This window comes from Clavelina lepadiformis, chromosome 4 (genome assembly GCF_947623445.1).
Source record: "Clavelina lepadiformis chromosome 4, kaClaLepa1.1, whole genome shotgun sequence".
In the NCBI taxonomy this organism is placed as follows: Eukaryota; Metazoa; Chordata; class Ascidiacea; order Aplousobranchia; family Clavelinidae; genus Clavelina; species Clavelina lepadiformis.
Window position 1 is genome coordinate 766,232 of NC_135243.1, and position 143,814 is coordinate 910,045.

The 143,814-nt window shown below is 37.6% G+C and overlaps 12 protein-coding genes and 1 long non-coding RNA gene across 20 annotated transcripts in view; 1 reads left to right on the top strand and 12 right to left on the bottom strand.

Annotated features, from left to right (window-relative positions):
• Nucleotides 1–720: 720 nt before the first annotated feature.
• Nucleotides 721–5,920, bottom strand: LOC143451729 (uncharacterized). The gene is made up of 11 exons (XM_076952450.1): nt 5,745–5,920; nt 5,504–5,629; nt 5,178–5,348; nt 4,845–4,975; nt 4,192–4,432; nt 3,715–3,798; nt 3,195–3,248; nt 2,039–3,021; nt 1,627–1,957; nt 1,444–1,531; nt 721–1,360 (listed from the first exon to the last, which is right to left on the bottom strand). Exons 1-11 carry the CDS (start codon nt 5,887–5,889, stop codon nt 1,156–1,158), a joined length of 2,559 nt encoding a protein of 852 aa, XP_076808565.1. The 5' UTR covers nt 5,890–5,920; the 3' UTR covers nt 721–1,155.
• Nucleotides 5,921–21,080: 15,160 nt separating this feature from the next.
• LOC143452325 (5-oxoprolinase-like) lies at nt 21,081–25,410 on the bottom strand. Of its 2 annotated transcripts, XM_076953247.1 has the most exons (5): nt 25,202–25,410; nt 24,857–24,972; nt 22,402–22,596; nt 21,978–22,084; nt 21,081–21,912 (listed from the first exon to the last, which is right to left on the bottom strand). In XM_076953247.1, the coding sequence occupies exons 4-5, from the start codon at nt 22,068–22,070 to the stop codon at nt 21,532–21,534; spliced, it is 474 nt and encodes a 157-aa protein (XP_076809362.1). In that variant the 5' UTR covers nt 22,071–22,084; nt 22,402–22,596; nt 24,857–24,972; nt 25,202–25,410; the 3' UTR covers nt 21,081–21,531. The 2 variants fall into 2 exon arrangements, with proteins under 2 accessions (XP_076809362.1, XP_076809363.1); XM_076953248.1 differs by lacking the exons at nt 22,402–22,596; nt 24,857–24,972; nt 25,202–25,410 and having other exon boundaries at nt 21,978–22,344.
• Nucleotides 25,411–28,682: 3,272 nt separating this feature from the next.
• LOC143452327 (5-oxoprolinase-like) lies at nt 28,683–31,804 on the bottom strand. Of its 2 annotated transcripts, none has more exons than XM_076953249.1 (6): nt 30,948–31,804; nt 30,663–30,754; nt 30,169–30,353; nt 29,275–29,511; nt 28,855–29,139; nt 28,683–28,716 (listed from the first exon to the last, which is right to left on the bottom strand). In XM_076953249.1, exons 3-4 carry the CDS (start codon nt 30,244–30,246, stop codon nt 29,392–29,394), a joined length of 198 nt encoding a protein of 65 aa, XP_076809364.1. In that variant the 5' UTR covers nt 30,247–30,353; nt 30,663–30,754; nt 30,948–31,804; the 3' UTR covers nt 28,683–28,716; nt 28,855–29,139; nt 29,275–29,391. Both variants share the same exon structure in this region, with proteins under 2 accessions (XP_076809364.1, XP_076809365.1).
• Nucleotides 31,805–36,234: 4,430 nt separating this feature from the next.
• On the bottom strand, nt 36,235–58,425 carry LOC143452596 (uncharacterized). Of its 4 annotated transcripts, XM_076953630.1 has the most exons (17): nt 58,072–58,425; nt 52,891–53,070; nt 52,400–52,545; nt 52,140–52,265; nt 51,824–51,970; nt 51,629–51,718; nt 50,788–50,910; nt 50,392–50,457; nt 49,849–49,959; nt 48,190–49,184; nt 47,786–48,116; nt 46,341–46,421; nt 38,508–38,588; nt 37,598–37,857; nt 36,779–36,970; nt 36,615–36,696; nt 36,235–36,526 (listed from the first exon to the last, which is right to left on the bottom strand). In XM_076953630.1, exons 3-16 carry the CDS (start codon nt 52,542–52,544, stop codon nt 36,625–36,627), a joined length of 2,820 nt encoding a protein of 939 aa, XP_076809745.1. In that variant the 5' UTR covers nt 52,545; nt 52,891–53,070; nt 58,072–58,425; the 3' UTR covers nt 36,235–36,526; nt 36,615–36,624. The 4 variants fall into 4 exon arrangements, with proteins under 4 accessions (XP_076809745.1, XP_076809746.1, XP_076809744.1 ...); XM_076953631.1 differs by lacking the exons at nt 52,891–53,070; nt 58,072–58,425 and having other exon boundaries at nt 51,824–51,964; nt 52,400–52,581; XM_076953629.1 differs by lacking the exons at nt 52,891–53,070; nt 58,072–58,425 and having other exon boundaries at nt 52,400–52,581.
• LOC143452597 (uncharacterized) lies at nt 38,130–40,788 on the top strand. The gene is made up of 3 exons (XR_013115066.1): nt 38,130–38,367; nt 38,478–38,624; nt 40,654–40,788. It is a non-coding gene; the product is annotated as an uncharacterized LOC143452597 (long non-coding RNA).
• Nucleotides 58,426–59,334: 909 nt separating the features above from the next.
• Nucleotides 59,335–63,134, bottom strand: LOC143452328 (5-oxoprolinase-like). 2 transcript variants are annotated; one of them, XM_076953252.1, is made up of 4 exons: nt 61,971–63,134; nt 61,399–61,594; nt 60,628–60,710; nt 59,335–60,562 (listed from the first exon to the last, which is right to left on the bottom strand). In XM_076953252.1, exons 1-4 carry the CDS (start codon nt 62,013–62,015, stop codon nt 60,266–60,268), a joined length of 621 nt encoding a protein of 206 aa, XP_076809367.1. In that variant the 5' UTR covers nt 62,016–63,134; the 3' UTR covers nt 59,335–60,265. The 2 variants fall into 2 exon arrangements, with proteins under 2 accessions (XP_076809367.1, XP_076809366.1); XM_076953251.1 differs by having other exon boundaries at nt 60,628–60,737.
• Nucleotides 63,135–63,178: 44 nt separating this feature from the next.
• Nucleotides 63,179–66,325, bottom strand: LOC143451731 (5-oxoprolinase-like). The gene is made up of 6 exons (XM_076952452.1): nt 66,000–66,325; nt 65,580–65,678; nt 64,851–64,955; nt 63,574–63,733; nt 63,349–63,436; nt 63,179–63,197 (listed from the first exon to the last, which is right to left on the bottom strand). The coding sequence occupies exons 4-6, from the start codon at nt 63,728–63,730 to the stop codon at nt 63,179–63,181; spliced, it is 264 nt and encodes an 87-aa protein (XP_076808567.1). The 5' UTR covers nt 63,731–63,733; nt 64,851–64,955; nt 65,580–65,678; nt 66,000–66,325.
• A 13,912-nt stretch (nt 66,326–80,237) lies between these two features.
• Nucleotides 80,238–84,775, bottom strand: LOC143451732 (corticotropin-releasing factor receptor 2-like). Its single transcript, XM_076952454.1, has 12 exons — nt 84,652–84,775; nt 83,896–83,951; nt 83,697–83,794; nt 83,428–83,562; nt 83,151–83,230; nt 82,771–82,892; nt 82,188–82,308; nt 81,561–81,979; nt 81,345–81,361; nt 81,144–81,277; nt 80,604–80,825; nt 80,238–80,369 (listed from the first exon to the last, which is right to left on the bottom strand). Exons 1-12 carry the CDS (start codon nt 84,697–84,699, stop codon nt 80,238–80,240), a joined length of 1,584 nt encoding a protein of 527 aa, XP_076808569.1. The 5' UTR covers nt 84,700–84,775.
• A 5,912-nt stretch (nt 84,776–90,687) lies between these two features.
• LOC143451735 (uncharacterized) lies at nt 90,688–102,432 on the bottom strand. Its single transcript, XM_076952457.1, has 14 exons — nt 102,375–102,432; nt 102,095–102,205; nt 101,288–101,418; nt 100,700–100,940; nt 100,220–100,303; nt 99,701–99,754; nt 98,544–99,526; nt 98,132–98,462; nt 97,958–98,036; nt 97,729–97,874; nt 92,529–92,609; nt 91,623–91,885; nt 90,824–90,997; nt 90,688–90,741 (listed from the first exon to the last, which is right to left on the bottom strand). The coding sequence occupies exons 1-14, from the start codon at nt 102,430–102,432 to the stop codon at nt 90,688–90,690; spliced, it is 2,790 nt and encodes a 929-aa protein (XP_076808572.1).
• A 366-nt stretch (nt 102,433–102,798) lies between these two features.
• On the bottom strand, nt 102,799–103,769 carry LOC143453241 (uncharacterized). Its single transcript, XM_076954462.1, has 4 exons — nt 103,594–103,769; nt 103,318–103,461; nt 103,121–103,210; nt 102,799–102,950 (listed from the first exon to the last, which is right to left on the bottom strand). The coding sequence occupies exons 1-4, from the start codon at nt 103,736–103,738 to the stop codon at nt 102,817–102,819; spliced, it is 513 nt and encodes a 170-aa protein (XP_076810577.1). The 5' UTR covers nt 103,739–103,769; the 3' UTR covers nt 102,799–102,816.
• Nucleotides 103,770–117,180: 13,411 nt separating this feature from the next.
• Nucleotides 117,181–123,304, bottom strand: LOC143452343 (uncharacterized). Its single transcript, XM_076953279.1, has 4 exons — nt 123,090–123,304; nt 120,315–122,918; nt 119,891–120,000; nt 117,181–119,825 (listed from the first exon to the last, which is right to left on the bottom strand). The coding sequence occupies exons 3-4, from the start codon at nt 119,981–119,983 to the stop codon at nt 119,481–119,483; spliced, it is 438 nt and encodes a 145-aa protein (XP_076809394.1). The 5' UTR covers nt 119,984–120,000; nt 120,315–122,918; nt 123,090–123,304; the 3' UTR covers nt 117,181–119,480.
• Nucleotides 123,305–124,450: 1,146 nt separating this feature from the next.
• Nucleotides 124,451–143,814, bottom strand: part of LOC143452345 (5-oxoprolinase-like) — a 117,713-nt gene continuing 98,349 nt past the window's right edge. Inside the window, exons 7-9 of one of the 2 annotated variants that reach the window (XM_076953286.1) lie at nt 127,832–130,146; nt 127,622–127,737; nt 124,451–125,621 (exon numbers count right to left, since the gene is read on the bottom strand). The gene's annotated coding sequence lies outside the window, so the exon portion shown is untranslated. Of the gene's footprint in view, nt 125,622–127,621; nt 130,147–143,814 lie in introns of both variants that reach the window. The other variant, XM_076953285.1, reaches the window with a different exon arrangement.
• Nucleotides 133,992–135,813, bottom strand: LOC143452350 (uncharacterized). Its single transcript, XM_076953297.1, has 3 exons — nt 135,399–135,813; nt 134,891–135,028; nt 133,992–134,225 (listed from the first exon to the last, which is right to left on the bottom strand). The coding sequence occupies exons 1-3, from the start codon at nt 135,579–135,581 to the stop codon at nt 134,211–134,213; spliced, it is 336 nt and encodes a 111-aa protein (XP_076809412.1). The 5' UTR covers nt 135,582–135,813; the 3' UTR covers nt 133,992–134,210.

The following is a 143,814-nucleotide window of genomic DNA, read 5'->3' on the forward strand; positions in this document are numbered from 1 at the left end:
AAAGTATATTTGCCGGTAGCCTATACATAGGCTAACCACACAAACTACTCAGAAATCTATTCATATTTCGTTTTACATCCTACCGGATTCTTCACTATGTTTCTCATACACTGAAACATGCCCTAATCTTCGGCAACTTTTCTTGGAATATTACTAAGTTTTAGTCAGACATAAAACGTAAGTTTTTTACACATATGCTTATTACCGGTACCTTACCACAAGTTTCGGCTTTAGCATTATCCTTGTCCTGTGGTGATGACGGGATTATTCAGACGCCATGTAACCTCCATTAACCCATTAACAGTGATAGTGCCCATCTTAACTTCGCAACGTTTACTTTTAGAGTATAACTAAAATTTTAAACAGTTGTGCAAGTGGCAGTTACAGTTAACTTCATCAATTGCAAGTCTGGATCAGTTTGATACAAAATGACAACAATGAATCGATCACGTGACTTTGTTGTTATTTTGATTATTTTCATCGTAACCATTAGAGACGATGTTTCCATCAAACCTTTGGATGTTTTAATAAATCTTTTGCTATGTGCTCTGTAATACTTTGGGATTGATTTGCAATGAAAATTAAATTATTAAAATGAGCCCTTATTTTGTATTTGGTACCAATTGAAATAAAAAAATTTTCTTTGCCATTATATTATTGTGATCTACGTTTTAGCCTTGGAGGCCACATTCGACTGTTTTATTTGTGGTAAATATCATCGTAATTGTTTATGTCTTTGCGACCACTTACCTGAGTAGAATTTTTGGTCACTTATATTTAAGGCATAAAATAAAATGAAAAAGATGTGATTAAATGGATACGTTATTGTAGTATTATTGTGGAATTAGAAGATACGGGGTTGTCAATAAAATGAACATGATATTGACAAAGCTTGTCAAGTTGGGGAAAGTGCAATAATATCATGACCCTTGCGACGGAATACTTCATCACCGATAGATACGAAACTCATCCAAATTTGTCAGAAAAACACAACCTATAGCTTTTTAACGATGAACATAAACGTAACTCAAAATAAATAAAACTTGCAATCGTACCTTACAAATTCTTCTGCAAAGTCCTATACAATTTGGTAATGCTCTAGATAACTTAGCAAGTTTCTGGTACCGTTGGGTGTTGGTACTTTTGAAAACTGTATCAAATTACTTTACAAAAGCATTTGCAAAATACTGTAACAAGAACAAAATGGTACAAACCGGATGATGAGGATGCCTTCATATATTCCTGCTGTTCTGTAGACCTATGTGAAAGTAAGGCTGATGACTGATGTTCTGGAGATGATATCTTCTCCTCTGCTGGCTTTTGTGTTAGTGAAATCTGCTCCTCTACCTGATCATCTTGTCTGAATAAGTCATAATTGCTTTTGTCTCTTTCATGTCTAATATGAGCTCATTTATGGAACAGCAAAAGCTTTTTAAACTTCACCTGTTTAAGCAGCAAAAACAACGAGATAACAAGAGTGAGCGTTCTCGCTGATCGTGCCCAGTTGCGGCAATATTGCTCATGCTGGAATCTGAAGAAAAGTTGATATTTTACAATTTTCATGTTTGAATAAGCTTAATAGTAAATCATAACTTAAAATGCACATTACTACTATCCTGATAATACCTTTCATCATATCTATGAGCAGACCGCAAACAAATCTCCTAATAACAGACCACTTCTCCTCGAAAAATAGCTCGTTTGAAACAAGGTGTTTAAACTTATCCATGGGCAGCTCATTAACGATGAACTTTGCGGTGAAAAACTCCTGATACAGTTGGTGGGCGAAGTAATACTTCACGTGGCCATCAAACACGCGGCTGACTGCCGCAAAATGGGCGTAAATGCCGACGACGATATCTTGTATCTCGTCTGGTTCAAGACCAACTGCTCTGAGGTCGTCACGTGTGATGACAACTGTAGACCTCATAGTGGCTTTGAAGGCCACTTCACTGAGCTGCAACACAATACAAGTAATAATATGGTCTCGTACATTACCACTATTTTAGGCAAAGAGAAACATGTTCAGTTCTCTCACCTGCTTTACTAATAAATTGATGTCTTGGTGTTTTGCATTGTCACTGCATCTGAGGTTCTCCAAAACTGTGGCAAAAACCCGTGTTGTGGTGCTGATTTTTCCAATTTGTGTTGTAGGAGCCAAACCTGCTGCTATAACTAACTGAAGCAACAGCGGGTTGAAACAAAGTGCAAAAACAATTTTAGCATTTCGGGAAAGATCATTCCAAAGCTTGTCGGCAGAAGCACCAGCATAAAAATAAAACAGTTTCTTCATACCTTCTAGGGGCAGATCACCAAGTAAGATTGTAGAGTCTGGACGTAGTGGAGCAGGAAGCTTGATGACACTGTGGGGTCTGGAGGTAAAGACGAGCTTAATGTCTGGAAGGAATTGTTTATTGCATAAGTTGGCAATGAGGTCTGGTACACTTTGGGGAGTATCATAGTCCACTTTGGGTACTTTGTCTTTAAATGACCACTCCGCCTGATCCAGACCATCAAAGAGTAGAAGACAACTTTTCTGATTTTTTTTGATCCACTCCCATGCATCCTCTCGAGTGCTGTCGTCTAAATCCGGATAAATGTTATCCATAATTAGCTTCCGGAAACTGACCTCTTTGCCAACTGGCATCTCCATAAATTTGTAATAAAGACATTTGTATTTTTCTGTTTTGGCTAATCTTTTGGACAAAGTCGTCTTTCCGGATCCGGGGTAACCTATGAATGCTGTAAAGCGATTGTTGGACTTCAGCAATTCTTCAAATTCAATGTCCTCATCCCGCTTAAGTGTATCAGGTTCACCAGTTGAAGCGGCAAAAGTTTCATGTTCTGGAACTGCCTGTCCGCAGAAATAAGATACTTTAGTGTACTTTGGATGGACAACTGGAATATCTTCTACTGAGACGTCGATTCCAGCTTGGAGACGGATGTCATCTTCACGGCGTTTATTTTGCTCTTGCAAAACCTTTCCAATGGCTTCCTCTCGCTTTCCGAGTTTTCGATGGTCTGATAAGAATACAGACCTTTAAAGCATGAATATTTAAAAAGGAAACTGCATAAGGTTATATATATATTTATAAATCGTGACAGTTGCAAAACGCACTTGTAGTTTCCTCAGCAACTACGGCATATAAAACATACATTAATGGTCCATTAAATACATCATTGTGTATACTAACCTGCTTTATTTGTATCCAAACATTTCGTGAGTTGCTGTTGTTCATTGGGATGATCTATGGAACAGTTAAAAAATAGTTATGTATCGTTGAAAGGAAAACTGTTCTTAGGAGATATTTTGGTTTTGGTTCCAAACCCAAATAAATACAAGCCATAACAGTGCCAAAATGCAAAAGCCTTGACTAAAAGTTTAAATCGATCCATATATAATCGGTGTTATGCACAGCTGCACTCTGTTATAAAACGATAGTATGATAATAATAACAGCAGTTTGCTTTTAACAAAAATTTGGTTTAGCAAATAAAAGTTGTGATGAAAAATCGAACACGCTATAATTACAAAATGTGTCAGCAGTTTTGTAAAATTTCCAATTAATATTTCTGGAGGTAGCAGCAGATAAAAGCATAAAAACTAACAGTAAGTAAAATAAAAAGAACTAATAACTAATAACAACAACTTCAGTTATTTTTTTAATGATAAAATGTTGTGATAACTACTTTTTCAACTTATGAGTTAAATTACCTATTTCTTGGATAAGCTTTTCAAAGTTATTCTCAAATGATTCTTTGCTAAAATCGTAGTAGAGTTTTCCCGACACCAAAAGAGCTTTTGATAAAGATTGTAAAAATATAAATGTTAATTTGTGGTGAAAGTTGGTGATAAAAATTAATTCAGTAAAGAATATCCAAAGGTAAAAATAGAAAAAAAACATAAACTTACATAAATGATTAGTTAAAGCAAGAGCAGAATATAAGAACTCTTAAAGTTAACATTGATTTATCGCCACAAACTTTCGTTTACTTGAGTTTGCGTCTTCTGGTGTAACAATTATGATTAATAATGAAAATAACAATACTAAATATAATGTTGCCATTCAAACCTTAAGCAACATCCCATTTTGTGACGTAGAAATCAATTTAAAAAAATCAACGAGTCATAGGCATAAAAATGCGTTGAAAACAACCAAGCACAAATGAAAAGTATAATAAAAATGCATACCTGTCCAGCCATCCATTTTATAATTGTCTTGGGTGATAATGGGTATTATACGTTTTCTCTTGTCAGCGGCAAGTTTGACTTCCCTTTTGCAGTTTTCACTGAGTTTATAATTTTCGGACAGAAACATGAGGACCAAGTAAGCGTTGTCAACGGCTTCATACATTCTGTCATAAATGTCTCCTCTGATCTCGTCTTTATCAATCCACACTTTGTAACCAGCGGCAGAGAGTTCATCGGATATCTGCAAAAGTGCGAGAAAATTAAACTAGACTGTTAAGTTATGTTTGTGAGTAGCTAATTTGCAACTCTTCTACTTTCGTAATCTTTCTAAAACCAACAAGCGGTTTCGGTTATTAGTAATTTGCAAAATAAATCTAAGACGAAAACAGAACAGCGCATTTTATAAATTCCACATCATCTAAATGATGTTTTTGCTGATATTTACGATATGTGTATGAAATAAAAGTTTCTTTCTGACCATAGCACAAATTTTTAAATTAAGATACAGCGAAAGTGAAGAACGAAACTATGTATTTACCAAAAGACAAAGTTTGAATTTGGAGTTTTAAACATTTTTTGATTATTAATTCTATTAACATTTCGTGTACTTCGTTAAAACATGTATACTGAGAATATAAAATCTATTTACAAACCTTATGAGCGAGATCCTTTGAATCATTCCAGTTATAACTGATCATTATATGCTGGTTGGCTTGGTTGTCATCCTGGTGTTGACTGGTCCCAGGTCCACAAGGTGAATTTGTTGCTTGTGGATTATTAGGTTCTGAAATAAGATGTAATATTTAAGCAAAGATGCATGGGTCTTGTACCGCTGTTGGAGAAAAGAAACGCGAAGCACTTAAACAAGTAGCGACACATGTAAAATAATTCAGGAAGTGATAAGATGAAAGAAAAAAAATGTGAAACGATAATGAAAGACAATAAGCATTTTACAAGAAAACGTTGTACGGTCTTATAATGCTTACCTAAAGAGTTTATTTGTTTCTCTTTAACTTGTGTCGAATTTACATTTTTTAAATCACTGACATCCTTTTGCTTATATTCTCTGTTGTCTTGGTATTGTCTTTGATCGTGATGTTGGTATTGTCTTTCATCGTGGTGGTAAATTTTAGGAGCATAATTAATCATGACTGGCCCTGATTTGCGGTAAAAGATAAGATTTTCATCTATAAAAAGGCATCACAATAATATGGAAACATAGTTTGATAAATGCAACTAATAGGCTTTATCCTAAGTATTTAAAAACAATTGTGTGCTTACGTATTCAGGGACACAGTTTCATAAAACTTACCAACTCTGCTTTCAGCCACTTTGCTTGTAAGCTCAATCAACCCTGGATCAATTCTACTTAAAACATTCTGAGAAGCTTCAGCATTTTCCATTGCTTGCAAGACTTGATTTTCTGCATCTGCAGGCCCTGGATTTAAAGCAAAGGAAAAACAAAACTTTTATACCAAGTAATATATTAACAGGTTTTTATGTAATTACAGCCAAGTACGAAGACTTAATCATTTCAATCTCAGATTACTCACCATGAGGCATCCCCGCTAGCATTGAAACAGCACGTGATGTTCCAGGTTGTTCATCACTTTCACCTGATGAGCTCTCTTCATTGTTACCAGGTTGTACAAGTTGAGGTTTATCTTCGGTCAATCTTTGCTCTTCTGACTTCGACATACTTCAACGTTGCAGTAATTATCTTAGCTTAGGTTTTATACCTGGTCAAAATTGTTGATGACGTGAACTTGAAATTTAAACTTTGTTAATATAACGATTAGTTCTTTAGTCTATAACTCTATATAGTTTTATTTTAGCATTTTATTTTAGTTTTTTTTGCATTTTATATTTCAGTATTTTATTTTTAGTATTTTTAGTATTTTATTAGTTTATATATATATATGATGATTATATGTGCTGCTGCTGCCAGCACGAGCACGTCTGTGCGTTGCCGACGAATTTGAGTTCCTGAGCAGGCTTGTTTATGCCGAAGTTGCTGAGTAGCCTTGTTTCTTCCGGAATTGCGGAGAAATCTTGTAACCTTCGAGGTTCCCAGAGCAGTGTCAATGCCACCAAAGTATAACTCCGAAGTAACCTCATTGCCGCTTAAGAAAAGTTCCAATCTCGTTTTGGTTAAAGTTCCGGACTATCCTCCCAAGTTAAGTTCCAGTCTCGCTTCTTCCTAAGATCTTGAGCAGCCTCCTTGGCACCTGAGTTGATTTTCAGGGCAGTCGTGTTTCTGCCGAAGTCCTTGAGCAACCTCGTCACCACCAAAGTCCTCGAAGCAGAATCGTTCACGCCGAATTTCCCAGACCAGCGTCGTTGCCGTCGGGTTAAGTTTCGAAGCAGTCTTTTTTCCGTCCGAGTTGCCGGAGAAGCCTCGTTGTTGACGGAGTTCCCGAAACAGTCTCGCTGACACCAGTGTTAAATTCTAGAGCAGTTTCTTTGCCGATGGAGTCACTGAAGCTGTTTTGTGGCTGCCGGAGTTCTTGGAGCAGCCTAGTTAACGTCTGTGTTAAATTCCGGAGAAATATCACTTCCACCAAAGTTCCCGGAGTAGACTTCCATCCGCCAGAGTTGAGTTGAGTTGAGAGTTCAATTCTAGAGCACTCTCGTTTCCGACGACTTTCCAGAGCTGTCTTTTTTTTGCCGAAACTCCTAGAACAGTGTTGGCAGCAACTCCTAGCCGGTGTTGGCAGAACAGACTCTTTGCCACCGGAGTTATGAAAGCTATGAGACTGGATATTTTGCGACACGGTTTCGTGGTAACTAGTTAGACACGACCGTATTGGTGATTTGAGAAAATCAACTAAAAGCGGCATTTTTGCACTGAAAATGGGAAAGTGTCCTGGGTGAGAAAAGCCATGAGCGCCGAGCTTGTTTGCTTACGTTGATATATGGCGGGTTATCTCCTGGATACTTTATTGCGTCCTGGCACCGTATTACGCTGAGCAAACAACGCTTGCCGATAACTCGGCATTATAACTTACACTTTTCATTGCTTTTATGTTCAGTAAAAATAAGATATAAATTTTATTTTACTAGTTAATACCACATCATATTTAGCAATCAATGCATTTAAACTTTCATTTACTTTAAGTGAATTGAAAGTCATCCCTGCATTTCAATCACCGCTAGATGGGGAGATGGAGAAATGACTCAAACTTTTGAATTTGTCAGCCAAGCGCGTCGAAGTAGCAACATAGCCTGGTGTCCGTAGAAACCGTGAGTTTTGTGACTAATCTTTTATCGTGCGTTTGTTGCTGTTCCTGGATGCCATCGGTCATGATTTGAGATAAAAAGTCGAAGGCAAAGACAAGAGTATCAATGAACTTCGATTCAACACGCATCCTAAGCTACCAACAGCGTTGAGCTTTCCCACAAGCTGCAATTAGATTAAGTCCAACCTGTCCAATTGCACCATCAAAAGGCGCGGGATTTAGTTTAGATGCCAAAAGCGCTCTGCGATAGTTGTTATCTCTAGAAAATATAGGTTGAAGAAAAGAAATGGTTGAATCTTATTGTTGCTGGTGTTTTCGCAGAAGTTTGACACGATCAATCAATCATATGCCTGTTAAAACGAATACTGGGTACTTTGCTACATCGTATGGTTTGTACGCATGGTAGACGGTTTTTTGCATCTTTACAGGTTTTGTTTGCTGTGTCACGTTCCAGAGCTTTGCACTGTGCGCTGTATCCAAGAGTTCACCTTCACACGCCGCCGTGTATTTCAATTTGATCGCATAATCGCCACAAGCAGGTCTCCCGTTACACTGATGATCCTGCCAACGATGCAAGTAGTATTGTCGATGTATTGTATGTATGTATTGCAACGATGTATTGTCATCATGCCGAGCTTTTGCCAACCATGCAAGCTCTTATTTTCTACCCACAATGTAATACCGCAGTCAAGCTGCTACACGACCAAGGACTGCATCACACGGCATCTGAATCGATTATTTTTAGTTCATAGATTTATGGCGATTGTGTTAACTCGAAAGTTTACTAGATCAATGGATCGATGCCGAAAGCATCCCGACTGGAAACACAGGACAGAGACGGCAATAGTCTGGCCGGAGTCACTGACACACTCGCAACTGCGTTCGCTGCCAGAGCTCCCAACTCATGACGTCGCTGAGTGCTTTGACAAGTTATTGCGTCTAATTACACAGAGCTTCGAGGAGCGCACAGACAACACAGACATGTTAACATCAGATTTATCGCTCGTCGACTTTAAACCTTCCCAGCTTATGCGGTGATATTTGTGCGTCATTGGTGAGAAAACCTCACGGCTACAGCTGAGGGAAAGGTTAAAGCTCGATTTATTGAAAAGTTGACGTCGCACTTTTCAACTCGTCCATTAGGAACCTTCGCGAACACGATGGCAGGCCGATGTCATTTTGATTGGTTGATTGATTGGTCGATGATATTTTGGCGATCGTTTCAACATTTCACGAAGCGTATGCTCGAACATATCACATTGACAATGAACCACGCGCGACATCGCCAGCGCATTCAGAAGGTAATTTCGTCACCAGCCACACTGATTTCACTGATTCTATATTCACAGTAATTCGTGTTATGGAGACCACGCAGCAAAGTGTCGTAATAGCTCCAACAATTACCAAGTTAAATAAATAATTACAGAGGGCGAAGTAATCAAAATTAGTCGGAAAATGAATGACTCGCACAATCGAGGCCGAGACCGAGGAAACGATAACTCGCAGCCGACATCAGTGTAACAGAAGACCGGGGAAGAGTAGCCGCTCAACCCGAGCATCAGGCGACGAGAATTAATTTTACTATCACGCCAGCTTCGGTGCAAACGCGCGCAAATGTGAGAGAACGTGCAAACACGGGTCCACTTTGTGGAAGCAGGGAAACTAGCAGGGTTGTTATCGAAAGCATCACGTGACATCCACAAACCGACTCGTGATAACTCTCTGTTGACTTTTTACCATGCCACGTCATCATATTCGCTCTGTGATTGACAGCGGTGGTGCTGTTAGCATAGTTAAGGTAGACCATACAACGCCGAAGCGCAAACCGTCAGCTCTCAAGTTGCCACAAACGAGACAGAAATTTCTACTTTTTCTTAAACAGTATTTAGATGTCCATCTTGGCTTCCCAATTTAATTCTGTTGCAGTGGATGGTCAGACGACTATTTTAGGCATATGATGTCCTGACTAATTTTCAATTAGTCCTTTAACCAACACAGCGAAACCTGTGCTATTGGGTCCAACACACGGCAATTTACGCGAAGGGGACGCAAGTCCCAATTTCACACATTTCTTGGTTGGAACTGAACCGCCCGGATAAACATCAAAGATGTTAACTGAGTTTCCGGCATTGACAACTTGTCTGCAGAAGATTCCCGATGACGTAATACCCTGCACAGTGCATCGCATTATGTATTCAGGCGAGCTGTTTACGTGTAACCTAAAGCTAGTCAATATCACCAGAAATACGAAAATTAATCGACCAAGAAGTAAAAAACTGCTGGACGATGACATCACTTGATATGATATCATACGTGATACGATATGACATATATGATACGATATGACATATATGATAGGATATGACATGTATGATACGATATGACATATATGATACGATATGACATATATGATATGATATGACATGTATGATACGATATGACATGTATGATACGATATGACATATATGATAGGATATGACATGTATGATACGATATGACATATATGATAGGATATGACATGTATGATACGATATGACATATATGATACGATATGACATATATGATATGATATGACATGTATGATACGATATGACATGTATGATACGATATGACATATATGATACGATATGACATATATGATACGATATGACATGTATGGTACGATATGACATATATGATACGATATGACATGTTAAATACGATAGGACATGTATGATATGATATGACATGTATGATACGATATGACATGTATGATACGATATGACATATATGATACGATATGACATGTATGGTACGATATGACATATATGATACGATATGACATGTTAAATACGATAGGACATGTATGATATGATATGACATGAATGATACGATATGACATATATGATACGATATGACATATATGGTACGATATGACATATATGATACGATATGACATGTTAAATACGATAGGACATGTATGATATGATATGACATGTATGATACGATATGACATATATGATACGATATGACATATATGATATGATATGACATGTATGATACGATATGACATGTATGATACGATATGACATATATGATACGATATGACATGTATGATATGATATGACATGTATGATACGATATGACATATATGATATGATATGACATGTATGATACGATATGACATGTATGATACGATATGACATATATGATATGATATGACATGTATGATACGATATGACATATATGATATGATATGACATGTATGATACGATATGACATGTATGATACGATATGACATATATGATATGATATGACATGTATGATACGATATGACATGTATGATACGATATGACATATATGATATGATATGACATGTATGATACGATGCGACATATATCATACGATATGACATATATGATACGATATGACATGTTAAATACGATAGGACATGTATGATATGATATGACATATATGATACGATATGACATGAATGATACGATATGACATGTATGATACAATATGATATCGTTAATGAAAAACAGAACTTATTGTTTTTGCAATGATATTTGTTCTTTAAACAAATGTATTCTCAAGCTTAATTTATAATTGCCAGTCTATACATGCGCATATAATTCGAATGGCAAGAAATTGTTTTCCACTCTTGATATAACAAGATCTTATTACAATGTGATAGCATAGAACCTAGAGGCAGAATCAAAACCGCCTTTTCTATACAAACGGCAAATCATCTACACTTGTGCAAATATTTGCTTTGGCTCGGAAAATAATCCACGAACGTTTAATTTGCTGATTAGTAAATTGCTTGAAATATTCGAGTCATTTTGAACGTTTGAATGTGCTAAACGACAACGGTTTATCACTAAAATGAACGAATGCTGACAGATGTACGCAAAGTCAAAATTAATCTTCCTTGGATATTTGATAAATGGTGTCGGTGTCAAAGCATCAGATCTATAACATGGATTTAAAACGTCACTTTGACGCTTTTACGTTTTAGCGCAAAAATAGAATGGACAAGGCACGCGCTGAAGGCTTTTGAGGTCGGTATTTCACTCGATGTTTTAAATTTATCTTGTTACGTGACACAGGGACATTGCCAAACAGACGGTACTTTGCTCACTATGGTGAATTACAAATAATAATCACCGTCCAACAGTAAAGTTATTGGGTCTACAAAGCTTTTTATTACATTTTAATGAAACATCTCTATACTGCCTATAGGAGCCCGATCTGTGGTATTCATGGTGTTCGGTACATTCATGGACAGCTTGACCTAGGCGCCCTACGTCATGTCATGGCGACAACCTCCATTGCGATAATGGAGGCTCGTTTTTTCCGATTTAATAATTGTGCTAATGTCGGACGCTTGCTTTGTTTACGTTCGACGGCGGGCACCAACTTAACGGCGCGATACTCGAGTTTCTAAACTGAAAAAAGCGTCAGTGAACTCGTCAGTGAAGTAACGAATAGTATCGGTCGTCAGTTGACAAAATTTCTCGGCGTATTTTTCGACGGGATGTAACAATCTTGCCCACGGTGGCACTGACAGCGTCACTCGGTAAACCCGCTTACGGTACGTGATGAACGACGCTATTTTTCACGCTGCAAGTGACGCAACATGCGCGATATTCCCTTCGATAGAATATAAAGTGATATATGTGTTCACGCTCGCTTGCATTGACGTGACCCTTATGTACATTTCGTGACCCTTACAGCAGCAAAAAGACAATTGAACAAACACTTCATTGCGTCTTCGTACACGAAGGCATAAATATCTCTGATAACTCTCAGACCGAGCGCAATTTATGATTCAAAATCGTCGACAAACACATGTTTCACGAAATGTACTTACTGACACGAGGATACTTTGACGTCGGCAAACTATACCCTCACGCTACTAGTGCAAAAGTTTAAACAGCCTAAAGAGTGCACTGGACTGTTCCAACAGACTCCAAACACTGGAAGTTCGATCCTGTCTAAAAACAAACATCTCAACATCGATAACCATCGATAACCAAGAAATTAAAACAATGTTATATGGTAGGTTGACAGTTACAGCGCCAGAAACGACGCAATGCACCACTCGCTTGGTGGCGATCGCGCAACATGCGTCCTAACGCCTAAAGCCGCACTGGTAAACAACATAACCAAGAAATAAAAACGGTGTTAACAACCACCACCCCGGAGTGAATCCAGTGAATCCCGAGAGACCTGGCTCGTTGCCCAAGAGATCAACGACATTAACAACTCTACTACATTCGCACACACACACGCGAGAGACGAGAATTGAGCGATGATGCGGTCTACAACAACGGACACGACCTCAGGAGACTTTCAACTCCTGAAGCTGCGGGAATTGTGCCACGGAGTCGATCGTTGCCTCTGACAACCAATCAGCAGCTCGCCCCTCCGCCGTGGCGAACCAATATTCGCGGCAAGAAGATGCAGCAGAGGGCTGGTGACGCAAACAACGACAACCAGCCACAAACGCCGTACAAGGTGGTCATAGAAGAGAGATAGAAGAAGAAAGATTTTCATAAGAAGCATAGAAGAGAGATTTTCCAAAAGCGCGAGTTGGTGATGACTGATGACGCAGTGACGGTATCGAACTCGGGTATTTCCCAAATAGAAAGCCCGACAACGTTTATTGTTGTTTTCTTAATAACCGGTTTGGAACAATGGCATCTTGTACTTTGGTTGTGTGTGAACGTAAAACAGGAATTTCCTAATAATCTCGATACTTCCTTTTATATTCATATTAGTAGCTTATAGGTCAATTAATCCGTCAATTCATTACTGTACTGAGTAGTGTGGTATCAAGCTGTAACTGATGTTACGCCCTGAATAAAAATCTCTCAGCGTCGTTACTGTGAGTTGACCCGGAGACCGGTAAGGCAGCTCAGCTATTAATGTGGTAGGTTAATTAATTAATAGAGATTAAGTCCAAGTATAAAAGAATGCTATATAATCGTGTCACAAACCCATACAATGAAAATAAAAAATTGTTAAAATGACTGGTATAACAACATAAGATATGACATCCCCAAACTACATTAATAACATTTTTTATAAATGTTTGCTACTCTTGTGAATGAATCGAGATCCAAGAGATGCAAGTTTTTGTGTCAAGAATTTTCCGATCCGTGAAACCAGGTTTAAGTTTACGTTGAACAGTGACACCCTTGGCCGTGAGTGACTTTATACAGCAAAGTATTGTCACGCTACTGCCACCAGCCGGTCGTTTTAAAGCCGCATTTATTTACTCCACTCAGATACCGACGAACCCCGAAAACACGATTATATTTTCCAAAGACGCCAAACCAAGTGACAAAAATAGACAAGAACGAACATTAAAAGGTACTTATTGGTGAGAGGCCACCCATGAATGTTAAACTATGTGAGCAGCAGCACATTTTATACTTTGGGTACATTCCACGATGAAATGGTGACATAATTTTGAACAGAGTGCACTGCGCACCGGAAAATATTGTTTTGTTATTCATTGTAAAAGAGTTAAAAGTACCAGCTGGCGTATTTAGGTTATTATGCTGCAAAATGATTTCCGAAATTTTTATTGATTTGATTTTATCAAAGTAAAATGATGAACAAGCAACACTTGCTGATAAATCGACGCAGTATTTAAACATGAAGGAAATATTTTATCATTAAACCTGAGATTTCAAACAATGGCTGCTGATAAGGGCGAGCGATATCACGTGAGTGTTTGCGTAACAGAAGTTGATTTAATTCGGGTCTAGCGCAGGTAGCACTCGATGGTTGTATTACGTCAGAAATTTTTATCAATTATAAAATGCTAAAGTGCGCAAATAAGCGGATGCATTTTGTAAAGACAAAATTAAAACAACTAACTGAAAGGTCCAAGAAAGGACAGCGCTTCACCAAAATATTTCTTGTAAACTCAGCACGTATTTTTCAATTTAGCCATTTTTATAAAAGTGAACAGGAAATTACTGAGCAATTGCATGCAATAGAATAGAGGTTTTCATGAGGCCGCTATAACACACCGATGTTGCTCTTATTTTGAAGTGAAACCGAAGATTCAATGTCGTTTAAAGTTGTCTCAGCTTCTGACATGTTGCTCCACCACGTCTGCTGTGGTCAAGCTCGGGCGAACAACCTATGTCATTTATGTTTCAATGAACGGAAACCGCTAGACGGAGGGACGGTGCAACGATGTGTCACGGCATATTTTTATACACCTGTGTTTAGAACGTGTACATTTTATATTGTATCACCCAATTTGTAAGACACGTGTTCACGGTGTGAGTTGTTACCTTTACCAGACCCACTGCATTTCAGTTGTACTCCATTTGTAAGTCACTTACTTATGGCGCACAATGCTCATTTGCTCCACTCTTATGGGTTAGTTTTAGTCCAATGCGTTGACGTCGAGGTCTCCTTTTATTCCCGTTGTGCATTGTTTCATTACTATGTATGCTCGTCGGTATTTTATGGCTGCTCTCGCACTCCGTCGCTTCTTCATCTTTCATTGGTGCATAGTTGTTTTTAGTCTACTTCTCATGACGCCTTACTCCGCTACCTTAGGACCTCATTGGTAATTTGCTCTCCGCGCTTATTTTCTCTGTGACAGAGATGGAATCTGTGTTGCTTTGTGCTCGTGGCAACAATTAACAATTGTCAACTCGGCGGCAGATTTCATTCCACGTTGTGGTTTTCAATGAAGGAATAAACGAAGTGTTGTATCTCCGGTCTTACATGATTGACCGTGAATTGTTGAGACGAACCTGAGACGATTACACCGATGGTCGGCGGACAGTTGGAAAATAAGTTTTGCAAATGTGTGAGTTTCAATCACTCACTGGAGCTTGCTGTAGTAGAAAATGCAGCTTGGTGATGATTGCGGAAGCCATCAGTTGTTTAATCTATGTTAAAATCTTTTGTATGTGCTGCATCGACCGAACGCGATTCAAGGAAAAAAAACTCGCGGATGCAAACAATTTATACAGATTCACATTATTACGCGCTTGTTTAAAAGCGAAACTGAAATGTTGGTTGAGGTTCACCAGGCAAAGGATTTAAATTGCTCCTGTAAAGGTCAAATTCAACCAATAAAACCACTCAACGTTATTTCTTCGACAGTCAATTCAGAAAACGAGAATCATAGACATCAAAAACATCAATTGAGTAAGGACTTGGAGTGAAGTGAAATAATGTGTCTATTTTCGTTGCAGAACTTAGTAACTTTTGAAATACTAACAATACAAACATCGAGTGCTACCTGCGCTAGACCCTAAATAGATCAACTTCTGTTACGCAAACACTCACGTGATATCGCTCGCCCTTATCAGCAGCCATTGTTTCAAATGGAAATTTTAATGAGCAAAGTTCATTTTTCCGCAAATAAGCGGATAAGTTAAAGTGCACTAAGTTGAAGCTTGAACTCACAAACTTGTTTTGCAAAACAGAGAAAGTGGGACATCTAACGATCATCATTGTTAATTAGTCGAACACCAGATTCTTTGAACGTTTTTCAGGTTTCACCATTATTGCATTGTGACACAACAAAAGTACTAATTCTGACTTTAACAATAACATTTGAGCGCTTAAAAGAAATCACCAAGGAATTGAAAGCCATACCTCGATGCATGCAGATGAATTAAGTTTACCATCGCAGTCTATTGGAACCTCCAAGTATTAAAAACAGGTGATTCGACTTGAACTTGCACAAAAACTACAACTTGGTATCAGCTACCAGCGATGTGAAGTCATCAGTAAATTTTATTTGTGCAACACGTTTTCTCAGTCTTAAGATAAAGTTTATGACGTCATAACCACATTATGATGCCTGAAAATGTCTGTGTTTGTCAAGTTCAGCACAAATCCGCAAAGTGATCTATGTTTAATTTATTTTATTACTGGTATTTTTTCGAAAGTTAAGGTTTTATATCGGTTTTGGAAGACTTGTTGGGATAATCTGCAACGTAATTATGTCAAGAAACACATCTATGACGCTTTGAGCCATGGGTTCCAATTTTTTAACAGCCTTAACTCACCGTGACAACAAATGATAAAGGATTAAAATTAAAAGATTAGCATGACCTCACAACAACTCATCTTGATTTTTGTTTGAAACGAGCCACGAATGTCAAAGCAAATTTACTCGCGTTAATTCGTCGCAAAAATTTCCCACAAACTGCGCCGCGGTTTCTTGGTTAAACAAAAACGTTGCACAGGCAAAGCTTTCTGCTAACTCGACAAAGAAATTAAAACAAAGAATATAATCAATGATTAACTGAGCAGAGACAAGTAAATTTGAGTTATTCATTAAGAAGTTGGTCGACCTTTGTAATGGGCGCTACCATGTGCGTCATCACCAAGGCAGCCAGCAGGCTTGTGACATGCCGAAGCTTATAAAAACTTTTAATAATGAAACAAAATTTATTTACGAAAACCAGAAGGGAAACTTTTCTTTCATTATCTTAAATAGTACTGCAGAGTACTAACCACTAGTACTAACCACTCGATGCATTCAAGTTCAAAAGCGCCATTGGCAAATTTTGCACTATCCAGCCCATACTTTGCAAAGAAATTACAGCGGGTTGTTGAATATTTAATCTTTGAAATGTTTTTCGTTCTTGTGTGGTCTGGGCCATGTTTGATGCGATAATAGATGATTTAGTTTGATCTAAATCTCCTTGGTAGAGAGCATCTGTGTCGTAATATTGCATCGTTTGATACTTTACTCATACTGTAACTGGATAATTTGAACGGTAAAAATCAAATAAAATATGTACGATGATCGGAACTTGCACAAAAGCCAACTCGTTGTAACCCGGGCTGGAACGATGAGAAATCATGTCATGGCCGGGTTTAAGTCGTGCAAAGACTTTCCTCAGTCCGAGGATAAAGATTGTAATGGCAGGCCAGTTAAAATTTCCGCTAACCCTTGTACAGGGAATTATGATATCGCTTGGAGTTTGTTGTTGTGCTACACAGAGGCGATAGGAAAGTTAATCGCCGTAAGACTATTTGCATGGTGCAAGATTTGATGTGAGTCAAATCGTGAGACATCTTATATGAGGGGCGCCATGTGTCAGATATGTCGCTACTTCTATAAACTTGCTTCACAACTACGAGTTCAAGTACACGGCGATGGCGAAACTTTGTCCAATGCCGCTGGACCAAGATTAGGTTTATTTGTAAAATTCGAGAGTCGACTATAGCCATATTTTTAACAGATTTGGTTTTTAAAAGTGAGGGAACCTGGCCCTCAAGTATAAAAAGCGGAGGCCTAGGCCACTACAGCCCGTTTGTCACAATGGCCCACTGAGCCCCTTTGTTTCCACCATCTATTACTTTACTAAAACCATTTCATACACATGACAGTTCTAACTAACATGACACAATGAAATTTAACCAATGTTATATAACTAAATATCTAAACCACTATGCATAATACAACTAAAAATCTAAGCAATTATTTAATGCTAACTAAGAAATTAATAAATTAAACAGACAGTCGTTGTAATAGTTTAAAGAGTTTCAGGATTTTACTGAAGGAAACGGATGACCTGTTATCGTGTACACATTACGTCATTTTTCTGACTAAAAATTTAGTTTACCGACTTTCATTGCCAAGCTTAAGAATAACCCCATCTCAGCAACAGCACGCGCTTTGGTGAATCTTGAAGAATTTACTCAAAGTTACAATTACAATAGTTAAATACTGCACACACCTTGCCAGCTTCGACAGTTTTTGAATTTATGTTGAATGCAGAATTTTACATGCTTTTCATAACGGGAACTATGAATACATCATCAAATCATTACATCATTATTACATCAAACTGTTGCTTAACTAAAACACATTCATTGCCACTTAATTAGCTAAATACCGACTGACAGTTACCAGAAGCCAACTAAATTAACCCCACACCTCATGCAGTCTAGCTTATATAGAGGAACAGACTTCTTCTTCTCGCTGGAAATCGTTGGTTTTGACTCATTGCTGCCACCAATTGATATCAGGTTCTGTTGAAACATGTGGTTTAGTAATTTTACATCTAGAAATTCACAGTGACCTAACTGGAATAATGACGGTTGAAATTTACACACAAGACTTGTGGATAGTTAGGACTTTTGACAAAATGTAAGAACTTTATTGAATGAATTCAGTGTAAATTATTTGATATTTTTAAGGTATCTGTAATTACATTTTTCTTTTGACTTGTTTCTTTACTAAGCAGAAAGCTAAATTTGTTAGCTTATTTCTTTGCATTTGCTTTCACTACGGCTATGATAACTATGTCTCTAGCTACAAGTCGTGCTTCGTTATTCAGTTCCACAAATTTCACAATCAATCTACGTCATCAATCATTGAAACGGAGTTGTCTATAGCTGCCCTGAAAAGCAGCTTACTGGAAAAATTCATGCAGTGAAAAACTGAAAATCACGAAATTTTACTCCATTCCATTACAAGTTGAAACATCACCATTTTGGTTGATTGGTGCTTAAAGTACTTTACATAAATTGAAGATGATTTAAAATCAGTTAGCAATGTTATACGTTGACAAAATCTATGGGCAGTAACAGTTACGTAATGCTTCATGACGCGAATATGAACAACAACGAGAATCGTCCAGTTGAAAAGTCATCTCGCATAAACTGGAATGCCTAAAAACCCCAGATTCCAATTTTCAACCTGGTATCGAACAAATATCATAGTTACGTCATAATTGCAACTTTCTTCGGTTAAGATCATTGCCAGGAAGTGTAAATTTATCACATGTCTGTTCGCAAATGATGTCATAAAGCAACAAAATTACTTCAGAAAACAAAAGTTGGCGACGATGTAGGAGGATTGCCTTTTTATAAGATGTCGATGTGATCTACTTTTAAATATATGCTTTGTATCAGAATTGCAGGTTTAATATTTGCTGAGGTCAAAGTCATAAAATAACGAAGGACAAATAAAATCGAAAGGCCACACACTTCAATATAGAAGCTTCTTTGGCTAAGTTACTGTAAATGATTCAGAAATTTTGTTTTAAAAACGCTTTTATAACATTTGACATTCATAACGTCATATATACGTTTACTTGCTGCTGGTAGGCGACATAATAGGAAAAATCACTAAAAATCGTATTTCTTGTACAGTTTAGTGTAAAAGCGAAATAATTAACTCGTTCTATTTGTTCTGGCTAACCTAAGCAAAAAAATATGAATCAACACAGCTTTTGTTGCGTAATAATAGATAATGTTAAAACGTATTGTTATCAAACAAAATTACCCTTTGCTCTGTATAGAATAATAATTATTATGAAAAACACAGGAGACAACTATTATTTTGCTTCGTGTACAAGCGACTACTTAAGACCAGCGCAGCAAATGACATACAGTCGAATCCGCTTAATTCGGACACCGGATAACTCGGACCACCGCTTTATTCGGCCAAAATGCTCGAGAACGGAACAAAAGTAAAAATTGAACGTAAAAAACTCCTGTTAATTCGGACACAGGTTCGCAATTCCTATCGTTAGGTTATGACAAAATAAACTTCGTTCGTTTTAACACAAGATGCAGTTGCATTATGAGTGATTATGGTGAAACAATGACGATCGATGCAGTAACAATCGACAATGAACTCATATAAGGCCGTGCCAGCTTCATAGTCGCTTTTACCTCGGTACAATTGCGTCCGTCTTGTAGAACAGAATGGTACAGAAAAGTTTTGCCAAAAAAGTGAAATTGTTCACTAAAGTAAACGAAGAAAAAAATAAAGACGCTTGCTTCACAGTTGGGCAGTAAGCTGCGTTGGTGGGGATATCAAAAAGTGCGTATATGTGTGTGTTACACAGTAATATACAGTATTTGTTGAATCGTTTGGTATCGAAATACTGTACAATAAAACTAACCTGGAGGTATAACTCTTGTGCGTTTTATGCGATCAGTGCCAATTACTGCAATATAGCGCAGCTGCAATTCATTTATTACGCAACAGTACAGTATTTTAAATGCCTTGTTTGCCTTTACACATGACCATGAAACGAGCAAATGATTTTCTGCTTAATTCGGCCAAAAGTGAGCGGAACCAAAGTGTCCAATTAAGCGGAGTCGACTGTACAACGTACACATAAAAGCTAGGAATAATCGTAGCACCAACACGCGAGGTAGAAATAAAGGCAACCGGATCGGTTATTGATACGCGATAAGGCGTGGGGACGGTCAATGAGGTCATAAAATTGCGTAAATGTGTGGTCAGACGAGTAGTTGTGAGACGGGACCTTGGGTAGATACAAACTTGTCCTAAAACATATTTTTATCTTGTAGGCCGTGTATAATCAGTATCTTCTGTAAGTTATCTGCGTCTGTCTTTCCTGCGTCGTTCTCCGCATCAGGCTTGTGTGTGGAGTAAGGAGGAGATTGCGATCTCTCCAATGCTGGGCTGCAAGGTCACTCACAAGTAGTCGAGGAGCTTCAACAACACGCATCAGGTCGCATGGAGCTGGATTTAGTGTCTGGCTGGTGTTAGAATGCATTTCGCTTTCAGTGAATTATCTCGCAAAATTAAAACTTGTAGAAACAGTGCTGGGGCTGATGCACGTGACAAGGTTTGAAAGAGCGAGAGCAAAAAATTCGACCAGATGTTCTTTGAAACTACACTGCGTTATTTTGTATTTTATATTATTACCGCGGTTATTTTGCGAGTGACGCAAAAAATATTGTCTACGAGTGCATCAAAATACGGCTTAAAAACGTAAAGTTTTGACAAAATTCAGTAAATTTAGAAAAACATGAGCCGAGTTAAAACATTCGCTAGAACAGAAGTTAATAAACGAACATTAACGCGCATACATCGTATATCGGCTTCACCACAATGAAGGAAGGTCAAAGGTCAACCATAGAGTTGTGAAACTTCCTTTCACTCTACACTGACAGCGTTAAATTGTTTCGAAAGAGAATCTCTCTCAAAACCCTGTCCCTGTCCCTATAACGTCACTTTCCGCCAGTGCCCGGGAGAAGCTGGAAGTTCTTGAGAACGACCGGATAACTGGATATCGGGGTCGAGTAGGAACCAATTCGGTCAATGTGGACGTGGATAGGGTATTTGGAGTATTCACTTGGGTATTAGGAGGTGGATAGGGGCGAGGCAGCCCTGGTTAAGAGGGATGTCGTAGCCCACCATGCACCTGAGGGAGTAGATGATGGCAGACTTGGTGATCGCTCTCGGCGCGTTCAAGTTGTTTATCACCATAGGGGATTTCCCCTCGAAATCGAACGTCGCGCTTCCCTCCTGCGAGTCGATCTCCACGCGGAGGTTGATCACTGATCCGTCGTCCATCTTTTCCGAAGCGCGAAGTACGCCGTACGTTGTCGTAGAGACGTCGCGCAGCAGATTTCTGACCGCGACCTCGGCGTGGTGTTGGATGTGTGCCATGTAAGCTTGGACCACTTCCAACCCGTAACACGATATAAGCTCCTGGACCAGGTGGATCCCCTAAACAGAAAGCTTCGTTGTAATGTCTGTGATTGATACAGTTGTGACGTCACAAAGACACTTACCTTCTGGTTAGAGGCAACTAGCGCTCTCAAGTCGGCCAGGTTGCCATGGATATTGTGGGTCCCGCTGCAACGATCAAAATCGCCGGGGAGCATGAGAATCGCTGTCACTTGTGTGAGGTCACAAGTAAAAACAAGTTCAACAGGGTTTAAAAATAATTCTAACTTATTAGAAAACCAGAAACCAATTCATCGTTTCACTTAACAACTACCATGAAACTTTTCAGCATCATATGATATGATAAAGCAGTCATTCACAACATTATCACAATCACATCCCAGCATAAATCACAATCTTCGCATAATGTTTCAGTAGTGGTTGGTTAACACAAACACCATTGTTAAGCAACAACAATGAAATGTTTCAAACATCATATGATAAACTTTGTGATTAGATCTATAACATTTATCACATGGTCATACTCACGATGAGATCAGGAAGATGAACTCCTCCAGCACATGGATGATTGGAGAGAATGCAATCTCCCTTATTGATATCTATCGCCCACATCTGGTACTGCACACCATCCTGCATGGCCCCTAGGTGGACTGGGATGTGAGGAGCGTTGGAAACAAGACCACCATCATGTCCGAAAAAAGCGCACGAGAAGTCAAGTAGCTCCTGTCGGTTCATGTAATGTTACACAACGAATACTGAGTGTTTTCACGACACAGAATGATCATAATAGAATTACAACTGCTCAGTTATCAAGAACATATTTGCACAAGCAAGTCTTGCAATATACACAAGACTATACAGGACTTTCAACGACTGAAGCACAGATAAAATGTCAAGGGCCGAGAAAGCTTGGTGCCATAAATTCGCAGAAATTAGACCAAACAAGTAAAAGCAGTTTTGGACGATTATCTAGACCAGTGACGCACACAGCAGTTTCCAGCTTAAGTACGCAACTTAAATCTGGTCGGTTTGTGCGTAGTTTGCTATGTTTTTGTTATTTCTTCCCTTGAAGTGTGCACAGTGACAGAACTACACATCGCAATCAACCCTTTTAAGCCGTAACAATTACGCAAGTATAATTTCGTCTGCTGGGTTTACGGTTATGACAACACATGCACAGCTTGGTCCTTGAGATGAACTTTTTAATTTAGATTAGTAAAGTAGGCCTAAGTATCAAACTTGTAATCGCGAATAAGTTACCAGGTCGTGGATTCAAATCTGCATGCACTATACACAACGCTTGCATGAGATGGGTGCAGTAGTGAGCTAGCCTGCAGTAAAATTGTACAAGTTTTTGCAGATGAAATTATTGTGTTAGGCGGTTAGTATAATTGCACAGTAGCTTACTCCTAGTAATCCTGTACTTTTAACTGCGCATGATGTCAAGCATTTAAGTCAGTGTTTCTCAAACTTTTTGCGATCGCGTACCACTCATTCGTTTTTTTTTGCTACACTGCGTACCACCTGGCTCCTGAATGACTTATTTTACTCAAATGTACCAGTATTTATTAGTTATTACCGTTATTACTATACCATAAATCCAATGAATAGCAAGAAAACACAATTTAATTTGATAGATGCAACTGTTTCTTCTGCACAAGCTTGTCTATCCGGGGCAACACATTATTCACAGCACATCGAAAATCATGTTCAGCGGTACGCGGTACCACTTAAAAAGCTCTCGCGTACCGCTAGTGATACGCGTACCACAGTTTGAGAACCACTGATTTAAGTGAATCTCAGAGATTAGAAGTTATCACCGGGTTGAGGGAGCCAGCTCCTCCAAGTAAGTAAAGTTTTGCTCGGAAGGACGAAGTGAGTGAAGACATTATTCCAAAGGTTTAGAAGAATCATCAAGAAGTTATTCGAAAATGATCTGCTTTGATGTCTGAAGAGACCAAAACAAAACAATTTCAAGCATCTATTGGTCAATTTTCTGAACTGGAGGATATGTTGTATGTTTGGATTGATAGCAAGCGTCGCACAAGCCTTCCACTTCCGCCCTCATTGGCCGTTTTTAAAGCAATACAAATCGCTGAACAGCTATTGATATCAGAGGATGGCTTGAAAGCTTCATGGCAGTGGCCGATTCCGATGACGTCGTGGATTGCAGAAAATTCTTCTCCACGATGAGAAGATCCCGAGAATGTTTACAACATGGAGCAAACTGGGTTATTTTTTCAGCTCTTGCTCATGCCATCTGAAGATGTCAGCACTACCCGAGGAAAAAGAAAGCTAAAGAACGAGTGTCACTGGTTGCTTGCACAAATACCACAGAAACGTATACAGTTCCTTGTACATTGATTGGGAAACCAAAATTTCCGGCTTGAGTCAAGAATCGAGAATGGCCTCTAAAGTACTAAGTCAGGGTAAAGCATGAATGGACGTTGACAGGTGTTGGAAATGGTTTAATAAAGTTTTTCATCCTGAAGTGAAGAAGAGAACAGGACGCCGGGTTCTCCTGTAGATGGACACTGGCCCTGGTCATTCTTCTGCTTTTGAGAGAAACAACGTCAAGGTGTTATTTTCCCTTCCAACTGCACTAGCTGGAAGCAACCATGCGATATGGGTATAATTGCAGCACTAAAGAAAAGTTGAGATATTTGTATGTTAAGGATGTTGTTAGCCTTTATGAGCTAAAAGAGACTTTGAAGTTACGCAAACAAGAGCAAGCAAAAAGGTTACCCAGAGGGGCAGCGGGTGTTGCCTATGGCAACCATCATCTGCTAGATGCAGCGAATTACGTCAACTATGCATGGGATGCGATATCAGAATCAGCGATAGAAAACGTGTTTAAAAGGGCTGAATTATTTCCATTAGAAGGTGGCATTGTTGATGGGTGAAATCTGATATGATCTTATGTCCAGGATACGAGAACTAGATATGAAAAAACTGTTTAATATTTCGACATGTCGTGGCTTACCACTCGATGTCACTAGAGCATGATCTTCAATCCCAGAAAGTTCGATACCTCCAACTCTGCCACCATCGTTGATGATGTCACGTCCTGGACTGGCAAAACCAAATCCTTTCTTGTATCTGCAGATGCGTGAATGAGTTTGATGTTAGTGAACTAAATAATAATGTTTGAATAATCTAAAAATTTGAATGCTAAGTTTTAATAAAACGACAGCGTAGCTGTTGCATAGTAATTGGTCGTGAACATTCTACAAATATCATTCGACAACAACTTATACATGGATGAGGTTCTTTGCAACTAAATGTTGAAAATACTTCAAACTGCATCAGTGTTGACCTTAGCACCCACCTGGCTTGGAAAGTCGGCAAAAAGTCACCAAACTTTGATGCGACAAAATCTAAGTTTTTCACCGTGGAAGGCTGACACATGAGGGCGCAGTCGGTCCGCTTATACCTCGGATTCAAATAAAGATCGGTTTTGATGCTTTCAGGGGAAACCCTGATCTGATAATGCTTGCACACACTCGACTATAAGCTCATCAATAGTGACATCTAGTGCAGATATAGGCTCTGTGATCGAAATGCAACGAAATTGTTCTCAAAAGATTTATATCAAACAAATCAGAAAAGAACAAATTATTAGGTAATTGCAATCATCCAATTTACCAATACGAGATTATCAATTAACATATGTATATTGAGATGTTTATATGACATTTTATTATCCAACCATTACAGCAAGATGATGATTTAAACTGTGATAATACACTGTGATGTAACAAATTGGTAATAATGAAGTAAAATAACTGTCGCAAACTGTTAATTAAAAAAAAGTCACCCAAATGAATTAAATAAGTAAAAACATTCGGAAAAGATGTAACTATTTAATCTTGTTTAAATAAGAGACAGCCTTTGTTGTAGAGAGAAGAAATTGTCAAGTTGCCTGAGCTACCGCAAAACTAGCACTAAATACACATGGACCACGAACGCAATGGCAAATTTTTCGTGGCAATTCGCCGTGAAAAATATCGGCTTCGTGTGCTCAGGGATGAAAACCTGGTGTGTGGTTGGAAATAATAAAGCCATGTTGCATAATGTTGTCTGATATAATCAGGTAATTTCATATGATATGATACCAACTAAACAAATGATTGTTGGTAACCACATAAATTACCACATCGGCAACTAAATTGCCAAATAACCACATAGCTGGTAAATTAGGTAACCACATAATGGTGGTGGTCCCAGCATAAATAACAAACTTCTCATAATGTTTTAGTAGCGGTTGGTTAACATAAACACCGTTGTGAAACAACCATGAAATTTTTGAACATCGTATGGCAAGCTTCATGTTCAGATCTATAACATTTATCACATCACCAAGCAAATCACATGATCATACTCACGAGATTGATCAGGAAGATGAACTCCTCCAGTACATGGATGGTTGGAGAGGATGCAATCTCCTTCATTGATATCTATCGCCCTCATCTGGTACTGCACGGCATCCTGCATGGCCCCTAGGTGGCCTAGGATGTGAGAAGCGTTGGAAACAAGACCACCATCGGGTCCGAAAAGAGCACAAGAGAAGTCAAGTCGTTCCTGTCGATTCATGTAATGTTACACAATAAACAATGAGTGTTCTAATGACACAGAATGATCAAAATAGAATTACACCTACTCAGCTATCAACAACGTATTTACACAAGCAAGTCTTGCAATATACAAAAACTAGACAGGACTTTCAACGACTGAACCACAGATAAAATGTCAAGGACTGAGAAATCTTGGTGCAATAAATTCGCAGAAATTAGAACAAACAAGTAAAAGCACTGTTGGACGATTATCTAGACCAGTAATATAAAATAACAAACATGTATAAATACGACAAGTTCAAGCCAGACCTTAATGTTAGTGGATATTGCTGTCCGTTGTAGAATCCTACCCATCTGTTCTGCATGCTCATGAACCTTTGATGTCAAAGGTCAGAGGTTATAATATAGTGATGGGGTCAGTGATCCCAGTATAGCACATAACCCATAAAAGTTAATTGGGAATGACAAAAAACCCAACCACGCCTTACAGCTACCCCAATAATAATTGTATGCATTTGGTATTCAATTTCCCAGTTATTGTCTTTTGGGTAAATTGTCAGTCATAAAAATCGCTTCGAAAAATTCAGTCCACAAAATAACACTTAACAATAACAAATACCACCTATTTAAAATAACGGAGAATGACAAAGAACCCAACCACACCTTACAACTACCACAATGGTCATTGCATGCATTTGATATTCAATTTTCCAGTTATTGTCAGTTATAAAACTTGCTTCCAAAAACTGTATCTACGAAATAACACTGACCTGTGTGAAAATATAGAGAGTTGGATGGCGTGCAATTCCTTGCCAATATGCTTCGGCTTTCCCTTCCCTATCATGATGGTCACGTCACCTGAATAAGCGAATTTTCACAAAATTACAATTTCTAATCGCGGCAAGCTACAATGATGTTGTCAGTCTATCATGTAACAAAAAGACAACCCTCAACACAATCTAAAGTGATGTTACCATGATGTCATAATGCAATACATAGTCATACGCAACCATGATGTCATAACGCAATACCTTTCTTAGTCATCTTTCCCTTGCAGTCAGGTTCCACCAAGATTGTGCTGATTTTGTCGATGATGATCGCTGGACCGTGAATCACCTGACAGATCCTCTATGAAAGTCAAAAAGTCACAATATTTTACAAAAGGTAAAGATAAAATATCTCAAAACGATCGAAAGAAAACAAGATACTCAATACTATAATACACAGTCGAAATCGGTTAATCGCATATCGGTTAAAGGCATAAATCGCTTAATAGCATTGCATTGCATTGCATAATCCCAAACCATTCCCATTCACTTGTGAAGAAAATTCAACGGTTAATCGCATAAGGGTTAATCGCATAAATCGGTTAATGGAATAGGTTTTCTTGATTGATTTGTAGACTTGTATCACTTAACCGCATATTTCCTTTGATGAAGTGTTAAGTCGCTGAAGATTATCCTCACCAATAAACAAAAATCATCGTCAGATCTCTCGCAAGGCTATAGAGACAGTAGCACGTAAATGATTTGAACAATAAAGTAAAACTTCACGAAAAAAAGCCTTCTCTACAGTGATTATGAACCACAAAACTACGTTTCATTTAAGGATTGTTACGGATCTTTACATCACAATAGAACAACAAGACTAATTTTTATTTAAGCATTGTTACGTCGCAAAGCTCAAACCACTGCAAAAACGTAGAATACCTGTACTGTACTGTAGCCTACGTATACGATATAAAATTCCAGGAAATAGTAAGCCAGCAAAGCGAAAAGATTTATGTCTGTCCGATAGAATCCTTGTTATTGAAAAATTTGTTGTGTCGAAATCGAAAGGAAGGAAGCTCACTTGTTGCGTCATAATGCATTGTGTCATTCCAAAAATCGGCGAGGAGCAAGAATGCGTGCGCCGGTGTTTAAAAGAGAATAACGGAGAAAATGTAGGAACACATACACCGATTAATCGCATAAAAAAGCTTGGCAAATTGACTATGCGATTAACTGATTTCGACTGTATACACAAAAATATAACGAAGCATGTAGAGTCCAAACAACACATATAAGCACATATCAGCACATTGAAATAAAAAACACACTTTGTTCTGTTGTTAATATTAACAGGAAAATTTGTGCCATTGTTGAAATTTTGTCTTAATTTAAGATTTCAAAATAAAATACCAGTGGCGCTTGTATGGTGACACCAGCTGTAGTAGACTTGAACACATATTCATATTCCCCGTCATATCGACTTACATCTGTTGATGTTCCTGTGTAAATAGTGTCATAAATTTCACGATGACAACACAAGGACATAACTTACGTAATCTTATTAATATTTACCTAGCTTGCGCATGCATGCAACATACATGCTCATACTGATACTGGATATCCTAGCGGCACCATACCTCCCATGTAGTACCCAATGCTGGGTTGGTCTTCAAATGATGTCATAGTGTACCCCACTACGCCACCTGCTGGGCCGGATAATATTGCTCTATTTCCATCGAACCTGAGCATTGAGGAGTGTGAGATGTTGTATTTTATATCAGAAGACGTAAACATTTGATGAATCTTTTCCAACTCAAGGGCTGTTTGAGTGTTGAGTTTTTACAGGCGGGCCAGATCATAGGCACAAACGATGTCATAATTAGTTGGAGCTGTTACTTGCTCCTATATCTACGTTCCTCAATCTACAACACAGTTTGCAATGATAGGTGTCACTTCGTTGGTAGCTTGCTTATCGCTGATTTAAATGAATATGACGATCTGTTGTTATACTTCATGTTAATATAATAATATAATCACAGCCTTACGAACAAACTTACTTATCAATAGGAGTGAGGCCACCATCAGACTGCATAAAGAGCGAGTTGATGTCTATGTTGCTGACGTCAGACTGAAAGCTTCTATATATTCTTTAACTCACAGTGTGAGGTAGGCATCTACACATGCAGCGAAGTCGTGCAAGACAATCTTGACCATGGACTTGAGATGATAGTTAAGACTTGTTTAAATCCCATCTCCATGGCAATCTTTTTAACTGCTACTTCATACTCGAAAAGCTGCATACATAGACATCTGATGTCACAGTTGAACGTTAAAAATATTAAATTAAACTTGATTATGCAATAGCATAATTACTAATCAATATATAAACACAATAGACCAGCATCACAAAGTGAACAATAACCATTAACAAAACAATCGATGATGCAAAGTTTTGCGACGACAACTTAAAGCAATCGAGCTTAAACAAGACTCAAACTCAGCATTCTTTTACTTTTGCTGCCAAACAAAGCAAAACAGTTGTAGGCACCAAAACACATGCATTTCCAAGCTGTATATAATTTCAATCTAACAACAGCATAGACTCACATGTATGAATGCATGACAGCATCAAACAAATAAACTACTATAATTACGCACAGAAGTGAGGCTTACTTCAGCTCTTGCCTGACACTAGCATAAGCGTAGGTGCAGTTCTACAACCAACAGAAAACTAGGATATAATTAGGAATAGGAAAGCAGATCAAAAAGGTTAAGAACCGATGCTTTAAATCAAAGTAAAAAGTGGTAAACTTATCCTGGAGTAAATATTAAAAACCATGAAAACTATGAAATAAGCAAAGACGAAAAATACAAAACCCACATTTAACGTCACCAGTAGGTAGTAGCTCTGCATTGTCAACTGGAAATATCAAAGTGAATCATCAACTTACGAGGTCCAACATTTTTGGTCTTGATTGGTTTCCAATGTAAAGAGGATATCTCCAACCCTCAGTGAGAGCAAGTGCCATTCTCCCATGTTACCTCTCGAAGAGAGCATTTGTGGCAACGGTCGTTTCCATCCGGATGAAATCGATCTTAATCGAGTCAAATGATTCGATCATCATAATTTTAAACTCTATAAAACAAAATTAAACTATGTATACATAATTAGGCAGTCTATCGAATTAAACAACAATTCTTAGCAGTGGTTTTAGCCATGTCGACAAATGATTAAGGAGGAAATGATGGGAAACTACGCTTAATTACAGACAAAATTACAGACCTATTTGTATTTAAGCATAAAAATTCAAACTACATTTTATAATAATCTTTTTAGTTTCGTCAACGAATCAAATAATTAAACTTAAAGAAACAATGAGAAATTAAAATCATCTGCAAATTTATGCTGAACTTTTCCATAAATATGTTTATTTTTGTCACAAACCTCTTCCATTATCCTTTGAATTCCTTCCCTGGGAGCATCGGGATAATTTTGCGGATCGACAGACAACAGCTTCATCACTCTTGTCTTCCCATCTAAGAATGTATAATTAAGGAAATCAGGAAGTTAAACAAATAAAATTATTTGTCAATGCAAGTTTGCAAGCAGCAGGTTCAGATCTGCTAAAATTTACCAGTAAAGCATAAATACTGAAACAAAAATAAAACCAATTTGTCATAGAACTGGCTTTTCTGTATAAAGATTAACCAACTACAACCTCATACTAACTTGGGCACTTGGCATAGATGTCAGTGAAGGTTCCTCCTCGGTCAATGGCGAACTGAAATTTACCTTTACTGGTCATCTTCTTTGTCAAGTTATATAACAGGAAGGCAAGTTTTTATGACATCTCATTGCTATATCAAAACTAATTAAAGAGTGTACTTATGTGTTTATTTTACTGTATTCGGTAGGTTTGTAAGTTACTTTGTAACTCAATTTGCAATTCACCGCAGATGTCAGTCAATTGGCAGATCTGTGAACTACTTCTGCTGCATTTGCAATGAATGGTTTCAATATCGATAATGAAGTTAGGATTAGCATTTTTCATGTCTATATATACTATATAGTTATGAAATGGGTGCGAGTTAAGAAAAGAAACTTCTTACATCTCGTGTTTACTTTTGACTCAAAAATTGTTTCAGGTCTCATATCAGGATCGAATATTGAGAATCTTTTACATCATAATTTCTCTTTTATTACCTCATAAATCATAACCCTTTCCCGTTCAAAACTCAAAGTGCAGAAATACAAGAGACCAAATATTTGTAATACAAATATTTGTTTCTCCTTCTTGCTAGGCTATATCGTAGCATTTATCACGCTGCAAGTAGGGATAGGTTGATACGCACCAGACTTGAACAGATTCCCAGACATCGCCTGTATAGGCCTAGGCCTATCCGACTGAAAAGTACGGTACCGGTAGTTTTATACGAGAAATCGTGTGTGCAAACACATAAGTTTTAGTGAAAAAGCATGCACTGAAGAAGCCTGAATTCTATGTTTTTTTTATTATACCATCCACTCTTTCTTTGCCTATTTATTTAAACGGCGTGATTATCAAAATATTCGGCTTGCACGCTGATGAGATTTGGAAATTGGAATGCTAAAAGTAAGTTTCGTTGGTGCATCTGCCACTCAGTATTCATAGACATCGTATGTTTAATCACTTTAATCTTTATAACATGGTACTCTTTACTCTAAAGTAGAGCTTACAGGTATATTACATGTTTTCCATTGTATTAGTATATTTCATGTTGCACATTTTCAAAATATTTTTACGATTCGCAACGGAGTGTGACGTAACAGTCACATTTATTGCTTAGTTAACTAGTTACCCTAGGCCAATTTTTATTAACACAGGATAATACCTCTGCCTTGACACACCTAGTGTTGAAGAGTTAATGCAGATGTAGTATTCGCTTTAACCACCTCAAATGTGGGGCTATTGCACAGAGAGTCATATTCTATACAACTGGAAATCAACGTATGTTTATCTGATCGTTTGCAAGTCATTCCTTGGGCAACTACTAACCAGCAATAACTCACGTCTTGAGATGAGATTCGTCAATACCGAGGAAAAGCCGCAAAACAAGATCGAACTTCACCATTCATCGCTCGATTTAAAACGACCGAAAGTCGGTATGAAACATTTACGGCTGTTACTGTTACACGTCCTGTGGAGCAGTATATTGTGGCGGTCGTAGTAATTGCAATAATTTATATAATTGGCATTTTAAGCGTGTGTGTTTTCCAGTCAGATGCAATTGAATACAGTCGAATCCGCTTAATTCGGACACCGGATAACCCGGACAACCGCTTTATTCGGCCAAAATGCTCGGGAACGGAACAAAAGTAAAAATTGAACGTAAAAAACTCCTGTTAATTCGGACAATTCTCCGCTTAATTCGGACACAGGTTCGTAATTCCATCGTTAGGTTATGACACAATAAACCAGTGGTTCTTAAACCTGGGGGCGCGCCCCCCTTGGAGTGCGTGTAACATTCGTAAGGGGGGGCGCGAGAGATGACAAGCTGTATATGAGCTATGTCTAAACATGCTTTCTTGACTTTCACAATAGGTTCATTTTTACTAAAATTTTAAAGTGTGTCACGATGGCAATTGTATTTTTGAAATTTGGATTCCGAAATACGTCATGTGTTACGTAATAATATTTGGTGTTTCTCCTCATTGAAGCGTATCGTTTTCGTTTACTCATTCATGCACTCCTAGCTCGACTAACTGTTCTCTTGTCTTCTCTTTTTGCGATGACCTGATTTCTCTCACAACGGGGGGCGGGGTAACAAGAAAAACTTTTACAAATGTATCACTTGTAGAAATACTTAATTTACATTAAATGCATTTTCTTTAGTTTTACAATTATGATGTATACAGGAAACCAGATGTTTTTGCTACTAACCTGTAAATATCCGATTAGTTTACGACGTATAATTTTCGAGTCATTAACGATTGAAAATTTGTGTGCAGTGTCGGCCACACATAATAAAAATTCTGGGATCACATCAATTGACCGTGAACAAATTCACCGGCGATAATTGGTCGTGGTCAACTGACCGGCAACAAACTGGCCGGCGACACAAATCAACCGCTACGCATTTTATTTTTATTTTTTACGCAAATTAGCATTGTTGTTTATTCAAATTATATGATTTAAGTGATAACATGATTTGAGGTCAGTTGGTTCTAGGTAAATTTACGTCACGGTCAGTTGTCCTCGGTGAGTTTGTTCGCGGTCAATTTCCCACGGTTAATTGTCGTGGAACCAAAAATACTAATGTCACGCACCCGGTTTAAATAGGGTAAAACCAACGTCAGCCAATATTAAAACCGTAAAATGAAGTAAAACTTAAATTTAGTATTGATTTAATAAACATATATTTTAGTAATTAAACTAATTGTATTGAGTGGAAAAAAGAGAAAGTATGACCAAAATTATCTGACGTATGGCTGTATAGATATAGATACCACAGTGAACAAAAAAGTCGTACCGCAATGCCCGATATGCTTAGAAAAGCTAAGCAACGACGTTTTGAGACCAAGTCGTTTGCAGCGTCATCTTCATGAATATAAAGACAAAACCTAGGAACAAACTTGACTGTGCAGCCGACCTAAGATGTGCATTATCTTCCACAAAGCCTAGAATTAATCGTTTGGTTTCCCAAAAACAACTACATCCTTCTCATTAATGAAAGTTAATTGAAAATAAATTGTTGTTTTGTTTAATGCTTTTTTGTTTTGCAATGGGGGGGGAGGGGGGGCGCGAAATTTTTAGGTACCGTCAAGGGGGGCGTGTGCCAAAAAGTTTAAGAACCCCTGCAATAAACAGCACTTCGTTCGTTTTAACACAAGATGCAATTGCATTATAAGTGATTATGGTGAAACAATGACGATGTATGCAGTAACAATCGACAATGAACTCATATAAGGCCGTGCCAGCTTCATAGTCGCTTTTACTTCGGTACCATTGCGTCCATCTTGGACAGGCATGTGCAAACTTTTTCACTGGAGGGCCAAATACAAAATTTTGAATGACAATGCGGGCCACATGGTTTTTTCAGAAAAAAATAGTATCGTAAAACGACTTTCCTATGCAGTTTATGTAGTTAAGAAATAGATTTAATGCATTCCACGACACGCTTGCGCGACAATTTATTGACAAACTGTGAATAATTGTCGATGGAAGATGAGGAAACTGAAGAAAATGAAGTTCTAACATTTTGCTGAGCACCACGCTGGCCGCACGGTACAACCTGGCGGGACGTAGTGCGGCCCGCGGGCCACTGGTTGCACATGTCCGATCTTGGAGAACAGAATGGTACAGAAAAGTTTAGCACAAAAAGTGAAATTGCTCACTAAAGTAAACGAAGACGTTTTAAGCCATCAGTGCCAATTACTGCAGTATAGCGCAACTGCAATTCATTTATTATGAATGAATACTACTACGTATGGCCGATGGGTTGATGAAGCGATGTGCGAAGGCCGGTGAGAGTCCTTCTTAGCTTTTGTTTATCGATGGAGATTGTTGCAATCCAAAAAGATCTGTCAAAGCACAACGTACTTTTAGCTCAGCGGTCTGACCTTGCAGAAGACTGGAGTGAGAATGCCATCGCAAGCGGCCGTCAGCAAAGCCATCACCAAAGCGGGGCTGACCTGGAATCGTCGTCGCAAAACCAGAGGCATCTCTGTCACGACTTCAAAGGTGGAAGCTTTGGTCGATCTTTCAGTTCCGCGATGAAAGTCTTTGAAGTTCTCATCCAGACAGAGGAAATCTTCGAGATCTTATAAAAGTAAAAGGGGCAAATATTATGCATTCAGGACTTCGCCGAGTCATACTGCATGAAGCCCTCGAGAAATATCGCATTCGCTCCTTTCGCAAAAGTACAAATACACGCGACGTCGATAAAGTACGATAAGCATTTAAGTTTGGGAAAATGTTTGTCAGAAAATAATTACAATTAATCACGCTTATAAAAAAAAACAAATGTTTATATTTCGAACAGTCAAAACAAAGTTCTGACGTGCTACTGTGCTTGGTGTTGCTGTGTTGTTTATTTTTCGCGGTTTTATTTTTGAATTAGTCGCAAAGCTGTAATTTTTATTCACTACATAAAATGATGTTCTTACATAGCAGTCCATAAACCTAAAACCATTTCAATTCAAGCATCTCTTGCCCATTTGTGCGTTCATAGCGTTGTTTGGGCAGAAAAAGAGCGAAGAGCGAATAACCCCTAAGCGGGAAAGCGCGGTCGTGGTTCTGTTCCGATGTTGACAAAAGTGCGACCTCTCGAGATCGTTCCTAAATAATAGGAGCGCGCTCGAATGCTCGTGCCTTAATATGAGAGTTAGAGTAGTACATGTACATGAGAATATACAGTTCATCTCGAGGCTTTAAGCAGTTTTTCAAGATTAACAAGCAAAACTTTTTCGCTCCACTTTCGCGTTTTGATAGGAGCATACAGTGGGCAGACGCGGGTATTTTAAAGCGGGCTCTAAAACAATTTTCCCCGCTCCTCAACCCAATTCAAAATACGTCACTGCTTGTTAACCTGGTTGTCATAATCACGGAGTGTAAGCAAAGACGCAGTTTCTTTCCGCATCTCAGGGACACATAACAGCGACTGTTTTCGTAAATTTCCAGCCGAACAACTCGTAGCGAAAGTTGCAGCAGGAAGCTGATCCCCTGATATAACTCTGTGTGTTTGATGTCTTGCCCCAACTACACGCCGAGCTGTTATTATTATTACTGCTTTTATTTGTCTGCGTCAAGTTGATATAAAAATTTTGGTAGCTTATAGTTCTGTTAATCATTGGTTACAAGGTAGAGGCAGCATTCGAGGCGGATGCTTTAGCCTACAAGCCATAGCACCAGTCTCATTAGAATTGAGCAGATATAGACAATTTAGAGCTGAACTCTACAAAGCAATTAGCGATGATAAAAACCTACTTATAACGCTTGGGCAGAAATGTGACGCTGAAAATATTGACACAAAACCAATTTCTGTCTTACAACAAATTTTATTTCCACAAAACTCACTCTGGATATTTCAAATCACAAAAAATCAGCAAATCTAAAATATTACAGCAAGTTCACCATTCAACATAATGCAGTAAATATTTATTTGAATAAACATGTCAAACAACTATAATTATGACATCACTATTACTTTATGTACAAATATAAATCAATTTTATCATTGAATTAGTAAATCTGTAGATGAAGCATCGGGTTGAGCGATCGCTCGATGTCGCAGAAGTCCGCGGTTCGAATCCCGGCCACGACGAAACTCCTGTTTAACAAATAAATCGATATTAAAAACGAATTTTAACAAAATTTAATTAAAATAGAATTTCTGTTTAAAAATGAAACCTACTTACCATTATTACGTCAGCAGTACTCGCGTGGAGTGAGTATGACGTCTTCACAGTCGTCATCATAACCAACATGAACTCGCAACCGCTATAAATTAAAAATTTGGTTAAAAATTAAATTTCTGTGCAAAGTTCAAGTTGACACAAACATGACAAGATATAAAGAATACCGAGTCATGAAGCTGGTCAAGGGCGAGTTGAATTTTTTGTCTCTCGCTCGAATTTGCGTCTCTTTCATCTTCTTTCAAGATTCTTCCACCTTCGAAGCAACCAATCATACACAGATATTTTTCAATTTTAGCGAAAAATTCTGGTCCTGGAATGTCTTTGATAATGTTGCCACTGATGAACAACACTTTTACCTGCAGATGAAATGTTTGTAAACTACAACCTGGTGTATTGATGCAGCTAATATATTACTACATACAAGTTAATATTACCATTAATTGGTTAATAACTAACCAGCACCACGCGGTCAGATTTAGGCCTAGTAGCTACTGGTCCAACACAAATTCTTGGTTTTTGAATTAAATAGAAATAATTTTGAGCGGCCAATTAAAACCGGTATCGAGTATTAGTTGTAGAAACAAATCCTGATAATAAGTTTGCAAAAATATTTTCAGTTTAAAAAAAATTGAAACTTTTCTGTTGACCCAAAATTAACCTGTACATGCCAGGCTAAAACTGATCCAACAAAATTTTGTCATTTTTTTCCTTAAAAAGAAGGAATTTTAAGCGACCAAGTTTATCGCAGATTCCACATTCCTTGTAGATTCAAGTAATCACTAAACCATCGCAAAATTATTCTGCAATTTTATATAAATTAGCACAAAATATCCGACCTACACTGCCCAGTAATCTCAACAAACTGCCTTGAAAAATATCTTCGTACTAGCGATTATGACGTCATTATAACAAATATAAACAATTGATTATGACGTCATATGCTGTTCTAAGCAAACGATTAAAAGTTGAATAAATCGTCAAACCTTTCCAGGCATCTCAGAGATCGCCGAAATTAATCTTTCCACATCATCAGGGGAGAAGCAGTTCATCAGATAAAGCCACTTTAACTTCTTTTGTTGTTTCCTTAAAACGTCACAAAAGATCGCGACTTCCGATGATGACAATTTCAAATTAGACAGATGCAGCTCTGTTGGAAAGCGCAGTGACGCCATATTGAAGAGTTCCATGTCGCTGGATTCGTTTAATTCGCATAAAAGCGAAATATATCTGCGTTGGTCGTCATCTAAACAAACATAATAGTTAATTATTTACCGGTTGTAGTTCGCCGCGTTATAGAAATAAATTTAAGACGGAAATTTTTCATGTTTAGGCAACAAAGTTAAGTTGAAAGCGAAAACTTACTTTTCTTTAAATTATCTGTTTGGGACGAATTAAAAAAAGAAGCAGGCATTTCAAACTGAAGATAAACTTAATACAACAACTAGAATTTATCTAAATGACATTTGGCCTATTTAGCCGGCAAATATTTTCACCAGAATCACCGGCAGCCTACTAAGCTAGGCTCTGTACACTAGCACTGGCAATATGTTTGCAATAGACATGTAAATTACAAAACTTACCTTTACTTGGCCTAGTAGGCTGTTGTACTAATCTACCAGTGATTATGTGGAAATATTTCCCGGCTAAATAGGCTACATATCATTTTAATAAATTTTCACAAAATATTATCACATAAATATATTAACAGCATCACCAGTCTGCCAGCAGCCTTACTGTACTAGGCTAAGTAAAGGTAAGTTTTGAAATTCAACATAAATGTGTGTTCTGCTGCTTATAGGCCTAATGCTTGTCTATGGCAAATAATACATAACATGCACATGCAGTTTATTCATTTAATCGCAGGTTTAGGACAAAGTCAGAAAATAAACTTACGTGACCAATCTTGCATTTTCTCAAATCGTACCAGCTGTGACTTTAGTGCTTTTATCCAAATCCTCCTCTTCTCAGCAACATCTGGAAATAAATTATTATGAAGCTTAATACTAACAGGTTGCAAATATAGTCTAGGCCTATACAAAATAGCTTGCAATAAAATATAGGCTAGAATGCAGTGAAATGTACTAATTGTAACTATTGCCAATTTTTTCGCATATAAGCCTAGTTGCTGATTTGCTAAATTTGCATTTTTCTGACTGGCTGCCATTTACTGAAGTTGCATTTTTGATTTACCAAGCTGGGCGAATGATTGCTCATAAAACAGACAAATATTTGATCTTTTTGCTGCTGAATGCTAAAGTTTGAAAACACCATTTTCATCCAAATATGATAAACAGTAGTCTTCAACATAGGCACAGTATATATAAAGCTAAAAAAATGGGTTGTAGTAATCTTTTTTGAATGCATGTTATGAGCAGTTGCTAGAGGATAACGGCTATAAAGCATATAACAAATACAACGCATTGTTCTAAATAATAAGCAAACTGTGCATGAGACCGTTTTATTATAAAGTACATGGATCACGAACTGTCAGAGGTGGGCAGTCAGTACTTTGAAAGTACTGTCGATAACGGTACTTGGCAAAAAATGTACCAACGGTTCCAGTATTTGATACTATTTCAAAAAAGTAGTCCGGTACTTCGCCAGTACTCGGTACCGAACTACTTTTCATACAGTGGATCATGTTACAAGTGTAACTTTTGCTGATATTATGGCCCCGCTAAAGATTACTTCAGGTCAAAAATAATGCGAACTCACTCTATACCGCTTTATTAGACATTCATAGATTAAAAAAGAACAAAAAGCACTAAAATTGAAATCCAGTTTTAATCAAAATGAAATTTTAAAAAACAAACTTCTGAAAACCTTTCAAGTAATCATTTTAAAAGTACCAATCACTGGGACCGACTTAAATTTCTCGAAAAAATAATTCAGTACAGGGATTCGTTACTGTTCTATAAAAGTACTGATACCATCGGCTCTAAAATTACCGATACCATGAATAAAGTACCGCGATACAATAATTTGGTACTATAGTACCGCTTTACTGCCCACCTCTGCCAACTGTACTAATTCTTGTTCAATAACCGATGCTTGATTGGTGGGGAATCATCTCTGAGGTTGTGTAAAAACTATCTTCTAAAACCATATTAGCAAAGAGAAATGAGCGAAATTATTACACTGCATGTTAATGCAGTAGACTTCGTTTATTATGACTATCTTCAGACCAGACCATTTTGGTCACAATATCGGAATAGTCACAATAATAAAAGCTGCAAGACTGATACAGCGCCATACACCAAGCAGTATCGACACAATCAGAAACAAATTGACTAAACTTTCTAAAATCTCATACATTTCTTAAATGGTGCGAAAGAAAACTCCCATGGCACATTCATTCCTGTCACATTGCATAATTGACTAAGAAACATTGGAGGAATATAATTGAAAAAGTGGTCGTAATACTCAAACACTGGTCATAATAAACAGAGACATTTGTATGGCAAAGTTTGGGACTACATCAACATTGTCATATAAAGCGGGTGGTCATGTTAAGCCAAATTTATTGCATATAAATGTGTAGCACACCATCTGGTGGCTATCATTTTTTTACATGAGTGGGTAGGGGCAGCCAGTGTAAAATAACACAAGTGTTAGCCTAAACCATATTTGAGGTATATTATTTTCTGTTGGCCGAGACACCAAACAGAAACAGGTTTTGCTTGCTTTAGTAGTAGTGCTGTAATTGCTTTTGCAATAATAAGTAGAGGAGTACTGAATCAGTTTCAAAACCAAATTTTTGAAAAAACAATCGACACATTGCAACCAAACCATGTATTATAGTATTATAAACGTTTGTATTATACAGATGACTGTAACTGTGCTTATGCTCCAAATTAGTTTATTCTAATTTTCTGCTAGTATGTTTAGTTGTGATTTTCAGTGTCAAAATACTTGTATATAGCAAAATGGCAATATAAATGATTTCCAGCTGTGACACAAAAATGGTAAATTAGTAATTAAATTGCAATACATTTGTTCCGTTTCAAATTTAATGAAATTTATATTCTTAAAATGACAGCTCATGTGCAAAACAGCCACTGAAGTATTCCTGCACTCAACCTCAGAGACAAGCGCAACAAACTTGATGTCTATCTTATGTGGCAACCAATCCACAAACATCACATGCATTTGTTTGACGTGAAAGCCACCTTGTGATGCTAGAAAAATGCTATCAAACTCCAACAGACCTGAGTGAACTTTATGTCAAACCAAAACTGATGAAAATCAATGAAAAGCCTTGTTTAAGTACCGGCTTATAACACCAGTTACAATGCTGAAACTGATCAATAGTCAACCCAAAAGTCAACCACCGACTCTTACTCCAGTAACAAATACAGACTATCAGCAGTGATCACATGATTTGGCAATGGACATTGTTTATATTACTGCAACAATGTTCATCATTATCCCTTAAAACAGAGTAAACATTGTATTCTGTGCTGCATTTGCCACAATGAGACACTGACAAAAGAAACACTTAATGTAACTTATACATGGATATTTATTGTCAGGGCTGGTCTTAGGCCATTGCCAGTGATTTAACCAACTTGGGCTACATGCTGCTTAGTACCAAAACAGAAATAGTAACAAAACAGAAATCGCAAATCACAGTGTTCTCAATTTGTTCTCGAAGTGTTATTAATTATCAATGTTATTATTTAACTTTTTCTCGAAAGAGAATGTGAACTTGGTGAAAACATATCACAAAGCAAAGATTTGATGAGAGCTGATTTGCAAAGAGTTTATATTTGGTTAACGTTGTTATGAATATTATTTCATTAAATTATTTCAAATTGGCAAAAAATGCCCACTATCAGTTCTTGCATTGGGTTCATGCTTAGTAAGGCCTGTTTTGTATACTATACAACACAAAAATGACATTTATGGACTGGCTGTGTTGAATGATGTGGAAATGACAATGCACAAATTACAGTTAATGCCACGTAACTTACAAGCAATGTGCGAAAATAAATGTACCCAATATTGAGCTTTATACCACCCAAATAGATATGTGTAAATCTATTCATTCAATTAATGTAGAAAATGTTGTATTGGTGTTTGTGTAGCAATTGTAATACAGTAAAAGCTCATTAACTTGACTTCATTTGAATGGAAATTCAAACAATTTAAGGCAACTTAACCATGTAATGCATGTAAACTACTAATAGTCACAAGTGTTCTTTTTGTTTCCGAGAGCATAGTTAGCACTAATTATTTCAACATTAGTGAAAAAATCGTTATCAGTAGAAATAAACATAAACACCATAGTGACCATGCCACCATGCTCTCCAGATTACATAGACGAATTGCTTCTATTGGCACACAACTTAGACCAGCTGCTTTACCTATTTTTATTTTGTACATCGCTCTCCTAACCTCCTGGACTGTGATTTCCTTCACGGGTCCAACATTTTCCTTAGATTTTAGTGTGATATCCCACAGGTTTTCTTCATTCAGTAACTTTTCGCAATATTCCTTCCACAACTTCAACCTATCTGACAGCTGGATCTGTAACTGTCCATCTTGACTTCTCATGCAAGGGCTACCAAAAATATCTCTTTTACACATTGCTTTTGTTCTTGCCATGCGATAGCTGTGCCTCATCCTTTCTTCCATTCTCATTTCCTCAATCCTTTGTTTGTTTGTGTGATTGTCATATATTTACGTTAATATGTATGTGAACTACTAAAAATAATTTCAAGTGTTTTTGTGGTTTCAAGGCCATAAGTAGCTCCTGTTATCTCAACAATGGTAAAAAATGTAACACTGTAAAAACAGCATAACATTATTAACACCATAACGATTCGCTTAACAAATGGGTTGTCATAGGCTAAAAATTCAAAGTTCTCTAAACTAATTATTTTTTTACTATAATCTACTCAAATATAAAGTTGACTCCGGTGCATAAAATTTAAGAACCTAAGTCAAGGGCTACTGAAATATACACAACATTAGAAACATTTGTAATGTGAAGAATTAACTAAACTTGACGGTGACACAACGTTTATGTCCTGCCAAACGCTGACGCTAAAAACTTTGTTCTTTCACTTTATGTTGTCTCAGAATGCATGTTTTTGTCTTTGAGGCCTTGCCACAATTGCCTGACTTATTTGTGGCAGTTGTCATTATCATAGATATAGCTATTTTTGCAACCATCCGTGTCAGCACAATTTTACGCTCCACACATTTACGGTGAAATATAAAATGAATAAAACCAAGAAAGAAAGCAGTTCAGAAAGGTTACTTTGATTAATGATAAATCTAGACTAGGCCAACAGCACCAGATCTACTGTAAGTAGCAATAACAGTTTGACATTACCTTTTACAAGCAAAAACAAATAGTGATAAATATTCAACCATTATCCCAGTCATATTTTTATGGTAAAATGCAGCCAATTTTACTTTACTCATGTAATTTAATTGGTTGCTTTTTGTCAATTGTATATTTTTACTAAGTGCAGTTCTAGTCAGTAACAGAGTAGTTTTACTTAAATGGTCTACTTAAATAAATTTCTTTTACTTTGGCTACTTAAGTAGTTTTGTTCATGGGTCATAGTGGAACGCATGGCAACTGCACCCTTGAGATTTTTGTAGACTATGTTTGCTGCACCCAAACGTTTCACATTTATTTACTTCCCAAAAAAGAGCCCACAGGCACTGCACTTTGCTTTCCAGATGTCCAGCAAAATGTACCATTTTACACCAGGTAAACCTAATTTTAGATGTCTTGCACCCTGGAGATCTTGTCCAAAAGTTCCATGCTTTCCAGTCTGGTTTATGGGTACTTTTACCTAAGTAATTTTTACACCAAAGTAACATACCTGAGTAGGTTTACCGAAAGCTGAAGTAGTCAATGTTTTAGTTCAAAGATAATTTGCAGTAATTTTCATTTGCAATGACATCTGCACAAACCATTTATATACAGTCTATAATTTGAATTTCAAGTAACAATGCTCTGACAAAGAACAAAACTATGTCTGAAACTAATTAGCTTCATAAGACTACGTATTTTCCTGCAGTTGTATTGCTTTTAGTAAGATCTTGATACTTTGTCCTTTCACAACCTCATATTTTAGATCGATAACTCTCAGTACTGGTACTCCTTAAACTACTTGAATCGGCTAAATAGCTGAGTGGTTCGACCACTCGCAATGTAATGTATGTGACTCAGGTTCCGTGTTCAATACCCATTGGCGCCTCAACATTGTGATGCAAGGACAAGGCATTAACAACACTTGCTCCTGTTTAGTGGCCCTGGTGGACAGTTCTAAATTCGAGCAATACTATATAAAAATCAAACTAAAAAATGTAGGCCTACGTGACAATCGCAACTTACACAAAGGCTACCTCAGAAAGCTGGGCTCAAGCAATGAGGAATCATGGAGTAGTTTTGAACAGCAATACTTGTAGTAGAGCAAATTTCTTAAGAGTAATAATACTTTTACTTAAGTAACTGATGTGGTTACTTTGACCACCACTGCCAAACTGCGTAATAGTGTTCAAGTTATCTAACCTGAAGTAACAACCTGCATACATATAAAGATGTGTTTTTATCGACATATGGGAGTATTTTTGGAAACCAAATGAGTTTTCTATTGTTATCATCTTTATGTATTACCGAGTGTTATACCAAGTAGGCTATTTTGTCAAGAACTTATAGCCTATCTGGTTTTACCTGCTGCCAGGTTCTTCACTGATTTCACCATACACAGGAACGTGGATTAATCTCCAGCAACTGGTCTTAAATTAGTACTAAGTATAGGCTAGAGTCTAGACCATACATAAAAGCTGCTTTTTGTCATAGTCATCGGCTTATTTTTTTGTATAATAACATATTGGGAGTTTGCAAAACCTATATCGGTGGTGCTGATGTCTGATGTGTAGCCTGACTATTCCGGCGACAGAAAAAGCTCCCTTTCTCAATGTCGTAATAGTGTCAGTTTCAGCTTCCCATTAACCTACTTACTTCTGGATTACAACAGAATTTTGACAACTGTTAAACCGTGCAAGCACAATTTCAAAGGTAACTTTAGCAGTTCCCAGACTAGATCGGTTTGTTATCAAAAGAATACAATGAACCTATCACGTGACTTTGTTATTGTTTTGATTATTTTCAAATGAATGACGCAACAGATAAAATCAGACGACATCTTCACAATAGTTTATGTTTTTTTAGACGATGTTTTTACGATGACGCTTTCAAATTGCTTTTTTCAATTTACCTGTTATAGGTATGTAGGCCTATGTTTTTATATAGTACAAGATAAACCCTTTTTTTTAAAAAAAAAACAAGTAACTGCGTAAATTAAATGTAAAAATATTGCATATTTTTGTATTTAGTCAATAAAAGTCCACTAGTAACCAAGTGTTTCTTAGCGGCCTACCAGTAGACTGATCGAGCCGTGTCCTTTATCGCAATAGCAGTTTTAACTGGGCACATCATCAAATTTCCTCCTGACGTCACCAATTGTCAGTTACCAGTTGTGCCAGTCACCACTGTTACCAGTTGTACGCCAGTTTTTACAAACACCCGCCAATGAACAGGAAAAAGTTACAAAACCGAAAAGGCCTAAAACGTGCTCAACAGAAATAACGTTAATATTTGCTGGTAACAACTAGCACGACCAATAAACCTTTATACCAGTAGCTATGTATCTCACCAAACAACAAATAATTTCTCACATCAGCACAATGAACATGAAATATAACAACCTACGTTGGCTGGCTGCTGGCTAGACGCTGATGAATAGTTTGTGGTAGCCTATGCAGTTTCTAACTGCAATTTTGTAATGCCTAGCAATCGTTTCTAATGTAATGGCGGAAAACTGGAATGATCTGTTGGCAGAGGTGCCATTTTGTTTCTTATGTTTTTAATCTTTATAAATTTTCTGTCTGAATACTAGCAAGTAGACGACCAAAGTACGGGTACTAATTTATATTTCGATATCTTTAGCACAAACGATGTGTCTATGACTCTATGTAAATGGTGTGTAAACTGGGTAGTCACAAAGGTTTTAACTGTGTCTGTATCAGGTCTAACAAGTGTGTTGGTAAACTTTGGGCCATCTTTTGATGACAAACCACTAAATATAAACAAAAAAATTTAACAAAATAAAACGCTTAATACGTTTACTCAGAAATAAAGCTACACAAAGTACCCAGGACAACATAATAAATATAAAAATTACTTTCCAAGTAACCTTCAAATCAATTCAAACAAACCATAAACCATTTGCATCATGAACAAAACCAATAACACAGCCCTGGTCTGGTAGGATACTATTCTCTTTAAATCTTGTAAAACTTCTATTGACTTTCTACGGATGCCAATAAGCTATCCACTTTTCCTTCATCGAACGTTACTTTTTCTGAACAAATTTCTAACATTATCTAATCTATATTATTGTACAAAATCTCAACCCAGTGGTTCTCTCTAACTACAACACATATTTCTGCAATGCAGATTTAAATTTGAAATTACATTATTACACTTGAGTAATCTTAAACTGATCACTTTTGTTAAGAGTTTTAATGTAAAAATAGCGATGGTTGAAATTACCAGTACAATTTACATACATCAGAGTCAAACTTATGACATTTCCTAATTGCGTTACACTTATCTCAAAGTGAAATAGAATCAAGCATAATCAAGCATATAGAACAAGCATAGGCCTATATACCGACACGCAATGAACATCAACTAACCTGATGGCGACAGACCTTTCATGGAAAATGTGCTTCTTGTCTGCATGTTTGTTGACGACACTGGACCTCTGTCATGACAATCTTAAAGATGGACCAGTTAAAACATGTTACGCTAATACAATAACAGAACAAGTTTGCTATAAAGAAAGAAAACGATGTTTTGTTGTTGTAGAGTTGGCCAAAACATCAAGAATCAACGAATGTGTTCAGGAACTTCATTGATTTTAATTTATGAGTCACCTACTTCTAAAGCAGATGTGTAATTGCTGAGCAACTGCAAATTATCGGTTTGGTGACACTTAATCACGCGACACATAATCACGCGACGCTTAATCACCGACACATAATCACTAGGAAATTTAATCACGCGACGCATAATCACGCGACACATAATCACTAGGACATTTAATCACGCGACATTTAATCACACATTTACAGTGTCGGCTACCGTACACACTACGTAACAATGTCATGCATGGGAAATGTAAGCAACTGTATGAAGATAAACTAAAATCTCGCTTGACAGATAACGGTCAACTGTGTTTTGCACACACAGTTTCAGTGCACACAGTTTCAGTTGTACCGCATTGGAATAGAAGGTTGAGTACCAGCAATTCCTTGCAGAAACGTTGTGCGTTGCATTTGAATGTCTTTTTCAATTCCCTGTATGAAAGTCCGCAATGTCGGGTGGTGGCATTGAAAAAGCACATGGAGACCAAAATGCCAACCTTCGACTGCATTTGTGGTTCTTGCAATGCAGCCTGCCCCGGCTTCGTAGTGATTCCAACTTTCGATTGGAAAGATGGCTGAGCCGTAACTTTCACCACGTCCCGGACGTCGTCTGCCTCTGATATATGTGTGTTCGAAATACGAAAGCAGCTCAGGCATCTTCTCGTGATCGGGCATGCTATCAGCTAAGATCAGAAATGACTCGACTACGTCAGAGGAAGGGACCATGGCTAAGGCTGGTAAACACCGAACAGTTGTTCTTAATTCGTCATCAGACTCGTAGTCACATTTCATGCCAATTTCATTAACTTTGCGCAGGACGCTTAGCGTTAGGTGAAAATAACAACTCCTAACATTTGCTGTAAGAAATGCTGTGCGGAAAGCACTTACTGCGGCAGTCTCAAAATCGAGAAAAACGCATTCCGGTGCAGCAGTGGGGATCATTGTTTTAATTGCATCAAGGATGCGATCGTACGTTGCTCGCGTTTGTGTTTGTGCTCGCAAGTGATTATGTGTCGCGTGATTAAATGTCGCGTGATTAAGTATCCAAGTCGCGTGATTAAATGTCCTAGTGATTATGTGTCGCGTGATTAAATGTCCTAGTGATTATGTGTCGGTGATTAAGTGTCGCTTGATTAACTGTCGCGTGATTAACTGTCGGTACACCAAATTATCAGCTAGTGCTTAAGATGACCAGTTTAATAAAGTGGACATACCTCGGAGCATATCTATTAACAAGCCACAAATGAATCGTCGAATGACTGACCACTTCTCATCAGCAAAAGCCTCGTTTGTAACAAAAATCTGAAATTCAGCCAGCGACATTTGGCTAATGAAGTACCAAGCCGTGAAACACTCTTGGAACATTTGATGTGAGAAGAAGTATTTCTGGTCGCCATCAAACACACGTTGTGACCATCCACTATAAGCATGAAATGCCACTATGATATCCTGGACATCATCAGTTGAAGGAAGTTCTTTTTTCATTTCGGTTGGTGTAATGACAACCGTTGACTTTTTAGTGGCATTGTAAGCCAACCTGCTAATCTGCAATGCAATAAAGACACATTATGATGAATACTTGCAACAAGCTTTGAATGACCAGTTATAATCTGAAAACCTGCTGTGTCAGTGCAGTGATATCAGGGTACCGTGTGTTGTCACTACGTCTCAGACCCTCCAAAACGGTAGCAAAGACACGAGTTGTTGTGGTGATTTCTCCAACATCTTTTGAAGGATTTAGAGAAGCTGCGATTACTAACTGAAGCAACAACGGATTGTAACACAATGAAAACACAACAGGAGCGTTTTGAGAAAGTTGAAACCACAAACTTTTAGCATGTGTACCAGTGTAAGCGTAAAATAGTGATTTCATGTTATCATAAGACAAATCACGAATAAAAATGGTACGTTTTGGTTGTAGGGAGTGGGGAAGATTAAGCATGCTATGAGGTCGTGAAGTAATTATGATTTTAACACCAGGAAGGTAATTTTTATTAAAAAGGCCAGCAATGATATTTTGCACAGATTGTTTAGTGTCATAAGTGCGTTTAGCAAACTTCTTCTTAAATGTGAAATCGGCCTGGTCCAGCCCGTCAAAAACCAGTAGACACTGGCTTTGATTGTTTTTAACCCACTCAAATGCGTTTTTCCAGGTTTCCTCATCTAAATTAGGATAATTAATGTTAATTAGCATCTCAGGTAAAGTGAGCTTGTCATCATCGGGTAAATCCATAAAGTTGATGTGAAAGGTAGTGAACTCCTCACTTTTCGCAAGACGCTTGGACAGGGTCGATTTCCCTGCACCGGGGTTCCCGATCACACCGGTGTAGCGTTTGTCTGACCTCACCAGGTTATCGAAGTCAATACTTCTTTCATGTGATATACCCTTTAAGTGATCAGTAGATGCAACAAATGTTTCTTGCTTAGGTGCTGCTCCTCCTTGATAAAACGTCACTTCGGCAAGGTTAGGATGCACCACAGGAAAGTTTTGTAGTGGTACGTTAATGCCAGCTTGGGGCCGAAGATCAGCTTCTCGATGTTTCTTTTGCTCCTGCCTGACTTTTTCAATGGCTTCTTGTTCTTTAATCCTTCTTTCTGTGTCCTTTCTTTGTTCTAATAAATAACACAATAGAAAAAGTTTTAATGAACAATCAGCAACTACTTCGATAAAGCTAAAATAACTTACAAAGTTCCAAGCATTGTTTCCTAAAACCAAACTTTGATTTAATATTGTGCAATTTGGCAAATCATAAGGTATAGCGATTTAAATACTAAGTAAAGTAGCGTTATGTTTCAAAAGAAATATCACTAAATGTTTCTGTGCAATTACCGATTACTTTTAGGCCGGGACCTAAGAAAACATGTTTCAACAGAAATGGCACTAAAATGAAGCTTTCTCGAAGCAAACTTTGGATGCATACTTGTGCTGGCCATGCAGTCAGCATAAATAGGGAAATCACATCGCTTCACTAGATCACTAAATCACTAGCTTCACTAGACATGGTTACATGGTTAGATGGTGACGGTGCGGTTAGACCGCTTGACTCGTTGTACTTTAACCAGTGTTCGATACCCATTGCACTTTCGTTGTAATGCTCTTGCATTTGTTTTTCTGTCTACAGTCATTGAAAAAAGCATATTTACACAGAACTTTGGCAGAGTTTGACCTGAGTGATATTATGAAGTCTACTTATAGGCTTAAGTCGAGTAAAATGTTTAAACCGATGTATAAAGAATACTTTAAAAAGGTGCAATGTTGCACACTTCCAAAACATACCTGCAGATGAGGTCGTTGGTAGACTGGCAACTGAGGGACTGGTACTTGGTGCTGCCGTTTGTGAAGTTGATGTTGAAATTGGTTGTTTAGGTTGCGTAAAGCCGGTTTGCTCTAAGAAACGAACACAGTTTATAAAGCATGAAGCTTTAGTTGCAAGCAACAAATAATAACTTGCAAATAAAATTCATATAAATTTAAACCGTTGATTTTAACATCTTCATGAAAATTTGCAAATATATCAGATGTTGTCAAGATGGACAATTACAAGCCAAAACAAACGCAGCACACAATAATGACTACTGTAACAGTGGTATAGGTGTCTCAGATCATTTAGCAAATTGCTTCTTAAACAATGTTTGCGAGTGGTGTATGGTGTATTATTCATCAACAACCACGTTGCATTTTAACATGCGCTTGAAAGGTATGCCCCACATCCCCACAAAACAGAATTAACAGATGTGTAAAATCCAATCATGTCCCAAACAAGAGCAAGGACTTTTAATTTTAGTTAATAAATAAGCAAACATGATTAAGTTAACTTACCTAATACACCACTCGTGTTCCTATCTGCTTGATATATTGTTGGTTGAATGGCAACGTTTCCAGAAGCTGCGATAAAACAGAGATTAAAGTGTCTAAATTAATGTTACTGAAACCAGTTTAATGAAAATAGAAATAAGCACAATGAATGTTTGCAAAAGTAAAATAAATACAAAAACATTAAACTGTATTTTAAAGATAATATTTAATTGTACATTATTGCATTTTCTAAAAACCAAAGTGATGCATTTGAAAAAGATTCAAACAGAAATTGAACGTATCGAATATACACCTTGTGTTTCGGATTTTAATTAACTGTAGAATTTGTAACTTGTGTAAACAAAACATGATTTATACAAACAGTATTCACTGCTTTTCAGTCTATAATCTAATCATTACTTGTAGAACGTATTTCAGTGTTCAAAGCATTGGATTGATTGGTCACTTCTGAGATGTCTGTGTGGCGTTCAACCTGTGGATTTGCTTGGATCGGTTGCTTTGGTTGGGTCACATCAGATGGGTCTAGAGATGATCACGTGAACAGGTGTATTACCATCACGTGTAACAAAAACCACTGACGTATAAATAATTAATACACATTATAAGTAGGCCTATAGTTAGCAAGTGGTTACATTCAGTTGCTTGCTAAACTATTTCAATTGCCAACGAAAGTTTTAAACTGGTGATCAAAATTTGTTTTACTTTGTCAAGATATAAATTACAAACTGATATAAATGTAGAACATGAAAAAGGTAATAGAACAAAAATTACTATTTCTTATACAGTGTTTGCAGCTGTTGCATGGAGTGTTTTACATGATCAGAAACCAGCTTTGCGTTGAAACTAATACTTAAAGTTAAGCCTTGCAAAACTCACAAATTAAGATGAACAATTTGTGTAAGATAGAATGAGTGAACAAGAGCACGGGGCAAGCTGGTGCACCTATTTGTACAAACAAGAGCAAGGCCTCTTGATTTTAATTAATAAATAAGCAAACATCCATAAGTTAATTTACCTAATACCCCGCTCGTGTTCGTTCATGCACGAAAGTGCGCCGTGCTCCAAAAGTAGAAATTAATGAATGTATTCACAAACCAAGCAAATACAGAGACATTAAACTTTACTATACTTCGAAGGTAGTTTGGTATTGCACAGTATTACATTTCTTGAACACAAAAGCGATATTATTAGAGAAGCGATTTCAATTAGCTTTGAACAAACGTTAGCACATCTATTACACCTTGTGGTTGGGTGTTTAATTGGGGAGGATCAAAGGGATTATTTGCCGAATCCTGCTGCTCAATGCTTGGTTTAGATTTTTTTGCAGAATCTATAAAACATCTTTTAAACTCAAGGAAAGAAAAACAATGTGATACCATAATGAAAGACACGAAGAATTTTACAAGGAAAAATTGCACGGTATTATAATGTTTACCTAAAGGATTTGTTTGTTTCACTTTAACTCGTGTTGGTGTTATATTTTTAGAATCCCTGATGTCCATTTGACTATATTCTCTGTTATCTTGATAGTGTCTTTCATCGCGGAGATTAAATTGAGGAGCATTGATGATCATAACTGTTCCTGCGTAACGCAGTTAAATGCAATGACAGTCATTTGCAAAAAAGCAGAAAAAATATAAAAAAAAGAAAACATATTAGAAAAAATACAAATAGTGAATAAGCTCAATCCTAAATATTTAACGACAATTGTGTGCTTACGTATTCAGCAAATTAGTTTTAATAAAACTTACCCGCTCTGCTTTCAGCCACTCTGCTTGCAAGCTCAATCAATCCTGGTTCGATTCTACTTAAAGCACTCTGAGAAGCTTCAGCATTTTCCATTGTTTGCAAGACTTGATTTCCTGCATCGGCAGGCCCTTGATTTAAAGCAAAGGAAAAATAAAACAAAATTTATTTTATATCAAATGTAGCCTAAAGGAAAACATCAAAATGTTTATTATTAATTACAGCAAAGACAAAAACTTAATCGTTTCAATCTCAGATTACTCACCATGAGGCATCTCCGCTTGCATTGCAACAGCACGTGATGTTCCAGGTTTTTCATCACTTTCACCTGATGAGCTCTCTTCATTGTTATCAGGTTGTACAAGTTGAGGTTTATCTTCGGTCAATCTTTGCTCTTCTGGCTTCGACATACTTCAAAGTTGCAGTAATTATCTTACCTTATGTTTTATACCTGGTCAAATATGTTGATGACGTAAAAGTTTTTCAAAAAACAGAAAAGGTGTACTTGAAATTTAAACTTTGTTAACAACGATAATTCTTTATCAATTTTCAAAATGTTTTTCGAAACCAAGTTATCAATAATAACATGACCTGTACCCTTTGTTAGTTTACCAAATTTTAAGGCAGACGTTAGCAGAATGTTTATGACAAAAAATTAACTGAAAAATATAAACTGTTTTGGAAGGTGGCCAGATCACATTCTTGACACGTTGAAACGGGAAGAAATTTTGAAGCTGTTTTGTTGCCACTACACACCTGCTGCCGGTACTACAAGGAACTGCTCCAGCATCACTGAGAAGGAACTGTGCTACGAACAAGACAGCTTATCAGCCATGGGATAATGAAGAACACAACATCTGCACAACCTTGTTCCAGATGCTTGGTCCTCAATGTCTGAGTTCATGCCCCCCCCTTCTATTGCTATTCGGCAAGACACTACAAAAGAGACAAGACACTGATTACACCCTGACCACAAAATATTTGAGTCCTGCAAGAAAAATTTGGCCCAGAGCCACCGCCCCACCTAGTTCATCCGAAACCACCCTAGAACAGAAGTGACCGTTTTGGCGCAAACATGCAGCGCAGGGAGCTAAAATCATCAGCAGCATGCGAGTGTGGAGCAGGGTCCCAGACCGCGGACCATATACTATTTGACCGTGGGATCATTCGCCCTCCCAAAACTGCGCAAAGCTTCACAGTTCTGGACAAGGGGATGAAGAGCTGGCTTCAACATCTGGCCGAGTACATTTGATGAGCTTATACTCATATGTAAAAATTTGCCACAAGAGTTAATTTCAGGACCAGTTTCGTTTCCGCTGGAGTTGTGCTTCGGAACAGTCTTGATGTAGACAGAGCTGATTTCCGGTGCAGTTTGTTTCAATTTTTTTTTCGCCGACGATCTTGGACTAGGGTCTTCGCCGCCTGAGCTTAACTGCGGAGTAGCTTCGATGCCACCAAGACATTGACGTAGAGGCGGAAATCTAGGACTGAGTTGCAACCAAGCTAGAACCACGTCCAGAATTAAGATTTTTAATTGACCAGTGTAATTAACTTGGCTGTGGATTGTAAAACTGTAACCGCGAGATGGCTCCCCTGCCTAAAAAATATATGTCTGTGGATAAATCCCTTTTTAAAGGCGCCGTAATGGTGACGTATGTTATTACCGTGTCCTTCAGTTTTGTTATTGCACTGACTTAGTTGAGTTGTATCACGGCTGTAAGTAGCCACGAATTAAAACTTGTATTAAAATCATAAGACGACAGGGTGGACAGGCTACGTACAGGGACAAAGTTACGGGTTCATTTGATGAACAGATACTCATACGCAAGGAGAAAAAGTTACCAACAGAGTTGAGTTCCTGAGCAAAACTTTGGGAGGTGTCTTTTTGCCGCTGGACTTCCCGAACCGTCTCGATGCCGCCGGTGGTTCCAAGCCGCCTTGTTGCCGCAGGAGTTTCGGAGCGATCTCGCTGCGGCCGGAGTTTCAATGCCACCTCTTTGCCGCCGGAGTTCAAGAGCCGTCTCGTTGTCGCCAGAGTCCCAAAGCAATCTCGTTTTTTTCCGAATATCCGGAGCGATCTCGTTGCTGTCGGTGTTGGCAAAACAGTTTCTTTGCCGCCGGAGTTATGAAAGTTATGAGACTGGATATTTTGCGACACGGTTTCTTGGTAGCTGATTAAACACCACCGTATTGGTGATTTGAGAAAATCAACTAAAAGCGGCAATTTTGCACTGAAAATGGGAAAGTGTCCTGGGTAAGAAAAGCCATGAGCGCCAAGTTTGTTTGCTTACGTTGATATATGGCGGGTTATCTCCTGGATACTTTATTGCCTCCTTGCACCGTATTACGCTGAGCAAACAACGCTTGCTGATAACTCGGCGATATAACTTACACTTTTCATTGCTTTTATACTCAGTAAAAGTAAGATATAAATTTTATCTCTCTAGTTAATACCACATCATATTTAGCAATCAATGCATTTAAACTCTCATTTACTTTAAGTGAATTGAAAGTCTTCCCTGCATTTCAATCACCGCTAGATGGAGAGATGGAGCAATTACTCAAACTATTGAATTTGTCAGCCAAGCCCGTCAAAGTAGCAACATAGCCTGGTGTCCGTAGAAACCGTGAGTTTTGTGACTAATTTTTTATCTTGCGTTAGTTGCTGTTCCTGGATGCAATCGGTCATGATTCGAGATAAAAGATCGAAGGCAAAGACAAGAGTATCAATGAACTTCGATTCAACACGCATCCTAGGCTACCAACAGCATTGAGCTTTTCCACGAGGTGCGATCAGATTTAGTCGAAATTGTCCAATTGCCAATTGTGCTCAAGTACTAACGTGTTTTATTTCAGCGGCCTATGCCACTATATATACATATATGACGATTATACGTGCTGCTACCCCACCAACACGTCTGTGCGCTTCGCGTCTATTCGAATTTGTCCAACTTCAACCCGTAAGTGTCCGGCAGATGCCATCCCAGAGAAGCTTGACTGACGGGATTCAGCTCAGCAAGATTAAGAACCAATGATATAATGTAGGTTGATGCTAAATTCCAATGCTAAGTTAAGCTAAAATATGATTGGTTTTTGATATTTTTAATCTGTTAGCGCGTTACGCGAGTTATATAAAGACGGTTGAATTTTACAATTCCAGCCTCGAGATGACTTTCCTGCCTAACAATTATACGTTTGAGGACAAATCGTTTTAAGGAGGAAACTAAAACAAAACATTACATTAATGCCATGAATAATTAAATAATATAATAAAAATAAATGATTGCTTGATTCGAATACAAACAGCGCATATAAGCCTACGCCTCTGTAAACAGCTAAAAGAGAAACTGTTAATATGAACATGAGACTTAAACAAATTCTGAGCAAAAAGTCGCATCGAAAGCGCAGATCTAAAAATATCTTTTCAAGATTTTCTTTCAAGTCTCGAAATAAATTTTCGTTCCAGTTAACGCGTGAAAGAATCTTTAAAGCTTGAGCTTTGTGGCCAACAATTTTCAACGAAATATTTTCTCGACCGACGTAACGACAACGACGACCGACTTTGTCACAAGACAACCAGCTAAGCGTAAAGTATCTGAATATTTTGCACGAAACAGATATATTATTGTTGAGCAAACTTTTAAGCATTTGATGCGCAGTTTAACTTCTTTGTGCAATTTGTAGTAAAAGTTTTTGTCCTACATATACGCCCATTAACATTTTGCTGCATTCACACTGATCATAATATTAGCAGTGTCTTTCGCAGGCATAATTGAGTGCGTGGACAGAACTTGCGTATACCTGGTTTGTGCTTCTGCGATATTTACAAATCTACTATGTGTAAGCGTATTAAGCAAACAAATAATAGATCGTTGCATGGTTAAGATAACAATTTAATTTAGCAATAGCGACAAGTGCCTTACATAATAGAACCTGAATTACAGCCCACCATTTATAACATACTGAAGCAATTTACTGTCCTTTAAATGTAAATTGTAGCATGAAACAAAAAGTTTTTTTTTAAAGACGATTATGTGACAGCAACTTTCAACTCTGGTCGCGGCCATCTTCCACGTCACAGCCACGAGAATTGAATGGAAATAAGTCAGTCGCGCAATATTTAAAACTTTTCGCATTCCAGCTAAATATTACGACCTTATTTGGAAACGCATCAGTTAATCTCAGTCAGCAAAATAAAGGTTCTAATCCAGCCGGGTTTTTGCGGATTTTTGCTCAGCAAATCTTTTTCGCAACAAATCGTTTCCGACTTTCAGCAAAGTGACGTCACTCAACCCTCTTCCAAGTCAAGCGTAAGACATTTCAACATCTCGCACGAATCAGGATAATCTCAGGTCAACAGTCAATTAAACATTGCACAGTTTGGCAGCGATTCTATCGATTCGGCCCCATATCAAGTGCACCGCTGGGTTAATGATGAAAAAATAGTGACGTAATAATCTCAGAAGGTCTATCCGGGTTTGGTATTTTTGCCGACTCAAAAAGTGGAAGATACAGATTCAGAGCTTTATATAAATGAACGCCAGCTGTGGTGTTTAGTGTTAAATTATCCGCAACAAATTATCTCTTGATATTTTGCATCAACCATCGCTTGACCAATGACGTCATGTGACAGCGTCAAATTGCAGTCGACATATTTGATGTGACTTAACATGGCAGAATGAAACAGCTTCAAGCCGCATTCGTGAAGGAAATACATCTTATATAGGAACGTAACAATTGACAGAACCGCACATCGCCTGCTCAGGTTTTATCTGATAAAAGATGGAGGACTTACCTAACCACCATGCAGTCCATCAAATTACCACTGAAGTGAAAATTTTAGCCAAGCGCAGTAGAATGTGGCCTCATATGTTTATATTTTAACAGTTTTTGAGATTTCCGGCAAAACAAAAATATGCCGTCATAAATCTACGGCGTATCAATGCACTAATATGGAACTTGGTGGTGATCAACCATATTCAAGGAGGTTAAATTTTTGCTTTAAAAATACTTGATTTTTGTTTCTTCCCCAAACATTTCTTGAAAGCGTTCAGCAAAATATTTTTGCCGGTTCAAATCGTCTCTGGAATTTCAACGATGACGTACCCATACTTCGTCACAAGCAAACAAGTCAAGCGTCAAGCAGCAGGATAATTTGCACGAAACCGATGCACAGCAGCCAAGCACTTATCTAAGCATTTGACGCAAAGTTAATTTGTTGGTTGGTAACTCTACGTCAAACACCACTGCTCGTTCACATATAACAACATCACTGTAATAACAATAATGTCTATATGTTACGGGATTATTTTTATACACCGTTTTTATATCCATCACGTTATACACCGTTTTTATATCCATCACGTTACACACCATTTTTATATCCATCACGTTATACACCATTTTTATATCCATCACGTTATACACTGTTTTTATTCGCATTGTATTGTCTTTATATGCATGTTCATGATATGCCGTGTTTTACTTGTTTATACTCGTGACGTCTCAGATCGTTAGCCCGAGGGCCCAATTAGTAATGTATTTAGCGTCCCACGGGGATTCCTTAGTCGCGTGGAATTTGTTTTGTGGGATTGTTGCGCTCGGCTGTGTGGTGCTGAGCTAGTTTAAATCAGTCTACGTTTGTTTTTATTCAAGAAAGACTCGTTAAAATAAGAGAGTCTGGCTGATTGACTAGCCGTTAAAGCGGGGAGCTTACCTGGTCAGAAAAAGTTTGGTTACATATATAGCGACATGTTTAGGCAAAATTTTCGTTTAAAAAGTTAAACAGCATATATGGCACAGAGATAATAGTTCCAAGGGTATATTCTACCGGGCGAAAAATAGAGCAACAAACTTCCATTTTAAAAACAGCCCTACTGCGGTAATAACAACAGATCCTTTTCGAAGATTCAATGCTGAAGAAATTAAATCACTCACCACAACTTGGTCCCAGTTGCAATGAAGTCGAATTTGCCGGAGTCGCGAACAGAAGGAGAATAATAAAGTAGTGACTGACTCATTCTGCTACATTACTTCTAACATAATTCTAGAAACTAATTCACTGCTAATTTACGTAATGAACTACTCATATACACTTCGTGAGCACGCACAGTGGCTGTTGTTAAATATTCTTGTCCGCCTAAATAAGCCTGAAACCTAAATAGTAGTCATTGGAATGCGTTTCCAAATATTAAACAAATTTCTGGCAAAACTTTTGGTTAAATACTTTCAAAATAATTGAAGTGAAGAAGGCGCCAACCCAAACGCTTCGCTTGATTTATCACGCCGACATGGATTGTCTGCTGGCATAGATTGTCTGCTGGCTCAACTCAGATTATTATTTTTATTGAGGCGCTTTACGTCATCACGTCGAGCACAGTCCCAGCAAATAGCATTATGGTAAAAAAGTAAGTTGTATGAAGTGCAAAGGATTAAACAATTAAACGGCAATAGCTGTTACGTAATGCTCGATGACGTAATTATGACCTTGACAATATGCTCGCGATATTCCACCTTCGCTTGCACTCAACTTTAACAAGGGATGGGCAGCTTTGATTTAAAAAGTTATCTCACGCCGACTAGTGGCAAATATCAAATTATCTTGCACTCGCATGATGTCGCTTTTCTGTTCACCATCCTTCAATCATGTTTACCGGGTTTTAATCAGCATTTGTGACGAAACAAACGATACATTTTGAAATATTTTGTGAAGCAAAATGGTCAGAACTTTCGTAATATCTCTCTCATCCGCGTAACACCGGTTCCTACATCGCCGCTTTTTCATCTTCCAAGATTATCAAATATTTCATCACAAACTGGTTGTAAGTGGGTACACGGGGAATCCCCCTTACCTTCAGCTCCATAGGGTTGGAAAACCCTCCTTTCGCTCAACACTGACAAGGTTAAGTTTTTTCGAAAGGAAATCTTCTTCAGACCAGACATGCATCACCACGCAAAGAAGAAGGTCGGTTGCAGCTATACACGCATACTGTGCATACATAGAATACTTGTGCGCATGCGCAACATGTTCCAGCTGTTCTCTGGACTTCCGCTTTGTTTTAAAAACTTTCAGGCTGTTTCCGTCTTTCAAAGTCATATTTATCGCCACTGATTCGATGAGTTTTGTCACGTGTACGTTACTTTGTCCTATTTCATCGATTTATTCTGGCTAATTTAGGCAAATATTTATGAATCAAAACAACTTTTATTACATAATAATAGGTAAAGTTAAAACGTATTTTTATCTAACAATATTACTCTTTGCCTTGTATAGAATAATCATTATTACAAAAACCAACCATTGTTTTGCTTCGTGTACAAGAGATTACTTAACACCAGCGCAGCAAATAATATAAGATGTTCACATGAAAGCCAGGAATAATTTTAGCGCACTAGCGCCAACATGCGGTAGAAATAAAGGCGGCCAGATCGGTTGATGTTTCAGAATAAGGCGCAAGGCGGTCAAATGAGGTGATAAAAATTGCGTATTTGTGTGGTTAGACTGGTAGGTGTGGGCCGCGACCTCGGGTAGATACAAACTCGCCATTAAACATATTTTTATCTTGTGGGCCGTGTATAAACGGTATCTACTGTAAGTTATCTGCCTCTGATTTCAAAAATGGATTCTTAGAAAAGATGCCGACTCGAAACTTTCCTGCGTCGTTCCCCGCATCAGGCTTGTGTGTGGAGTAAGGACGAGATTGCGATCTCTCCAATGATGGGCTGCAAGGTCACTCACAAGTAGTCGGGAAGCTTCAACAACACGCATCAGGTCGCATGGAGCTGGATTTTGTGTCTGGCTGGTGTTGGAATAAGCTGCATTTCGCTTTCAGTGAATTATCTCGCAAAATTGTTTCAAAATTAAAACTTGTAGAAGCAGTGCTGAGGCTGATGCACGTGACAAGGTTTGAAAGGGCGAGAGCAAAAAATACGACCAGATGTAATTTGAAACTACACCGCGGTTATTTTGCGAGTGACGAAAAAAATATTATCTACGAGTGCATCAAAATGTGGCTTAAAAACGTAAAGTTTTGAAAAACTTCAGTAACTTTAAAAAATCAAAACGATTGCTAGAACAAGAGTTTAATAAACGACACTGACAGCGTAAAGTTGTTTCAAAAGAGAATCTTCCTCAAAACCCCGTCTCCGCCAGTGGAGAAGCTGCATGGAGGTTCTTGAGGACGACCGGATATCTGGATATCTGATAGTCGGGGTCGAGTATGGACCACTTGGGTATGTTGACGGGAATAGGGAGGAGGCAGCCCTGGTTAAGCGGGATGTCGTAGCCCACCATGCACCTGAGGGAGTGGATGATGGCAGATTTGCTGATCGCTCTCGGCGCGTTCAACTTGTTTAACACCATAGGGGATGTCCCTTCGAAATCGAATGTCGCGCTGCTCGATATGAGCTCCTGGACCAGGTGGATACCCTAAACAGAAAGCTTCGTTGAAATGTCTGTGATTGATACAGTTGTGACGTCACAAAGACACTTACCTTTTGGTTAGCGGCAACTAGCGCTCTCAAGTCGGCCAGGTTGCCATGGAGATTGTGGGTCCGGCTGCAACTAGTGAATTCTCCTGGGAGCGTGAGAAACGCTGTTACTTCTGTGAGGTAACAAGTAAAAACAAGTTCAATAGGGTTTAAAGCAGTGGTTCCAAACCTGGGGTTCGCGGACCAATTGGGGGTCCGTGAGTGTCTTGGTTGCATGTAGGCTACTTTATTTCTCTATTGTTTGTGCAACGAAAGAAGAGAATCATAAACATTTTAAGACGCTATTTCATTGAAATTTGCAGCAGCTCCCAAGTATATCCGATATTACAGTAAATATCCCTCAATAGTAGGTTATGCATTAAATAACAAGACATTTTCTGATAGAATTCTTGGCAAATTTTAGGTACGGGTCCGCAGGCTTGAAAATTTATTTAAAGGGGTACGCGACTAAAAAAACATTGGGAACCACTGGTTTAAAGGTAATTCTGACTCATTAGAAAATCAGAAACCAATTCGTCATTTCACACAACAACTACCATGAAACTTTTCAGCATCATATGATACGAGAAAGCACATCATTCACAACATTATCACATAAATCCCAATCACATCCCAGCATAAATCGCAACCTTATCAAAATGTTTCAGTAGATGTTTGTTAACACAAACACCGTTGCTATACATTTATGAAATTTTTGAACATCATATGATAAACTTTGTGATCAGATCTATAACATTTATCACATCACCAAGCAAATCACATGATCATACTCACGAGAGTAAACAGGAAGATGAACTCCTTCAGCACATGGATGATTGGAGACGATGCAATCTCCTTCATTGATCTCTATCGCCCACATCAGGTACTGCACGCCATCCAACATGGCCCCTAGGTGGCTTGGGATGTGAGGAGCGTTGGAAACAAGACGACCATCGGGTCCGAAAAGAGCGCACGAGAAGTCAAGTCGTTCCTGTCGATTCATGTAATGTTACACATAAAATACTGAGTGTTCTAATGACACACAATGATCATAATAGAACTACACCTACTCAGCTATCAAGAACATATTTACACAAGTATGTCTTGCAATATACAAAGACTATACAGGACTTTTAACGACTGAAGCACAGATAAAATGTCAAGGGCTGAGAAATCTTGTATAATAAAATAATAAATACATTATATTATATTACTATATTATTTATTATATATATTATATAATATAATACAATAAATTCGCAGAAATTAGACCAAACAAATAAAAGCACTGTTGGACGATTATCTAGACCAGTGATGTATAAATAACAAACATGTTAAAATATGACGAGTTCAAGCCAGACAAATACCTTAATGTTAGTGGATATTGCTGTCCGTTGTAGAATCCTACCCATCTGTTCTGCAATGCTCGTGAACCTTTGATGTCAAATGTCAGAGGTTATAATACAGTGAGACCTCGTTAATCCGGACCACTTCGTTTCGTCAAAAAATGTCGGTTTAGCGGGTTATCCGGATTATCGGAAAGTAAAAAATCAATCAATCTTGCAAATGCAGTACCGTGTACAAAACGCAGTATGCACCTTACTACAATTCTAAGTACCGACTTTCTGGCTGGACAGCAACTAAAATAAAATTATATTTTTTGTATGATCCGACCCAGTGTCGAACCCCAGAACCACCGTATTTAAGACGAATGCTGTAAGCCAGAAGTGACGAACATGCGGTCGCAAATCGGTTTGACAACCGCTCTTGCATGGCGAAGCATTCCGGCGGGACCAGCAGTCTTGAACTATCTTTGACCTGTTTCCAATCTTTACGCAATGCGATATCAAAAGCTGATAGCACGATTGAGTTGCAGTAGTATGTCTTCAATAGATTGCCGCACTCAACCGATGTAATGTACGTATTTTTTTTGCGACCGCGGAAGCGTTGTTTGTTACTGTTGATGAACAATTTATTTTTTCATTTCTAAAATACTGTACAGTATTTCATAGTAGGCTATGACTAAAAAGCTGTGCGGCTAAAATTTTTTACAAAGCGCAATACTGTACAGTACTGTACTTTTGAATCAATAAAGACCGCAACGTTAATATGCGTAGATTAATTATCGGCTATTGTTTCGTCAACTAACTACCGAGTGTACATAGTGTATTAGGACAATCGTGAATCATTTTCGCTTAACTGTTAATAATCCGGTTTATCGAATTTTATTGCTATTGAATTAGCACATTTGTTCCAAAACTTTGGTGTCGGAGTCGGACAGCGGAGTTTCCGGATTAAAGGGGTAAAATGCGTAGGAAGAAATCCGTTCCCGGCAGTTTTGTGTCGGATAGCGAGGATTCCGGTTGTTCGGGGTCCGGATTAACGAGGTCCCACTGTATATTGATAAGACCAGTGATCCCAGTCTAGCACACACACAATAAAAGTTAATCGGGAATGACAAATAACCTAACCTCACTTGCAACTACCCCCATAATCATTGCATGCATTTGATATTCAATTTCCCAGTTATTGTCATTTGGGTAAATTGTCAGTCATAAAAATCGCTTCGAAAAATTCAGTCCACGAAATAACACCTATATATTTAAAATAACGGAGAATGACAAAGAACCCAGCCGCACCTTACAAATACCCCAATGGTCATTGCATGCATTTGATATTCAATTTTCCAGTTATTGTCAGTTATAAACTTGCTTCCAAAAACTGTATCTACGAAATAACACTGACCTGTGTGAAAATATAGAGAGTTGGATGGCGTCCAATTCCTTGCCAATATGCTTCGACTTTCCCTTCCCTATCATGATGGTCACATCACCTGAATAAGCGAAATTTTTGCAAAATTGTAATTTCTAATCACGGCAAGCTACAATGATGTTGTCAACCTATCATGTAAGAAAAAGACTACCCTCATCGAACTCTAAGTGATGTCACCATGATGTCATAACGCAATACCTTTCTTAGTCATCTCTGCCTTGCAGTCGGGTTCGACCAAGATTGTGCTATTCTTGTCGATGATGATCGCTGGACGGTGAATCACGTGACCATATGACAGGTCCTCCATGAAATGGACGCTAATGTCGAAATGACCTCCATCGAAATAACTTGACATCACCTGCACAACACATGCTTTATTATGACATCACTTATTGTAATAAACAGTCAATGCATGCAATTGACAACATGCATTTGCTCAACATGCTGCATTCAACATTCAACATTCAACATGCTGCATACTTAGGGTGTGTAAATTTTGCCATTTTAATTAACGTTTAGTGACAGTAGTAGCATGAACTACGACCAAGATACCATATGCAGCATGTAATCTTCACAATTTCTTTATAAGTTACCTCAGATTGATGAAATTATGCACGGTTTGTGATTTAAGTATTTGTAATAAGACGATAGCACAACATACACATAGGTGCAGCAAATAAAAATTTAGCATTAATATTTAACAACACTTTACATCTTCACTAGGGCAACCGAAAGTCAACATGGTCAATTTTTTTACCTGCTCAGAATGCTATGAAACAAGCACAAAACAAATTTCAGCTTTGTACGACGTGTGGAATAGAAGTTATTAGGTCAGATAAAGTCAAAATGTTATGTTAGGTCAAAATACGGTCAAATTGTCTTTTTTTAGGTCAAAATCTATTAAACTTGTAATTTTGTAACCATTTTGTAATATTATTCTTCCGTTTTTCTCTTTTCTTGTACAGCAAACAATTCCAGTCCCGCAAATTTTACTTAGAACCAAAGCCATAAAGAGAGGGAAGGCTTTTCAGCGCGTTTGGTGACGTCACCATGTGACGGCATTGCATTTGAAACTGCAAGCTGTCAATCTTAAGACGCAGAAACGAAAAAAAGTCAACACTAGAAAAGCATTTTGTCATTTTTAAATGCAGCTTTAGATTAGAAAGTTGCTGTAGACAGTGTAGAGACTATCAGTATAGCGTTTTTCAAAATAAGGTCAAAACTTAAACTTTTTAGGTCAAAATAAGGTCAGAATTTAAAATTTTTAGGTCAAAAAACTGGTTGCCCTAATCATCATAAATCATATGGTTACCTGTCGTACAACATATGCTCTGGCAACAACCTCCCCAGACACAGATGGCGTCACAGTTAACACAAGGACATAACTTACGTAATCTTATTAATATTTATCTAGCTTGTGCATGCATGCAACGTACATGCTCATATTGATACTGGATATATTAGCGGCACCATACCTCTCATGTTGTACCCAAATGCTATGTTGGTCTTCAAATGACGTCATAGCGTACCACATAACGCCACCTGCTGGGCCGGATAATATTGTTCTACTTTCATTGAACCTGAGCATAGAGGAGTGTGAGATGTTATATCAGAAGATGTAATCCCAGGATAGGCAACAGTTTTGAACTCATGGGTTGCTTTGGGTGTTGAGTTTGTACAGGCAGGCACAACCATATGCACAAATGATGTCATAATTAGTTTGAGTCCTCGCTTGTTTCTATTTCTAGCTACAACAGCATGAAACAAATAAACTACTATAATTACATACAGAAGTGAGGCCTACTTGAGCTCTAGTCAGACACTAGCTTAAGCGTATTTACTGTACTAAAACTAACGGAAAACTAGAAAATCAGTAAGGGGAAATTTGAGTTTTTTGGTTGGCTTTAATGGGAAAGCAGATCAAAACGGTTAAGAACCGCTGCTTTAAATCAAAGTAAAAAGTGATAATAAACTCATCTCTGATTAAGTATTTAAAACCATAGAAACTATAAAATAAGCAAAGACGAAAAATACAAAACCCACATTTAGCGTCACCAGTGGGTAGTAGCTTAATACAACTGCATTGTCAACTGGAAACATCAGAGTTGATCAGCTTACGAGGTCAAATAATTTCAGTCTGGACTAATTTCCATTGTAAAGAAGATCTCTCCAACCCTTAGTGAGAGCAAGTGCCATTCTTTCACCTTTCCTCTCAAGGAGAGCATTTGTGGCGACCGTCGTTCCAATCCGGATGAAATCGATCTTACTTGAGTCGAATGATTCGATCATCATAATTTTAAACTCTATAAAACAAAATTAAACTATGTATACATAATTAGGCAGTCTATCGAATTAAACAACAATTCTTAGCAGTGGTTTTCGCCAAGTCGACAAATGGTTAAACTTGAGGAAATGAAGGGAAGCTAAGTTTAATTAGAGACAAAATTACGGGCATATTTGTAATTAAACACCAGCCTTGAAATCAAACTACTTTTCACAATAATCTTTTTAGCCTTGTCAACGAAGCAAATTAGTAAACTTGAAACAACTATGAGACATAAAATCATCAATAAAATTATGATAAACTTTACCATATTGGCTATATGTTTATTTTTGTCACAAACCTCTTCCATAATCCTTCAAATTCCTTCCCCTTGTGTTTACTTTTCTGATTCAAAATTTGTTTCTTCTTAGAACTTACTCAGCATTTATCATGTTAAGTATTTCCTAAAATCTAAGCATAGTGTCGGAGTGCGTCCATTATTTTCTTTCATGCCATAATAAAAGGCACTTGCAAGGCTGCCTGTAGAGTTAGGCCGATACAAACCCAAACTAGAATAGATTCGCTGAATATCATCTGCATTCAGGTGAACACAAATACTAGGCTAACGATATCGAAACTGACTACAAAGTTATTATATTTCCTATATTTATATTTTCCAGGGTCAACATTTTTCATACAGCCAGTGTATACATGTTCTTATACAGCCTACTGAAGGCCATTTACTTAAAAATTATGCTTTTCAAATATTATTGTTTTGAAACCAAACAATTCTTCAGCAACTACACTGGAAAAAAGTGACCGTCATTAGGCCTAGTCCAAAATTTTTATCATTGTCTATTAACACGCCGATTTCGTTGAAAAAACACTGCCCATACTTTATGTTGGTCCACGTACCCATAAATCTGCCTACATACAGTTTGCAGCGCCTTTTTATGGCTGACTAGGCTACGTCCCACCGATGCACTGGAAACAATGTTGGTTAACTAAAACCCATTATACGATGTGATTGGCGTTTACTTCGTTATAAGTGAAAGACTAGTGGCTTAATCGATTGCGATCGATCTTAATTTCGATATACAGTATATCCACTATATCACATTAATATTGAGATGGTGACATACTGACATTTCGTCACTGTTTAAAATCTTTCTCATTCGTGCAATGCCGTGAGTTTATGAACGTTTCCACTAAATGCAAGGTTGAACAAGGTCGAAACAACTTAAAAGTACTCCTGTGTAAGTACAGTGGGCGGACATTTTATACAAATTTCTTTCCTCGAAATGAAAAGAGGTTTCTTTTTAATAATCTGGGAATGCCAACGCGCACAAGTGCTACGATTATTTGATTCACTTTTCAAATACAAATACGACATTTATGCTAACAATCACAACAAATATGTTCAAAATAACCTAATATTAAGCTAAAATATGTGGTTCCTAACTATATACAGTCGAATCCGCTTAATTCGGAAACCGGATAACCCGGACCACCGCTTTATTCGGCTAAAATGCTCGGGAACGGAACAAAAGTAAAAATTGAATGTAAAAAAACTCCCGTTAATTCGAACAATTCTCCGCTTAATTCGGACGCGGGTTGGCAATTCCTATCGTTAGGTTATGAGTTTGTGATAAATATATCAATTAATGTAATATAAAATTGTTTACGACATAGAACTCTCAGCTATCGAATTAGTGAAGCATAACACTTTGTGACGTAATCGATGCTTCCCTCTTACTGTGCGTGCATTACGAGTCATCCCTTTTCATTCGTACGTTCAACGCCGCAACATGTCTTTATGCTGTTGCTGTCACAATGTTCTATCTTGATGTATTCGTTCAAAGAAGCTTCAAATATAATCAAATTATACAGTTGTCGAGGTGTACAATTGATTCTAAGATTAAGAGAAGCGAAACAACGACCTGAGACTCATTTATTATATCGACGACTACAGACAAACATTGTAATTGAAGTGGTCGTCCTTACAGGCTAAGGAACCATAAACAATCATTTCATTACAAGTTTATGACACAATAAACAGTACTTCGCTCTTTTTAACACAAGATGCAATTGCATTATGAGTGATTATGGTGAAACAATGACGATCGATGCAGTAACAATCGACAATGAACTCATTTAAGGCCGCGCCAATTTCATAGTCGCTTTTACTTCGGTACAATTGCGTTCGTCTTGTAGAACAGAATGGTACAGCAAAGTTTAGCAGAAAAATTGAAATTGCTCACTAAAGTAAACAAAGACGTTTTATGTGATCAGTGCCAATTACTGCAGTATAGACCAGCTGCAATTCATTTATTACGCAACAGTACAGTACTTATTTGCGTTGTCTGCCTTTACGCATGACCATGAAACAAACAATTGATTTTCCGCTTAATTCGGACAAAGCCGTTTCTCCGCTTAATTCGGCCAAAATTGAGCGGAACCAAAGTGTCCGAATTAAGCGGAGTTGACTGTAACAAACAAATGTTCTGTACTTTGTTAGAACAAATTCAAACAGAAATAAAATCAAATAAACTCACTAAAATCACAATTTTACAAGGATAAATCACAAAAATCAATTATTTGAGGAATTAAGCGTTTACTGTTCAACTTATAACATGAAAAACCTGTGGACTCACAATATGTGAATATTTAATTTCAAACAGTTCATTTTGGCAATTTCGTAGCGTAAGTATTTAAGACCTCGTCCTCTGGAATCACTACATACTTTCTAACAAGAGACACGTACATAGTTTCACACAACATTACCAATTTTAGTCTCCCAATTTCAGGAAGACCATCTTGAACATATGTAGCAACAAAACACTATCCAAAACAAAACCGTAAATTTCTATCCATTGAAAGTACGAACGATTGTTTGACGCTGAGAAAAGTCAACACATCGGCAGAAAATTGTTAAACAGGTGAACTTTTGGTCCCAGAGTATACTTGGACGCAAATAAATTTTCGTATTGCAACAGCATACAGTGATGACGTTGATGCTTTTCCGCCAAAAACTTTTGGGTGTTTTTAAAGGAAGCTCTGTTAGTTAAAGACTTGAATAAAGAGTGCTTCGCCTCAAACCGCATGCACCATGTTCTTGCAGATGAACTAAGGTTTTCTATATCCGGTGGCACATGACTCAGATAATGTTGTTTTGGGATGATGTTAACACTTGGAAACGCTAATTTAAAGATCTGGAAATAAGAAGAAATCAACAAACGCATATAACAGGGGTGGGCAACCTTTTTGAACCCGAGAGCCACTTTGGTTGTTAAATTTTTACTGACGAGCCAAGTCATAAGAAATTATGACGTCATAAATAGTTTATGTCGTTTAATTGTTCCATATCTGCATTCCTCAATCGAAAAATATCATTAAATTTGGATAATTAACAACTTGTCATCAATGCTGGCCTAAATAAGGAAAAGAAAAAGAGAGAAACGTTCATAAACGGTACTCTTGGTAGCCTTTACAATTTTTTTGAAATTTTACGATTCGACTAGAAGAGCCACAAAAAACATGCCGAGAGAGCCGCATGCGGTTCGCGAGCCGCAGTTTGCCCATGTCTGGCATATAAGGTCAAGGCGTCATGGACAATGTTCGGAGACAAAAGAATATTGATAAATTTCAGCAAAGCTATAAAGCACTGGTAAGTGTCACAAGAACAATCAACGAACTCACTCAGTACAAAGGGCAGTATTCTTGCCAGTTGTAGCATCTGCGATGCGGACTGACACAATTTCTTCACTTTTTTGATATGGTGAGACATAATCTGAGAAGGTTTTTTGCTGTCTCGAAATAAAAAAAACAGAAAACTTGAAATCTTTTCATTTAGCGTTGAAAGCGTTAACTTATTTTTTTCGTCAATGTAAAAGTTAAGCATGCAGCAAACATCGTTCCAGCACAATGTTCATTACATCTTGAGGACAATAGGTAAATAGATTGAAATACGACACACCGAATAAGGCTGCCCGTCTATATTTACCTCACACTGCCTTGAATTTTACGCAGTGCTGTTCGTGCGTTGCGATATCTCTCAAGATAAAGTCTAGGTAAAGGTAAAGTTATCTTAAGGTAAAGTAAAATCTCTTAAGATAAAGTCTTCATCCCATTTTTTTGTTTTTATTTCCTCTGCAGTTGCCAAGCAATGACGACACTTCCTGAAGGCGAAACCGACCCCTTGTTTCGTCCCCATTACTTGATGGGCTGCTGGCGGCGTGTCAGCTAAAATGGCTGCCAACGATTCTTTGATATTTATAGATTCGTTATTTGGAGTAACGACCTCAAAACCTGCAGCAGAAATCTCGCATCTCATCGTAAAAGTTTTGCAAAACCACATCTATTCCATACTTGTTAATGTCTGAAGTTTTTGCAATGGCTGGAAGATTAATCCAGAAATACTTTGACCGATGGCTTGGTGGTAAATTACAAAAAGATATGTAAAAAATCCAAGCTTGAGATCTATAGTTTTGCTTCCTATAGCGGATTGCAAAGCAGCACATCGTCATAGTAGAGTAAAACTTGCAGGGCGCCAGGGTAACTTAAAAATAAAGGGTGCTGTTGAAATACTAAGCCAGATTCAAAATTGCTATAGCATCGATTCATACAAACTTCTTCGTGGTACTTTTTATATGTTAAAAAAGGATTTGTATTTCAACCAAAGAAGTGATTGTGATCCTTACAGAAACATATTAATACAAATGTGGAGCGTTAATTATTCGCCTCTTTTCACTCATTCCAATCGCTTTCATTGAATAACCAAAAGTTACTTCTTGTGGCAAGCTTAAGCCAAAGTTTCTAAAGAAAATATTTTCTTGTAAATGTGCAGTTTTGAATTTTTCATACTGAACGACAATCGGATGTATTTGCTTCATAATGCGATGGACGGTAGTTTGCTTATCACAGGAAGTTCCTTCACTTTCGTCAGTTGATAGTTCAGTATAGTAAGAACATCGTAAATCGTTCGGCTGATTTTGCTTAAAGAAGTTTTTTGAAACTCAACCAAGTTATCAATTACAGCGTGTAAATAGAAATGGTTCCACCTGTTTAAATGGTCAAAGCAACGTTTGCGGTATTGAAACGGCAACAAGAATGAGGACAAATATTTTGTGTCCATGGTTTTATTTGTTTAGTTTTCTATTAAGTATAGGTTATATTTATATTATCTCGTATTATATCATAATTTGTCAACGTCAAACGCGCGCTTTTCTCGCTACCGTTCATGCTTAATTCGGCACTCAACTATCAAGTGAATGTAGTTTCATTTCAGGGGATTATTCAGTTTTATTCTGTCAAGTCATTTTGTTCAGTGAGAAACAATTTAACGACAAAACGCAATAGAATTTATTTGTAAACGCAGCGATTTACACCTTCATACTTTTTCAGTGAACAAGTATTTCTAACCTGTATGAGATGGTATTTTTCTTTCATGCTCAAACAAAAACACGCCGCACCTTTTTCCCAAATACTAAGCGGGTTTGTCGACTCAACGTTTTCATCTCAACTTTCTCATCCACTGGATTGATCCTCTATAAACTATTGCGACTAATGATTACATGCAGGCAAACTAACTGGTCCTGAAGAAGGGAATTAATGGAAGTGGATACACCTGGAGAGTATTTAGCCGAAAAGAAAAAAGCCTCAAAAGAAGTTGGAGATTATCCAACAATCCAACCAATAAATAACAACTTTGCAGATGACGTCTTACACAAGTCTCTAATAATATACTTTCTTTTCAAACACGGCACTGTAGGAGATGGACTCTTGGTTACGAAACATCGCTTTCAAAACTGGTTTGCATGAAACTTTCTTTAAAGGGATTGAAACCTTGTTGGCAATTCTGTTATTTTCTGTTATTTTTGCAGGTATTGCATTTGTGGCATCTTGTTCTGGGGCGAGCGATTATACTTCATTCTAAAGTTGGATAAGTTGTGGCAAGCAAAGTTATTATATTTCCGTTAATGATCAAAGCAACCTTGTTTCAAAAGCTTTCTGCTCCATTTATAAGACTTCCTTGCAACTAACTTCGCCTGCTTGTTGTGAGCTACGCGCTACACCTGGGAAAAGTTGTTTGATCTGATAATAGTTTTCTTGCGGATGTTGGCCCAAATTTTCTTTCAGATATATATTCTATGGTTTGGGCTATCACCCAGTGGTAATGTGATGTGTTGCGCATTCTATTAGTTATGACAAGTCCTTAGATTACTATAAATATTTGAAAAATGAAACAATCGATCTCTTGATGGTTGTGCTATCTCGTAATTTATGATGTCATTCCAAGAAGATTGTACAATACGGCAGGTAACCTTTGATAAAATCTTTGCAGATGATACGAACAGTTTACTAACTTTCCATGATTATCACGTTTTTACTTCGCGCTTGATCCCAGAGTGATCCTATCCGTAATCAATGAAGCGTAGAAAAAGAGAAAAAGGAGAAGAACGACGACGAAATTACACATTCCACAGTAATGCTTGAATTGCGTGCGATTGCTTATAGAAAAAATTTTGTAATGTAGCGATGGCTGTTTTATTTTGCAACCATGAGATTCGTTACGAGCAATTTTCAGGCTTTGTGACATTGTTATGAAGGGGAGCGCAGGGGCATATTTTTACGTAAAAAATTGAACAATGTAGTCACCGAAGGAAGTTCAAAGCGTTAATTAGACTCTATTTGTCTGTCGTCCGATCAAAAATAAATCGACACGCATTCTTTTATATCAACACGATAAACAAGCTTTTAAATGATTTTAAATCGTTAAACTTTGGACTATTAATTGTTTATTGCATTGGTGATTGATTACTTCATTATGTAAAAATCGGTTTACGCAGCGTCGGTGTACACACTGAATTTTATTACAGTAAATGTTTGAATTTAATAATTCGCTTTGTATTTACTTCTAGTTGATTCTTTTAAACTTTGCTTGACATGAATTAGCTTGTGTAACGCGTCGCAAATTACACGCAAGTTCTTACGCATTTTACGTCATATTCTTCGCTGTCCACGTATCTAGATGTCGTATTGGACAAGGAAAAGGGGAAGGATTCAAACCGCTGTAAAATAAGGACTAGGCAAAATATTTTCAAATTTGTTTATCTCGTAAAAGAATTCATGTGCAAATTCTCTGAGCAAAATCATCACAATCCAACGCTCAGTACGTATGTAAATTAAAAAAGAATCAAAGCGTGTCGACAATTTCCATTGTTAAGTAGGCCTATAGGCGATCGAAAAGATCTTGCCATCCAAAAAGACTGGCACCGGTAACTCAGAAAGGGTCTACATGGAATATAAGTCAAAACGGCAATTTTGCACCAGAAATCAACATTCGCCGACGTATCATATACCAACTTTCCAGCAGGGAGAAATATGACCAATAGGCAATAAATGAGCAATTAATTATTATATCCCACGCACTTAGCAAACTTTCCAATCTGGAACGCATGAGACTCGTCGACGGGCTCACTAAACTTTCTTGGGTTTCTTGTACTTTTGACGTAAACTGAAAGTTCTGGCTTCTCACGACTTTTTTAGAAGACTGACAGTTCTTCTCAGTAAGCACTCAAAATTCGAACGCCAAAAAAACATATTTCAAATTTGCAAATTTGTAAATTAGGAATAGGAGAAACTTTCTGGTAGACTTAAGTGGTTCGATATTTTATATTTTTACGAGTAATATAACAGTGTACGCTGGTGCCAAATTCTATCTCCTCATTGTGACGTCATGAATTCAACTTCATTTATGGTTTTGATTTAACAAAAAAGTAGCAGTAGCCGGACCAGTGTCTAGAGCAGTCAGCCGAGTTTGGATATTGAACATGTGGCCGTCTGAGTTGTTGAGAGATAAAGATGCACCAAATAACGGGCTATATCTGACTTCACTTGTGGTTGAAGGTTGCGAGGACACTTGGGTCTGCGCGTGCTCGTTAGAACAGTCTACAAATCAAAAACTGATAAAACAATTTTATTTACAAACTGACAAGCGTAATGTAAGTTAAGGTTCTTGGTATTCAACAAAGTCGGAGACGCAAAGGCATATAAAGAAAAGTAATCAACGCAAGAATGTAAATTAAGGAGGAAAACGAAAAGTTAAAGGAAAATGACCAAAGCGTAGCAAATGACCGAGCTAGCCTCTGTGCGAGTTCCGATTTTCACACATTTTATATTGTGTTCTATTACGTAGAGTATCGTACGAATTTAGAACTGTCCGCCAAACAAATTAGATGTTAGCTGAGCTGATTATGGCTGATCCGTGTTAACCCAGTAGGTAGTAAAATATAAAGCAAGATATAAGTTGTCTGCACTGTGAAGGTTAACTGCAAGGTGAACAGAAGGTTAACTGAAGGTTAACTGCACTGTGAAGGTGAAGGTCACTGTGTGGTTTTGAATCGAAACTGTTCTTCAGCATCGACTCAACCGCATACAATCAGCATCACTGTCAAAATATGAAAGTATTGTTCAAGCGACAATTTTTACATGTAAAAACTTTATAATGCAATGACATGTTAAGCTTTCTTGTTGACCTTGATTTCAATGCGCAAAACAAATTCCATAAAGCTCAAAAATTTGACAAAAAAGAGTCGATTTTCCAAATTCTTATCATCTGTTTGAGTAATTCAATTTCAATTTCAAATTTACGCAAATATATGACTCAGTTCCATCGGTTTAGAAAAAGCTGTACAGAAAACTATCAAACAGATATCTGCAGTATATTAATATAAGCTATACTTGCTGAAAAACTCGGCACACTACTGACAATATTGAAAACATCATGATTTGTAAAGCTAAAGATTGGACACTTTCGACCGTTAAACTCCGTTTCCTTTAACATCAGCGCAAAAAGTTTTCACAAAGATCGCTCTTCGTTTACGTCATAACCTAGGAAGTATAGGAATTTTAAAGAAGGAACTGACAAGGGATTCCTGAGCATGGTATAGGCCAGAAAATTCAAGCTGCATGAGGCCAGTTGCTTTAAACGTTGGAATAACACTATGGCAGAATTCGTTTTTATAGTTATTGTAGTTTAGGTACTTGCTTACTTACTGTTTTTACTTACCCTATCAACCTATTGTGTCCTATTCTTAGGTTTTAACATTAAACAGTTAACTCTGTTAACATAAAGTAAAATTCTAGCCGCGAAATTGCCACTCTGCTTAAATAATTTATGTTTATGGACAATCACCTTTAAAGTGCACGCGCCAACGTAATTATGACGTAATTCAATTTATAGTGTGTCTTTCAGTCTCGTTGCTGCGTTTTTCATTGGACTGGAATCACGGCTTGAAGTAGCCACGTTTTAAAACCGGTCGGTTCCTTTATTTTGTGTTTTTGGGTCCAGGCAATTTGGTAAATAAATCTCCGTTATTTCATTGGGGACATGACAGAATTAAAGAACATTAAAACGTAAGAACATTTAAAGCTTTAAAGTTTTTAAATCGTTTCACAGTTTTAAATCCAGTTCATTGTGTTGGTTTTCTGCCATGTTGGCGATGTAAGTTTGGTTCTCGAATTTTCTCCATTAATTATTTGCTGCTGGTCCGCAGAACTTGAATCTGGTTGTAAAGATATTTTTAACGCTTTTCCTTGGTTGGATATTACCTTGTTACCAATTGAATTAATTTTGTTACAATAATTGTGACTAACAACTTTTCCAGGTTATTACTTTATTTTGTTCCCTTTGTCTCTTACTTGTTTCGATAATACCCAAAAAACTTCATTTTTTCCACCTTAAATAATAGTCCCATCCAGGCTTACGGTTACAAATCCATTGACGTCTGTCTTCATGAGTTCACTTGCAAGTTTCAATTTACTTTCGCTTCAACGCTTCAACGCTTCAATCCCTCATCCGATTCTTGGTGCGGATTTGTTGAAGCGTTTTAGTTTGTTGGTTGACCAGGACAGGCAAAGTACTTTCGACGACAGAGAAAGTTCATCGTTTTAGCACAAGCGCTTAGCGCACCATCTGATAAGAGTTTGGCCGAATTTCGCGGTATTTACCAGGAAATTTTTGATGCTTCTTTGCGTTCGCGAGTAATTAAGCACAAGGTTCAGCATAAAATCGAGACGACTGGACCTCCATTCCATTCTCCTGCGAGGCGTTTATCTTTCGAGAAACGTCGCGCAGCTAAAGAAGAACTTGTTAAAATGATCAACCAAGGCATCATTGAACCCAGCAACTCCACATGGTCTAGTCCCATACACTTGGTAAAAAAATCAAACGGTGGTGTGAGAATTGTAGGTGATTTTCGTAATCTCAACCTTGTCACCAAATCTGACCGTTACAAATTTCCAATTTGCGAGATTTCACTAGTGAGTTACACGATGCAACAATCTTTTCCAAGTGTGACTTATTAAAAGCATTCTTTCAAATCCCCATTGCCTCCGAAGATAAAGCAAAGTCGGCTTTTAGCTTCTGTTCAAAGCTTTGAATGTTTTATGGATTCAATTACGAGAGATGTAAATTTTTGTTTCTTATACCTTAATGACGTCTTATTGTTATCTCGTCATCAAGAAGAACATTTACAACATTTACAAATATTATTTAAACGTTTATCTGTTCATGGCGTTGTCGCCCTTCGCTAGACCTGGAAAAAATATGTCAATGGTTCAATGGCAGATTATCTTTATGACACTGTAGTGGCCTGGGAGGCATTTTTAATACCATTATATAATTCGTGGGAACGTATTCGCCAGTTAATTATTGAAATATTGTTTATTGATAAAACTGCAATTGTCGTCTAATATTTGGAAACTTGCTCTAAATAACTTTATGTGAAAACGCCGTTTAGTACGTAACCAGGTGATTTCATAACATCCTAGTTTTAACTGAATGTAATTCCCATTGCCAACGCTTTGTGTTTATCGTTCGCACGTTCTGAAATGTTCGTGTATTTTGTGTCGCTTATTTCCCCTCACACCGCTCCACGCTGTTATAAGCTCAAACTTCTGTGCGAGTAACCGCTCAGACAGAGATACAGAATCGTACGAACGTATTACGTCATTCGCGTTAATTGTAATTCGTTAGACTTGTTTCAAATGGTTAATGCTAAGTTTGTGATTGTGTCATATTCGGAATCTGTACAGTTCCTACAATAAAGGATCGTTTATGATAAACTGTATCTGTAATAACGTAAGAGCTTTCGGCTAGTAAAAGGTTCGAGGATTCTAACCGCACGCAACCACGAAGTCAGATCATTAAATCGGCAGGTAAATTAAGTCCGAAATCACAAGTTAAGACTGACAAGCAGTGCAAGACCTCTGCATTTTGGTGACCCCGACGTTGACCCGACGTGTTTCAATCCTTACAGCCATTCTTCACTGGTAAGTGGATTTTGCATGTTTTTTTACATCTAGCTGAAACCCTAGTTTGTAATGCACGCTCATCAGCTTGGAATGCATGCTCACCTAGCTTAGGCTATCATTTTCACATCGCGCTGTAGTATGAAATAAAAGTTTTTGTTAAAAAATTTTTTCTTCGGGTTCTCTTGGGACCGAAATGTTTTTCGTGGTGTCGTCGTAATTTTTATCGGTTCTGATAAATGTCAAAACCGTTGCCGACACAACGAAAAGTTACTTCAATACCAGGCAAAACTAAGTCAAAGTACCACGTTAGCACACGATTAACCCCGCGGCCCGACGAGTCAATTCAGGATACGACCATGTCGAGCGGAAACGGAGAACAATCGTCAGATCCCCCCAGCATTGAGGCGGCTGGAACCTCTGGTCTGGGTGCTGACAATAAATTACAGACAAGTGTGCGGACACAGGACAATACCTCGCGAAACGATTTGTTTTCACACGTCAAGCTTTCTACCTTTTGGAAATTCAATCCCGAAGCATGGATCTCCCACCTGGAACACAAATTTTCCCTGTATCGCATCTCATCGCAAACAAACCGTTACTTGTCAAACCTAAAGAAGATGCCACGAAAAAAATGTTTTTATATTTATTTTTTATATTTAATTGCTAATATTTTTTTGTCACTTTATTTAATCGTCTTTTTGCACGTTACATAACAATTCAGTTTCTATACGGTCTCGTTTAAAACACTGAAAATTAGTTACAGTGATCGATTCAAAGGCTGTGGCACCTGGATAGTGGATAATGCATTGATAATTGTCAAACTAGCTTAATGATATGTCAGTATCGCAGTGTTGGTCATTGTTGGATATCTGTGCGATTCATAAATATTTACCGACGTGCATAGGTCAAAGTTGGACCAGCTCTAAAGGCCTGGTACAAGACAAGATTTGCGCAATCTTCCGGCTCCTACTCTGCGGAGGGCTCCAATTTTTGCATCACAAACTTTCGCCAACGCTTCAATGAGTGTTACAACCCCCTCGTGTGGATAGGATGCTTTCCGTGTATGCTGCTGTGCGGACCACCTTACTGTGTAAGTCTGATATTTCTTCCAACATTAGATTTTAATGGAGTTATGGAAATCAAAATTCGTTTAAACGTAACTAAGCACTCCGTATTTTGATCTTTACAATGCGGTTTGAAATAATTAAGATCATTTTGGTGTTTGTCCTTAATTAAAACAACAGTTCCTTGGAAAAAATTCACTTGTAAAAATGGTGCTGGTTTTGGAAATATTTCTTTTACTTTTCAAGGTTACTGGTAAGTTTGCTTTGTGTGGTCGCCACATTTCGGATGTTTAATGTAGGAAGCAACCAACCATATATTTCTGCTAGTGCAGGGTTTGAAATTAAAATATGCGGACAACAAACTAAAGCAAGATTTTTTGATTTCTTTGTTATTTCTGCTTTTCATTTTGCTTTTGACTCCTTGACTCTTGTCTTTATTGAGACATAATTGAAAGCGGAAGTGATAATAATTGGTCTTATTTGCTCTACGTGGGATTCAGTTATGATTATAATTGGTGCGTGTCAAGTCAACTCTGAGAATTCCTTTCAACTTCTCAGTTTTGACGACTGGAGTTCACTATTTTTCATGGAATTCTGCTTTGCTTTAATTTGCACATTTATTCCATTACAGATTTATAGAGCGATGAACTCAAATGACTTTGACTGTCCATTTCGAGCGATGGTCACTTATATTGAAGGTGTCAATCAAGCAGAACGACAACAATTGGCGCAGATGCTGGTACGAGCTTACGTGGACGGCATGAGTGCAGTCTCCAACGTCCAAGCACCAGGTAATATTTTGGGATCAATCCCATGAAAATGAATTCTGGATTGTGATATTCGTTGTATCAAAAGTCAAGGCTTAACGTGATACTTTAAGTTGAATTTACAAGTTTTCACTGGAGTTCTAAAGTTCATGATTCTTATTTAGTTGTAAGACAAATATGGTACATTTTGAGGTTGATTTACTTTCCAATTATCTTAAGCTGTTCTTTGCGGTTGGGCAAGAGAGTCAGCACATTGTTTCTGTGATTCAATTTGATTTGTATATTTCAGTCCCACCGCCGTACACAGAACAACCTGCCCTTCCACCATATTCTCCCAGCGTTTGATTTCTATGGAAGGATCATGGCATCATCGCAATATGATTCTTAGATTTTTAACTTTTTACTCTGAATGTTGAAATCAAATTGTCACAACTTGTCCATCTAAGATCAGGTCAAACGTGACAATACTTTATGTGTTTTGCTCATTTGGTGGAGCAACAAAGTCAAAGATTGCATCAGTTTTGAGGCAATAAATCTTGTTTTTCAGACTCTTTTCAGAGAGTTGAGTTGATTTCTTTTGTTTATAGATTGTGACTTGTATTCATTTCTAGATTTTGTCTTTCCTCATTCTCTTCCTAGCATTGCCTTCTTACCTTGTATATTTGCATATGTTTTATTGGATTTTCCAAGTAAATTTTTTTTTCCTTTGTCATTGCCAATTTGATAATCACCAACCAACCAACAGCTAAATTCTTAACCAAATCATTGGCTTTGTCGGTTATATTCAAACTATTGATGATTGGTAACATGATGTTATGGTTGTTAATAATGTTTCTATGTGTATATGACCGCTAATGTAGTATCATTGAATCTAATCCAATACCACACTGCATTGTTATTTTAGCATTTTCTACTTTGCTTTCTCGCCTTGTAATTACTTGAGTGTGACGTGTAACAGCGTCTGCTATGTTGGCAAGGTGTGACGTCATCGAAGCTTGTCGTTGGTGGTTTTGTAATACAGTGACGTAACAACTTACATGAAAGGCATTTAGTTAGTACATGGTATTAAGCAGGGATGATGCCACAAAGTAATACACTGAGCTTCTACAAATCGTTTTCCGCTGGATGGAGCGTCGGAGCACTCTTTTCATGCAAAATGACTGAGCGCAATTGGTGGGAACTGGGAAGGAAATGGTTCTAGTCTTTCAGTTATGGATTCGTCACAATGCCTGTCTAGCTTGACGGTTACGTGGAAATAAGTGGTCGGTGATGTGGATTGAGTCGAGTGACGTCTCACTAAATATATTCATAATCATGCCTTAACTGTGATTATTACGTCATAAGCCAAACAGACCGATCATATTGAGTAATGACATGACATCTTCGATCTGTGGCTGGGTGGGGGGGAAACTTCATTTGGTAAAAAATATTTATTAAATTGCAGATCAAACATCAGCCAATACCACGGAGGTCTTTCTCGAAGCAGGGCACTCTTGTATTGTGACGCCATTTCCGCCAATTCCTTCCAACCGCGTTCAGAATTTCCGAGTTGCTCAAGCAATAAATGAAACAGACCAAGAAACCCTGCCGTGTCATAGAAAACAATAAGTTGTCTGAAATTCGTCAGAAATGTATTAATCAAAACATTTATGGCTCCGTCAGTGAAACGCCAGATTGCTATGACGTCAATACACAAATGGTAGAGAAACGCAATTATGTGCAGATTGCGATTGTAAGACATGTAGGTAAAGCTGCCAGGTGGAAATTGGAGATGAAAGACAATTCTGACCGCACAATCGAAGAAATCAACAAGTTTACCTGAAATGACTGAAAGATGGCGTTGACGTAGAAGAAAGCGATTTCACCAGCGCCATCTCCCGGACTGAGAAAAAACAAGATGTAAGTAATTCCAAGAAGGTTGAAGAGAAAGAAAGCCGCCTTCACTGCTTTTGAATACGTCACTGCACTTTCCAGCGAGTTCTGCTTGATGAGTTTAGTGACCAAAATTCGGACGACATTCACCATTATCAACGCGTTGATCTGTTTAGAAGGAAATAAATGTTTTAATTCCAAAGCGTCATAAATTACTTGGTTGATGGTGGATGAACCGTGTTGACCCAGTAGATAGTAAAATAAAAACAAGATATAAGGTGGTCGCACTTTGAAAGTTAACTTTATTTTTGATTCTTCTACACGAGCGTTCGCAAGCATAAGTTTCTTTTTCAGGTTTACTAAGAAATTGATGGCAAAAATTATTTCAAATAAGTTACTCCGAGCGACTGGTAGTTCTGATCTTGACTGCTATTGCCAATACTTAATTCTGATCATTGTTATAATGTGACGTCATAAAAAACTTACCGCGAACAAGACAAAGATGGGAATCTGGTAGAAATATTCGACCCAGGTATCCGTCGGGTTCTGCATCCAGCATTCTTTGTCCTCATAAACCGCTTTGAGCACCGCCCATATAACCGTGATTGGGACCGGTGTATCTGCGTCATAGACATCTTGTGTTATTAGTAATTAATTAACATGTTTTCGGTGAAATTTTTGCTGAACATATCTGATACAAACAGCTTAATGAAACAGGTATAAGCTTTGGTTTATGCAACATCTCAGAAACACGTACAAAAACACAAATAAATCCTTTATACTCCTACAGTGCTATTAACAAAACGTTCTTAACGTAATAAAAAGAGTTGGGACAAGTTTTAGGATGTTAATATTCGGACCAATTTTAAGTTGCGTGACATAAATGACATTAAATAACCTGACTAAGTCTGTTGTTTGGAAAGGATTTTGTAGAAGCCAAAGACAATTGTGGTAACAATGGACTTATCTGACATCACAATGGTCACTATGCGTGTAGTTCGCTTTGATATTGCCACGTGACCATGATACCCTGTCACCAAAATTTGGCAAAAATAAATAAATGTATGATGAAGAATAATTATTTCTTCAAACCGACCGACTCGTAAAATGGGAATCGAAATATTGATCAAAGCAACTGTAATTAATCCTGACTTACCCCAACCTAGCGCCATGTATAGCTTTATGCTGAACCTGTCGTACGTGTAAGCCATGACCACCATCATGTGAAGGTAGACGCCTTCCACGAACATCCAGCAGTAGGTGGCCACTTGAGAGTAGATGGAGGTGGCGGCCAGGACGCGACATAGAATCTGGAACCAAACCTGGGCGATTGTGTGAAGAAGAAGTGGCATAAACAATTGTGCAGACTTGCACATATTATATAAAGATATTTCTTTTACCAAAAAATGTCGATACAACAAACCGTAAATTTGTAATTAAACTTAAACTTAAACATTCTAATTAGCTTCGTTGTAAGAGTAATGGTAAGCATAAGATATCGTTTACGTCATACTAATTACGTCAAAATACCTCATTCTTTTTTCTTGCATGGTAGCTGGTGAAGAAACTATGAATTAGCCAGATGACGTTTTGCAGAATGAGTGACGTAGCAAGATTCCAATGAATGATATTTCTCCAACACCAGATGCTTCTACAACGTGATGACGTAAACAAAATGACGTATGCATGCCGTAATAAAGCCGAAATAACCTATTTTTTCCAAGAGAACAATAGAGTTGGATTTCACTTCATGCTTTGTATAAAGTGTTAGCATAGCGTTTATGCCATAGAGTCCTCCCTATACAAGAGATATTTTTCTCACATACCTCTTTTAACTTTCAACATGCAAACCATACACTTTCTTATAACCAGTTTATTATAATTGAATCGTTGCAGAACTTCTATCGCGTAAAGCCGCGAATTTTCGTCATCACCTCTCTGTGAATTTTCCAAAACTTCGTTTAGGTCATAATTGAATTTACTTGAAGCCACAGTATAATCATGACTCAAGGTCTCAAATGGCTAAGACTGAGATCAAAGAATACGAGGTCAATGACCTCTAAATCGAGTTATTGCGATGTTTTACAATCGATGTCGTCCGCCATAGATGTACCTGAGTCTCCAGAAGAGTAAAAAAGCGATGATCAATGTGAAGAGGGAAAGTCCCCTGCCTACATAGGTTATGATGACGACAATCTTGAGATGGGCATTGACGTAATCTTCGGCAGGGTCACTCTGAAATTTAAAAATCCTGTAAATCAATTTTTAGATTTAAAAATTTCTATCCCATCCCAAGCGATGTTAGTATTGAATCATATAATTCGAGACAAGCAAGCAATCTTGACCATATAAATTGATAAAGATTGTTGAATCTTAATTGAATTTATTTAAAGTTAATTGAATGTAAGTTCTATTTGTTGTTATTCTTAAATTATTAAATCTATCCGTGCAGGTTATAAAATTTTTATGTGAAAGCATTCATGCAGAACTGACCGAGTCCGGTATTGGACGACAAGCAGTAAAATTAATACGAGACCATCTTCCGTCTGATTCACAGTTGCGAGTCGCGTTAACTGGATTTCAAAGAAAGTAACTCATAAGAATGTTCCATTTATTTTCAACGATAACCTTGTAGGCTATGAAATGTCATATAAAATTCTAAGTTTATCTATTTGCAAACAGTAGCCTAATATAGACTGCTCCATTGCAATAAGAATATAGAAAGTATACTGCAAATAACTTAATGTCGTTCAGGTTATAACCCTCATACATGAGATGTTGTAATGAACTCCATTGAGCTTCTTAAAACATCTCGTGTAGGCAATGCCGCCACCAAGCGTTTGGGGAAAGCAGACATCCGGAGGAATCATGTTGGTCACGTGGGTGTTGACGTAAGGGCAGTGACCTTTAGCAAGGAAAGTAAGGTGAGGATTTTGTGGAAATATTGAGTATTTCTAGTTTTGTGAAAATCTCAGATTGTTTGTGTGTTTGTTAGTTGAGATTGAGACAAGAGATTGTTTCGTCATAATATTGTCATACCGGGTACTTTGGTGTAATTTTGACAGAATTCGGCAATGATGACGCAACTCGTCTGTTTCTCTCCCAGAAACTCATTTTCTTTATCGTGGGGTTCTTGGCTGGGTGGAATAGGAAAAATAAATAAAGTAGTAGCATGTTCGATTAAAACAAGACGTCACAGAGAACTATTATGACATCATTTTCGATATAAAGCGATTACATATAATTGGCGCACATCTTGTCCAAGTTTATTGAAGTGATCCCACTGACCATCAACTGAAAAAGGAATAAAAACAATGAAAAATATAAAAATTAAAAATCAATCAACTCTATACAATCCACCAGAAGTGTTGTTGATATTTGAAAGTGACGTAAGAAATGAAAGCTCGCATCCTCACAGCGGTGATATAGAGCGAACGTCAATTCCAGTACTTGTTACGTCATCCTAGTTTATTTCGCATTTCAGTTCAAATGTACAACAGGATTTTATGGTTTAGTTTTTTATATGACTCAGTATCAATTAGTTTTATTAATTTCAGAATAAAACATGAAAAATGTTTTTAGAAACGAGAATTCTATTTTGATCATGTTCTATCAGCTCTATACTTATTCTATTCTGTTTATTTTAAGTTTTTTTTTAAGTCGCAAAGATTATGACAGAAGTAATGAAACATTAAGACACCCAAGGTTAGTAAAAGGTTGAAGATAAATTGCTGAATCTCTTATAGAACTTTTTCTGTCAAAAAAGCCGCAGAAAATCACGTGCGCTTTTGTTTTTACCGAAAGTTTGTTTGCTCAGAAACAAACGCAGAGTTATAAACTACAGCAATTGTTATGTGATAATTACATTGATAAACGACAAAACTCTGCATGTCTTGGTTAGTTGACAACCTACAAATGCAAATTACAGCAACATGGTCACATTGTTAGGCGCAAGATGTTATATTTTATCACCTATTTTGAACTGTGATTTTACCTGTGCCGCCAAGAAAGCCAAAACTACTGGAACTGTTTGAAAATTCATTTTTATAAGAATGACACCATTGTCAGTGATGACATTACTTAAACAATCTATTAATTAAAATTTTTCTTATACAGGCCTATAGCTAATGCAAAAAAGCGAACAAAATTTGTTTAATTTCATCCCGACTACTTTATTAATCAAAGCATACTCATTAATTCCTGAACACATCTTCTGCTCGGGTTATATCTGTAAATCAGACACCTCGCACTAAAACTGTTGCTTTTATTGCAACAACATACGGACTTTCTATGGCTATAACATAGACTTTATAAACTTTTCATTATGCCTAACTTATAAATCTTTCTTTGAAGACAGAAAGTGAAAACAGTCATGATTGACACAAGCAAGTCGAACAATAAAAGTTCGAGTAAAACAACAGACCGCAAACATAAAAGAAACAACTGAGCAGAGATTTCAATAAACACGGCAAGCTCCATCAATGCGGGTGGTTTTATAAATCCACCACGACACCACGTCACTCTACAGCCCTGCACTGAACTGACTACACAAGCATATGGCAAACTACTATATGAAGAAAATTTAATTTTGCGCGATGCCATTTCTTTTGAAGTTGGACTATATCCAATTAGAGTGTAAATTCGAGGCCATATTTAGTACTTATAACTCAATAATGCCATTTTTCTATTCATTTGTCTTGCTGCAATCCTGCCAATAAATCTTGATTTTCAAAACCTGGATTGTAATTTTGTACAATTAAGTTATATCTGTTTTATAAACCACAATTTTTGAGTGTCTATTTGCGAGTTTCTTGCAAACGAGAAATTTTCAAGTCTATAATTGTAAAAGAGCTCGTTTGTTGTTGTCATCTGGAAAGTTTTTTTTTACCAGCTACGAGTGAAAATTACAGAAGGAAATTAAACAAAATCGTTAAGTACAGTACGAAAGTTATCGCGAGGTAAAATTAACGCCTTAGTGTCAAATTTCGTCCGCACTTGCTCGTCGAAGTCTTGTATTTTTAGATTCTTTTATACTGTGGGAAATTGTGTGGCAATAAAATCATTCCTTTCAGCAACTACTCCACAAGGAAAATTTCGCAGCTAAATTTAACGATTTCGGAAAATTTGTAAGTTATGAAAGAACAGAATTTTAATGTTGATTTATCTGTTCCTGTTAACCTCATCAAAGACACAACTGTTTCGAAGCATTCGTCATATATACTCCCCTAAGCAGCCAACTTACTTGCAATGCGCTCTAGGGTGGTCTAAAGAACCTGTAAATATTACTTTACAAACAATTATTAATATTACAAACAACTTTCTATAAAAATGCAATATTTTTAAAAAAGATTTAAGTTATAAGAGAATTGCGTGTTAACATGAATACGTAGAAAAGCTGAAGCTTCCCGTTGTTGTTCATTGTTGTTAGGTAACGAGTAATTTGGTAACAGATTCATTGTAAGTTTAGTCCCCGCATGTTGGCGCTGTGTTGGATTTTCACCAGAACCAACGCTGTGTTGACGGTCAAACAAATTCCTCCCCAATTCCAGCAATATTAACTTTTTTCGAATCGATACATCGTGAACAGACTGACGGTGCACTTCTGCACTAAGTGCAAGAATAGCAATTGATGTTTTAATGAAAGACCGTTTGCGACATGTTTTGAGTCGACTACCTCTCGAAAAATTTTATCTTTCTTTCCTATTAATAGTTCCCCTAATTATGTTATTTCCAAACTATATGATATGACTTATTAAAACTACTTAGGTCTAAACGCTTCCTGTGTTGGGCGGGAATTTTCTATGACTGACAGCTGGATTGCATTAGCCGTTAGTTGGCGGTAGCTGTGATATTTGCTATAATTGTCAGGCCACGTTAGTAAATGCAGGCAAAACCATGCGCTATTTATCTCAAGAATCTTGACGAGAAGTGTTGTGTTTGCAACATATGTCATGATAGACTCCAAAATTTATCAGAGAAACAAAATATTGACGCTATTAAATGCAGCCATAACCAAGGATTAGGGCCTATTTTCCAAGTGGGACATTTCTTAACTTTCGAAAAAGAGGGGACTGTTCCCCAAATTTTGAACAAAAGGGTGCTAAAAGCAGGACAACAAGTAAGATAAATTGACACGGTCGTTGAGTGTAAAAGAATTCTGGTCCTGAGTAGGTTTATAAAGCGGTGACTACGTTTGATGCAAATATCTATTAAAAACTTTACACGGAAAATTTTGTTTCATTTCGTATCAAAACTTTTAACTTTCTACTTTAACTAACTAACTTATCACTTTTTGACATCTTGGCGTTTCTCCCTTGCAGGTACACCGTACCGGCAATAACTCATTTACGGGAACTGTGTTCCGGACCGTTCCGGTTTGTTTTCACCACTGTGTATACGTCATGCGTCATCACGCGTCATCATGTGTATACGTCATGCAAAGCAGTCGCTTTGTTACGATGGACGCGAGGCAGACTCCAATAAGCCATTGGCAGATGATGATGATGATGATGTGATGTTTTAGCTCTGAGGCAACTTTAGGAGGAGTAGCAACTTAAATCGTGGAGCTTCATTTTCACCACTTCATAGTTATTCTGAAACAGCGGCGTAACCTAGGTTTTAGCCGCCCTGCGCTAAGGCAGAAAATATCGCCCCATTCCCGAAGCCATATTTTGAATTTCGTAGAAAGCCGAAAGTGCTTAAAGGCTGGTTGTTAAATTCCTGCGTTTCGACCATCCAGCTCAGAACGCGAGGGACGCAAAACTTTTCTATTTTTTTACACCTCATATAAAACGCTTTAACCTTTGTCCTACTGCATAATTTTACACCGCTAAAAGGCGGTATGGGTACAATTGTACCCACATACATTTTATATTGAAATTCCCAAATTAGTTATACTTTTTGTACGGTGTGCTGTATTTATTGGTCTGAACGTTTAAATATTGTGCTCTACGGAAGTATCACACGTGTTGTTAGGCCAAGTAGACAGTGGACAACGCTATATGATATAGCATCTTTATCTTTGTGACCTCGATTATACGCAGACAAACAGCTCATTATGTCGCTGTACTCTACTCCCATAATTTCCTCTGATATTTCATGGCATCTCACTCAGTCGAAATTTAACATAGATTTCGAATGAGATAAGTGGGTAGAAATTTCTAGCCTACATTGTTGCTGTTTGGTGGCTCAAAGTTACTGACACAGTTAGTCCATATCCAAGCACATGACTGGAGAAGTCGAAGCGATGCAATCAAGCAAACCAGAGATAATCAATTATTACAACGAAACCAAAGATGGGGTGGACACGATGGGCAAAATGCTGGGTGAATACACTGTAAAACGACGGACATTGCGTTGGACTTTGGCGTTTTTCTATAACATGATCGACGTCACTGGTTTAGCGTCGTTTATCATCTACAGGGAACACAACTCAGATTTCAGGAAAAAGGACCAGCGGAGAAAGTTTCTGAAAGATCTTGCGAAACAGCTATGTATGCCTTCAGTGAAAGCTCGCTCTGCCAACCGGATGGTGATGAGAAACCGTTTGCTTCGAGCTGCAGAGGAAATGGTTCTTGGACGGCACACTGCGACACCGCCAGAAGGCGAACTAACTCCAGCAACTAACTCCAAAGAACCCCATGGAAGTCGTGGAGCTACACCGATTGTTGGCAGCTGCTATGTCTGCAGAGACCAGAAACGAAAACGACGTAAGACCAGGAAAAGCTGCGTGGCTTGCATTCAGCCTATTTGCGACGAAAAATGAGTGACAAAAACAAAGTTTTTTACTTTTGAAACCGACTAAAACCACCTCGATTAAATTTTCGTTCATATTTCGTATCAAATAAATCATTTCGGTAATCTGTTTCACTCAAAATTGGAAAAATTGTCTTTGGGTTATGTATTCTGGCATCATTTCGATACACAATGTGTATGGGTACAATTGTACCCATGCCGCCTGTTAAGGGTGTAAAAACAACTCGATCCTCAATCTCGGTAATGTGTAAATATTTTTTGCCGAAATTTACTCTGCATAATCTAACACAAAGATCTAGAGATGTCAGGAAATTTCAGGTCCCTCAGGTTTCTACAAAAAATACTGCCTTAATTTAAAATTGGAAAGGTTACAATTGTACCCATGCAGTAGGACAAAGGTTAAAATGCTTTAAAAGTTAAATTTATTTTCGTACTTACATTTAAAATCGCTGCGGAAATTTCTAAGTTTTCACCTTATCGTGTGGCTTATTGTTCGGCGCTTCATGCGTCGCTTAGCTGCGAGGTGTACTAAAGTATCTCATCCATTGTTAGTTCATGTCGAGCTGCATCTTCGAATGGGATTCCGGCGACCTCGAACTTCTTCGCCAAACGAAGAACATTGAGCTCATGCAGAAGACTGGGGTGAGAATCCCATCGCAAGCGGACGTCAGCAAAGCCATCACCAAAGCCGAAATGGCCTGGAATTGTCGTCGCAAAACCAGAGGCATCTCTGTCACGACTTCAAAGGTAGAAGCTTTGGTCGATCCTTCAGCTCCGCGATGGATGTCTTTAGAGTTGTCATCTTGAAAGAGGAAATTTTTGAGATCTTAAAAAAAGCAAAAGAGGCAAATATTATGCATCCAGGGCCCGCCGAGTCTCGCTTTTCACCTTAACTTGTCATCATGAAAAGGTCAGGGTATAACTGCCAGTTTTTCGCTGCGTAAGAGAGTCAACTTCCCTGGAGAGTTTTCATTTGCATCTAAATAGGTTTATACCAAGTGTGTGTGCTCGGTAATGTTGCACGAAATTATAAATAATTACGCAATCTACGTTACCACGTAACGGAGATCCTGTCACAAATGTCTGCTACAAATTACGTTATTACGCAACCTTCTTTGTTGGTACATTCTATGCACACAAACTATCGTTAAATAGGTTTCATCTCTTTGCATTCTCTGTGTAAATGCAATTGAAATGCGACATCTGCCCTCGGCTCTTTGCCCACTTTGCCGTTTTTCAAAGTCGGGCAATAGCAGAAAACAATGTTGGTGGTGTGACGGAATAACCGTCCTTTCATAACTATTGCTACGACCATAAACCGAGTATGAAAGTATGGCGGTGACGCTGCTAAGCTGTTAAAGTGATATCAGACTGCACAAAGCCCACGACAAATATCGCTTTTGCGTCTCATGCGAAAGTAGATCACACACGACATCGACAAACTTACGATTCTCGATGCAAACTCGGTTCATTGTTGTCAGCTTGAAAACAAAGCTTTTATATCGAAACGCCAAAACAAGATTCTGACGTGCTGCTGTGCTTTGTGTTGCGTGTTAAGTTGTTTAGCCTATTTTTCTTCGTTTTATTTTTTAATTAGTCTCAAAGCTGTAACTTTTTAGTCACTACATAAAATGATGTTCTTACAGCGAATAACCCCTTAAAGGGAGCGCGTTCGTGGTTCCGTTCCGACGACAATCATTGGTTACAAGGTAGAGGCAGCATTCGAGGCGGATGCTTTAGCCTACAAGCCATAGTACCAGCCTCATTAGATTTGAGCAGATATAAGCAATTTAGAGCTGAACTCTACAAAGCAATTAGCGATGATAAAAACCTACTTATAACGCTTGGGCAGAAATGTGACGCTGAAAATATTGACACAAAACCAATTTCTGTCTTACAACAAATTTTATTTCCACAAAACTCACTCTGGATATTTCAAATCACAAAAATCAGCAAATCTAAAATATTACAGCAAATTCACCATTCAACATAATGCAGTGAATATTTATTTGAATTAACATGTCTAACTATTATAATTATGACATCACTATTAGTTTATGTACAAATATAAATCAATTTTATCAAAGAATTAGTAAATCTGTAGATGGCGCATCGGGTTGAGCGATCACTCGATATCGCAGAAGTCCGCGGTTCGAATCCCGGCCACGACGCAATTTCTTTTAAACAAGTGAATCGATGTGTGGAAGCAATTTTATCAGAATTTAATTAAAATAGAATTTCTGTTTAAAAATGAAACCTACTTACCATTATTACGTCAACAGTGATTGCGCGAAGTGAGATAGGCGTCACCAACATGAACTTCCAACCGCTATAAATTAAAAATTTGGTTAAAAACTAAATCTCTGTGCAAAGTTCAAGTTGACACAAACATGACAAGATATAAAGAATACCGAGCCATGAAGCTGGTCAAGGACGAGTTGAATTTTTTGTCTCTCGCTCGAATTTGCGAGGAATCTTCCATCTTCGAAGCAACCAGCCATCCACAGACCTTCTTCAATTTTAGCGAAAAATTCTGGTCCTGGAATGTCTTTGATTATGTTGACACTGATGTTCAACAATTTTACCTGCAGATGAAATGTTTGTAAACTACAACCTGGTGTATTGGTGAAGCTAATATATTACTACACACAAGTTAATATTACCATTAATTGGTTAATAACTAACCAGCACCACGTGGTCAGATTTAGGCCTAGCCTACTGGTCCGACACAAATTCTTGGTTTTTGAATTAAATAGAAATAATTTTGAGCGACCAATTAAAACCGGTATCGAGTATTAGTTGAAGAAACAAATCCTGATAATAAGTTTGCAAAAATATTTTCAGTTTTAAATAAAATGAAACTTTTCATTTGACCCAAATATTAACCGGTACATGCCAGGCTAAAACTGATCCAACAAAAGTTTGTCATTTTTTCATTAAAAAGAAGGAATTTTAAGCGACCAAGTTTATCGCAGATTCCACATTCCTTGTAGATTCAAGTAATCACTAAACCGTCGCAAAATTATTCTGCAATTTTATATAAATTAGCACAAAATATCCGACCTACACTGCCCAGTAATCTCAGCAAACTGCCTTGAAAAATATCTTCGTACTAGCCATTATGACGTCATAAGAACAAATGTAAACAATTCATTATGACGTCTTTTGCTGTTCTAAGCAAACGATAAAAAGTTGAATACATCGTCAAACCTTTCCAGGCATCTCAGAGATCGCCGAAATTAATCTTTCCACATCATCAGGGGAGAAGCAGTTCCCCAGATCAAGCTCCTTTAACTCAATTTGTTGTTTTCTTAAAACGTCACAAAAGATCGCGGCTTCTGATGATGACAATTTAAATAGACTCAGATCAAGCTTTGTTGGAAAGTGCAGTGACGCCATATTGAAGAGTTCCATGTCGCTGGATTCGTTTAATTCGCATAAAAGCGAAACATATCTGCGTCTGTTGTTGCCAACTAAACAAACATAATAGTTAATTATTTACCGGTTGTAGTTCGCCGCGTTATAGAAATAAATTTAAGACGGAAATTTTTCATGTTTAAGCAACAAAGTCAAGTTGAAAGCGAAAACTTAGTCTTCTTTAAATTACCTGTTTGGGACGAATTAAAACAAGAAGCAGTCATTTTAAACTGAATATAAACTTAATACAACAACCAGAATTGATCTAAATGACATGTGGCCTATTTAGCCGGTAAATATTTTCACCAGAATCACCGGCAGCCTACTAAGCTAGGCTCTGTACACTAGCACTGGCAATATGTTTGCAATAGACATGTAAATTACAAAACTTACTTTTACTTGGCCTAGTAGGCTGCTGTACTAATCTACCAGTGATTATGTGGAAATATTTCCCGGCTAAATAGGCTACATGTCATTTCAACAATTTTCACAAAATATTATCACAGAAATATTTTCACAGCATCACCAGTCTGCCAGCAGCCTTACTGTACTAGGCCAAGTAAAGGTAAGTTTTGAAATTCAACATAAATGTGTGTTCTGCTGCATATAATGCATGTCTATGGCAAATAATGCATAACATGCACATGCAGTTTATTCATTTAATCGCAGATTTAGGACAAAGTCAGAAAATAAACTTACCATACCAATCCTGCAGTTTCTCAAATCGTACCAGCTGTGACTTTAGTGCTTCTATCCAAATCCTCCTCTTCTCAGCAACATCTGGAAATAAATTATTATCAAGCTTAATACTGACAGGTGACAAATATAGTCTAGGCCTATACAAAATAGCTTGCAAGTAACTGTAGGCTAGAATGCAGTGAAATGTACTAAATGAAACTATTGCCAATTTTTTTGCATATAAGCCTACTTGCTGATTTGCTAAATTTGCGTTTTTTTAACTGACTGGATGCCATTTACTGAAGTTGCATTTTTGATTTACCAAACTGGGCGAATGGCTGCTCACAAAACAGACAACTATTTTATCTTTTTGCTGCTGATTACTAACGTTCTAAAACAATATTTTGATACAAATTTGATAAAGTGTAGTTTCCGAAATAGGCACAGTATATATAATGTTGAAAACAAAAAATTGGTTGTAGTAATATTTTAAGACTGCATGTTAAGAGCAGTTGCTAGAGGATCTTTTATTTTATAACGGTTATGTATTACAATTACAATGCATTGTTTTAAATAATATGCAAACTGTGCATGACACCGTTTTATTATAAAGTACATGGATCACGAGCAGTCAGAGGTGGGCACTCAGTACGTAGAAAGTACCATTGGTAACGGTACTTGGCAATAAAGGTTCCAACGGTTCCGGTATTTGGTACTATTTCAAAAAAGTAGTCCGGTACTTTGCCAGTACTGGGTACCAAACTACTGGATCATGTTACAAGTGCAACTTTTGCTGATATTATGGCCCCGCTAAAGGTTACTTCAGGTCAAAAACAATGTGAACTCACTCTATGCGACTTTATTAGACATTTGTAGATTAAAAAAGAGCAAAAAACACTAAAATTGAAATCAAGTTTCACTCAAAATGAAATTTTAAAAAACAAACTTCTGAAAACCTTGAAGTAATCATTTTAGAAGTACCAAGCACTGGAACAAACTTAAATTTCTAGAAAAAAGTAATTCAGTACAGGGATTCTGTACTGTTCTCTAAAAGTACCGATGGTATCGGTACTGAATAAAGTACCGCAATAAAATAATTTGGTACTATAGTACTGCTCACCTCTGAGAACTGTACTAAGTCTTGCTCAATAACCGATGTTTGATTGGTGGGGAATCATCTCTGAGGTCGTGTAAAAACTATCTTCTAATATCATATTAGCAAAGAGAATTGAGCGAAATTATTACACTGCATGTTAATGCAGTACACTTCGCTTATTATGACTGTCTTTGGACCAAACCATTTTGGTTACAATATCGGAATAGTCATAATAACCAAAGCTGCAAGCCTGATACATTGCCATACACCAAGCAGTATCGACACAGTCAGAAACAAATTGACTAAACTTTCTAAAATCTCATACATTTTTTACATGGTGCGAAAGAAAACTCACATGGCACAGTCATTCCTGTCTCATTGCATAGTTGACAAAGAAACATTGGGTGAATAAAATTGAAAAAGTGGTCGTAATACTCAAACACAGGTCATAGTAAACAGAGACATTTGTATGGCAAAGTTTGGCACTATATCAACATGGTCATATAAAGCGGGTGGTCATATTAAACCGACTTTATTGCATATAAATGTGTAGCACACCATATGGTGGCTATCATTTTTTTACATGAGTTGGTAGGGGCGGCCAGTGTAAAATAACACAAGTGTTAGCCTAAACCATATTTCAGCTATATTATTTTCTGTTGGCCGAGACACTAAACAGAAACAGGTTTTGCTTGCTTTCGTAGTAGTGCTGTAATTGATTTTGTAATAATAAGTAGAGGAGTACTGAATCAGTTTATGAGTATCAAAACCAAATTTTTGAAAAAACAATCGAAACATTGCGACCAAGCCATGTATTATAGTATTGTAAACGTTTGTATTATACAGATGAATGTAACAGTGCTTTTGCTCCAAATTAGTTTATTCTAATTTTCTGCTAGTATGTTTAGTTGTGATTTTCAGTGTCAAAATACTTGTATATAGCAAAATGGCAATATAAATGATTTCCTGCTGTGACACAAAAACTTGTAAATTAGTATTTAATTTGCAATGCTTTTTCTCTATTTTATATTTAATGAAATTTATATTCTTAGAATGACAACTCATTCGCAAAACAGCCACTGAAGTATTCTTCCACAACCTGCACTCAACCTCAGAGACATGCGCAACAAACACGATGTCTATCTTAAGTGGCAACCAATCCACAAACATCACATGCATTTGTTTGACGTGAAGACCACCTGGTGCTGCTAGAAAAATGCTTATCAAACTGCAACAGACCTGAGTGAACTGTGTGTCAAACCAAAACCGATGAAAATCAATGAAAAGCCTTATTTAAGTACCGGCTTTTCACAGCAGTTACAATGCTGAAACTGATCAATAGTCAACCCAAAAGTCAACCCCTGACTCTTACTCCAGTAACAACTACAGACTATCAGCAGTGATCCCATGATTTTGCAATGGACATTGTTTATATTACTGTAAAAATGTTCATCATTACCCTTTAAAACAGAGTAAACATTGTATACTTGGCAGCATTTGCCACAATGAGACACTGACAAAAGAAACATTTCATACTACAAGTATATGTATATTTATTGTCAGTGCTGGTCTTAGGCCATTGCCAGTGATTTAAACAACTTGGGCTCCATGCCCCTTAGTACCAAAACAAAATTAGCATTTCTTTGTGCAAATGACAGTGTTGTTAATTTGTTCTCGAAGTGTTATTGTCAATGTTATTATTTAACTTTCTCGAAAGAGAATGTGAACTTGGTGAAAACATATCACAAAGCAAAGCTTTGATGAGAGCTGATTTGCAAAGAGTTTATATTTGGTTAACGTTGATATGAATATTATTCCATTAAGTTATTTAAAGTTAAGTTATATTATTCCATTAAGTTATTGGCAAAAAAATGCCCACCATCAGTTCTTGCATTGGGTTCGTGCTTAGTAAGGCCTGTCCTGTATACTGCACAGCACAAAAATGACAATTTATGGACTGACTGTGTTGAATGACGTGGATATGATAATGCACAAATTACAGTTAATGCCACAGGACTTACAAACAATGCACGAAAATAAATGTACTCAATATTGAGCTTTATGCCACCCAAATAGATGTGTGTAATTCCATTGATTCAAGTAATGTACAAAATGTTGTATCACTGTTTGTGTAGCAATTGTAATACAGTAAAAGCTCATGAACTTGATTTCATTTGCATGAAAATTCAAACAATTTAAGGCAACTTAAATTAATAAAATGCATGTAAACTACTAATAGTAACTGAAGTGTACTTTTGTTTCCCCAGAGCATAGTTAGCACTAATTATCTCAACACCTAAAGTTGTCTAACTCAATGCCTTTTCAACTCAAGATATGATTTTAACTTTAGCGTATCACATTTAAGAACTTCAGCTGAAGGTTATTCTCAAAATATGCAACAACAAATGGAAATAACTGTTATGTGAGCAATTTAAGAAACTAAACTAAGTGAGACAAAAGCAGTTGTAGAGCTCCACAGGCTAGTGTACAAAGCCAAGCATATAAGACTTAAACAGATATAGCAGTAGCACAGCAACAAACATGGGTGCTACATCTAATAACATCATCATGCTGTGTAATAGGCTACTTCTATCAATTCTTACTTTTATCTGATAAAATTTATCACATCTATAATTTACAAAAAAGAGTCTTTGTAAAAGATGATGAATGAATGCAACTATTATACCCCAGTCATGTGTTTATGGTTATTTGCAGCCAATTTTACCAGCCTATTATAACTGGAAATAGGTTGATTGGTCCTTATACTTTGTGCTAATAGGTTAACCACTTTTCGATGTTATTATTATGCAATTGTGTTTAAGTTCTTGGACCTAAGACAACAATGTCCATAAAAAATATGGGCAGAGCTTTCACATTGGAACATTTCTGAAAGCAGTAACCTAGGAAATTTAGCTTGAACGTCATAACATCTATTATATGCAACTTTTGCAGTTTGTTAACCAGTATAGTGTGCTAAAATATACAGTAGCTTAAAATGTGGACAAAGACAAAGCAAAAATGATTAAAAAGGATTTTAATTGTAGCTCTGAAGTTGCAACTGATATGAAAGTATATTTGCCGGTAGCCTATACATAGGCTAACCACACAAACTACTCAGAAATCTATTCATATTTCGTTTTACATCCTACCGGATTCTTCACTATGTTTCTCATACACTGAAACATGCCCTAATCTTCGGCAACTTTTCTTGGAATATTACTAAGTTTTAGTCAGACATAAAATGTAAGTTTTTTACACATATGCTTATTACCGGTACCTTACCACAAGTTTCGGCTTTAGCATTATCCTTGTCCTGTGGTGATGACGGGATTATTCAGACGCCATGTAACCTCCATTAACCCATTAACAGTGATAGTGCCCATCTTAACTTCGCAACGTTTACTTTTAGAGTATAACTAAAATTTTAAACAGTTGTGCAAGTGGCAGTTACAGTTAACTTCATCAATTGCAGGTCTGGATCAGTTTGATACAAAATGACAACAATGAATCGATCACGTGACTTTGTTGTTATTTTGATTATTTTCATCGTAACCATTAGAGACGATGTTTCCATCAAACCTTTGGATGTTTTAATAAATCCTTTGCTATGTGCTTCGTAGTACTGTGGGATTGATTTACAATGAAAATTAAATTATTAAAATGAGCACTTATTTTGTATTCGACGCCAATTGAAATAAAATTTTATTCTTTGTCATTATATTATTGTGATACACGTTTCAGCCTTCCTTTTTAGCCTTCGAGGCCACATTTGCCCGTTTTATTTGTGGTAATTATCGTCGTAATTGTTTATGTCTTTGCGACCACCTACGTCGAAACAATTTTTCGTCCTTCATATTTAAGGCCTAAAATAAAATGAAAAACATGTGATTGAAGGGATACGTTATTGTAGTGTTTTTGTGGAATTAGAAGTTACGGGGATGTCAATTCAATGAACATCATATTGACAAATCTTGTCAAGTTGGAGCGAGCGCAATAGTATCATGACCCTTGCGGCGAAATACTTCATCACCGAGAGATACGAACGATACGATTGGGCGCTGGTACTTTTGAAAACTGTACCAAATTTCTTTGCAAATACTGTAACAAGAACAGAATGGTACAAACCGGATACAGAGGATGTCTTCTTATATGCCTGCTGTTCTGTAGACCTAGGTGAAAGTAAGGCTGATGACTGATGTTCAGGAGATGATATCGTCTCCTCTGCTGGCTCCTGTGTAAGTGAAATCTGCTCCTCTACCTGGTCATCTTGTCTAAAAATGTCATAATCGCTTTTTTCTCTTTCTTGCCTAGTATGAGATCGCTTATAGAACAACAAAAACGTTTTTAACTTCACCTGTTGAAAGGAAGTGAGGACAAGCACGAGCGTTCTGGTTGATCGTGCCCATTTGCAGCAATACTGCTGATGCTGGAATCTGAAGAAAAGTTGATATTTTACAATTTTCATGTTTGAATAAGCTTAATAGTAAATCATAACTTAAAATGCACATAACTACTATCCTGATAATACCTTTCATCATATCTATGAGCAGACCGCAAACAAATCTCCTAATAACAGACCACTTCTCCTTGGAAAATAGCTCGTTTGAAACAAAGTGCTTAAACTTATCCATGGGCAGCTCATTAACGATAAACTTTGCGGTGAAAAACTCCTGATACAGCTGGTGGGCGAAGTAATACTTCACGTGGCCATCAAACACGCGGCTGACTGCCGCAAAATGGGCGTAAATGCCGACGACGATATCTTGTATCTCGTCTGGTTTAAGACCAACTGCTCTAAGGTCGTTTCGTGTGATGATAACTGAAGACCTCATTGTGGTTTTGTAGGCCAATTCACTGAGCTGCAACATAAAACAAATAATAATATGATCTTGTTCATTCTCACTATTTTAGGCAAACAGAAACATGTTCAGTTCTCTCACCTGCTTTACTAGTAAAGTGATGTCTTGGTGTTTTGCATGCTCACTGCATCTGAGGTTCTCCAAAACTGTGGCAAAAACCCTCGTAGTGGTGATGATTTTTCCAATTTTTGTTGTAGGAGCCAAACCTGCTGCTATAACTAACTGAAGCAACAGCGGGTTGAAACAAAGTGCAAAAACAATTTTAGCATTTCGGGAAAGATCATTCCAAAGCTGGTCGGCAGAAGCACCAGCATAAAAATAAAACAGTTCCTTCATACCTTCTAGGGGCAGATCACCAAGTAAGATTGTATAGTCTGGACGTAGTGGAGCAGGAAGCCTGGTGACACTGTGGGGCCTGGAGGTGAAAACGAGCTTAATGTCTGGAAGGAATTGTTTATTGCAAAGATTGGCTAAAAGTATCGGTACACTTTCTGGAGTATCATAGTTCACTTTCGGTACTTTGTCTTTAAATGACCACTCCGCCTGATCCAGACCATCAAAGAGTAGAAGACAACTTTTCTGATTTTCTTTGATCCACTCCCATGCATCCTCTCGAGTGCTGTCGTCTAAATCCGGATAAATGTTATCCATAATTAGCTTCCGGAAACTGACCTCTTTGCCAACAGGCATCTCCATAAATTTATAATAAAGACATGTGTATTCTTCTGTTTTGGCTAATCTTTTGGATAAAGTCGTCTTTCCGGATCCAGGGTAACCTATAAATGCTGTAAAGCGATTGTTGGACTTCAACAATTCTTCAAATTCAATATCCTCATCCCGCTTAAGTGTATCAGGTTCACCAGTTGAAGCGGCATAAGTTTCATGTTCTGGAACTGCCTGTCCTTGGAAATAAGATACCTTAGTGTACTTTGGATGGACAATTGGAATATCTGCTACTGAGACGTCGATTCCAGCTTGGAGACGGATGTCATCTTCACGGCGTTTATTTTGCTCTTGCAAAACTTTTCCAATAGCTTCCTCTCGCTTTCCGAGTTTTCGGTGGTCTGATAAGAATACAGACCTTTAAAGCATGAATATTAAAAAAGGGAACTGCATAAGGTTATATATATATTTATAAATCGGAACAGTTGCAGAACGCACATGTTGTTTTCCTCAGCAACTACGGCATATAAAACAAACATTAATGTTACATCAAATACATCATTGTATAAACTAACCTGCTTTATTTGTCTCCAAACATTTGGTGAATTGCTGTTGCTCATTGGGATGATCTATGGAACAGGTTAAAAAGAGTTATGAATCGTTGAAAGGAAAAATGTCCTTAGGAATCATTTTGGTTTTGGTTCCAAACCCAAATAAATACAAGCAATAACAGTGCCAAAATGCAAAAGCCTTGACTAAAACTTTAAATCGTTTTTTAATCGTTGCTATGCACAACTGCAATCTATTATAAAACGATAGTATGATAATAAGTGCGGCAGTTTGCATTTAACTAAAATTTAGTTTAGAAAAAAAAGGCGTAATGAGAAATCGAACACGCAATAATTACAAAACGTGGCAGCAGTTTTGTAAAATTCCAATTATTAATATTCCTGGAAGTATAAAAGCAGATAAAAGCATAAAAACTAACAGCAAATGAAATAAAATGAACTAATAACCAATAATAATAACTTCAGTTAATTTTTTAATAATAAAATGTTGTGAAAATTCCTATTTTAAATTATAAGTTTAATTACCTATTTCTTGGATAAGTTTGTCAAAGTTACCCTCAAATGATTCTTTGCTAAAATCGTAGTAGAGTTTTCCCGACACCAAAAGAGCTTTTGATAAAAATTGTAAAAATAAAAATGTTATCTGTGGTGAAAGCTGGCGAAAAAAACAATTCAGTAAAGAATATCAAAAGGTAAAAATAGAAAAAAACATTAACATAACTTACATAAATGATTAGTTAAGGCAAGGGCAGAATATATAGCACTTTTTAAGTTAACATTGATTTATCACCACAAGCTTTTGTATACTTGAGTTTGCGTTTTCTGGTGTAACAATTATGATTATTATTGAAAATAACAATAGTAAATTTAATGTTACCATTCAAACCTTAAGCAACATCCCATTTTATGACGTAGAAATCAATTTAAAAAAGTCAACGAGTTAAAAGCATAAAAATGCGTTGAAAACAACCAAGCACAAATCAAAAGTATAATAAAAATATATACCTGTCCAGCCTTCCATTTTATAATTGTCTTGGGTGATAATGGGTATTATACGTTTTCTCTTGTCAGCGGCAAGTTTGCCTTCCCTTTTGCAGTTTTCACTGAGTTTATAATTTTCGGACAGAAACATGAGGACCAAGTAAGCGTTGTCAACAGCTTCATACATTTTGTCATAAATGTCTCCTCTCATCTCGTTTTCATCAATCCACACTTTGTAACCAGCGGCAGAGAGTTCATCGGATATCTGCAAAAGTGCGAAAAATTTAAACTAGATTGTTAAGTTAAGTTTGTGAGTTGCTAATTTGCAACTCTTCTGCTTTCGTAATCTTTATAAAACCAACAAACGGTTTCGGTTATTAGCAATTTGCAAAATAACTCTAAGGCGAAAACGGAACAGCGCACTTTATAACATCCACGTCATTTAAGTAATATTTTTGCTGATATTTAGGATATGTTTATGAAATAAAACTTTCTTCTTGACCCTAGCACAAATATTTAAGTTGAGAGTGATTTTTTGATAATTGATTCTATTAATATTTCGTGTATTTCGTTAAAACATGTATACTGAGATCATAAAATATATTTACAAACCTTATGAGCGAGATCCTTTGAATCATTCCAGTTATAGCTGATCATTATATGCTGGTTGCCTTTGTTGTTATCCTGGTGTTGACTGGTCCCAGGTCCACAAGGTGAATTTGTTGCTTGTGGATTATTAGTTTCTGAAATAAGATGTAACATTTAAGCAAAGATGCATTGCTCTTGCGCCGCTGTTGGGGAATAGAAACACGAAGCACTTAGTTAGAAGGCGACACATGTAAAATAGTTCAGGAAGTGATTAGCTTTTAACTCGCACGCAATATATGAATTGAAGCATCTCTCAATATCCACAACAAAGAACTTTGCAATCACTGAAAACTAACTCCAGCCAAATTGTATGATATCACACACATTTCCACCGACATGGCTTGATTTTGCACGATATCTGATAATGAAACATTATTGAGATATAATTAAACCTATGAATTATGTTGAATACAATGTTTTGTAGCAGAAATAAATAATTTTGAACCAAATTTAACGTTTGAAAGTGTGATTTAGTCATCAGGTGAAAATAAAATGTCTTTAGATTTTTCTAACGTAAACTAATCTTTTTTCTAGGTTATTCTTTACTTTTTTTTTATTTTATTTAAAACATATAACATTCCTGAACATTCAACATTTAAAACATTCCTGTTTACAATATTTGAAAAAAACTGATTCAAACAGAACTTTGGTAGACTTTGACCTGAGTGATAATATTAAATCTACGTATAGGCTTAACTCGAGTAACATTTTTAAACCGATGTATAAAGAAAACTTTAAAAAGGTGCAATGTTGAACACTTCCAAAACATACCTGCAGATGAAGTCGTTGGTAGATTGGCTATTGAGGGACTGGTACTTGGTGCTGCCGTTTGTGAATTTGATGCTGAAATTGGTTGTTTAGGTTGCCTAAAACCGGTTTGCTCTAAGAAATGGACACATTATATAAAGCATGAAGCTTTAGTTTCAAGCAACAAATAATAACTTGCAAATAAAAGTTCATATAATTTTAAACCGTTGATTTTAGCATCTTCAAGAAAATTTGCAAATATACCAGATATTGTAAAGATGGACAATTACAAGCCAAAACAAACTCAGCACACAATAATGATGACTGTAACAATGGTTTAAGCGTGTCAGATCATTTAGCATTTAGATGCATTAGATGTAGGCAAAAAATAATAGCTTGGAAATATATAATAATGATATTCAAAAGCTGCAATAAAATAAAGATTGAAGGTGTCTAAATTCAATTTATTGAAACCAGTTTACAGAAAATAGAAATAAGCACAATGAATGTTTGCAAAAGTAAAACAAATTCAAAAACATTAAACTTTATTTTAAAGATAATTTTTAATTGTACATTATTGCATTTTCTAAAAACATAAGTGATACATTTTAAATAAATTCAAACAGAAATTATACGTATCGAATATACACCTTGTCTTTCGAATTTTAATTAACTGTAGAATTTGTAACTTATTTGAACAAAACATGATTAACACAAACAGTATTCACTGCTTTTTTGTCTATAATCTAATCATTACTTGTAGAAGGTATTTCAGTGTTCAAAGCATTGGATTGATTGGTCACTTCTGAGATGTCTGTGTGGGGCTCAACCTGTGGATTTGCTTCGATCGGTTGCTTTGGATGGGTCACATCAGGTGGATCTAGAAATGAAAATGTCAACAAACACTACCAACCGTACAAATGAAATAACTAACGTATGAAATAGAAACACAAATAAAATCCAAGCAAACAGTTCGCAGGTTGGCATATAATACAAAAGCGGCATATTTCGATAAGATTTTAAACAAACGTTAAAGCATCGAATATGCACCTTGTGTTTGGGTGTTTAATTGAGGAAGGTCAAAGAGATTATTTGCCGACTTCTGCTGCTCAGTTCTTGGTTCAAATCTTTTTGCAGAATCTTTAAAATATACGGTAAGCTCAAGAAGAAATAAAAACAATGTGATACCATAAAGAAAGACAATAAGCACTTTACAAGGTAAAGTTGTATGGTCTTATAATGCTCACCTAAAGGATTTATTTGTTTCTCTTTAACTTGTGTTGGTTTTATATTTTTCAAGTCGATTTCTGGATCGATTCTACTTACAAAACTCAGAGAAGTTTCAGCATTTTCCATTGTTTGCAAGACTTGATTTCCTGCATCTGCAGGCCCTGGATTTACAACAAAGGAAAAACAAAAAAATAATTCTTTTTTCATCAAATTTAAAGGCAAACGTCAAAAGGTTCCTATTATTAATTACAGCAAAGACGAAAACTTAATCTTTTTAATCTCAGATTACTCACCATGAGGCATCCCCGCTTGCATTGCAACAGCACTTGATGTTCCAGGTTGTTCATCACTTTCACCTGATGAGCTGTCTTCATTGTTATCAGGTTGTACAAGTTGAGGTTTATCTTCGGTCAATCTTTGCTCTTCTTGCTTCGACATACTTCAACGTTGCAGTAATTATCTTAGCTTATGTTTTATACCTGTTCAAAATTGTTGATGAGGTGAACTTGAAATTTAAACTTTGTTAACATAACGATTGGTTCTTTAGTCTATATAGTTTTGTTTTAGTATATTATTTTTAGTGTTGTTAGTATTCTTTATTTTAGTATTTTATTAGTTTATATATATATATATATATGATGATTATATGTGCTGCTGCTGTCAGCACGAACACGTCTGTACGTTGTAACCTACGTTACAACGTAACCTCGAGTAACCTCGTTGCCGCTGAAGTAAAGTTCCAATCTCGTTTGGGTCAAAGTTCCGGACTATCCCCCCGAGTTACGTTCCAGTCTCGCTTCTTCCTGAGTTCTGGAGCAGCTTCCTTGGCACCTGAGTTGATTTTCAGGGCAGTCGTGTTTCTGCCGAAGTCCTTCAGCAACCTCGTAACCAACCAGCCTTGTTGCCGTCGAGTTAAGCTTCGGAACAGTTTTTTTCGGCTCGAGTTGCCGGAGTAGCCTCGTTGCTGTTGGAGTTCCCGAAACATCCTCGCTTCCACCTGTGTTAAATTCTGGAGCGATTTCTTTGCCGATAGAGTTCCTGGAGCTGTTTTGTGGCTGCCGGAGCTTTTGGAGCCTAGTTAACGTCTGTGTTAAATTCCGGAGAAATATCGCGTCCACTGAAACTGAAGTTCTCGATGTAGCCTTTCATCCGCCAGAGTTGAATTCCAGAGCACTCTCGTTTCCGACGACTTTCCAGAGCAGTCTTTTTTCTGCCGGAATTCCTAGAACAGCGTCGTATCCACGTTTCCGTTTCCGTCGTTTTCCGAGTAAAGTTCTAGAGTTCTCCAGACTGCTCCAGGCAGATTTGTTGCCACTACACACCTTCTGCCGGAACTAGAAGGAATTACTCCAGCATCAGTAAGAAGGAACGGTGTTACAAACAAGACAGCTTATAAGGCATGAGCTAATGAAGAACACCATCTGCACAACGATCCTGGACTAGGGTCTTTGCCGCCTGAGCTTAACTCCGGAGTAGCTTCGATGCCACCAAGACATTGACGTAGAGGCGGACATGTAGGACTGAGCCGCAGCCAAGCAAGAACCACGTCTAGAATTAGGATTTTTGATTTGACCAGTGTAATTAACTTGGCAATGGAGTGTAAAACTTTCACTGCGAGATGGTTCCCCTGTCTAACAAATATATGTCTGTGGATAAATCTCTTTTTAAAGGCTCAGCGAATGCTGCGCTGTAATTGTGACGTATGCTATTGTCGTGTCCTTCAGTTTTGTTATTGCACTGACTTAGTTGAGTTGTATCACGGCTGCAAGTAGCCACGAATTAAAACTTGTATTAAAGTCTTCATAAGACGACAGGGTGGAGAGGCTACGTACAGGGACAAAGTTACGAGTACGTGTGATGAGCTGATACTCATACGCAAAGAGATGAAGTTACCAACAGAGTTGAGTTCCGGAGCAAAACGTTCGGATCAGTCTTGTTGCTGCTGAAGTTCCATCGCTCCCTCCTTGACACCGGAGTTTCAGAGCCGTCTTTTTGCCGCTGGACTTCCCGAACCGTGAGATGCGGTGATTGCAATCCGGTGATTCCCAATCCGGTGATTGCAAGCCGCCTTGTTGCCGCGGGAGTTCCCGAGCGATCTCGGAGCGGCCGGAGTTCAAATGCCGTCTCATTTTTTTTGGATTTCCGGAGCAATCTTGTTTCCGCCAGTGTTGGCAGAGCAGTCTCTTTGCCGCCGGAGTTATGAAAGCTATGAGACTGGATATTGTGCGACAAGATTTCGTGGTGGCTAGTTAGACACGACCAATGTTCCCTCTAAGCTGCGCGCGTGCGCAAATGCGCACTACTGACACGGTCTTCGCGCACAGAAAATCTGTGCTGCGCACAAGAAAAAAATCCAACCTGAATTGAAAATAAAATAAACGCATAATAATGGCCACAGTGCGCACGTGGCACGTCTGATGTTGCTCACAGTGGTCCAAGGGACCGCTCAGGGAGTTAGTGTGTTTGCTCAGACTCGTGAAAAATTAGAGGGAACATTGGACACGACCGTATTGGTGATTTGAGGAAATCAACTAAAAGCGGCATTTTGCACTGAAAATGGGAAAGTGTCCTGGGTGAGAAAAGCCATGAGCGTCGAGCTTGTTTGCTTACGTTGATATATGGCGGGTTATCCCCTGGATACTTTAGTGCGTCCTGGCACCGTATTACGCTGAGCAAACAACGCTTGATAATAACTCGGCAATTAAACATACACTTTTCATTGCTTTTATGCTCAGTAAAAAATAGAATATAAATTTCATGTTTACAGTTAATACGACATCATATTTTGCAATCGATGCATTTAAACTTTCATTTACTTAAGTGAATCGAACGTCACTTCTTCATTTCAATCACCGCTAGGTGGAGGGATGGAGCAATGACTCAAACTTTTGAATTTGTCAGCCAAACCCGTGAAAGTAGCAATATATCCTGGTGTCCGTAGAAACCGTGAGTTTTGTGACTAAGATTTATCTTGCGTTAGTTGCTGTTCCTGGATGCCCTCGGTCATGATTTGAGATAAAAAATCGAAGGCAAAGACAAGAGTATCAATGAACTTTGATTCAACATGCATCCTAGGCTACCAACAGCGTTGAGCTTTCCCACAAGCTGCGATCAGATTAAGTTCAACCTGTTGAATTGCCCCATCAAAGTGCGCGGGATTTTGTTTAAATGCTAAAAGCGCTCAGCGATAGTTGCTGTCTCAAGAAAATTAAGTTGAAAGCAAGAAATTTCTGAATCTTATTGTTGCTGGTGTTTGCGGAGACGTTTGACATATACACGATCAATCAATCATATGCCTGTTAAAATGAATACTGGGTACTTTGCGACATCGTATGGCTTTGTACGCATGTTAGACGGTTTTCGCATCTTTCCAGGTTTTGTTTGATGTGTCACGTTCCAGAGCTTTGTACTGTGCACTGTTTCCAAGAGTTTACCTTCCAACGCCGCCGTGTATTTTACTTAGATCGCATAATCGCCACAAACAGGTCTCTCGTTACACTGATGATCCTGACAACGATGCAAGTAATATTGTCATCATGCCGAGCTTTTGCCAACCATGCAAGCTCTTATTTTCTACCCACAATGCAATACCGCAGGCAAGCTGCTACACGACCAAGGACTGCATCACACGGCATCTGAATCGATTATTTTTAGTTCATAGATTTATGGCGATTGTGCTAACTCGAAAGGTTACGAGATCAATGGATCGATGCCGAAAGCATCTCGTCAGGAAACACAGGATAGAGACGACAAGTTATTGTTATTCTGTCTGTTATTGCTAGTCTGACAAGTTATTGCGTCTAATTACACAGAGCTTCGAGAAGCGCACAGACAACACAGACATGTTAACATCAGCTTTATCGTTCGTTGACTCAAAACCTTCCCAGCTTATGCGGTGATATTTGCGCGTCATTGGTGAGAAAACCTCACACCTACAGCTAAGGGAAAGGTTAAAGCTCGATTTATTAAAAAGTTGACGTCGCACTTTTCAACTCGTCCATTAGGACCCTTCGCGAACAAGGTGGCAGGCCGATGTCATTTTGATTGTTTGATTGATTGTTCGATGACATTTTGGCGATCGTTTCAACATCAACAGGGTTGTTATCGAAAGCATCACGTGACATCCACAAACAGACACGTGATAAATCTCTGTTGACTTTTTACGATGCCACGTCATCATATTCGCTCTGTGATTGACAGCGGTGGTGCTGTTAGCATAATTAAGGTAGATCATACAACGCCGATGCGCAAACCGTCAGCTATCAAGTTGCTGTAAACGAGACAGAAATTTCTACTTTTTCTTAAACAGTAATTAGATGTCCATCTTGGCTTCCCAATTTAATTTTGTTGCAGTGGATGGTCAGACGACGATTTTGGGCATATGATGTCGTGACTAATTTTCAATTAGTCCTTTAACCAACACAGCGAAACTTGTGCTATTGGGTCCAACACACGGCAATTTACGCGAAGGGAACGCAAGTCCCAATTTCACACGTTTCTTGGTTGGAACTGAACCGCCCGGATAAACATCAAAGATGTTAACTGAGTTTCCGGCATTGACAACTTGTCTGCAGAAGATTCCCGATGACGTAATACCCTGCACAGTGCATCGCATTATGTATTCAGGCGAGCTGTTTACGTGTAACCTAAAGCTAGTCAATATCACCAGAAATACGAAAATTAATCGACCAAGAAGTAAAAAACTGCTGGACGATGACATCACTTGATATGATATCATACGTGATACGATATGACATATATGATACGATATGACATATATGATAGGATATGACATGTATGATACGATATGACATATATGATACGATATGACATATATGATATGATATGACATGTATGATACGATATGACATGTATGATACGATATGACATATATGATAGGATATGACATGTATGATACGATATGACATATATGATAGGATATGACATGTATGATACGATATGACATATATGATACGATATGACATATATGATATGATATGACATGTATGATACGATATGACATGTATGATACGATATGACATATATGATACGATATGACATATATGATACGATATGACATGTATGGTACGATATGACATATATGATACGATATGACATGTTAAATACGATAGGACATGTATGATATGATATGACATGTATGATACGATATGACATGTATGATACGATATGACATATATGATACGATATGACATGTATGGTACGATATGACATATATGATACGATATGACATGTTAAATACGATAGGACATGTATGATATGATATGACATGAATGATACGATATGACATATATGATACGATATGACATATATGGTACGATATGACATATATGATACGATATGACATGTTAAATACGATAGGACATGTATGATATGATATGACATGTATGATACGATATGACATATATGATACGATATGACATATATGATATGATATGACATGTATGATACGATATGACATGTATGATACGATATGACATATATGATACGATATGACATGTATGATATGATATGACATGTATGATACGATATGACATATATGATATGATATGACATGTATGATACGATATGACATGTATGATACGATATGACATATATGATATGATATGACATGTATGATACGATATGACATATATGATATGATATGACATGTATGATACGATATGACATGTATGATACGATATGACATATATGATATGATATGACATGTATGATACGATATGACATGTATGATACGATATGACATATATGATATGATATGACATGTATGATACGATGCGACATATATCATACGATATGACATATATGATACGATATGACATGTTAAATACGATAGGACATGTATGATATGATATGACATATATGATACGATATGACATGTATGATACGATATGACATGTATGATACAATATGATATCGTTAATGAAAAACAGAACTTATTGTTTTTGCAATGATATTTGTTCTTTAAACAAATGTATTCTCAAGCTTAATTTATAATTGCCAGTCTATACATGCGCATATAATTCGAATGGCAAGAAATTGTTTTCCACTCTTGATATAACAAGATCTTATTACAATGTGATAGCATAGAACCTAGAGGCAGAATCAAAACCGCCTTTTCTATACAAACGGCAAATCATCTATGCTTGTGCAAATATTTGCTTTGGCTCGGAAAATAATCCACGAACGTTTAATTTGCTGATTAGTAAATTGCTTGAAATATTCGAGTCATTTTGAACGTTTGAATGTGCTAAACGACAACGGTTTATCACTAAAATGAACGAATGCTGACAGATGTACGCAAAGTCAAAATTAATCTTCCTTGGATATTTGATAAATGGTGTCGGTGTCAAAGCATCAGATCTATAACATGGATTTAAAACGTCACTTTGACGCTTTTACGTTTTAGCGCAAAAATAGAATGGACAAGGCACGCGCTGAAGGCTTTTGAGGTCGGTATTTCACTCGATGTTTTAAATTTATCTTGTTACGTGACACAGGGACATTGCCAAACAGACGGTACTTTGCTCACTATGGTGAATTACAAATAATAATCACCGTCCAACAGTAAAGTTATTGGGTCTACAAAGCTTTTTATTACATTTTAACGAAACATCTCTATACTGCCTATAGGAGCCCGATCTGTGGTATTCATGGTGTTCGGTACATTCATGGACAGCTTGACCTAGGCGCCCTACGTCATGTCATGGCGACAACCTCCATTGCGATAATGGAGGCTCGTTTTTTCCGATTTAATAATTGTGCTAATGTCAGACGCTTATCTTGTTTACGTTCGACGGCGGGCACCAACTTAACGGCGCGATACTCGAGTTTCTAAACTGAAAAAAGCGTCAGTGAACTCGTCAGTGAAGTAACGAATAGTATCGGTCGTCAGTTGACAAAATTTCTCGGCGTATTTTTCGACGGGATGTAACAATCTTGCCCACGGTGGCACTGACAGCGTCACTCGGTAAACCCGCTTACGGTACGTGATGAACGACGCTATTTTTCACGCTGCAAGTGACGCAACATGCGCGATATTCCCTTCGATAGAATATAAAGTGATATATGTGTTCACGCTCGCTTGCATTGACGTGACCCTTATGTACATTTCGTGACCCTTACAGCAGCAAAAAGACAATTGAACAAACACTTCATTGCGTCTTCGTACACGAAGGCATAAATATCTCTGATAACTCTCAGACCGAGCGCAATTTATGATTCAAAATCGTCGACAAACACATGTTTCACGAAATGTACTTACTGACACGAGGATACTTTGACGTCGGCAAACTATACCCTCACGCTACTAGTGCAAAAGTTTAAACAGCCTAAAGAGTGCACTGGACTGTTCCAACAGACTCCAAACACTGGAAGTTCGATCCTGTCTAAAAACAAACATCTCAACATCGATAACCATCGATAACCAAGAAATTAAAACAGTGTTATATGGTAGGTTGACAATTACAGCGCCAGAAACGACGCAATGCACCACTCGCTTGGTGGTGATCGCGCAACATGCGTTCTAACGCCTAAAGCCGCACTGGTAAACAACATAACCAAGAAATAAAAACGGTGTTAACAACCACCACCACAACCACCACCCCGGAGTGAATCCCGAGAGACCGGGCTCGTTGCCCAAGAGATCAACGACATTAACAACTCTGCTACATTCGCACACACACACACGCGAGAGACGAGAATTGAGCGATGATGCGGACTACAACAACGGACACGACCTCAGAAGACTTCCAACTCCTAAAGCTGCGGGAATTGTGCCACGGAGCCGATCGGTGCCTCTGACAACCAATCAGCAGCTCGCCCCTCCGCCGTGGCGAACCAATATTCGCGGCAAGAAGATGCAGCAGAGGGCTGGGGACGCAAACAACGACAACCAGCCACAAACGCCGTACAAGGTGGTCATAGAAGAGAGATAGAAGAAGAAGAGAGATTTTCATAAGAAGCATAGAAGAGAGATTTTCCAAAAGCGCGAGTTGGTGATGACGCAGTGACGGTATCGAACTCGGGTATTTCCCAAATAGAAAGCCCGACAACGTTTATTGTTGTTTTCTTAATAAACGGTTTGGAACAATGGCATCTTGTACTTTGGTTGTGTGTGAACGTAAAACAGGAATTTCCTAATAATCTCGATACTTCCTTTTATATTCATATTAGTAGCTTGAAGGTCAATTAATCCGTCAATTCATTACTGTACTGAGTAGTGTGGTATCAAGCTGTAACTGATAGTGATATGTTACGCCCTGAATAAAAATCTCTCAGTGTCGTTACTGTGAGTTGACCCGGAGACCGGTAAGGCAGCTCAGCTATTAATGTGGCAGGTTAATTAATTAATAGAGATTAAGTCCAAGTATAAAAGAATGCTATATAATTGTGTCACAAACCCATACAATGAAAACAAAAAATTGTTAAAATGACTGCTATAACAACATAAGATATGACATCCCCAAACTACATTAATAACATTTTTTATAAATGTTTGCTACTCTTGTGAATGACTCGAGATCCAAGAGATGCAAGTTTTTGTGTCGAGAATTTTCCGGTCCGTGAAACCAGGTTTAAGTTTACGTTGAACAGCGACACCCTTGGCCGTGAGTGACTTTATACAGCAAAGTATTGTCACGCTACTGCCACCAGCCGGTCGTTTTAAAGCCGCATTTATTTGCTCCACTCAGACACCGACGAACGCCGAAAACACGTTCGACCATTATATTTTCTATAGACGCCAAACCAAGTGACAAAAATAGAAAAGAACGAACATTAAAAGGTACTTATTGGTGAGAGGCCGCCCATGAGTGTTAAACTATGTGAGCAGCAGCACATTTTATACTTTGGGTACATTCCACGATGAAATGGTGACATAATTTTGAACAGAATACACTGCGCACCGGAAAATCTTGTTTTGTTATTCATTGTAAAAGAGTTAAAAGTACCAGCTGGCGTATTTAGGTTATTATGCTGCAAAATGGTTTCCAAAATTTTTATTCATTTGATTTTATCAAAGTGAAATGATGAACAAGCAACACTTCCTGATAAATCGACGCAGTATTTAAACATAAAGGAAATATTTCATCATTAAACCTGAGATTTCAAACAATGGCTGCTGATAAGGACGAGCGATGTCACGTGAGTGTTTGCGTAACAGAAGTTGATATGATTCGGGTCTAGCGCAGGTAGCACTCGATGTTTATATTACGTCAGAAATCTTTATCAATTACAAAATGCTAAAGTGCGCAAATAAGCGGATGGATTTTGTAAAGACAAAATTAAAACAACTAACTGAAAGGTCAAAGAAACGACAGCGCTTCACCAAAATATTTCTTGTTAACTCTGCACGTATTTTTCAATTTAGCCATTTTTATAAAAGTGAACAGCAAATTACGGAGCAATTGCCCGCAAGTAGAATAGAAGTTTTCATGAGGCCCCTATAACACACCGATGTTGCTCGTATTTTAAAGTCAAGCCGAAGATTCAATGTCGTTTAAAGTTTTCTCAGCTTCTGACATGTTGTTCCACCACGACTGCTGTTGTCAAGCGCGGGCGAACAATTTATTTCATTTTTGTTTCCATGAACGGAAAATCGCTAGCCGGGGGTACGGAGCAAATGCATAAGTGTCATTTCCTCAGTGGAGCATGCTGAGATAGCACATGCAGCTTGGTGCTGATTGTGGAAGCCATCAGTTGTTTAATCTACGTTTAAATCTTTTGTATGTGCTGCATCGACCGAACGCGATTCAAGGAAAAAAACTCGCGTATGCAATCAACTGATGCGGACTCACAGTGTTACGCGCTCGTTTAAAAGCGAAACCGAAATGTTTGTTGAGGTTCACCAGGCAAAGGATTTAAATTTCTCCTGTAAAGGTCAAATTCAACCAATAAATCATTCAACATTATTTCTTCGAAAGTCAATTCCGAAATCGCCAATCATAGACATCAAAAATATAAATTAAGTTAGGACGTGGTGTGAAGTGAAATATTGTGTTTATTTTCGTTGCAGAACTTGGTAACCGTTGAAACAGAAACAAAATTCTCGACATCTTTTAGTTTTAATATTGAGTGTGGAGAATGTATGAATGGTTGGACAAGTCAGCAGACTCACCCAGTGTTCAAACGACCTTTGATGTCCAACATGTGCTTTTGATCGCTTACTGGGCTACGTGACATATTACAACTTTGTTTCAACATTTCATATTTAAACAAGATTTGTCATTTAATACAAACATCGAGTACTACCTGCGCTAGACCCTAAATAGATCAACTTCTGTTACGCAAACACTCACGAGATATCGCTCGTCCTTATCAGCAGCCATTGTTTCAAATGGAAATTTTAATGAGCAAAGTTCATTTTTCCGCAAATAAGCGGATAAGTTAAAGTGCACTAAGTTGAAGCTTGATCTCACAAACTTGTTTTGCAAAACAGGGAAAGTGGGACATCTAACGATCATCATTGTTAATTAGTCGAACACCAGATTCTTTGAACGTTTTTCAGGTTTCACCATTAATGCATTGTGACACAACAAAATTACTAATTCTGACTTTAACAATAACATTTGAGCGCTTAAAAGAAATCACCAAGGAATTGAAAGCCATACCTCGATGCATGCAGATGAATTAATTTCAGCGCCGCAGTCTATTGGAACCTCCAAGTATTAAAAACACGTGATTCGACTTGAACTTGCACAAAAACTACAACTTGATATCAGCCACCAGCGATGAGAAGTCATCAGTCAACTATATTTTATATATATTTATATACGTTTAATTTATTTTATTACTGGTATAGGTTTGAAACTTAAGCTTTTTAATCGGTCTTGGTAGACTTGCTGGGATAATCTGCAATTTAAATGCGAAAAGAGGAAACATCTTTGGGTTTCAATTTTTTAACAACATTAACCTTAACCCACCGTGACCACAAATGATAAAGGCTTGACTCGTGTTTCTCTAAATTTATTAAGATTTTATGTAACAAAGGAATTGCTTCGAAAACAAAACAGCTGGTACTAAACTGTTTGTATTAGCTATGAACACTATTGTTGGTTGTTGATGGGATATTGTTGCTATGTTGGTTCTTTAGTGGTGATCGGTTGTAGGCAAAGGCAAATATTATAACTATAGACTTTGCTAAAATGGTGCCTTCAAGTTACGATTTGTCAACTGAAGCCGATTGTTTGTTATTTTTTATCTAACAAAAAACATGGACGTTATAATTTGCAAGAGGAGATGTGCGCACCACGTCCATATGAATGATGCACACTCACCATAGCTCCCCTGCATGATGTGAGGGATAATTTATATTGATAGGCAATATGGTTGCACTTGTGAATAGCTTGTGAGACGCACCATATGGTCATGACGCATAGGTTAAGAAATACTGACGTAGAAGTATACAAGACATGCACGAAAGCAAACCGTCATGTTTAACTTAAATTATAATTATTAGCATGACGTCACATCAACTCATCTTGATTTTTATTTGAAACGAGCCACGAATGTCAAAGCAAATTTACTCGCGTTAATTCGTCGCAAAAATTTCCCAGAAATTGCGCCGCGGTTTCTTGGTTAAACAAAAACGTTGCACAAGCAAAGCTTTCTGCTAACTCGACAAAGAAATTAAAAGAAAGAATATAATCAATGATTAACTGAGCAGAGACAAGTCCTTTTTAGTTATTCATTAAGAAGTTGGTCGACCTTTGTAATGGGCGCTACCATGTGCGTCATCACTAAGCAGCCAGTAGGCTTGTGACATGCCGAAGCTTATAAAAACTTTTAATAATGAAAAAAAAAATTATTTACGAAAACCAGAAGGGAAACTTTTCTTTCATTATCTTAAATAGTACCAACCACTCGATGCACTCAAGTTCAAAAGCGCCATTGGCAAATTTTGCACTATCCAGCCCATACTTTGCAGAGAAATTAAAACGGGTTGTTAAATATTTAATGTTTGAATTGTTTTTCGTTCTTGCGTGGTCTGGGCCATGCTTGACGCGATAATAGATGATTTAGTTTGATCTAAATCTCCTTGGTAGAGAGCATCTGTGTCGTAATAATGCAGCCTTTGATACTTTACTGATACTGTAGCTTGATAATTTGAACCGTAAAAATCAAATAAAATATGTGCGATGATCGGAACTTGCACAAAAGCCAACTCGTTGTAACCCGGGCTGGAACGATAAGGAATCATGTCATGGTCGGGTTTAAGTCGTGCAAAGACTTTCCTCAGTCCAAGGATAAAAATTGTGATGTCATACCAGTTAAAATTTGCGCTAACCCTTGTACAGGGAATTATGATATCGCTTGGAGTTTGTTGTTGTGCTACACAGAGACGATAGGAAAGTTAATCGCCGTAAGACTATTTGCATGTTGCAAGATTTGATGTGAGTCAAATCGTGAGACATCTTATATGAGGGGCGCCATGTGTCGGATAGGTCGCTACTTCTATAAACTTGCTTCACAACTACGAGTTCAAGTACACAGCGATGGCGAAACCTTGTCCAATGCTGCTGGACCAAGATTAGGTTTATTTGTAAAATTCGAGACTCGACTATAGCTTTAGGTCTGCCATGTTTTTAACAGATTTGGTTTTTAAAAGTGAGGAAACCTGGCCCTCAAGTATAAAAAACGGAGGCCTAGGCCACTACAGCCCTTTTGTCACAAAGGGCCCATTCAGCCCCTTTGTTCCCACCATCTATGACTTTACTAAAACCATTTCATACACATGACAGTTCTAACTAACAGGACACAATGAAATTTAACCAATGTTATATAACTAAATATCTAAACCACTATGCATAATACAACTAAAATGTAAGCAATTATTTAATGCTAACTAAGCAATTAATAAATTAAACAGACAGTCGTTGTAATAGTTTAAAGAGTTTCAGGATTTTACTGAAGGAAACGGATGACATGTTATCGTGTACACATTACGTCATTTTTCTGACTAAAAAATTAGTTTACCGACCTTCATTCACAAGCTTAAGAATAACCTCATCTCAGCAACAGCACGCGCTTTGGTGAATCTTGAAGAATTTACTCAAAGTTACAATTACAATAGTTAATTACTGCACACACCTTGCCAGCTTCGACAGTTTTTTAATTTATGTTGAATGCAGATTTTTACAGGAACGATTTTTACAGGCTTTTTATAACGGAAACCTTGAATACATCATCAAATCATTACAACATTATTACATCAAACTGTTGCTTAACTGAAACACGTTCATTGCCACTTAATTAGCTAAATACCGACTGACAGTTACCAGAAGTCAACTAAATTAACCCCACACCTCATGCAGTCTAGCTTATATAGAGGAACAGACTTCTTCTTCTCGCTGGAAATCATTGGTTTTGACTCATTGCTGCCACCAACTGATATCAGGTTATGTTGAAACATGTGGTTTAGTAATTTTACATCTAACAATTCACAGTGACCTAACTGGAATAATGGCGGTTGGAATTTACACACAAGACTTGTGGATAGTTGGGAATTTTAACAAAATGTAAGAACTTTATTGAATGAATTCAGTGTAAATTATTTGATATTTTTAAGGTATCTGGAATTACATTTTTCTTTTGACTTGTTTCTTTACTAAGCAGAAAGTTAAATTTGTTAGCTTAATTCTTTGCATTTGTTTTCACTACGACTATGATAACTATGTCTCTAGCTACAAGTCGTCCTTCGTTATTCAGTTCCACAAATTTCACAATCAATCTACGTCATCAATCATTGAAACGGAGTTGTCTATAGCTCCCCTGAAAAGCAGCTTACTGGAAAAATTCATGCAGTGAAAAACTGAAAATCACGAAATTTTACTCCATTCCATTACAAGTTGAAACATCACCATTTTGGTTGGTTGGTGCTTAAAGTACTTTACATAAATTGAAGATGATTTCAAATCAGTTAGCAATGTTATACGTTGACAAAATCTATTGGCAGTAACAGTTACGTAATGCTTCATGACGCGAATATGAACAACAACGAGAATCGTCCAGTTGAAAAGTCATCTCGCATAAACTGGAATGCCTAAAAACCCCAGATTCCAATTTTCAACCTGGGATCGAACAAATATCATAGTTACGTCATAATTGCAACTTTCTTCGGTTAAGATCATTGCCAGGAAGTGTAAATTTATCACATGTCTGTTCGCAAATGATGCCATAAAGCAACAAAATTAGTTCAGAAAACAAAAGTTGGCGACGATGTAGGAGGATTGTAATTTTATAAGATGTCGATGTGATCTACTTTTAAATATATGTTTTGTATCAGAATTGCAGTTTTAATATTTGCTGAGGTCAAAGTCATAAAATAACGAAGGACAAATAAAATCGAAAGGCCACACACTTCAATATAGAAGCCTCTTTGGCTAAGTTACTGTAAATGATTCACAAATTTTGTTTTAAAAACGCTTTTATAACATTTGACATTCATAACGTCATATTTACGTTTACTTGCTGCTGGTAGGCGACACCGGACAACTCGGACAACCGCTTTATTCCGCCAAAATGCTCGAGAACGGAACAAAAGTAAAAATTGAAGGTAAAAAACTCCTGTTAATTCGGACACAGGTTTGCAATTCCTATCGTTAGGTTATGACAAAATAAACTTCGTTCGTTTTAACACAAGATGCAGTTGCATTATGAGTGATTATGGTGAAACAATGACGATCGATGCAGTAACAATCGACAATGAACTCATATAAGGCCGTGCCAGCTTCATAGTCGCTTTTACCTCGGTACAATTGCGTCCATCTTGTAGAACAGAATGGTACAGAAAAGTTTAGCAAAAAAAGTGAACGAAGAAAAAAATTAAGACGCTTGCTTCACAGTTGGGCAGTTAGCTGCGTTGGTGGGGATATCAAAAAGTGCGTATATGTGTGTGTTACACAGTAATATACAGTATTTGTTGAATCGTTTGGTATCGAAATACTGTACAATACAACTAACCTGAAGGTATAACTCTTGTGCGTTTTATGCGATCAGTGCCAATTACTGCAGTATAGCGCAGCTGCAATTCATTTATTACGCAACAGTACAGTATTTTAAATGCGTTGTTTGCCTTTACACATGACCATGAAACGAGCAACTGATTTTCCGCTTAATTCGGACAAAGCCGTTTCTCCGCTTAATTCGGCCAAAAGTGAGCGGAACCAAAGTGTCCAATTAAGCGGAGTCGACTGTACAACGTACACATAAAAGCTAGGAATAATCGTAGCGCCAACACGCGAGGTAGAAATAAAGGCAACCGGATCGGTTATTGATACGTGATAAGGCGTGGGGACGGTCAATGAGGTCATAAAATTGCGTAAATGTGTGGTCAGACGAGTAGTTGTGAGACGGGACCTTGGGTAGATACAAACTTGTCCTAAAACATATTTTTATCTTGTAGGCCGTGTATAATCAGTATCTGCTGTAAGTTGAGAATGCGATCTCTCCAATGCTGGGCTGCAAGGTCACTCACAAGTAGTCGAGAAGCTTCAACAACACGCATCAGGCCGCATGGAGCTGGATTTTGTGTTTGGCTGGTGTTGGAATAAGCTGCATTTCGCTTTCAGTGAATTATCTCGCAAAATTGTTTTAAAATTAAAACTTGTAGAAGCAGTGCTGAGGCTGATGCACGTGACAAGGTTTGAAAGGGCGACAGCCAATAATACGACCAGATGTCATTTGAAACTACACCGCGGTTATTTTGCGAGGGACGAAAAAATATTGTCTACGAGTGCATCAAAATGTGGCTTAAAAACGTAAAGTTTTGACAAAATTCAGTAAATTTAGAAAAACATGAGCCGAGTTAAAACATTTGCTAGAACGGGAACTTAATAAACGAACATTAACACGCATTCATCGTATATCGGCTTCACCACAATGAAGGAAGGTCAAAGGTCAACCATACAGTTGTGAAACTTCCTTTCGCTCTACACTGACAGCGTTAAATTGTTTCGAAAGAGAATCTCTCTCAAAACCCCGTCCCTGCCCCTATAACGTCACTCTCCGCCAGTGTCCGGGAGAAGTTGGAAGTTCTTGAGAACGACCGGATAACTGGATATCGGGGTCGAGTAGGAACCAATTCGGTCAATGTGGACGTGGATAGGGTATTTGGAGTATTCACTTGGGTATTAGGAGGCGGATAGGGACGAGGCAGCCCTGGTTAAGAGGGATGTCGTAGCCCACCATGGACTTGAGGCAGTAGATGATGGCAGACTTGCTGATCGCTTTCGGCGCGTTCAAGTTGTTTATCACCATAGGGGATGTCCCCTCGAAATCGAACGTCGCGCTGCCCTCCTGCGAGTCGATCTCCACGCGGAGGTTGATCACTGATCCGTCGTCCATCTCGCATGAAGCGCGAAGTACGCCGTCCGTTGTCGTGGACACGTCGCGCAGCAGATTTCTGACCGCGACCTCGGCGTGGTTTTGGATGTGTGCCATGTAAGCTTGGACCACTTCCAACCCGTAACACGATATAAGCTCCTGGACCAGGTGGATCCCCTAAGGCCTAAACAGAAAGCTTCGTTGTAATGTCTGTGATTGATACAGTTGTGACGTCACAAAGACACTTACCTTCTGGTTAGCGGCAACTAGCGCTCTCAAGTCGGCCAGGTTGCCATGGAGATTGTGGGTCCCGCTGCAACGAGCAAAATCGCCAGGGGGCATAAGAATCGCTGTCACTTCTGTGAGGTCACAAGTAAAAACAAGTTCAACAGGGTTTAAAAATAATTCTGACTTATTAGAAAACCAGAAACCAATTCATCGTTTCACTTAACAACTACCATGAAACTTTTCAGCATCATATGATATGATAAAGCAGTCATTCACAACATTATCACAATCACATCCCAGCATAAATCGTAACCTTCTCAAAATGTTTCAGTAGCGGTTGGTTAACACAAACACCATTGTTAAACAACAACAATGAAATGTTTCAAACATCATATGATAAACTTTGTGATTAGATCTATAACATTTATCACATGGTCATACTCACGGTGAGATCAGGAAGATGAACTCCTTCAGCACATGGATGATTGGAGAGAATGCAATCTCCCTTATTGATATCTATCGCCCACATCTGGTACTGTACACCATCCTGCATGGCCCCTAGGTGGACTGGGATGTGAGGAGCGTTGGAAACAAGACAACCATCATGTCCGAAAAAAGCGCACGAGAAGTCAAGTAGCTCCTGTCGGTTCATGTAATGTTACACCAGGAATATTGAGTGTTTTCACGACACAGAATGATCATAATAGAATTACAACTGCTTAGTTATCAAGAACATATTTGCACAAGCAAGTCTGGCAATATACACAAGACTATACAGGACTTTCAACAGCTGAACCACAGATAAAATGTCAAGGGCCGAGAAATCTTGGTGCAATAAATTCGCAGAAATCAGACCAAACAAGTAAAAGCAGTTTTGGACGATTATCTAGACCAGTGATGCACACAGCAGTCTCCAGCTTAAGTACGCAACTTAAATCTGGTCGGTTTGTGCGTAGTTTGCAATGTTTTTGTTATTTCTTCCCTTGAAGTGTGCACAGTGACAGAACTACACATCGCAATCAACCCTTTTAAGCCGTAACAATTACACAAGTATAATTTAGTCTGCTGGGTTTACGGTTATGACAACAAATGCACAGCTTGGTCCTTGAGATGAACTTTTTAATTTAGATTAGTAAAGTAGGCCTAAGTATCAAACTTGTAATCGCGAATAAGTTACCAGGTCAGTGGATTCAAATCTGCATGCACTATATACAACGCTTGCATGAGATGGGTGCAGTAGTGAGCTAGCCTGCAGTAAAATTGTACAAGTTTTTGCAGATGAAATGATTGTGTTAGGTGGTGAGTATAATTGCACAGTAGCTTACTCCTAGTAATCTTGTACTTTTAACTGCGCATGATGTCAAGCATTTAAGTCAGTGTTTCTCAAACTTTTTGCGATCGCGTACCATTCATTCGTTTTTTTTGCTACACTGCGTACCACCTGGCTCCTGAATGACTTATTTTACTCAAATGTACCGGTATTTATTAGTTATTACCGTTATTACTATACCATAACACCAATGAATAGCAAGAAAACACAATTTAATTTGATAGATGCAACTGTTTCTTCTGCACAAGCTTGTCTATCCGGGGCAACACATTAGTCACAGCACATCGAAAATCATGTTCAGCGGTACCACTTAAAAAGCTCTCGCGTACCACAGTTTGAGAACCACTGATTTAAGTGAATCTCAGAGATTAGAAGTTATCACCGGGTTGAGGGAGCCAGCTCCTCCAAGTAAGTAAAGTTTTGCTCGGAAAGACGAAGTGAGTGAAGACATTATTCCAAAGGTTTAGAAGAATCATCAAGAAGTTATTCGAAAATGATCTGCTTTGATGTCTGAAGAGACCAAAACAAAACAATTTCAAGCATCTGTTGGTCAATTTTCTGAACTGGAGGATATGTTGTATGTTTGGATTGATAGCAAGCGTCGCACAAGCCTTCCACTTCCGCCCTCATTGGCCGTTTTTAAAACAAAACAAATCGCTGAACAGCTATTGATATCAGAGGATGACTTGAAAGCTTCATGGCAGTGGCCGATTCCGATCACGCCGTGGATTGCAGAAAATTCTTCTCCACGATGAGAAGATCCCGAGAATGTTTATAACATGGAGGAAACTGGGTTATTTTTTCAGCTCTTGCTCATGCCATCTGAAGATGTCAGCACTATCCGAGGAAAAAGAAAGCTAAAGAACGAGTGTCACTGGTTGTTTGCGCAAATGCCACAGGAACGCATAAAGTTCCTTGTACATTGATTGGGAAACCAAAATTTCCGGCTTGTGTCAAGAATCGAGAATGGCCTCTAAAGTACTAAGTCAGGGTAAAGCAAGGATGGATGTTGACAAGTGTTGGAAATGGTTCAATAAAGTTTTTCATCCTGAAGTGAAGAAGAGAACAGGACGCTGGGTTCTCTTGTTGATGGACACCGCTCCTTGTCATTTTTATGCTTTTGAGAGAAACAACGTCAAGGTGGCATTTTCCCTTCCAACTGCACTAGCTGGAAGCAACCATGCAATATGGGTATAATTGCAGCACTAAAGAAAAGTTGAGATATTTGTATGTTAAGGATGTTCTTAGCCTTTATGAGCTAGACGAGACCTTGAAGTTACGCAAACAAGAGCAAGCAAAAAGGTTACCCAGATGGGCAGCGGGTGTTGCCTATGGCAACCATCATCTGCTAGATGCAGCGAATTACGTCAACTATGCATGGGATGCGATATCAGAATCAGCGATAGAAAACGTGTTTAAAAGGGCTGATTTATTTCCATTAGAAGGTGGCATTGTTGATGGATGAAATCTGATATGATCTTATGTCCAGGATACGAGAACTAGATATGAAAAAACTGTTTAATTTTTCGACATGTGGTGGCTTACCACTCGATGTCACTAGAGCATGATCTTCAATCCCAGAAAGTTCGATACCTCCAACTCTGCCACCGTCGTTGATGATGTCACATCCTGGATTGGCAAAACCAAATCCTCTCTTGTATCTTCAGATGCGTGGATGAGTTTGATGTTGATGAAGTAAAATTATGATGTTTGAATGATCTAAAATTTGGATATAAAGTTTTAATCAAACGACAGCGTAGCTGTTGCATAGTAATTGGTTGTGAATATTCTACAAATATCATTCGACAACAACTTATATATGGACGAGGTTCTTTGCAACTAACTGTGGAAAATACTTCAAACTGCATCAGTGTTGATCTTAGCACCCACCTGGCTTGGAAAGTCGGCATAAGGTCACCAAACTTTGATGCAACGAAGTCTAAGTTTTTCACCGTGGAAGGCTGACACATGAGGGCGCAGTCGGTCCACTCATACCTCCCATTCAAATAAAGATCGGTTTTGATGCTTTTAGGGGAAACCCTGATCTGATAATGCTTGCACACACTCGGCTATAAGCTCATCAATAGTGACATCTAGTGCAGATATGGGCTCTGTGATCGAAATGCAACGAAATTGTTCTCAAAAGATTTATATCAAACAAATCAGAAAAGAACAAATTATTAGGTAATTGCAATCATCCAATTTACCAATACGAGATTATCAATTAACATATGTATATTGAGATGTTTATATGACATTTTATTATCCAACCATTACAGCGAGATGATGATTTAAACTGTGATAATACACTGTGATGTAACAAATTGGTAATAATGAAGTAAAATAACTGTCGCAAACTGTTAATTAAAAAAAAGTCACCCAAATAAATTAAATAAGTAAAAACATTCGGAAAAGACGTAACGATTTAATCTTGTTTAAATAAGAGACAGCCTTTGTTGTAGAGAGAAGAGATTGTCAAGTTGCCTGAGCTACCGCAAAACTAGCACTAAATACACATGGACCACGAACGGAATGGCAAATTTTTCGTGGCAATTCGCCGTGAAAAATATCGGCTTCGTGTGCTCAGGGATGAAAACCTGGTGTGTGGTTGGAAATAATGAAGCCATGTTGCATAATGTTGTCTGATATAATCAGGTAATTTCATATGATATGATACCAACTAAACAAATGATTGTTGGTAACCACATAAATTACCACATCGGCAACTAAATTGCCAAATAACCACATAGCTGGTAAATTAGATAACCACATAATGGTGGTGGTCCCAGCATAAATCGCAAACTTCTGATAATGTTTTAGTAGCGGTTGGTTAACATAAACACCGTTGTGAAACAACCATGAAATTTTTGAACATCGTATGGCAAACTTCATGTTCAGATCTATAACATTTATCACATCACCAAGCAAATCACATGATCATACTCACGAGATTGATCAGGAAGATGAACTCCTCCAGTACATGGATGGTTGGAGAGGATGCAATCTCCTTCATTGATATCTATCGCCCTCATCTGGTACTGCACGGCATCCTGCATGGCTCCTAGGTGGCCTAGGATGTGAGAAGCGTTGGAAACAAGACCACCATCATGTCCGAAAAGAGCGCACGAGAAGTCAAGTCGTTCCTGTCGATTCATGTAATGTTACACAAAGAATATTGAGTGTTTTCACGACACAGAATGATCATAATAGAATTACACCTACTCAGCTATCAACAACGTATTTACACAAGCAAGTCTTGCAATATACAAAGACTAGACAGGACTTTCAACGACTGAACCACAGATAAAATGTCAAGGGCTGAGAAATCTTGGTGCAATAAATTCGCAGCTATGGTTAGCTGCTATGTGTAAACATGCTTTCTTGACTTTCGCTATAGGTTCATTTTTACTAAAATTTTAAAGTGTGTCACGATGGCAATTGTATTTTTGAAATTTGATTCTGAAATACGTCAATTGTTACGTCATAATATTTGGTGTCTCTCCGCGTTGAAGCGTATTGTTTTCCTTAATGATGTTTACAGGAAGCCAGATGTTTTTGCTACTAACCTGTAAATATCCGACCAGTTTACGACGTATAATTTTCGAGTCATTAACGATTGAAAACTTGTGTGCAGTGTCGGCCACACATAATAAAAATAGTAATGTCGCGCACCCGGTTTAAATAGGGTAAAACCAACGTCAGCCAATACTAAAACCGTAAAATGAAGAAAACTTAAATTTAGTACTGATTTAATAACCAGGTATTTTAGTAATTAAACTAATTGTATTGACAAAAAATGAGTGAAAAAAAGAGAATGTATGACCAAAATTATCTGAAGTATGGCTTTATAGATACCACAGTGAACGGAAAAGTCGTACCGCAATGCGTGATATGCTTAGAAAAGCTAAGCTGGTTTAAAGGTAATTCTGACTCATTAGAAAACCAGAAACCAATTCGTCATTTCACACAACAACTACCATGAAACTTTTCAGCATCATGTGATACGAGAAAGCACATCATTCACAACATTATCACATAAATCACAATCACATCCCAGCATAAATCGCAACCTTCTCAAAATGTTTCAGTAGCGGTTAGTTAACACAAACACCGTTGCTACACAACCATGAAATTTTTGAACATCCTATGATAAACTTTGTGATCAGATCTATAACATTTATCACATCACCAAGCAAATCACATGATCATACTCACAGGAGTGATCACAGTTAGATAAAAAAGATGAAGTCCTCCAGCCCATGGATATTTAGAGAGGATGTAATCACCCTCCTTATTCTGTATCGCCATCATCTGGTACTGCACGACATCCTGCATGACCCCTAGGTGGCCTGGGATGTGAGGAGCGTTGGAAACAAGACCACCATCGGGTCCGAAAAGAGTGCACAAGAAGTCAAGTCGTTCCTGTCGATTCATGTAATGTTACACAATAAACAATGAGTGTTCTAATGACACAGAATGATCATAATAGAACTATACCTACTCAGTTATCAAGAACATATTTACACAAGCAAGTCTGGCAATATACACAAGACTATACAGGACTTTCAACGACTGAACCACAGATAAAATGTCAAGGGCTGAGAAATCTTGGTGCAATAAATTCGCAGAAATTAGACTAAACAAGTAAATGCAGTGCTGGACAATTATCTAGACCAGTAATCTCCAGCTTAAGTACGCAACTGGTAGGTGCGCGTACTTAGCAATGTTTTCGTTTTTTCTTCCCTTGAAATGTGTACGGTGACAGTACTGCGCATCACAATCAACTCTTTTAAGCCGTAACAATTACGCAAGTGTAATTTCGTCTGCTGGGTTTACTGTTACGACAAGAAATGCAAGAAGCTTGGTCCTTGAGGTTAAGTTTTTAATTTAGATTAGTAAAATAGTCCAAAGCATCAAACTTGTAATCGCAAATAGATTAATTATTATTAGTGTACCAGGTCGTGGATTCAAATCTGCATGCACTTTATACAACACCTGCACGAGATGGGTGCAGTAGTGAGCTAGCCTGCAGTAAAATTGTACAAGTTTTTGCAGATGAAATGATTGTGTTAGGTGGTGAGTATAATTGCACAGTAGCTTACTCCTAGTAATTCTGTAACTTTTAACTGCGCATGATGACAAGTAAGGAAAGCGTTTAAGAGAATCACAGAGTTGAGGGACCCAGCTCCTCCTAGTAAGCAAAGTTTTGCTCAAAAGGACAAAGTGAGTGAAGACATTATTCGAAAGGTTTGGGAGAATCGAGAAGCTATTTGAAAATGATCTGCTTTGATGTATGAAGAGACCAAAACATAACAATTTCGAGCATCTGTTGTTCGATTTTCTGAACTGGAGGATATGTTGTATGTTTGGATTGATAGCATGCACTGCACAAGCCTTCCAGTTCAGCCTTCATTGCTTGTTTTAAAAGCCAAGCAAATCGCCGAACAACTATTAATATCAGAGGATGACTTGAAAGCTTCATGGCAGTGGCTTAGCAGATTCCGATCACATGGTGGAGCAGAAACTTCTTTTCCACGGTGAACGAGCAGAAGTGGATAAAGAAAAATTTGGATTACTGGCTGCATTAAATGATTTATATGCATGCTATTGCTCAGTATGATCCCGAGAATGTTTATAACAAAACTGGGAAACTGGGTTATTTTTTTAGTTCTTGCTCAGATATACCTTGCTCATGCCATCTGGAGATGTCAGCACTACCCGAGGAAAAAGAAAGCTAACGAATGAGTGTCACTGGGTGTTTGCACAAATACCACAGAAACGTATAAAGTTCCTTGTACATTGATTGGGAAACCAAAATTTCCGGCTTGTGTCAAGAGTCGAGAATGGCCTCTAAAGTACTAAGTCAGGGTAAAGCATGGATGGACGTTGACAAGTGTTGGAAATGGTTCAATAAAGTTTTTCATCCTGAAGTGAAGAAGAGAACAGGACGCTGGGTTCTCTTGTTGATGGACACCGCTCCTTGTCATTTTTATGCTTTTGAGAGAAACAACGTCATGGTGGCATTTTCCCTTCCAACTGCACTAGCTGGAAGCAACCATGCGATATGGGTATAATTGCAGAACTAAAGAAAAGTTGGAGATATTTGTATGTTAAGGATATTCTTAGCCTTTATGAGGTAGACGAGACTTTGAAGTTACGCAAACAAGAGCAAGCAAAAAGGTTACCCAGAGGGGCAGCGGGTGTTGCCTATGGCAACCATCATCTGCTAGATGCAGCGAATTACGTCAACTATGCATGGGATGCGATATCAGAATCAGCAATAGAAAACGTGTTTAAAAGGGCTGAATTATTTCCATTAGAAGGTGGCATTGTTGATGGATGAAATCTGATATGATCTTATGTCCAGGATACGAGAACTAGATATGAAAAACTGTTTAATTTTTCGACATGTGGTGGCTTACCACTCGATATCACTAGAGCATGATCTTCAATCCCAGAAAGTTCGATACCTCCAACTCTGCCACCATCGTTGATGATGTCACGTCCTGGACTGGCAAAACCAAATCCTTTCTTGTATCTGCAGATGCGTGAATGAGTTTGATGTTAGTGAACTAAATAATAACACTGGTCAACAAAAATTTTGTTGCATTTCTACCAACACTTGTTCTTACCTAATTTGGGGGCGCTGAATCCGAATCTGACCTTAGTTTTTTTCTGCAAGGTGTAGATTTTTTGCAAAATGAGTTTTTTTATTTTTTCTTTACTAAATTCAAATTTTCTGAAAATTACATGATTTGTCAAATGACGTTCTTGCTTATAGTCGAATAACCAACCTCAAAACAAAAATAGGTTCCCAGAAATTATTGTGTTACCACTAGCATTTGTATTTACAGACAATTAGGCACCAAATGTTTGAAAAAATGTAACAAAGAACATTTTTGCTGGTAAAATACATATAATAAGCATATAATATAATAATATAATAAGAGTTTTTTGCAAAATGACATTGAAAAGATTGATGGAAATCCAATAACTTCTTCGTTTGTACGCTTTTTGAGTTTGTTGCTTTAATTTTATCATATGACAAAGCAGGGAAAGTGTAAAGAAGATGATGAAAGGATTCATTGTCAGGATTTAGAGCTTTAACAAACGGTGTTATGAGACCGTTTGATGTGCAGGGGCGGAAAAACAATTTTGTCTCTGCTTACGATTGGGTTGTGTGTTACATTAGGCATGCCAACTTGAAATGTTTCACATAAGGGCCGCTCCTTCTGTGTCCAATGTTTTTCACGTGCTCTGCTATCCCACATGCATAGATAACATAGAAATTTAGTGTATCCTTTTTGCTGACCTAGCAGAAAACTAACCATTTTGAGGTTAACACAAATGATCCAGTTGTGCTCATGTTATCTGAGCAAATCCATAACAATTCTGATGTCATCATGCCATTCCTTTAAGACAGTGGAGTGACCAACTGGAACAGCTTCATAAACATTTCCATTGTGTAAAAAGACCCACTTGAGGCTGCGCTTGGAACTGTCCAAAAACAATCGCCATTGTCCTGGATCATACGAGGAGATACCCAGTTGTTCGAGAAGACCAGGTATATTGTTGCAATATACCAGCATATTTTCCTCTGAAAAATAGGGAAGAAAGAGTTCTTCTCTTTATCGAAAAAAGGAAACCTTTACAGATTGATCTACAACCTGTTTTTCCTTGAGTCTGGAGGCTAAGAGCTGAGCTTCTTGCTTGGACAAATCTAAATCACGTACTAAGTCATTCAGTTCTGATTGATTAAACTGCTGAATAGCTACTCTGGTTTCACCAGAAGAGTGTTCAGATTCTGTATCTGTTCTTTTATACTCCATTTCCATATAACCTCTTCCCTTTCCGATTCAGTTTCCTCATCTTCAGAAAATGTAAAACCACTAAAGACTGGAGGAGGGAATCTATCAGAGTGCGGAACAGGTCGTATAGCTGATGGTATACTTGGATAAAAAAAGCATTAGTCGGCTCTTCCTGCCAACACCTTTCATATTTACCATGCAAAAGTAGCAGTCAGTCGTGTGATCTTGGGGTTCACGCCACACCATTGGAATGCAAAAAGGCAGACTCTTCCGCTTTCCTTTTGTTCAGTAGGCAGGCTCTGTAGGCAGGCTTCACGAACGATGTTATATTTCATCTTTGACGAAAAAAGCGTGTACACACCACTCATATAACAAAAGTGTAAAGTAGAGCTTTACGAGTGTAAAATAGAGCTTATAACCTATCCTACAGCACCTATCCGCAATACCTCACTATAATAAAACTGCTTAGCTTCTTCAAACGCCCTTAAACAGCAGTAGGCTACAACTTAAAAGAGCTGAAAGCTTCTATCTGAATCACTGGTACTGTACCATACAGACAGCGCACACTAAATATGAGCCAGAAACGAAAAAATTTAAATTTTCGATTGCATAAAAACCAGAGCATGCATAAAAAAACTGATTGCAGATTTGAAATCAGCATCCCAAGATTGTGTAGAATCAGTTAAAAAATCTCATGCAACAAAAAATAAAAAAAAATTTGTTGACCAGTGTAATGTTTGAATAATCTAAAAATTTGAATGCTAAGTTTTAATAAAACGACAGCGTAGCTGTTGCATAGTAATTGGCTGTGAACATTCTACAAATATCATTCGACAACAACTTATACATGGACGAGGTTCTTTGCAACTAAATGTGGAAAATACTTCAAACCTCATTAGTCTTGACCTTAGCACCCACCTGGCTTGGAAAGTCTGCAAAAAGTCACCAAACTTTGATGCGACAAAATCTAAGTTTTTCACCGTGGAAGGCTGACACATGAGGGCGCAGTCGGTCCGCTCATACCTCGGATTCAAATAAAGATCGGTTTTGATGCTTTCAGGGGAAACCCTGATCTGATAATGCTTGCACACACTCGACTATAAGCTCATCAATAGTGACATCTAGTGCAGATATGGGCTCTGTGATCAAAATGCAACGAAATTGTTCTCAAAAGATTTATATCAAACAAATCAGAAAAGAACAAATTATTAGGTAATTGCAATCATCCAATTTACCAATACGAGATTATCAATTAACATATGTATATTGAGATGTTTATATGACATTTTATTATCCAACCATTACAGCGAGATGATGATTTAAACTGTGATAATACACTGTGATGTAACAAATTGGTAATAATGAAGTAAAATAACTGTCGCAAACTGTTAATTAGAAAAAAGTCACCCAAATGAATTAAATAAGTAAAAACATTCGGAACAGACGTAACTATTTAATCTTGTTTAAATAAGAGACAGCCTTTGTTGTAGAGAGAAGAGATTGTCAAGTTGCCTGAGCTACCGCAAAACTAGCACTAAATACACATGGACCACGAACGGAATGGCAAATTTTTCGTGGCAATTCGCCGCGAAAAATATCGGCTTCGTGTGCTCAGGGATGAAAACCTGGTGTGTGGTTGCAAATAATAAAGCCATGTTGCATAATGTTGTCTGATATAATCAGGTAATTTCATATGATATGATACCAACTAAACAAATGATTGTTGGTAACCACATAAATTACCACATCGGCAACTAAATTGCCAAATAACCACAAAGCTGGTAAATTAGGTAACCACATAATGGTGGTGGTCCCAGCATAAATCGCAAACTTCTGATAATGTTTTAGTAGCGGTTGGTTAACATAAACACCGTTGTGAAACAACCATGAAATTTTTGAACATCGTATGGCAAACCACTTGTTCAGATCTATAACATTTATCACATCACCAAGCAAATCACATGATCATACTCACAAGATTGATCAGGAAGATGAACTCCTCCAGTACATGGATGGTTGGAGAGGATGCAATCTCCTTCATTGATATCTATCGCTCTCATCTGGTACTGCACGGCATCCTGCATGGCCCCTAGGTGGCCTAGGATGTGAGAAGCGTTGGAAACAAGACCACCATCAGGTCCGAAAAGAGCGCACGAGAAGTCAAGTCGTTCCTGTCGATTCATGTAATGTTACACAATAAACAATGAGTGTTCTAATGACACAGAATGATCATAATAGAATTACACCTACTCAGCTATCAACAACGTATTTACACAAGCAAGTCTTGCAATATACAAAGACTAGACAGGACTTTCAACGACTGAACCACAGATAAAATGTCAAGGGCTGAGAAATCTTGGTGCAATAAATTCGCAGAAATTAGAACAAACAAGTAAAAGCACTGTTGGACGATTATCTAGACCAGTAATATAAAATAACAAACATGTATAAATATGACAAGTTCAAGCCAGACCATAATGTTAGTGGATATCGCTGTCCGTTGTAGAATCCTACCCATCTGTTCTGCAATGCTCATGAACCTTTGATGTCAAAGGTCAGAGGTTATAATATAGTGATGGGGTCAGTGATCCCAGTATAGCACATAACCCATAAAAGTTAATCGGGAATGACAAAAAACCCAACCACGCCTTACAGCTACCCCAATAATAATTGTATGCATTTGGTATTCAATTTCCCAGTTATTGTCTTTTGGGTAAATTGTCAGTCATAAAAATCGCTTCGAGAAATTCCGTCCACCAAATAACACTTAACAATAACAAATACCACCTATTTAAAATAACGGAGAATGACAAAGAACCCAACCACACCTTACAACTACCACAATGGTCATTGCATGCATTTGATATTCAATTTTCCAGTTATTGTCAGTTATAAAACTTGCTTCCAAAAACTGTATCTACGAAATAACACTGACCTGTGTGAAAATATAGAGAGTTGGATAGCGCCCAATTCCTTGCCAATATGCTTCGGCTTTCCCTTCCCTATCATGATGGTCACGTCACCTGAATAAGCGAATTTTCACAAAATTACAATTTCTAATCGCGGCAAGCTACAATGATGTTGTCAGTCTATCATGTAACAAAAAGACAACCCTCAACACAATCTAAAGTGATGTTACCATGATGTCATAATGCAATACATAGTCATACGCAACCATGATGTCATAACGCAATACCTTTCTTAGTCATCTTTCTCTTGCAGTCAGGTTCCACCAAGATTGTGCTGATTTTGTGGATGATAATCGTTGAACCGTGAATCACCTGACAGATCCTCTATGAAAGTCACAAAGTCATAATATTTTACAAAAGGTAAAAATAAAATATCTCAAAAAGATCGAAAGAAAACAAGATACTCAATACTATAATATACAGTCGAAATCGGTTAATCGCATATCGGTTAAAGTCATAAATCGCTTAATAGCATTGCATTGCATAATCCCAAACCATTCCCATTCACTTGTGAAGAAAATTCAACGGTTAATCGCATAAGGGTTAATCGCATAAATCGGTTAATCGAATAGGTTTTGTTGATTGATTTGTAGACTTGTATCACTTAACCGCATATTTCCTTTGATGAAGTGTTAAGTCGCTGAAGATTATCCTCACCAATAAACAAAAATCATCGTCAGATCTCTCGCAAGGCTATAGAGACAGTAGCACGTAAATGATTTGAACAATAAAGTAAACTTCACGAAAAAAAGCCTTTTCTACAGTGATTATGAACCACAAAACTACGTTTCATTTAAGGATTGTTACGGATGGTTACATCACAATAGAACAACAAGACTAATTTTTATTTAAGCATTGTTACGTCGCAAAGCGCAAACCACTGCAAAAACGTAGAATACCTGTACTGTACTGTAGCCTACGTATACGATATAAAATGCCAGGAAATAGTAAGCCAGCAAAGCGAAAAGATTTATGTCTGTCCGATAGAATCCTTGTTATTGAAAAATTTTTTGTGTCGAAATCGAAAAGAAGGAAGCTCACTTGTTGCGTCATAATGCATTGTGTCATTCCAAAAATCGGCGGAGGAGCAAGAATGCGTGCGCCGGTGTTTAAAAGAGAATAACGGAGAAAATGTAGGAACACATACACCGATTAATCGCATAAAAAAGCTTGGAAAATTGACTATGCGATTAACTGATTTCGACTGTATGCACAAAAATATAACGAAGCATGTAGAGTCCAAACAACACATATAAGCACATATCAGCACATTGAAATAAAAAACACACTTTGTTCTGTTGTTGACATTAACAGGAAAATTTGTGTCATTGTTGAAATTTTGTCTTAATTTAAGATTTCAAAATAAAATACCTGTGGCGCTTGTATGGTGACACCAGCTGTAGTAGACTTGAACACATGCTCATATTCCCCGTCGTATCGACTTAGATCTGTTGATGTTCCTGTGTAAATAGTGTCATAAATTTCACGATGACAACACAAGGACATAACTTACGTAATCTTATTAATATTTACCTAGCTTGCGCATGCATGCAACATACATGCTCATACTGATATCCTAGCGGCACCATACCTCCCATGTTGTACCCAATGCTGGGTTGGTCTTCAAATGATGTCATAGTGTACCCCACTACGCCACCTGCTGGGCCGGATAATATTGTTCTATTTCCATCGAACCTGAGCATTGAGGAGTGTGAGATGTTGTATTTTATATCAGAAGACGTAAACATTTGATGAATCTTTTCCAACTCAAGGGCTGTTTGAGTGTTGAGTTTTTACAGGCGGGCCAGATCATAGGCACAAACGATGTCATAATTAGTTGGAGCTGTTACTTGCTCCTATATCTGCGTTCCTCAATCTACAACACAGTTTGCAATGATAGGTGTCACTTCATTGGTAGCTTGCTTATCGCTGATTTAAATGAATATGACGATCTGTTGTTATACTTCATGTTAATATAATAATATAATCACAGCCTTACGAACAAACTTATTTATCAATAGGAGTGAGGCCACCATCAGACTGCAGAAAGAGCGAGTAGATGTCTATGTTGTTGAGGTCAGATTGAAAGCTTCTATATATTCTTTAACTCACATTGTGAGGTAGGCATCTACGCATGCAGCGAAGTCGTGCGAGACAATCTTGACCATGGACTTAAGATGATAGTTAAGACTTGTTTAAATCTCATCTCCATGGCAATCTTTTTAACTGCTACTTCATACTCGGAAAAGCTGCATACATAGACATCTGATGTCACAGTTGAACGTTAAAAATATTAAATTAAACTTGATTATGCAATAGCATAATTACTAATCAATATATAAACACAATAGACCAGCATCACAAAGTGAACAATAACAATTAACCAAACAATCGATGATGCAAAGTTTTGTGAAGACAACTTAAAGCAATCGAGCTTAAACAAGACTCAAACTCAGCATTCTTTTACTTTTGCTGCCAAACAAAGCAAAACAGTTGTAGGCACCAAAACATATGCATTGCCAAGCTGTATATAATTTCAATCTAACAACAGCATAGACTCACATGTATGAACGCATGACAGCATCAAACAAATAAACTACTATAATTACGCAGAGAAGTGAGGCTTACTTCAGCTCTTGCCTGACACTAACATAAGCGTAGGTGCAGTTCTACAACCAACAGAAAACTAGGATATAATTAGGAATAGGAAAGCAGATCAAAAAGGTTAAGAACCGCTGCTTTAAATCAAAGTAAAAAGTGATAATAAACTCATCTCTGACGAAATATTAAACACCATGAAAACTATAAAATAAGCAAAGACGAAAAATACAAAACCCACATTCAAAGTCACCAGTAGGTAGTAGCTGAATACAACTGCATTGTCAACTGGAAATATCAGAGTTAATAAACTTACGAGGTCCAACATTTTTGGTCTTGATTGGTTTCCAAGAGGATCTCTCCAACCCTCAGTGAGAGCAAGTGCCATTCTCTCATCTTTCCTCTCGAGGAGAAAATTTGTGGCAACGGTCGTTCCCATCCGGATGAAATCGATCTTAATCAAGTCGAGTGATTAATGCATTATAATTTTCAACTCTTTAAAACAAAAATAAACTATGTACACATAATTAGGCGGTCTATAGATTTAAACAGCATTTCATAGCAGTGGTTTTAGCCAAGTTGACAAATGGTTAAACTTGTGGAGATGATGAGAAACTAACATTAATTACAGACAAAATTACAGGCATATTTGTAATTAAGCACCAACAATAAAATCAAACTACATTTGATAATAATCTTTTTAGCCTCGTCAACAAAGCAACAAATTAAACTTGAAGCAACAATGAGAAATAAAATTATTCACAAAATTATGATAAACTTTTCCATATATATAGGCTTTATTTATGTTTATTTTTGTAACATACCTTTTCCATAATGCTTCGAATTCCTTCCCTGGGAGCATCACAGTAATTTTGTGGATCGACAGACAACAGCTTCATCACTTCGACGCATAGGTCAGTCAATTGGCAGATCTGTGAACTACTTCTGCTGCATTTGTAATGAATGCTTTTAATATCGATAATGAAGTTAGGACTAGCATTTTTCATGTCTAGGCTATGTAGAATAGGCCTAGGCCTACTACACTGGAAAAAAAGTGACCGTCATCAGTCCAAAATTTTTATCATTGACTATTAAGACGTTGATTTCGTTGAAAAAACATTGCCCATACCTTATTGTGGTCCAAGTAATACCCATAAATCTGCCTGCATACAGTTTGCAACTCGTTTTTATGGCTGACTAGGCCTACGCACCACCGATGCACTGGAAACAATGATGGCTACAACTAAAACCCAGTGTACGATGTGATTGGCATTTACTTCGTTATAAGTGAAAGACTAGTGGCTTAATCTCATTTGTGCCATGTAATATACGAAGCCACTTGACACAGTCAGAGTTTCTTACCTAACAGTTGCTGCTATCGCGATAAATATCACATTAATATTGAGATGGTGACATTTCGTCACTGTTTAATTCAAAATCTTCCTTAGAATCCTTATCCATGCAATGCCGTAATTTTATGAACTTTGTTACTAAATGCAAGGTTAAACAAGGTCAAAACAACTTAAAAGTAATCCTGTGTAAGTACAATAGGCAGACATTTAATACAAATTTCATTACCCTAATTACTTTCCTCAAAAAATTAAGACCTTTTTTTTAACAATCCGGGAATGCTAACGTGCACAATTGCTACGATTCTTTAATTTATTTTTCACATAAAAACACGGCATTTATGCTAACAATCACAACGAATAAGTACAAGACAACCTTTGTGATAAATATATCAATTAATGTAATATAAAATTGTTTACGACATAGAACTCTCAGCTATCGAATCAGTGAAGCATAACACTGCGTGACGTAATCGATTGTTCCCCTGTGCGTGCATTTTGATTTATTCAGTGCCTTTTGGTTTCTACGTTCAACGCTGCAACATGTCTTTGTGCTGTTGCTGTCACAATGTTCTATCTTGATTTATTCGTTCAATGAAACTTCATTATAATCAGATTATACAGTTGTCGAGGTGTGCAATTAATTCTAAGATTAAGAAAAGTGAAACAACGACCTGAGACTCATTCACTTCGAGGACATTAAGCAATTTTACAGACAAACATTGTAATTCAAGTGGTCGTCCTTACAGGCTAAGGAATGATAAACCACCATTTCATTACAACTTAATTTAAGCTAAAATATGTGGTTCCTAACTATATAATAACAAATGTTATGCACTTTGTTAGAACAAATTCAAACAGAATTACAATCAAACAATCCCAGTAATATCGATTATTTGAGAACTTAAAATTTTACTGTTCAACTTGTAAAATGGAAAATCCTGTATACTTACAACATGTAAATATTTAATTTCAAACAGTTCACTTTTTGCAATTTTGTAGCGTAAGTATTTAAGACCTCGTCCTCTGGAATCACTACATACTTTCTAACAAGAGACACGTACATAGTTTCACACAACATTACCAATTCCAGTCTCCCAAAATCAGGAAGACCATCTTGAACATATGTGGCAACAAAACACCGAATGTTATATTATGTACCGTAAATTTCTATCCATCGAAAGTACGAACGATTGTGTGACACTGAGAAAAGTCAACACATCGGCAGAAAAATTGTTAAACAGATGAACTTTTGGTCCCAGAGTATACTTGGATGCAAATAAATTTTCGTCTTGCAACAGCATACAGAGGTGACGTTGGTGCTTTTCCGCCAAAAACTTTTGGGTGTTTTTAAAAGAAGCTCTGCTAGTTAAAGACTTGAATAAAGACTGCTTCGCCTCAAACCGCATGCACCATGTTCTTCCAGATGAACCAAGGTTTTCTATATCCGTTTGCACATGAGTCAGATAATGTTGTTTTGGGATGATGTTAACACTTGGAAACGCTAATTTAAAGAGCTGGAGATAAGAAGAAATCAACAAACACAAATAAGGTGAAGGCGTCATGGACAATGTTCGGAGACAAAGGAATATTGATAATTTTCAGCAAAGCTAAAAAGCACTGGTAAGTGTCACAAAGAAAATCAATGAACTCACTAAGTACAAAGGGCAGCATTCTTGCCAGTAGTAGCATTTGTGATGTGGGCTGACGCAATTTCTTCTCTTTTTTGATATGGTGAGACATTATCTGAGAAGGTTTTTTTGCTGTCTCGATATAGCAGCACGGAAAATTTGAAACCTTTTAATTTAGCGTTGAAAGCGTTAACTTATTTTTTTTCGTAGATATGGTAATTAAGCATAGGAATAATGGCATGCGGCAATAATTACATGTTGAGAAGAACAGTTAAATGGGTTAAAATACGGTATATCGAATAAGGCTGTCCGTCTATTTAGCCCACACTGCCTTGACTTTTCCTTGCAGTACTCTTCGTGCGTTGCGGTATCTCTTAACGTAAAGTTTTCTTTCCATGTTTTTGTTTTTATTTCCTCCACTGTTGCTAAGCAATGGCGACACATCTTGAATGCAAAACCCCATACTTGTTAATATCTGAAGTTATTGAAATAGCTGGAAGACAAATCCTGAAATACTTTGACCGATGGCTTGGTGGTAAATTATAAAAAGATATATAGAAACGTTCAAGCTTGTGATCAATAGTTTGCTTCTGCAACTAATTTCGCCATGGTGGTGAGCTATACGCGCTATACCTGGGAAAAAGTTGTGTAATCTGATAATATTTTTCTTGCGAATATTGGCTCAATGTTTCGCTCAGATTTATATGATCTGATATGGGCTAGCCCCCCCAGTGGTGATGTGTTGCGCATTCTATAAGTTATGACCAGCCCTTAGATTATGTTATTATGTTATATTATAGTATAAATGTTTGAAAAATGAAACACCCGGTCTCTTATTGGTTGTGTTATGTCGTAATTTATGACGTCATTCCAAGAAGACCGTAGAATACGGCAGGTAACCTTTGATAAAATCTTTGTAGATGATACGAACAGTTTACTAACTTTTCATGATTATCACGTTTTTACTTCGCGCTTGATCCCAGAGTGATTCCATCTGTAATCAATGAAGCGTAGAAAAAGAGAAAAAGGAGAAGAACGACGACGAAATTACACATTCCACAGTAATGCTTGAATTGCGTGCGATTGCTTATAGAAAACATCTTCGTAATGTAGCCGTGGCTGTTTTATTTTGCAACCATGAGATTCGTTACGAGCAATTTTCAGGCTTTGTGACGTTGTTATGAAGGGGAGCGGAGGGGCATATTTTTACGTAAAAAATTGGACAATATCGTCACCGAAGGAAGTTCAAAGCGTTAATTAGACTCTATTTGTCTGTCGTCCGACCAAAAATAAATCGACACGCATTCTTTTATATCAACACGATGAATGATTTTAAATGGTTAAACTTTGGACTATTAATTGTTTATTGCATTGGTGATTGATTACTTCATTATGTAAAAATCGGTTTACGCAGCGTCGGTGTACACACTGAATTTTATTACAGTAAATGTTTGAATGTGATACTTCGCTTTGTATTTACTTCTAGTTGATTCTTTAAAACTTTTCTTGACATGAATTAGCTTGTGTAACGCGTCGCAAATTACACGCAAGTTCTTACGCATTTTACGTCATATTCTTCGCTGTCCACGTATCTAGATGTCATATTGGACAAAGAAAGAGGAAGGATTCAAACCGCTGTAAAATAAGGACTAGGCAAAATATTTTCAAATTTTTTTATCTCGTAAAAGAATTCATGTGCAACTTCCCTGAGCAAAATCATCACAATCCAACGCTCAGTACGTTTGTAATTTAAAAAAGAATCAAAGCGTTTCGATAATTTCCATTGTTAAGTAGGCCTATAGGCGATCGAAAAGATCTTGCCACCCAAAAAGACTGGCACCGGTAACTCAGAAAGGGTCTACATGGAATATAAGTCAAAACGTCAATTTTGCACCAGAAATCAACATTCGCCGACGTATCATATACCAACTTTCCAGCAGGGAGAAATATGGCCAATAGGCAATAAACGAGCAATTAATTTATTATCTCCCACGCACTTAGCAAACTTTCCAATCTGGAACGCATGAGACTCGTCGACGGGCTCACTAAACTTTCTTGGGTCTCTTGTACTTTTGACGTAAACTGAAGGTTTTGACTTCTCATGACTTTTTTAGAACACTGACAGTTCTTCTCAGTAAGCACTCAAAATTAGAACGCCAAAAAAACATATTTCAAATTTGCAAATTTGTAAATTAGGAATAGGAGAAACTTCCTGGCAAACAATACCTGCTGGCTTGCTAAAAATTAAACTGGAAAACACTTTCTGGTAGACTTAAGTGGTTCGATATTTTATATTTTTACGAGTAATATAACAGTGTACGCTGGTGCCAAATTCTGTCTCCTCATTGTGACGTCATGAATTCAAATTCAATTATGGTTTTGATTCAACAAAAAAGTAGCAGTAGCCGGACCAGTGTCTAGAGCAGTCAGCCGAGTTTGGATATTGAACATGTGGCCGTCTGAGTTGTTGAGAGATAAAGATGCCCCAAATAATGGGCTATATCTGACTTCACTTGTGGTGGAAGGTTGCGAGTACACCTCGGTACTGCACGTGCTCGTTAGAACAGCCCACAAATAAAAAATTGATAAAACTTTTATTTACAAACTGATAAGCGTAATGTAAATTAAGGTTCTTGGTATTCAACAAAGTCGGAGACGCAAAGGCATATAAAGAAAAATAATCAACGCAAGAATGTAAATTAAAGAGGAAAACGAAAAGTTAAAGGAAAATGACGAAAGCGTAGCAAATGACCGAGCTAGCCTTTGTGCAATTTCCGATTTTCACACATTTTATATTTCTTTACTTAGTATCGCCCGAATTTAGAACTGTTCACCAAAAAAATTAGATGATAGCTGAGCTGATGATGGCTGGACCGTGTTAAGCCAGTAAATAGTAAAATATAAAGCAAGATATAAGTTGTCTGCACTCTGAAGGTTAACCATGTTTTTGAATCGAGACTGTTATTCAGCCTCGACTCAACCGCGTACAATCAGCATCACTGTCAAAATATGAAAGTATTGTTCAAGCGACAATTTTACAACTTTATAAAAAACTTCATTATGCAACGACATGTTAAGCGTTCTTGTTGACCTTGATTTCAATGCGCAAAACAAATTCCACAAAGCTCGAAAGTTTGACGCAAAAGAGTCGATTTTCCAAATTCTTATCATCTGTTTGAGTAATTCAATTTCAATTTCAAATTTACGCAAATATAAGACTCAGTTCCATCGGGTTAGAAAAAGCTGTACAGAAAACTATCAAACAGATATCTTCAGTATATTAATATAAGCTATACTTGCTGAAAAACTCGGCGCACTACTGACAATATTGAAAGCATCATGATTTGTACAGCTAAAGATTGGACACTTTCGACCGTGAAACTCCGTTTCCTTTAACATCAGCGCAAAAAGTTTTCGAAAAGATCACTCTTCGTTTACGTCATAACCTAGGAGTATAGCAATTGTAAAGAAGCAACTGACAAGGGAATCCTGAGCATGGTATATGCCAGAAAATTCAAGCTGCATGAGGCCAGTTGCTTTAAACGTTGGAATAACACTATGGCAGAATTCGTTTTTATAGTTATTGTAGTTTAGGTACTTGCATACTTACTGTTTCTACTTACCCTATCAACCTATTGTGTCCTATTCTTAGGTTTTAACATTAAACAGTTAACTCTGTTAACATAAAGTAAAATTCTAGCCGCGAAATTGCCACTCTGCTTAAATAATTTATGTTTATGGACAATCACCTTTAAAGTTCACGCGCCAACGTAATTATGACGTAATTCAATTTATAGTGTGTCTTTCAGTCTCGTTGCTGCGTTTTTCATTGAAGTGGAAGCACGGCTTGAAGTAGCCACGTTTTAAAACCGGTTCGTTCCTTTATTTTGTGTTTTTGGGTCCAGGCAATTTGGTAAATAAATCTCCGTTATTTCATTGGGGACATGACAGAATTAAAGAACATTAAAACGTAAGAACATTTAAAGCTTTAAAGTTTTTAAATCGTTTTACAGTTTTAAATCCAGCTCATAGTGATGGTTTTCTGCCATGTTGGCGATGTAAGTTTGGTTCTCGAATTTTCTCCATTAATTATTTGCTGATGGTCGGCAGAACTTAAATCTGGTTGTAAAGATATTTTCAACGCTTTTCCTTGGTTGGATATTACCTTGTTACCAATTAAATTAACTTTGTTACAATAATTGTGACTAACAACTTTTCCAGGTTGTTAGTTTAGTTTGTTCCCTTTGTCTCTTACTTGTTTCGATAATATGATTTTTTCCACCTTAAATAATAGTCCCATCCAGGCTTACGGTTACAAATCCATTGACGTCTGTCTTCATGAGAATACTTGCAAGTTTTAATTTACTTTAGCTTTGGCGGACATCCCTCATCCGATTCTTGGTGCGGATTTCTTGAAGCGTTTTAGTTTGTTGGTTGCGAGGACAGGCAAAGTACTTTCGACGACAGAGAAAGTTCATCGTTTTTAGCACAAGCGCTTAGCGCACCATCTGATAAGAGTTTGGCAGAATTTCGCGGCATTTACCAGGAAATTTTTGATGCTTCTTTGCGTTCGCGAGTAATTAAGCACAAGGTTCAGCATAAAATCGAGACGACTGGATCTCCATTCGATTCTCCTGCGAGGCGTTTATCTTTCGAGAAACGTCGCGCAGCTAAAGAAGAACTTGTTAAAATGATCAACCAAGGCATCATTGAACCCAGCAACTCCACATAGTCTAGTCCCATGCACTTGGTAAAAAAATCAAACGGTGGTGTGAGAATTGTAGGTAATTTTCGTAATCTCAACCTTGTCACCAAATCTGGGGATCACGACATATGGCCGTGAACAAACTCGCCGGCGACAACTGGTTGTGGACAACTGACCGGCAACAAATTGGCCAGCGATCAAATTAACCGTGACGTAAACTGGCCGGCGATGAAATTAACCGTCGATAAATTGGCCGGCGATCAAATTAACCGGCGACAGATTGGCCGTCAAAAGGTCAAAATTCTAATTCACTATCTAGTCGCTATCTAGTCACTATCCAGTATGTGTATTGCAGTCAAGGTTGCCACTCGTAGAGTTTTTTGGCCCCTTGTACGGTGACCCATATTCATAGATTTCCTATTGTTACATGCATTTTCCCGGTCTAGACGAGTTGTTTGATGAGATTATGAAACAATGCGTTGTAGCCTATCTCATGTTGTAACAATGGACTCATTGCAATAACAATGGACACTTTAGTTAAGTAAATTGTCAGATTGAAGCTGTACGTCAGGACTCAGGACTCCCCTAGATTTAAGTCTTGGTTATGGTTATACTAATAATTGTAAATTGCAAAAAGAGTTGGAGAAGCCCAGCAGGTGGAGACTGGAGAGTGAGACAGCAGATGAGCAGAATCAGCAGATTGAACAGACAGGAATCAAGTGATCTTGTTTTGTACATTTACGACTTTGTGTTGTTTAAGTGAGTTGCCAGTAAACCCGGTGTAATGCCTATAGCCACGTGATTGAGATACTAAATTGAGATACTTTTGCAGACTAGATGCCGACACTTTTAGAATAAAACTGATTTTTAAGGTCTGAAAATGGCAGAAGTAATCTCACAAAGAGGTAAGAAAAAATTAGTTTACAACCATTACATTTTCTGGAGAGGTGGACAAAGTTCAGACGGGAAAACTGCTTTCTGGAGATGCAGTAATTACCACAAGAGTTTTTGTAAGGCACGTCTCCATACTGTAGATGGCTTAGTCACGAAAGAGTTGCACGAACACAGTCACCTACAAGAAGAGAGACATGTTCAAGTGGCCAAACTACTTACGGTCGTCAAGGAACGCGCTGGCAACGCTAACGATACGTCCACACCAGCAAATATTTGTCAAATAACATTTTGTGTAAATTTTAGTGCCCTTATTATGTAGTGTCATATGTGTTTTGCAGTGAACGTCTTTTAATGTTGTTACTCGTATTTCCGAAACTATTTCTGTTAATTTCAATAAATGTTTCAATGTGTATTGAAATAAAAAAAAATTTTGTTAAAAACAAAGGAAATAGTTACAAACAAATATTTACATATCATATACTACCATCAACTTAAATACAATAATTCAGCACTTGCACGGTCAATTTACCTCTCGGTCAATTTTCATTCCGGTCAGTCTGTTCCTGGTTAGTTTGTTCGCGGTCAATTTACATCACAGTCAGTTTGTTTGCGGTCAATTTACGTCACGTTCAGTTGACCCCGGTGAGTTTGTTCGCGGTCA

What these genes read in the sequence shown, in the direction of transcription:
- LOC143451729 (XM_076952450.1), bottom strand. Translation starts at nt 5,889, where the DNA reads ATGTCGAAGTCAGAAGAGCAAAGATTGACCGAAGATAAACCTCAACTT. An exon ending in GAAACAAATAAACTCTTTAG is followed by an intron (nt 4,976 to 5,177) that starts GTAAGCATTATA and finishes ATCTTATTTCAG; the next exon opens with AACCTAATAATCCACAAGCA. An exon ending in CAAAGGATCTCGCTCATAAG is followed by an intron (nt 4,433 to 4,844) that starts GTTTGTAAATAG and finishes GCACTTTTGCAG; the next exon opens with ATATCCGATGAACTCTCTGC.
- LOC143452325 (XM_076953247.1), bottom strand. Translation starts at nt 22,070, where the DNA reads ATGCTCCCCGGCGATTTTGATCGTTGCAGCGGGACCCACAATATCCAT. An exon ending in TAGTTGCCTCTAACCAGAAG is followed by an intron (nt 21,913 to 21,977) that starts GTAAGTGTCTTT and finishes CTTTCTGTTTAG; the next exon opens with GGGATCCACCTGGTCCAGGA.
- LOC143452327 (XM_076953249.1), bottom strand. Translation starts at nt 30,246, where the DNA reads ATGGCACTTGCTCTCACTGAGGGTTGGAGATATCCTCTTTACATTGGA. An exon ending in GACCAAAAATGTTGGACCTC is followed by an intron (nt 29,512 to 30,168) that starts GTAAGTTGATGA and finishes CTATGTATGCAG; the next exon opens with CTTTTCGAGTATGAAGTAGC.
- LOC143452596 (XM_076953630.1), bottom strand. Translation starts at nt 52,544, where the DNA reads ATGTCGAAGCCAGAAGAGCAAAGATTGACCGAAGATAAACCTCAACTT. An exon ending in AGTGGCTGAAAGCAGAGCGG is followed by an intron (nt 51,971 to 52,139) that starts GTAAGTTTTATT and finishes TGCGTTACGCAG; the next exon opens with GAACAGTTATGATCATCAAT. An exon ending in TCTCTGAGATGCCTGGAAAG is followed by an intron (nt 36,971 to 37,597) that starts GTTTGACGATTT and finishes TTTCATCTGCAG; the next exon opens with GTAAAAGTGTTGTTCATCAG.
- LOC143452328 (XM_076953251.1), bottom strand. Translation starts at nt 62,015, where the DNA reads ATGGGTAGGATTCTACAACGGACAGCAATATCCACTAACATTAAG. An exon ending in CAATATCCACTAACATTAAG is followed by an intron (nt 61,595 to 61,970) that starts GTATTTGTCTGG and finishes ATGAATCGACAG; the next exon opens with GAACGACTTGACTTCTCGTG. An exon ending in TCATCTTCCTGTTTACTCTC is followed by an intron (nt 60,738 to 61,398) that starts GTGAGTATGATC and finishes GTTACCTCACAG; the next exon opens with AAGTAACAGCGTTTCTCACG.
- LOC143451731 (XM_076952452.1), bottom strand. Translation starts at nt 63,730, where the DNA reads ATGTCAAGTTATTTCGATGGAGGTCATTTCGACATTAGCGTCCATTTC. An exon ending in GGCAGAGATGACTAAGAAAG is followed by an intron (nt 63,437 to 63,573) that starts GTATTGCGTTAT and finishes TCGCTTATTCAG; the next exon opens with GTGATGTGACCATCATGATA.
- LOC143451732 (XM_076952454.1), bottom strand. Translation starts at nt 84,699, where the DNA reads ATGAATTTTCAAACAGTTCCAGTAGTTTTGGCTTTCTTGGCGGCACAG. An exon ending in AAGATGTGCGCCAATTATAT is followed by an intron (nt 83,795 to 83,895) that starts GTAATCGCTTTA and finishes TATTCCACCCAG; the next exon opens with CCAAGAACCCCACGATAAAG. An exon ending in ATGCAAGAAAAAAGAATGAG is followed by an intron (nt 81,980 to 82,187) that starts GTATTTTGACGT and finishes ACAATCGCCCAG; the next exon opens with GTTTGGTTCCAGATTCTATG.
- LOC143451735 (XM_076952457.1), bottom strand. Translation starts at nt 102,432, where the DNA reads ATGCTAAATGATCTGACACGCTTAAACCATTGTTACAGTCATCATTAT. An exon ending in TCATCATTATTGTGTGCTGA is followed by an intron (nt 102,206 to 102,374) that starts GTTTGTTTTGGC and finishes TCCATTTCTTAG; the next exon opens with AGCAAACCGGTTTTAGGCAA. An exon ending in TCACTTTACTAGTAAAGCAG is followed by an intron (nt 98,463 to 98,543) that starts GTGAGAGAACTG and finishes TTTATGTTGCAG; the next exon opens with CTCAGTGAATTGGCCTACAA.
- LOC143453241 (XM_076954462.1), bottom strand. Translation starts at nt 103,738, where the DNA reads ATGTCGAAGCAAGAAGAGCAAAGATTGACCGAAGATAAACCTCAACTT. An exon ending in GCAAGCGGGGATGCCTCATG is followed by an intron (nt 103,462 to 103,593) that starts GTGAGTAATCTG and finishes TTGTAAATCCAG; the next exon opens with GGCCTGCAGATGCAGGAAAT. An exon ending in ATTAAACACCCAAACACAAG is followed by an intron (nt 102,951 to 103,120) that starts GTGCATATTCGA and finishes TTTCATTTCTAG; the next exon opens with ATCCACCTGATGTGACCCAT.
- LOC143452343 (XM_076953279.1), bottom strand. Translation starts at nt 119,983, where the DNA reads ATGCCCCCTGGCGATTTTGCTCGTTGCAGCGGGACCCACAATCTCCAT. An exon ending in TAGTTGCCGCTAACCAGAAG is followed by an intron (nt 119,826 to 119,890) that starts GTAAGTGTCTTT and finishes CTTTCTGTTTAG; the next exon opens with GCCTTAGGGGATCCACCTGG.
- LOC143452350 (XM_076953297.1), bottom strand. Translation starts at nt 135,581, where the DNA reads ATGAAAAATGCTAGTCCTAACTTCATTATCGATATTAAAAGCATTCAT. An exon ending in TTCGAAGCATTATGGAAAAG is followed by an intron (nt 135,029 to 135,398) that starts GTATGTTACAAA and finishes GACTTGATTAAG; the next exon opens with ATCGATTTCATCCGGATGGG.